Source organism: Ambystoma mexicanum, chromosome 10, assembly GCF_040938575.1.
Source record: "Ambystoma mexicanum isolate Mex_15411 chromosome 10, UKY_AmexF1_1, whole genome shotgun sequence".
Taxonomy (NCBI): domain Eukaryota; kingdom Metazoa; phylum Chordata; class Amphibia; order Caudata; family Ambystomatidae; genus Ambystoma; species Ambystoma mexicanum.
In genome coordinates, this window is record NC_090932.1 from 1,373,581,067 (window position 1) to 1,373,725,245 (window position 144,179).

Here is a 144,179-nt window from a genome sequence, read left to right on the forward strand (position 1 = left end):
GGGCAAGGAGACCCCTACAGTCCTCTCTATGTTTTCCAAAAGAAAACAGTCAGCTGCTTCGACGTTTTGAACTCTGCCCGGGGACCTCTCCGATGCTGATCTGCTTGAAGGCACTGAAACCTGGTGTTGGTCCTCGAAACCTGCGAAGCCTACAGAAGGGGGAACCATAACTCCGCCTACTATGATCGTCCCTTCAACTTTAAAGCAGTATCCAGGGGCCCGCAGCTTTCCCCTCCCTTGATCCACTTGCTGGGTTCCTCTGGGAGGCAGGGCCCAGAGAAGTATTCTACCAAGGGAAACGACCATCAGTCCCTGTTTAGCCTGCACCAGGAACCTCAACTTGAGGCGGACTTTCCATCGGACGGGGTTTTTCTTCCATCTGATGGTATGGCCATTCACATGGGTGCCTCAGTGGAGGGGGCAGGTTCTACAGTAATACAGGCATTGACGCGTGAAGGGGAGAGTCTGCGAGACGACTCGGCTCAACCTGGGGTGCGCGAGGGGGAGGAGCAAGAGTTGCCTATGAGGGATGCTGATCTTGACTTGCCTGCACCTTTTTCTGGTCAACTTGGTTCTGACATTTCACCTGCAACTCGGCACTTGGAGTCGCCTTCCTCACCTAACCCAGTGCCCTGACAGGAAAAAGTTGACCTTTTGTCAATTATGTCTACGCTCACCATTGCCCTCTCTCCGTTTACTAAATTGTATGAACGACTGAATGATACTCTCAAGGATCATACCACTCTTCTAGCCATGACTCATTCGAAGATAATCTTTCTGGAGAGCTTTATAACACTGGATCTCGGGTTTGGTGAGTATTCAACTCCGCTTGACTTTTCCGATATGTGGCCGTAAGTATTCAGTTGCAAAAGTTCAAGCCTTAATTGTCCGTTGTCCTTTTCTCTATTTCAGATGCAGGATGAAGAATTCGCGTTGAGGAATGGATTCGCCGAAGGTAAACTCTGGTGAGTCTTTTTGATGGATGGTTCCCTTAGTGATCTTGCTTTCACCCACTAATGCATGTGTCTTTTTCCCCTTAGGGGCCGGGGTACGGAAGTGCCAAAGAAGCGGCGCCGACCCGAGGTGAGGAAAGATTGTCCCAACAATAATCAGGTAAGTCTTAAGGTGGAAGAATCAGGCCTTCCTCAATCTGTTCCTTCGCTCACCTTTGTATTGTCTCTTTTTCTCCTTAGGCGCTGAAAGGCGACGGATGGTGCCAATGGTCGCTGAAGAGCCCGAGGGCGCCTCGTGAAGGTGAGTGGAACGAGGCGCTGCAGCGAGCGATGTGATCCACTTCTAAAAATAATGTCTTTTCTCAGGATCGTCGGAGTGATGGTTCCGGACTCCGGATGGAGGTAGGTAAAGTTCAATTATTCACCTTTCTCTCCTTTCCTTCCTTTTCAGGTGTTCCAGGTTGCAGGCGGGCGTGGCTGGAGCCAGGATGCAGGAGCAGACACGGTGAGCGTCCAGCTGCTAGATGCAGAACAACGCGAAGCGTGAGCTGCTGTCTGGGTGTGGTTTAAATAGCCCCCAAAGTAGTTCCAGGTAAGTATTCTTCCTCAGCCACGCCCAAGTGGTAAAATAGTCCCATAGGTAAAATAGTCCCTTTCAGACCTCAAGGAGGTCTGGATCCGGCAGCATGGTCTGCATCAGGTAAGTCCATCCAAGCACTCCCATAATGAGCCTGGCGCCTATGGTGCCAGGACTGATGCCTTCTATGAGCCTGGCGCCAAAGGCGCCAGGACAATGTCCAAAGAGCCCCTATAAGGGGTTGCTGGGTCCCTCCCTGGGGACATGATGTCTGCTTTCGGGGACGCTGGTCCTGAACTGGCTTCCCGGGAGTAGGCATCATGACAGGAAGCGACTAAGCTTACAGGCCCCAACGGCAGTAAGAACACAGGTGGCCTCCAACTTCTCAGCCCCCTTGCTTAAAAGCTTAAACCATGCTGAAGATTCACAGTACAGGATGGGTGACTGCACAAGTAACGGCTTCAGGGACAACCTGTCAGTTTATACCAGAACAAGTGTGAAACAGGTCAATCCCAAAAATCGTTCACTGAAACAGGAGGGGGGTATTAGATCAAAACACCAGTCTGCTTTTAAAATCGTCGAGTTGTTCTGGAATTACTCCACTCAATACCGAACTTGCGCTTGTTACGATCCTCTGATTTTCAACTTATTGAATTTTATGATAAAAAAGCTTGGATTAAGTGTACCTTCACCTCTCGTCTCCAGTGATCAAAATTATGCTGCTGGATTCAACAGAAAGCTTATTACTTCTGGGATTTGACTTGTCTTGCTGTACTAACATTGAACAAATTTTGATTTCATGGCAACAAAGTGTCTCTGCTGCAAAGGGGCAATGCTGGTATGAATTCTGTGCAAGTTGTGTCTCTGCAACAACAAAGAGCTGCTACTGGAGGGGCATTACAACGTCTGATGCTAGACCTTTCACACTGTTTCAGGATCCTTTGAAGATTGGTAGGGTCCCGTTGGGATCAGAACTCAAGCTGAATGTGACTTTTAAGCGAGACTCTTCATCTCGACAAGTGGGAAGTCTGCACCCACAAGAACCTACTAAAGGCCAAATTTACCTACTTCAGTTTAGTCTTGGCTGGCCAACACTTTGGCATTAGCCACCAAAGAAAAGATCTCCTACAGCCAGGCTGAAATGTATATCCTGGAATACCAGGGGTTTTCGCCATCTTTCATGTTCTAGTAATCTAAATTTGGCAGAATTTGATGTAATTAACCTCCAGGAGACGTGGTTAAGGAAATCGCCTACGTTGGACGGCTTCGATTTATCCATTGTTCCGGCTGAGAAGGGCGATTTTGGGCGACCGTCGGCTGGCCTACTCACAGCAGTGAAACTGGGCAGTTCTTTGAAACTTCTGAAATCAGTATCACCAAATTTCCTTATACAATAAAATGTGATCGCAAGGGAACCTGGCCCATCATCGTCTGGAAGCTGCACTTGTTCTAAAATTTCGATCTTAAATGTGTATTGGAACCCTGCCCTGATTTCTGATGATTAATTTATTGCCTTGTTCAAACTAATCAAGTCCACCTTTGGAACTATGACAACCCAAAACATACTAGATGCGACAAGTGGAACACACTTATGTATTCAAGAGCCATGCACCTCCTTAATGGTAAAATCATGGGGGACGTTCCTTCACAGCCGACCTGCCAAGGTCGGGGCTTTTCCTCTACTTTAGATTACATCTATGTTTCCACTAATTTTCTTTCCTTAGTGCATAGTTTCCAGGTCATTCCAACTCCACAGAGTGACCACAATCTCCTTCTTTTAGAATGGCGTATGTCTGCTTCTGCAGTCTGTAGGCCTCATTACGAGTCCGGCGGTAGCCGTGATGGAAAAACAGGCAGGCTGCTGCCAGACCGGTAATTCCATTCCACCTCCGTGATTGCCGGAATCACTGGGGCATTACAACCCCGTGACCCGGTAATTCTGGTGGTGGAATTCTGTAAAGCCCCATTCCAATGGAGTCTCATAGGACTCCATGGGGATGGGGACCATGGAAACACCAGTTCCGTCTATGACAGAGCCGGTGTTTCCATGTCTGCCTGCAGGCGGGTGGTGTTACTTCTGCCAGGTCAGAGCTAGCGGGAGTGACACCTCGCGCCTGCAGGACTCGGAATCAGCTGGTCCGTATACAATGGTGGTGGTGGATTTACCACCACCGTTGTTTCTGGACCGGCTGACTTGTAATGAGGCCCCGTGACTTTACACCTATTGTGGTTGAATGTTGTAACAAAGGCCTACGCTTAAGGATATAGTTGCCAAAATGTAGAGCTTTTTCTTCCACATTTGCCAAAACTCCAGGTACGGTTGAAGATTCCCCGCTGTTAGAAGAATTTAGTTTCAACCCAACATTTAAAAGGTTTACTACAAAGTGTGGTGCACATGTGTTCGACCCAGTTTTGGTGACGAAAAGAAGACTGGTTCGAAAATTGGCATGTATCGCCAAGAGAACTAACTCATCCAAGGCTCTCAGTGAAGCTAGGTTGGCACAGCTTAATTACAAAAATTGGCTCCGGTCGACTCAACATCTGAGGTACCAGAATGACGCTGAGATAATGTTGAGAACCTTGGCGGGAAGAGATCCCTGAACTTTTTGGTCGCTCATTAAATTGGATGAATCCTCCTCAAGCGTGGATCAATCGAACCCTATAGATCAGGAATCATGGATAAGCCACTTTGCAAGGCTCTATACTTCGATTATGGTTAGCAGGGCTGTGGAGCCAACTTTTAAGTTTGTGGGTCCTTGGGTTACAAACATCAACATCAAGGAAATCATTGAGCATATCAAGAATTTAAAGACTTCACGTGCGCCGGGCCCTGACGGCCTCACAAACGCCATTCTTCGTGAACATCCGGAAAACTGGGCCGCCTTTATAGTGTCCTTGTTTGGTCAGATCGCCAGTAGTAATCAAATACCTAGTTCATGGAGGAGGGCGATAGTGGTTCTAATCCATAAAAAAGGGGATTGGAAGGGCCCAAAGAACTACCGCCCTATCGCTCTCCTCGATGTTATGGAAAACTCTTTGGCATAACCCTTTTAGATCATTATCACGACTGGTGCAGGTCCACAGATAGTTATGATCATTTTCAGTTTGAATTTGTTAAAGGCCTGGGCACAGCTGTCAACATCTTTCTCCTGAAGTTACGGAAAGAATCTGCTAGGCGAATAAAAATAAAAATCTATATGGTCTTTGTGGACCTTGTCTAGGCATTTGACCAGATAGACAGAGGTCTTCTCTGGACTAAAATGAAGAAGAAGAACTGCCCGCTAGCCATTTTGGAACCTATAAAGGCCATACACTCTGATACCACCTTAAGAGTCAGACTGAATCGAGCGGGTCTCCTGTCTAAAGATATCAGGACCCTGAGATAGGTGAAACAGGGGTGCCCGATGGCACCGGCTCTTTTTGACTTCTTTCTGCAGGATATGCCTAACGTCTTTGAAACCATAAGATCATTTCCCCCAAAGGTGGGTGGCGCTTACCTATCGCGACTGTTTTATGCCGATGACGTAGTGCTCATCGATCAGACTCCGGTGGGCCTACAGAGGCAACTCGATGCCCTCTACAATTACATCTCTCGGAACAGGCTCGGGATTAATAAAGTCAAGACTAAAACTATGAGCTTTGGTATATCCACCAAAGCCAAAAATCGTCCTCCTTGGAAAATCGGTTGGGGGATACTTGAGCATGTGGATTCATTTAAATACTTGGGAGTCTGGCTAAGCAACTTAAAATCGGAAGCACTGATGCTATCTTACCTGGTTTAGAAAATGAAAACCTTAACCTGCCAGGCATGCGAAATAAATAGGAAATTTGGGCGTTTTTCCATTCTTCCTGTTATCCGATTTTACAAAGCAAAAGTTATCCCTATGGTAACCTATGGTGCTGATTCCATGCTGTCCATCACTGACCCTCCTTGGACCGGCCTGGAAAGGGCTTTTTGGAAGCAAGTGCTTGGGGTTCCAAAATCTATCCCGATTGCCATTCTCTGTCGAGAACTGGGCCTTCCTTCTTTGAGATGCTCAGTCACCTGGAATAGACTGGCTATGTTTGGCAAGTGTTTTGATACGTCAAGACCCCCAATTCTGGATTTGGTGTACAACGAATTGAAGCAAAACAACAACCCACATTTACACGATTGGTCTCAAGACATGACCAGCTGTCTACAAGCTATAGGCAGTCGATTTGACCAACTTTTGTCTAACCCGAACTGGGTGAAGGTAAAACTGAAAATCTACGACTGGTCTCAAACCTTGCAAGTGGCAACTAGTTTTAAACTGGTGATGCATTTGCCCCTGGAAAACTGGAAAGTGGATTACGTCTGCCCATATCTGAAGAAGTTTCCTGACAAAAGTATTCGGGATACATTACTTCGAGCACGGCTGAACCTTTACCCCACAAACGAGATTCAAGCAATACAAGGTCTGTCGAAAGAGAGCCATTGTCGGTTTTGTAGAAACCCTGACAAGTCTGAATCATTGATCCATATCGTTATAGGATTCCTCAGCCTGAGAGACCTTCATACATCTTATTTCAGACACTTGTTTTCTGACTTTAGAGCATCTGAATCAGCATTTTGGTGGTCTTTGTTGATAGATGTCTCAAAACCTAAGTATGCAATTGCCCTCGTTCAATTTCTTGAGAGAATATCTTTTGAGACGGGTACTGTGAACTGATCTGATTTATTTTCATTTTCTGTTTTCTGTTTTAATATGTTATTCCTTTCTCTTTTCTCTTTTTTAAATATTTTGTTAATTGAGATACATTGCAATGCAAAAAAATTGTTTTACAATTTAGATGGAATGAATAAATAAAAAAACATATATATTCTACTCACACATACCAAAATCCACATGCAGCACTAAGCACACTACACTTTCCCTCATAGGCACCACCACACTTCATGGTTTAAGTTGTTCACTAATGCTAGTAGGACATAGACCTTAATTCGCCCACAACACTGAAAACTCTGACATTTTAAAGCTGCACGAATCCCACCTGGATAAAATGCTAAAGTCTAAAAACATTTGTCGACTCCTCTCTCATGCACACACCAAAACATCTGTACTTATTTTAAAATGTTGATGTGGCAATCCTTTTTGCTATTATGTGAACAAGTCTAAAAACCACACCAATGGATACCCTCCTTATCAATGATAATATTTACAACTGAGTAGCTTTGCTTACTGTACTACTTCTTCTCTCACTGCTAAAATTCACATACTCTGAGGATGTGACCATGAATTGAAGCATGAAATTAATAGCCGCTGTGCATTCTCCACAGCGAGTTCAGCACTTTACACCCAAACCAATGACTCCCGACCAAGGCAGGTAATTAATCGCAGCGCTACTTTCAAGCCTCCTCCTCCTGCAGCCATCTGTACTGGCCCCGGCCAAGCAAGGAACACTGCCCCAGGGGCGCAACGAAAGCAACATTTTGGGGGGGGGACTAACTGATGATGGGGGACCACTTCAGAAACTGGGCGAGGCAAACTAGGAGGCTGCGCCCCTTCTGTTCTACCCCAAGGGTTGTCTGATGTGTGGCCCACGTATAAAAGGGTAGCTGCCCAGCATTGCACATAAGCGCACACATACTCTTACACATTCACTCACTAATTTAAACATCCCATTTACCATACACCTCATTACGAGTTTGGAGGTAGCCATGCCGTTTTTAGCGGCATGGCTACCCCCAAACTCGGGTCCGGGTCCCGCAAAATGGGAATTAGCCCAGTAATTCCTATTTGCGGGACCCGGACTCGGTACGTCCCCATTCCCATTTGAGCCCCCATAGCACTCAATGGGAATTGGGAAGATGCTAACAACGGACCTGTTAATGACGGGTCCGTTGTTAGCATCCTGTACTGCTAGCGGGTGCCGCTCTGCACGTCTGGTCTGGCTAGGCGTACAGAGCGGGACCCGCTGCAGAACTCGTAATGTGGCGGCCCAGTATGAACGGTGCTGGTTCCTTACTGGCACCGTTCATACCGTGGCCGCCACACTTGTGATGAGGCCCACTTGGGCCTCATTACGAGTATGGAGGTAGCCATGCCCTTAATAAGGGCATAGCTGCCTCCATACCGGGTCCCAGTACTGGGTTCCTTCAATGAGGAATAACCGGGTCATTCCGACTTTGGAGGACCCAGTAATTCCTCCTTGAAGGAACCCATCCCCATTCCCATTGAGCGACCATAGGGCTCAATGGGAAGGGGGAGGGAGCTAATAACGGGCCTGTTAATAACTGGTTTTACCAGGTGTCCTTACCGGGTCCCGCAAAGGGAACCTCGTAATAGGGCATCCCGTAATGAAGGGTGCCGGTCCCGTACCGGCACCCTTCATTATGGGAGCGCCTATGTTATAATGAGGCCCAAAGACAGAGAGAAAGGAGTCCGCAAGACCACACTAAAAGAGGCAACATCGGAAGAAGTAGCCAGAGAGAGAGAGAGAGCAGACCACATTGAGATAGAGAACAGACCCCACAGACAGAGCGGCACAGTGACTGCATTCCAGACCGCAAAGACAGAGAGAACAGAGAGAGCACACCTGCCAATGTCCAGTGTCGGACTGACCTCCAGAGGATTATGGAGGCTTTCTGGTGGGCCGCTACTCCATGGGCCTCTTTTATGTGGGTTCCCTTGTTTTCTGTTCCTCGTACCCACTATCCCAGTCACCACACCCATTTCATTCCATTTCTCCTCATCCCTCCACATCCATTTGAAGCACATCATTTTTAATAAATCTTCCATTTTGTTATTCCTTCATTTTAACAATTGTTTTATATATTTGTTTGTTATATTTAACTACATTTTAATGCCAATATAGGGACAACTGTGCTTTAAAATTCACAATTTGGACCCGTTTTTCCAATCTTTCTTGGCAGAGAGCCCCCAAGCTCTGCTTAGTGGATGTGGGCTTTTCTGCAGGGTGTAATCTGAGGACAATTCGAAAAACATGTCCAGGGCGGTCACATTTGGTTCCCATCCATCCCTGACAATGTCACTCTAACACACAGAGAAAGATAGAAGTACATTGATACAGAACGAGACAGAAAGAGAGAACGAGAAAGAAATAGTCCAAGAGATTGCAGATGATACGATGGGTACAGCTAGTGTTTCTGTTTTAAATAAAGCAGAAAAACAATACATAGTTGTATAACATTTGCTAGTGTTTGTATTACCTGCAGCAGAGTGTATTAATTTGATTAATGAGAACAATAGCAATGCTACCCTCTTATAAAAAGAAACATTTTAAATGGGCTGGTTATTGTGCCTTGCAGGAGTCATAAGCATGTGTTCTGCATGTAAAGTATAGCAGAACCCTCAACTGTAGACAGTTGCCCTAAGGAGTGATAGACTATTTACAATACCACTGCCCCTTCTCATGCTGCAACCCATAGAATACAGATGAGTCCCACAAAATATTCGGTCCAGCTGTCACATAGCCACTGATATAGCAGTCTTTCCTTATGCCTTTTCAATATGCGCTGCACAATTTAAAATGCTTCTATCTAGTCATCTCTGCTTATCATGGAAAATCAATTACTGTTTGCTCGCATTGTATTGTTCTTATTATTGACATGTTCGCACAGACTACCATCGCCCGAAGGACATTCATCCACTGCAGCGCTTCAAAGGCATGCTAATGGCAGTAGGCACTATACAAATATCAAATAACATACGAAATGTATTCACCCAAGAAATATTGCAGTTTTAAAATTTTAAATTTTGTTTGCTAGTTGTTTCTTGGTATTTTATGTACAATTTGCTGGACTCTTCCCTTGAACACTGAAGCCTTGTCAATCGTCGTTTCTTTCAGGAAGCAAGGAACCCGGACCCCGGATGGTGTCGTTTATGGGCTTAGTGTGGCTGATTCTGTCGCTTGGCCTGGCGTGCATCTATGGCCTTAGCCTGACGTCCGCTGCATGGTTCATCAGTAAAACTGTGTCATTTGGGATCTTTGTTCACTGCCATGGGGTGACCAATGCTCTGTGTAATCAGACATGCACAGTGTACAGACGGTTAGATGACATTCCAGACGTTTCTTGGCAGGTAGGTAAAGTACACCTGATGTCAGGGGCGTAGGAGACCCATAACATCTGGGGGGGACAGGGGACACCTTGGCTTTTTTAATGTATTCATTGGGTTTTAGTCAAAGAACCCGACTTTTCACAAAATGAAAATAGCAGTACGTATTAAATCACATACACCATCACTGTATAAAACAAGAGAAAAGAAGAAAAGAAAACAGAAGACAATTAAGAAAAAGAAAAGCAGTTAATAATAATAATAATTTGGCATTTATATAGCATGGATGTCAAAGCGAGCGCTCTATGCTCTACTCGTTGTGCCACTTGACCGGCTAGAGTACAAAACATTTGTCCAAAAAACCAAATATGTTGCAACTGTATGGTGCAGTGATAACATGTGATAACAGTGATAGCCCTGCCTTTACAATGTCAGATGTCCAGCAAAACATCTGTTCTTGTTACAACAGTTGCTGTTAAGTGGCAAAAATGAGTTCCTAAATGTTTGCCCACAGGTGACAATTTGAGGTCTCATTCGGGGGATAATTTTCATACAGTGTATTGCCCTTCTCAGAGGTTCCACAGAAGATTTCTTGAATGTTTTAAAAGATCAAGTATGTCTGTTACAACTGACCACCCCTTTAAAATCAGCAAGAATTTAAACACATAACTTAGCACAGGAGAGGGGGGTTTGATGACTTCTTGGGTGTTTTGATAGGGATACACCTAACACCTGGCACTGCCTGCTGCATGCGCTCAGTTAGTAGCTACTGCCTCCTGCATATGGCTTTGGAAACATGTGTTGCCTGTCAGCCCTCCAAGCACACACCAGAATGACATAAAAGGTTTTGGGGTTAACAAATTATGCCGTCCTGAAAATAAATGCCACTCGGGTTCACCCACGAAGATGTGTGCTGGGCTTTCAGGGGCAGGAAACCCTCCTAATCCACTCTAAACCATAATGAGTGGTTCAAATCTGGACTCAGAGCCATTTAGGCCTTCACCGTGGTCCTCACAAAGGGATGGCCCAAAACAAAATGGCAGTAGGACTTTAAAATGTGCTTACTGGTACATTGATATGATATGATCGTTTATTTAGAAACCTCTGGGTACTAAGCGTGGACCCAGAGATCGAACCTGTGTTGCTCTGTGTGGTCTTGCTTCTAAGGCGAGCATGTTGCCCCTGAGCTATCCTCCCAAGACAAGAGGACTAGACATTGGACTACTAACGTGCTAGAAAACGCCTGTAAGTCTTGAAGCAACACCTAAATTGCAGCTTCCCGCTTCCGCCATCCTACTCCACAACACAAGTGTAGAGACTGATAGAATCATAGAGCCTACTATGAACCATAGGCACTAACTGTGGCGAGATATGGTGAGAAGCATGCAGACATTTCATCCACACAATCTTGAAAGTGGATAGTTCGGGCGTCACATTTTGATCTCGGCAGCAACAAATATCTAGGGGTGTGTGTCTGCTGGAGCGAGTTAAGGCAGCAGGGAGAGGGCATGGCCAAGGGAAGGGGTGTATGGGGGGACACCCATTTTAAAAGAGAACAAAACAATGTACAACCAGATATAAAATTGAAACGACCAAACCCTACACTTTAGATAGTGTGAAGATGAAACCACAAGGAAGCAACTCCCACAAATAGTACTCCAGACACAACATTACTCCCTTGAGTGTTTGCAAACAGGGAGAGCATGCCCCCACAGAATATGCCTTTTTACACAAACACACACATATCTGTAACTGTATGTGAACCAATATGGACAAACCTTCAGACTTCTTAGATCTATCCACAATTACACCACTGCATGTGGAAACAGATGGACAAACATGTAGCAACATGATAACTACGCATGTGTGGGTGTTGGTCAATCACTTTCAAATTATTTGCACATTGTTTACCAATCACATTTGGTTGTCCTGGTATATTTACTTTCTGTGCTTCTGGCCACTCGTAAAAGCAAGCCCCTAAATGGAGGCCCCCAGAAACTTCCACATGGTGGCCTTTACCCAAAATGGGCTTGCATGCAAGACCCAAGCACAGCCATGAAGATGAATTTCGGCACCATCCAAGTTTGCTGATAATGCACATTTTGTAGAGAAGCATTGAGGAGTAACATCAGAGCAAGCTCTTAACACACACACTAGTGACTAATCACAGAAGGGGCTGGGGAGTGACACTGGTTCCACGGAAGACAATCTGTGATTAACTGCCCTGGAGAATTGGCCTGCATTTCAAGCCTACTTGTTGTCAGTAGAGAGGCTGAGGTCCTTTGTCTGCATAGAAAAACACAACTGAATACCTGCGAACGTGGGAGCATTAGATACTCCTCTCCACCAGGAGTACAATGCTGGGAATGACACTGGCTGTGCGCGATCACGAGAGGCAGATCAGATGCATCACTCATAGCAGTTTAGTATTAATATGTGGAAATATGCACGGGTGGACTGCACTCCTCCCCTTCTATGCGCCTCCAGTGCTCCTTGTGTCCCAACACTCCTGTGGTCCCCTGTGCACAGTACTAGAGCTCCCTGTGCCCCTCCCAACTCCTCTGGAACAGCCTCTCTGCATTTCCCAAACTTGAGCTGAACCACCTTCCTTTCCAGAAGCAACTGAAGACCTTGTTTTTCACTTCCGCTTTCTCTCCCCTGCTGATGTCCCTTACTGCTCTGCGCACTGGTCACCTGGCCACCCATTGAACTCAGGCCCAGGCTCCGGCATATCCAGTTGCCCATGCACTGCCTCCGGGCTCCCCCAGCACTAAAGGGTATGTATCTGAAAACCTACAGTCCCTTCTCTCTGCACTTTTGAGCCACCCTCTGGCACTTCTCCCCTTCCTCTTCCCCACATTTGCGCGATCTGATTGACACAAGGCCTAGTAAGATTGTTGTTTTGTCCTCCTTCTGTCCCCCCCTCCTTGTCTTGTCGCTCCTAGAAAGACTTGTGTACAGGCGCATTATAAATGTCTAATCATATCATTTAATATCATATTGTAAGCAAGTGACCAGCCCAACCGATACCCTGACAATATGCATTTCATAGACCATGTTTTTTTTAGAAGGAATTACATAAAGCCATAAAATGTGCACCTGGCTTTAAACATGTTACATCTCAGCAACAGTCACTCAACCTGCTGAGTTACCATGGTAACTTTCTACACTAGAATGTGTCACTCTACCTTCAAACAATTCAACCTGCATGACTTCAAACAATGACTAAGGGCAGGTAACTACTATTTCTCCCCATCACACTTAAGACACTGACACCATCCCACAACCATCATAAAAGGGAACCCAAAACAGTGACAACAACTCAACATTGAAAAAACACAGCTTGAACTGTACCAATTCTGTATAACCTCAACATTCTTAGAGGACTCCTCGTGAGCCCCAAACCACTTACCCCTTCACAAACCTTTTAATCTGCTTGCACCTTTGTACCACACACAGGGACTATAACACACACAGAAGACTGTATGCCTGTTACCACCATCTGGACCACAGGACCCTTGGGGAGCAGCTCATAGTTCATTGAAAAGCCTGCTACCCCTTCAACTCTATAACATAATGTGTTCTGCCAGGGTCTCTCCCAGTGTCCCAGAGCTGTCATCTAATAAGTCTTGAGTGTTTCCTTCTAGATAGAACACATACTCAAGTATCAATGCCACCAACCACATAGCCATACCAGCACTCAGGACTGTGGTATTTCTGGCCCGCACTCATGAAGGCCATATGTTTAGTACATGCCTCCCCTTGTTACCAACACCTCTTTGGTTTTGGCAAAACCACTCGCCACAAGACCACCACATATTTAAAGATTTGCTATAGAAGACCACGTTATATTCTAATATTTTACCGGTAGTTTGAGTAATAATAATATTGTTTAGAGCACTTAGAAGAGGGAGGAATCTGCCATGAAGCGCTAGATGCAAACGGGATATTATATGGTGGGTAAGAACCCATTCCATGGTCTGGAATGGGTGGTAACGTCCTGGCAGCCCAACTTAAAGGCCCCAGCGAAGCCACGTCACTGGGACGTTACCGCCCATTGAAACGGGTTGTTAACGCTGTTAGCACACATCCCAAGGTCTGGAGCGGAGCGAATACAAAGTATTTTCTTTCCGTGAACGGAAATAAAATACTGTTCAAAGATGGTCACCATGGAATGGGAAGGCAGGGCTCCCTACAGAGCCCCTCTTCCCTTTCCATGGCGGCCAGCCGGAGCAGAGCTGAAGGAGAGGCAGCAGCTGCGGCGACGGCGCTGGACGCCACGACAATGAGGTAAGTAGTGAGGGGGGAGTAAAAAAAAGGGAGTGGAGGGTAGGGGAAAGATGGTGTGCGAACCGGCCATCAGGCGGCTTGGAACATGGGCTGAGATCGCGAGTTCCTTGCCTCCTGATTGGCCATCTCCCCCGCCAAGGGTGCTCATTATTATTATTGTTACACGTGAAATAATGGCCTAGGGTTAGATGGAACACTGTTAGGGGGTTCTCTGTTTAAAACACTGAGTGTGCCCTTTATGGGAAACAGGTGAACTGTCCTGTTGGGAGTTGTAAAATGCAAGTTTGGCTGGGTGACGTTCAGGGTGCTGGGGGGTTGACTGTGAGGGTGGCCTGACGAGTGGGTAAGATTGCAGAGTGGCAATTTCTTTTGTTGTGTAATTGTTCTTAAATGTTTTAAAACTAGAGCAACACATGATGATAAAATGTGTTCAATGAAAAACAGAGTAAATCACTTCTAAGCTTAAATGCCTTTGGGCATTTTATTGAAGGCATTTTTCCAACCGTTGAACCCGAGTTTAACTTCTTAGTGCGCCTTAACTTGAAACAAAACTTGTATTGTCTTAAACCTATTAATAACTTGCAAAATGTCAAACTTTTGACCAGCTTGGTGAAATATAGGTTTACTCAGTTTGGCCTATTGACTCTTATCTAATGTGCAACCACACCACACCCCCTCTCCCCCTGTTCTATAAGTGCCCTTGAATTAGTGGCTCCCTCTGCCCACTCCTCCCAATACTGATTTCTAGAGACGCTGCTGCAGATAGCACACAGGTCTCAGCAGTAGGCACGTAAACCCACCAAGCTGTCTTTGTTAAGCTCAACCAAAAGGAAAGTTGGAAATTAACGGTTTTGAAAGCCTTCCAATTCCTGGAACTGCCTTGGGACCAAATTTCACAATAAGTGCGTAAATCACAATGTCATCTTGTGACCCTCCCATCACCGGATCTCGGGGACAGATAGCTTAGCCACTTACACTGCCGAGTAATGCAATGCTAGCAGTGTGACCCTGACGCCACAGTGAGCCGATCCGCGCCTGCTGGCTGCTGCGTGCCAACTTCAGAGTCACTTCAGAGTCTGAAGTTTGCATGCATCAGTCAGGAGAGAGACAAACTGGGGGAAACAAACTTGGGGGGATAAATGCCATTGGATCCCCCCACTTAAAATTGTGGGGGGGGATTTATCCCCCCCGTCTCCCCCGTGTCCTACGCCCATGCCTGATGTGTTAGTGTTCTCAGTACCAGTGCCACACATACCTTAAACAATTCTTTTAGATGTATTTCCCTCTAGTATGAAATGAGAGAAATATTACATTATGAGAAAAGACAGGCCCTCGCCACCATCAAATTGGCATTTTGGGAAGTACATGTACTCCAGTGGTCAATGTAACCTGAGATAGATGCACCACACAGTGACAAAGTCCGTTGCAATTTGGTTGGTTTTGCAAGAACATACATGGATCATGTCTACCGCCATGTCCTGTATGTGTGCTACATATTAGGCCTGAGGCGTAAAGGCATTGAGCTCTTTGGTTCGTTCTCAGTGTGCTAGATGTCGTCTTTCGTTGAGATTGACTTAGTAGTCACTAGAATCCTAACTCTTGACTCTACAGAGGGTGGGGAAACCCTGCCAAAAGACAGGAGTTTCAACTGTAGTATCAATACTGTCAGATTCCAAGTAGATGAGGCCTAGGCTGATGAAGCAAGGTTTCTTCCGCCAGAAACCAGGAAAGGACTGGACCCCCTGGAAATGGAGGGTTGATGTCTTGTGTATGACGCGCAACCCTCTGTTCAAAGTAGGTAGAGAGGACAAGATACTCCACGATCCACGATCTCAGGCAAATACAGATACCCACATTTAACGGAAGAGAAACCCTTTTCTTTTGGGACTTAGGGCACCAAGTAGTTATATAACAAAAAGTGTCCCGATAATATAGTTCAAATGCAACAATTTCAGTGTTCCTTATTTCTTCATGTGAGGCAATTAGTTCCCACTTTTTTCAAATGGTCTTAGCAACATTCATAGTGATAATAATAACTTATTTAACACTTTCAGAGTGGGACTATTTGTCACCCAATTTTTTCATTTGTATTCAAAAGAATGTTTGATTCAATCTGTTGTAGACATGACTTACAAAAACTTTATAGTCATGGTAATTTTCCTCGTAACCTTTACTGTTCTGCCTTTGTTATTTAAGGCTAACTCAATTATCAAAAACATATATAAACACATATACAGTGAGGAAATTTAAAGCACACAACTTTTAGTGTTTGTCCTGCACATTTATTTGTTAGAAAAACATGTGGAGAGGTACATAGACAATCTGTGTATGATCCAAAAATCAGTCCATTCAAAAGTTGGAAGAACAATGCCTCTTCTGTCCTATGTTTCTATATAAAACACATATACAAATACAAAATATCAAATAGACAAAGCATAAAACAAATTTCAACTGTTCACATATGTGAAGTGCTCCTAATTCCTATTGTTGCCTATATGAACCAGGTGTATGTGGAACTCATGTATTTGTGGTGAGTATAGACTGCTAAGGATTTCTTATTTATCCTGGGGGTTATTTGCTTATTCGTATGGTGAAAATGTCCTGTTCATGGTAGTTAATTTACTGAAACAGTCACTTGAACAATCCTCGTCGACATTGCTAGTAGTTATCTGTCAATGAGGGCAATGACTCAATAATGCAGGTCCTTTCCTTTCTCTGGATGTTTCGGCAGGTTATTGTGAGTCGGTCTGCCTTCTTCTGGACCTGGACTGAGGCACCCCTAGTGTGGGAACACCAAATTGATTAGTTACTGGGTTGCTGATTACTAAGTGCATAGCTTTAAATAGAAAGACTATTAAAACCGGGTCTCGCTGTGGCCCAAAAATCAATGACCTTGCATAAAACCAACCCTTCCACCGAGGGTCAGGCGGGTTCACGCGCAGCGGCTGCTGCACTTTATGTCATGGAAAGTCACTCCAGGGAGAGTTCTGCAATGCAGGCTAGGATGTTATTTATTAGTTATCTCAATTTGGTGTGGTTTCATGCACTGCATTAAAATGGCACCCACCTGTGGGGAAGTATCTTGCCTGTGGCACTAGGGCGCAGGGTCCTCTATCTGAAAATGCATAAGTGAGGGAGGAAGACAAAACACATATGATGTCATGTCTATGGCCCTATGGTGAGATCTCATATAGAGCAATCATTATGGTGTATTTTGAACCTTGTAACGTCAATCTTCCTCCAGTGTCTCACTGGAAGTTAATTGCTTTCCTCTCTCACTTTCCCTCCAAAATACAGTGTTTGAACTGGTCCCTTAATCTCAAAGTGTAATATCAGGACACAAAAATAGAGTAAGCATCCAGTAAGTAGCCTGTAAGTACAAATTCATGTAGCATTTACACTAATAATGGGAGGCTACTTCTTACCTGGATGTTGATATTGGATTCTTAATCCAGGGGCTCTGCGGCTGATATTTGCAAATAAAATCAGTAACGTTGCTTGTTCCGTGTAGATTACTAACCCATTGGTGCTGCTGTGAAAAGAAACCCATTAACGCCTCAACCCTTGATCCGGCACTAGTGGTACCGGACCAGGTGGCAGTAACGGTATTAGCCCGTGCAGTATCGCAGCGGTAATACTGCCAGGATACTGGCCAACTCGTGATGAGTCCCTGTATCTCCTCATATCTGACAGAGGGCCTCATTCCGAGATTGGAGGTAGCCATGGCGCTATTTGCGGCACCGGCACCGGTCTGGTTCAATGGGGACTTACCGGTGCATTCTGACCATGGTGGGACCGGTAAGTCCCCATTGAACCAACCATTCCCCATTCCCATTTGAGCCCCCATAGGGCTCAATTGGAATGGGGAGGGCGCTAATAACGGGCTTGCGAATAGCAGCCCTGTTATTAGCGCCCTGGTCCCTTAGCGGGACCCGTAAAGGACTTGTGGTCATACCACACATCCTTTACGGTTCCCGCTAAGGGACCTCGGAATTGGGCGGTAAGGGATTACCGGCACCGGTCCCCTTACCGGTGCCCGGTATCCCTTACCGCCCAACTTGTAATGACCCCCAGAGCCTGAGGGATGAATAGTCTGTGGCCCTAAGTATACTACAGGACTGCATTAGAGTAGTCCATGTGAGTAGACACTAAGGCTCCTACTATAACTACACACTTGTCCAGTGGTGTGAAGGGGCAAATCCCATGTAGTCACCTAGTGTACAAATAAAATCCTGTGGAAATGGCCTTGACCTTTATCAACTGTAACAGCTAAGCATTTAACCTGATATAACGACTTGACAAGTTTTCCAAAAAATGGGGGAATTGGGGTCTTGTGAGAGAGATTTGTTTAGCTTTTACAGAACCTCCTACAGCAGCTTCTGATAGTTTAGTTGAAGCCAGATAGAGTTCACGCAGGCTCAGATGTCATTCAGGCTTTGAGAATGTATGGCAAAACAGATTCCTGTTTAGCAGTAACTGCTGTAGGGGGTAAAATGAATAGGTATGATTTCAGTTAAATAGTTGTTACGAATAGTTTCATGCATATTACAACAGATTGAAGCACAAATAGATTGATTTTATAGAAGATTTCATATGCCAAGTTACCATAATAGAGAAATGTTTTGATATAGGTTGCAGCTTCAAAAGAAATTATTATATTCCAAACTGATGCTATTCAAATAAAAAGCATTAGCTAAATGAATTGAGACTCACAAGGGAAGACAAACAAAACAAACTAAGAAACACATAAGCGAAGAAGGGGGGATAGCATACTCTAAAGTGGAGTAAATACATTAAATAGGTGATACAAATAATCCATTTGTTATGAAATTTAGGTATATTTCTACAAGACAAAGCATACATTGTGTCTATTCTATGGAAAGAGCTGATATAATTCCACCAAAAGTTGTATGACAATTTTTGTGCATTTTTCCAGTTTGTGGCAATAAGATGGAAAGCGATATAAATAAAAAAATTGAAAAAGTCTGGGGATGAAATAGACAACAAGGGTGGATTGACAAAAACACTGATCATTAAATTGCTTAAAGTTAGTGGTTCCTGAAATGAGAAAATTTTTTGTAAACAATTCCACATGTTCTTCCCAAAAAGAAAAGACAAATGTACATTTAAATATGGCATGAAGTCAGCGGAAGGGAATTGACAAGACCAGAATGCATTATGAGTGGTGTTGGAAATCTTTGAAATTCTAAATGGTGTTAGGTAGGCTCTATGTAAAATAAAGTAGTGTGATTGCATTAAATTAGCATCAATTGACGTGGAAAACATGGTTCCCAAATTCCAACACCTAAGTCAGGTGAAATCTGAAAATTCCAATCCAATTCCCATTGCATAGCAATTTTAGAAGTTTGGTAATTACTTTCTTTGGGCCGATCGAGAATGGAATATAATTTGGAAGCTTTAGTGTATTACCAATTCCATATATTTAGAGGGTGAATTTTGGTGACTGTCCGGTATAGCTTTAACAACTATGTTTACAAAAGTTGTATAAGCGTTGTAGTTAGTATTATTTAGATTGAATTGAGCACAAAGTTAGGGGAAAGGAATAGCTAGATTATTGAGAAATAAATGCTTAACTTGAAGAATTTCAGCAGAATACCATCTTTGTAACAAATCATGTTTTTGTGTAAAAGGGAAGAATAACTATGAAAGAGCAAGATATTAGGCTACTCCATGCATTTTTCAAAGAATATAGGAGCTGGAAATTTTTGTGTACCCGGCCACGAAGATGTCTGACGAAAACGAGATAAGGAGAGAGGAGCTATGAACTTCGATTCTAATTTAATCCAAGTAGGAGCATGTATCAGTTGAGATTCATGAAATTGAAATGAAATGATTTGTTGTGATAGAAAGGATCTCTGATCTTTGGGAAAATCTGGGAATTTAACCCCACCATTATTTTTATTTGCATTACCTTTATTAGAAGCTATTTTGGGAATTGTATTATTCCATAAAAAGTTGGATAAAAGTTAATCTATTTTTTTGAAGAACCGAATAGGTATGTTTTAACTTCAAAAATAAAAGTTCCGTAATGCTGAAAATAGTTGTAAAAAGTAGTGGAACTGTTAACAGTAAAAATAAAAGCAGTGGTATTTGCCTCCCGATAACTCCCGTTCATTTCGACCCCTGGGAACTGCATGCTCAAATGGATGACAACAGTATGCAACAATAGACTGTCTCAGCCGTCCAACTAGAACAGTTGTACAGCAAAGCTACAGTGTTGAAACCAGCCTTTTATCCCATATGGGAAAAGTTGGATGACATCCTTATGTCTCCTAGTGACCCACGTTCCAGGAAGGACACATACTGCGGCAGTGGGTCACTGAACTGTCATGCATTTTCTCTTCCATTCAAGGTACCCCAAATCTATGTGAGCAATGCCACCTATGCTCTGTAAGACCTTCTACTGTGATGGCTTCCTCCATCGTCCTCTCGTTCCTCTCCTCGTTCTACTCCTTCACCCACTTGGGGCACTGCCACATGGGGAAAGCCATCCCATGCCACCTCTAGCTGTCCCACATCCTTCATCCAAGATGCAAGTCCAAGGATGTAGCTAACAGATTGGCCTCGCCTGTTAGCCATGCCCTGTATTTAGCATTTAAGGGGCATCACTTTTGGCATTGCATAAAAATTATCCATGGCATAGGGTAGAAAGGGAAGTGGTAGTCGGCTTTGCTTTCTGTGCTCTGCATACAAAGATATAGGGCCTGTAACCAGACATAGGGCCTCATTACACGGAAGGCGGTGAGCCATGGCGCTATTAGCGCCATGGCTCATGACGGTAAAATACCGGCACCGCCTTGGCGGAAAGGGGATTTACCGCCCCATTCCAAGGTTGGTGGGGCGGTAAATCCCCCTTCCGCCATTGCCCTTCCCCATTCCCATTTCTGCCCCATAGGGCTCTATGGGAATGGGGAAGGCGCTAATTACGGCACCGCAATTTTGCGGTGCCGTAATTAGCTCCGAGGTCCCTTAGCGGGTTGGTTTTTAACGCCTGCAAAAAGCAGGCGTTAAATCACCAACCCGCAAAGGGACCTCGTAGTACGGCTGTAAGGGTTAACGGTCACCGTTGCCATTAACGGTGACCGTTAATCCTTACCGCCGTCCGTGTAATGAGGCCCATAGATGATGTTTTCCACTAGACCCTTAAATCACCCGAATTTTGGGTGATTGGACAAGGTTGAACTTCAGTCAAACGTTTTAAGAAGTTTGACCAAGTTCGACTTTATGGCCTCGAGGCATGTATAGGATGCTTATTTAAGGGTTAATGAACTGGATTGGAGTTAGAGTGGTTGAGTAGGAACATGGGCAGGGACAGGTAGTGAGTGGCCGGAGTCTCCGTCAGAGTTACAATTAGGACATTTTCGCTTACCGTGTATGACGCATTTAGAGGTGTGAAGTGGATGAGCAACATAAGTGCCATCCGATGAGTGAGAGCAGCTTCAGTGATCTTGAGAGACAGATTGCATACAAAAATTCCAGGCTTATGCTGCCATGATTTTTGTAGAAGAACGCATCAGAGATTTGGGGAGGTTAGAGATAATAGTCAGGGCAGCTAGAGCGAGACTCAAACTTGTCTGATGTCTGTTGGAGAAAGTAGCAGAAATTCAGAGAGTCCGGAGATATCAGTCAGAGTCTGTTTTTTTTTTAACTGCGTTGATAAGACACTTAACAGGTAAAACATGGGAGGAGGAGCCAAGATTCCCTGAAGCAGCTCCTTTTTTAGTTTTGGCTATCAGGTGGCACTAGTGCTCCACCTATGAGCCGAAACTATTGAATTGGAGTACAGCTAGGATGGAGGTGGCATGTGAGGAGGGACAAACAGTGTGTAGCTGTCATTTGATTATTTACCCACCCATTGACTGCCCCTGGTCAAGCTAATCCATATCGCCATTCCCACCCACTTCCTGCCCCTCCCGCCCAAAACACATCCTCCTGGGCTCTCTTTGAGCAAACTTTCAAACCACAACATCACACTGTATGCTCTAAGTGCCTGTGTTGTGATTTCAAAGCAGTCTTTGGAAGAGTTAATGGCTTCATTGGAGTTGTAAACACATTACTGGTGTAATAAAAATCTCTTAACCAAATGTGCCTTCAGCAAACTGATTTATAATGTGCTCTTCACTTTAGTCTTCTTAAAAACAGGCATTGGCAAAGCCAACAGTTTTGGCTTGCATATAGGTATTAAATAGGCATTTGCCAGGCTCTGCTATTAAATGGCCAGTACTTGCCCTATTTTTCAGCTACCATTAATGGCCAGTTAGTATTATTACTGCAGTGCCTTGCAAATGCCTTCCCCATCCCTGCATAAACGCCAACACTGTTGGCATTGCCAATGTTTCATTAAACATGCAAAAAAAGGACTATGCAAAGGGGAATGCCCTTGCACTGTCTGCCCTGAATTAACGATGGTCACTAGGGCCGTTGTTAGGTCGTAAATCAGGCACATGCAAAAGCTGAGGCTTTGATGCCTAGTTGCCACAATGGCAGTTTCACAGATTAACAGATGAAGAAGATTTAAGAAAGGTGTTGCTCCTACTTGGAACAGCACTTTTCTATTTTTGCAACCACCTCAGATTAGGCCCCTGAAGGTGCCATTCTCTATGAGAATGTAATCCAGTCACTGCAATTACCCATGCTAAATGTAACAGCTACTTTGACTTGAAGAGAGTAAAAGGGACATGTAAACCCCCACTTCACAGTGTGGGAATTTCATTGTAATTTATGGAGAGTAGGTTACATGCGTAATATTAGTCCTGTTTTTATTTTGGCAGGTCTCTCTCTTCCTAGATCCCGGGGGACTGGGTACGTCGAGATATAGGAGTATGGATGAGGCGATTTTATGAAAAATCCTGCCACTGTCTCCCCGCCCTGGGGCACAGGTGGACAGGACCATGTATTGTAAATCGTGGTGGCTGGCTGCGTGAAGAGAGAGAGAGAGGGCATCATTTTACGTGCTGAAGAGATCCATTGCGGGCTGAACCGTGGACTGCTTGCACTCTCCCCTCATCCAGGGTCAAGGAAGCGAGCAGCGGAGTTGGTTGGCATCCCAGCGCGGGCTGGTAGCACCCGTGTGTTCACACCATTCCATGGGACAGTCGGTAGTGGACGTGAGTCTGCCCTTCCCCTCTCTGTGACAGGAGGTAGGAGCGGAAATGTTTTCAGAGCCGGTCATATAGTGCCGTCCGTTTGAACTGTAAAAGTATATTGTCTGGCTGCGTTCAGCCAGGGCAGCATATGTCAGTTTCCTGTCATATCCTAATGAAGAGAAAGTTGGAGAGTGAAAGGGGTTTATGGATTAGCAGGGTATTGCCGATACTAAAGTCAGCCGTGTGTTCTAGTGAGCAGAGCAGGAGAAATGGAGAAAAATAGAGATAACCTCACGGGTAGGGGTGCCGGTATAGGTCTCTCTACGTTTTACAGCTGAACTCTGAATGTGAACTTAGGCTGGCAGCTCATGTCAGATAAGAGCTAGCGTCAAGGCACTCTGCCAGCCTTTGCTCCTTAGCCCCACCTCACTGAGCTCCGAAGCCGGGAGTCACGCTCATTGCGGGTGTTTCAGGGGGGGGGTTCTAGGTAATGGCTATTATTGGCCCGGCTCACCGAAGGGCTTTCATGAGGGAGGTGTTCTCTCCAGTCTCAGGGGGATACTCGATGGGTGTTCCGCCCAGTGTGAGGGTGCACAGATGTTAGCAGGAATCTGATGGGAAGTGTCAAAGCAACAAAAGAGTGTTTATTTACCAAATGTGACTAATTATGTTAGCATATCCCCCTCATGAAGTACAAAGTGTTTATCAAATGTGACAAACCTCACTCGCTTATGCCCCTCATGATGTAGAGTGTTTATTTATCAAATGTGACAAATCTCGCTCGTAAAATGCTCCCATGAAGGCGAAAGAGTTGTTTATTTAGCAACTGTGTATTGCTGCTCACAAATTCCCTCTCATGAAGCAAGGGGTTATTTATCAAAGGTGAATAAGCTTACTCGCAAAGGCTCCACCTACCAGTGAAACAGTTGGTTACTTTTGACTGGTCTTGTCCCCCAGCGACCTCTTTGGGGTTAGAGAGAACCAGAACTACTGGAGGAAATGAGAGAATGGACCCTAAATGTCTGTGTATCTATTGAACTGAGGACATTGTAAAAGCCATATTACTCGGGCATACCGAGGAGCAGATCTGTTGGTCTATTACTGTTATATAAATAAGGTATTTTACTATTTACAATTTACCTGAGGCTGTGTCTGTTTATTTAAACCACATTACAGATATATCTCATAAGTATGAATTACAGATGCATGTCACCTCTGGAGTGCTCCTACCGTGATATTATTTGTTACTGCAACCTACCCAGTATAGAAAAATAATAATAAAATAAATAATAATAAAGAAAATTGGGACTCCATAATCATCTTTTACTTTTTTATGGATGAATCCTTACTTATTCAAATTATTTCACAAAAATATATTTTTTCATAATTCTCTTTACTGCTCTGTTTATTAAGGGTCCATATTCCTATATTCCCTTAATTCAAACAAATCCGTTGTACTTGAGTAAATGATAAATCATGCCAGATCCATAAATTGCATAATGAATCCCTGATCCTGTTTTGTATCTTTTAATGTAAATGTCCTTAGTCTTGTCAGACCTCTATCCTCAATCTTAGCAGACCTCTATCCCCAGGTAAGTAAAAGTGATATAAGTTGCGCACACTGGACTACATTTTTAACTTTGACATTCTTAACTTTGCTTGTTAAACACTGTGAAACCATATCTCAAGAAACTGCTAAACACACCCTCTAGATCACAAACATTGCTACGGCACTTAAATCATGGTTTATAACCAGAAACAATTTTCAACTGTTACTTTACTAGAATTACTTGATGGGTGTACGAAATTAAGGCACTCGTGAGTCGAGCAGTAATCTGTTGGCGCGCATTTGGGAAGTGATTTTGGCAAGTGTTTTTGAGCTGCTAGCCGTTTGGAATTGTGACGGCGTTTCAGCAACTTTACTGCAGTGAATTCGTTTGAATTGGTGCCGTGATTCCGGGCTGCGGATTGGACTGGTACGACTTCCTTGGATTGCCATTGGCCCGTAGTGCAACATAGACTAATAACATAGACTTTTACCATTACTTTTAGTAATATCATTCGGTTTGTCTTTGTTATAGCACTGATCCCGCCCTCCCGCCCTCCCACCCGGAAATAGTCATAAGCACTGTGCACGCTCATTTGCACGCGCGCATTTGGGAAGTGCTTTTGGCAAGTGTTTTTGCCTGCTGTCTCGCTGTCCAACTGGAGAGCTGGGAGCGAGGAGCAAACTCCACCTTTTTAAATAATCAAAACATAACGTGTAAAAAAGGGTTGTCATTGTGGGCTCAAAAATGTTTTTTTAAAAACAATGGAGGATTGAGCCCTGTCTAGGAGCAGCCAACACACGGGTAAGAAGAATCTGATACTGATGCTTTAATGCGTTACCGTGTACAAGTAATAGGAAAGCAAATTTTTGATTTAAGTTTGAAAACTCCTTTAGAAAGCATACATTGCTAAGCAGCTTAATGCTTTTGGTATAAAGTTCAGTGTATTATTGAACCGACTAAAGTGTGTTGGTATCATATTATAATTTTACAGTGAAAGAGGCCATTTGGTGGCACACATACGTGAGTAGTAGGTTCTTAACCGTGTTAAAATGGAAAAGGGTCCATATACGTTGAAATCTGGTATGCCTGTTGTGAATATGTCACTATTTAAAGAAGGAACCACTGTGAACCCAAAAGACACTGTTGTAAACCCGCACACGTCAATGAACCAACAGCCAAAAAAAAAAGGTAATAAGTTGCCTAGGTGATAAGAAAATGGTGAATAAAAACACGAATCGTTTGACTTCAAAGGGGTCTGACATCCGCTTATATTATAATCAGAGTGTGAGTCTGTGGGATGAAGCCCACCAAATGCATCAGATGAAAGGTAGTCTCGCAAGTCAAGACAACATCCTTGAGTTGAATACCCGACTTGACATTAAAGTAGCCGCGATTAAGGCCAATGTGCCAGCAATGTTAAGTTCGGTGTTGGCAACATAATATCAGACACCACTATGGAGCACGAAAGTAAACCTTGTGAGGAGAATAAAGTACTGACACATAATACCCTTGAAAAGATCATTGGAAGTCCTCCCAATCTCTGTTCTGTGGAGTCGCAACAGAGAATAGCCTACCAAAACTTGCATATCACGGGACAAGTGGATGAGGAAGCGCTCAATTTCATGAATTTGAGCTCTGCCTCTGTCAATGAGAAGTTGTTTTTGTCTACTCTAATACAGGCGACCTAATGCAGGTAGATAACCTGTGCCCAATTCAAATGCAAAATCCCAGCGATTCTATTATGCCGAGATTTGAGGAGGAGAATGTAACAGAAACGCTAGTAAGTCGAAAGACTAAAACCTCCCTTGACTTGTCTGAGTGCTCAGAAGAGGAAGCAATTGTAAATTCACTCCCTTTTGTTCTCCCAACTCCCAGGCAGCCGAAAAATCTTTGTGAAGGATCTCGATCATTGAAGCCTGCTGAAAATTAGGCCAGGCAGATATTAGTATGACTCTGTTGGCCAGGAATACAGCTTTGTTATCTTTAGCCAAGTTGTATGAAGCTATGGATCAAAAGCTAAATTACCAGACTATACTACTAACCAAATTAACAAATCAAAATAATGGCGGCCAGGCAATGGGTGAAACAAGAGAGTGTCAGCTGCAGTATGAGATATTTAGACACTGCGGGTCAAAAGACTCGGAGACGCAGACTGAATTCCTACATGAACAAAGAAACAAGACATTACTGCAGTTAAAACAGTTTAACTTCAGTGGGGTAACTCTCCCTAAAGAACCCGTGGAAGCTGCAAAATTACAGCCACATAATGGTGTGAATGGTGGTATTGGTGGGCAGCACACAAATATTATAAATACATTGATAATTATTGAGGATATTACCAGTGAGAAAAAAGAAAATGGTGTGCCCAGTGTACCCCTAAAACCGGCCATAGGGCATAACAACCACACCGAAGAGTGGCAAGTACCGAAAAATAAGACGAAAAGGGCAATTGCCGCTGAGAAGGCCTGTAAAGTAAGGGCAAAAACCAGACGAATTTTGAAGATAACAAGTACTGCAAAAGTAACTACCGAAAAGCAAAAGGTGGGCAATGAAAGTAGTGGTCAATTGTTACTTCCGGTTGTAAGTAACAAGGATAAAGTTACCCCTAGCTTGTTCTACAAACCATTGAATGATCTAGTGGCTGAAGAAGCTGCCATGAGAGAAAAAGAAAGACCTCAATCCCATATACCCCTTGTTGTTTAACCTGTAGAGCCAAGGTTAAGTGGGTTAACTGAGGCTCAAATAAGAGATGAAATAAACAAAACTGCAGAACGATACATGGCCAATAGGCTAAAAGAAAATACTCACAAATTGTAATGGACAAGGAAATCCCCAAAAATCTGACACATAGTTCTTCAGTGGGAGGCAACTTGACAAACTCAAGTAGGAAGCCATTGGATACCAACAATACGAGGCAATCATTGAAATGGAAAAAAAATATGAATACAATTAAAGATTATAAATTCAAATCAAGAGCAGTTGCACAAAATAACAACCATTGCTTCGTATGGGAATGTAGAGACCACCCATTCCAGCAGTTTGAATTGAATCGACCAAGTGTCATAAACATCTGCAAGGAAATACCCGAACTAAGGTATATAACAGCTTTCTCGATCCCGAATTTCCATCCGTTCGACCATCGTGACAGATTTAATGTGGCATGCAAGGGATGTTCTCTTCCAAATGGGCTTCAATTTATATCAAGAAGATCCGCAAACAACAGAAGGAGTAATGTTCAGATCGAAGAAGTGGACCCCGCGCATCTATGGCACCAACACTAATGGCCAAAATGATGCAGGAAGTTACCAGTTAGCCCATGCATAACAATCCACATTAAAAGAAACAATCCAGCTAGTATGTTGGAACACACGTGGATTTACGCACTTTACGAATGCACAAACTACAGAGCTTGATGGATTTGATATAGTGGTTTTGCAAGAAACCTGGCTGGCGGAGGCCCCCATTTGGTATGGTTACGAGATATTTCTAGAACCAGCCTTGTGCCTGCCGCGAGGCAGACCCATGGCAGGACTCATGATAGCAGCCAAGAAATCGAGGGGATTTAAAGTATCTATGTATGATCCTAATACGCCCTTTATCCAAACCATCAAGCTGAGAAGTAATACACATTTGTTCTTAATTGTCAACATCTACTGGGGAAGGTCGCACTTGTCACCAGACTATTTTTTTGACCTACTCCAAGAGGTTTTTGTTAGGATTGCCTCTGAAAAAAAGGTTGATTATATATTGGTTATGGGCGATCTAAATCTTCACCTCTTGTCCAAAGGTAAAAGGAAAGTAGCAGTGAAAGAGCAAAGATGGTCGAAAGTTATGAAAGACATGCAATTATTCATGGTAAATGGCACAGTGGAGGGTGACATCCCATCTGCCAGCACGTGGCATAATGGTCCATTTGAAGCAACATTAGATTACATATTTGTGAATGGAGCAATGATGAACATAGTCCAATCCATGACCATAAGATCGAATGGCAAAAGTGATCATAGCCAACTCTGTCTAGCTTGGGAACTGGAGAAAAGCCAGTTAGAGGGAAATTGTGGTAATTACAAAGGTAACACAACCACAAATAACATGAGGAATCAAATTAAATGGTCCAGTACATCATTGAGTGACTTTGACAAAGATCTATCTTTATGTCCAGGACTGGACTATGTTGCATCTATGCAAAAATATGTGCATGTAAAGAACAGTGTACAAGGTCAGAGCTATAAACACACCCATATTTTTGACATTGATGTTAAAATCAAAAAAGCCGACATGAGAAGGCAGATACGCCTGTTAAAATATTCAACAATGGAAGAGAAACTGACAAAAATAAAGCATATGCTGTCACGACCCTCACTCTGAAGCCCCCCTGGCCTACCCATGGGCCAGGGGAGCCTTGACTCCAGTCCCCACTAAATCCCAACCTTGGCCTTCTTGGGGCCAGGCTCATACTTAATAATGAGTTTGTGCTAGGGAGCTACTTTTTGTTACTGTCATTCAATGTGGAAGCATCCACAGAATCATGCTTCTTGGAACCTGGCTTGCAGAAGGATGATTTGGGTGTGGCACCTTGGAACTCTTTTACCTGGACTTCTTTCTTGAAGCTATTTAAACAACGCCCGAAGGAACTGACACGCTTTGCGTTAGTTTGCAATTCTGCAACGTGACGCTCACTGTGTTCAGCTTCAGCCACGAACCTCGGAGGAACAGCATCTGCAGAAAAAGGAAGAAGACATTGTTAGAAAAGGTTGCAGCTTACCTGAATTCCAGCATTAGCGATCCTCAGCTCTTCCGACCGGCATCCTGGAACCAGCGCTCCTTCGGATCTACGGACCTGCAGAAAGGGAAAGATAAGGCATTAGACATTTTGCACAATTAACGAACTCCGCCAAAAGGCTTACCTCGCCACTTGCACTTCATTCAGCAACATCTCTGGAATTCTATACTCCGGCGGAGCACCGCAACCTGTGAAGACAAAAGATAACAGGTTAGCAAGGCAAGGTACCCTATTGCTGCGTTAAGCACCTACTCGCCGCGTCCAGGCGCTCCAAAAATGCTAATACTTACCAGCGAACCCCGAATCCAATCTTTGCCACAAATTGGACTTCCACGTACCTAAGGAAGAGAAAAAAGACATTGTTAATTCCAGAAAGGCATGCTAGGACAGCAAAACATCATAGCATTAAGACCTACCTGAAATACTCATGTCGGGCCGGCATCAGTGAAGTAACTTGTCCGCCATAGCCCGCAAAGCACCACGCACCCCTGCCGAGACAGCAGGACGGAGAACCCGCCAACATCAAGAACAAGGATTTTTCCGCTGGTCACTACTGGGCATCGCAGTGAGGGATACCTGGACCCCGATTGCTGGGTGGCGCCCCTGTGGAACCAGGTGAGCGTAACGGAACGTGAAGCCTCCAAACTAAAATCCACCTGGGCGCCATGGAAACCTCAGAACTAGACCAATTGGCCCAACTGATACGAGAATTACACGCAGAGGTTCATTCTGCCCGTCAGGAGACTAATGCTCTCCGAAGAGATTTAATTGTGACTAAGGAGCTCACAGAAAACCTTAGCAGACAATACTTGCAATCACAGGCAGGCCAGACACCTCTGTCGGGAGGCAATACAACGATGCAGAACCCTACACTGACTTCCACTTCTTCAATTCCGGTGCAAATTACTCTACCAGGAGCAGCTCCTTTAGCCCCACCGGAGCGATTTACTGGCGATCCACGGAAATATGCCTCTTTCATGACTCAATGCCACCTTCACTTTCTTTGCAGGCCAGGAGCATTTCCAAATGATCAAGCTCGGGTGGCCTTTGTTCTATCGTATTTGAGCGGTAGCGCAGCAGATTGGTCAGTACCATAAGTGACCCATGATGATCCTATATTACATGACTTTGGGGGATTTCAGAGGGAGATGGAAAAACTGTTTGCCCGTCACACTCGAGAACAAGCAGTGGACAATGAACTCCTTTCCCTCCGTCAGGGAAATCAGGATTTGGTAACGTACATCGCAACTTTTAACAGACTGGTCGCTGAAGCTAGGTGGCCTAAAAACAAGAGAACCACGTTGTTTCCTCGGGGGTTAAGGGGAGAGTTAAAAGACATTCTAGCTCAAGTAGTGGACCCCCCTCGAGACTGTTCGGAGTTCATAAACTTAGTCGTGCAATTAGATCACCGGCTGCAAGACCGAAAAGCAGATCGCTCCAAAATGGATCCATGGGCAGTGTATGTTCGGTCAAGAGACAATGGGCCTCATCACAAGGTTGGCGCTCCGATAAGAACGGCACCGGTAAGGCAATACCGGCATCCATTAAGGGCCGGTGTATCATGACCCTAGATGCCGTTGCTACCGGCATCGCCAAGGACCCGCTGTGGCCGTGCACCACCTTACCGGCACGCGGGCACGCGCGCATATGGGGAGGCCTTAATACCAGCATGCCGCAAAGAAGGGGAGACCACGTGTCAAAGCACTCTGGTCCTAGGCACAGGAGCGACGCAGTACCAACCACCCCCACTATGGTCGTGGAGCCTGCAAGTCGAGGCTTACGCAGGCTACCCGGACCAGAGCAAGGAAGGAGGGTTAGGGTCTCGTTGATTGGATAGGTTGGGGGGATATTAGGAAAACCGGATTGAGGATTGGGTAGTGGTTGTGGATAGGACGGGGAATTTAGGGGAAAGGGTTGATTGTTGCACGCCTTCAATTGTACTTGGTACCAAGTAGCTATTTACACTCCACTTCCACATAGTCAGACTGAGGCCCACTGATTAATTCTACATACTAGTCAAAACCATGCACCTAGTTTGGTGCACAACTAATTAGCATTTTCAGCATGCACACTTAGCTCTGGTTTTCAGTGTCCTGTCCGTGATGAAGCCGTCAAGTCTTGTGGCAGGTCCGTAGTGTTCAGTGCTGGTCGAAGAAGCTAAAAGAAATAACACGAGTTAGGGTTTTGCCTCTGCATTCCCATAACCTTCTCATTCATTCCTCACACACATACAAACACACAACATTCTTGTTGCTACCTGAGCTCAAATCACGGGCTTTTCAGTGTGCCCAAGTTCGCCACTTTTCTGAGGCTTCTCCACTAGTTCCTGATGTGGAAAAAATGCCGTTATTTAACTTCCACAGGGATCTTCCTTCAGACCGCCGCGGAAACTTTTGCCACGTGTGTTTTCGCCTCCCGTGCGCCCTGTTCTCCCTGGTCCCAGGAGGCGGGAACACGTTCAAGCCTTTCGTACGCTCCGCTCCCCACAACAGATTGGCGGCGCGTCTAAGATACACACCCACTTATCTTTTCGGTAGGCGCAGGGGCTAGGAATGGGCGGGCTAAAGCCCCCTGCGCTTCTCCCCCGATCCCTCTGATTCCCAAGATGGATTTAAGAACTTATCTTGCAGGAGCGAGGGGCCGAACTGCTTCTCCGGCGGGGCGGGGCCCCTCGCGAGTGCTTCTGGAGGAGCTGGGCTCTGCACGTCCTCTCCTTCCGAAGTCTCAAGCGCAAGCCCCGTGCCTCGGGGCTTGCGCATGCGCGTTGACGAGCCACACCCTGCTGGACTCCTGATTGGCCCGCGGCGCCCCCGAGCATGCTGGGAATTGTAGGCAGGAGACTGCTTCTGCTGGGAACTGTAGTCTTGGAAGGCTGCTTTTCTGCAGAAGGGGCACAGCAGCCTTTTAAATGGATACACTTTTCTGGGAATACCTCGTACACTCATCACAGCCCCCACCATGCCCCTCTGCACCCCCTGCCTAGGTCTGGTCTTGGCTTTGGCCCTGACAGCACTCCCCCTCCCACGGAAGGTAGACCCTCCAGGTTTATCTGGATAATTCTTATGGAAAGTGCGCAACAATCTTGGAGCATGAACGTGATGTGAGGGCTCCCACGAGCGCTCTTCAGGTCCATACCCCACCCAGTCCACTAAATAATACAATTGGCCATTGGCGCCTATTTTGGAGTTTAAAATTGCACGTACTTCATATTCAGGCTCTCCGTGAACCATTATCGGGGGGGTTTTCTTGACGGGAGCTCCATACGGGGCTGGTTTCAGCAGGGACGTGTGGAACGAGGGATGAATTTTCATTTGGGATGGTAATTCCAATCGAACTGCAACTGGATTCACAATTCTTACAATTGGGAAAGGGCCTAAGTAACGGGGCTGTAATTTTTTGGGACCATCCAATCGAATATTGCGGGTGGAAAGCCACACTTTGTCACCCACACGATAAGAAGGACCGGTACGGCGCTTTTTTCTGCATAATACTTATAAGAGGGTTTTGCTCTACCGAGATTACCCTGTACCTCCTTCCATACTTGCTCAATTTCAATTCGCTGTCCCGCTAGTGTGGGCAATTCCACTTCTAAGGACGGGACAGCTACAGGAAGAATATGTGGATGTCGTCCATAAAGACAGTAAAAGGGAGTCTTTTTTGTGGACATGTGTACGGCATTATTGTAGGCTAGTTCAGCTAACCAAGTATGCTGGACCCAAGTGGTTTCTCTGCTTGCAGCAAAGCAACGCAAGTATTGCTCGAGCCCCTGATTCACACGCTCAGTTTGGCCGTCGGTCTCGGGATGGTACCCGGATGACAAATGGATTTCCATCCCAATAATCTTACAAAATTCACGCCAAAATCGTGAGGTAAATTGTGGGCCTCTGTCGGTAATAACATGGTGTGGAAGCCCGTGTAGGCGAATGACGTGTTGCAGGAAGAGTTCCGCAATTGCACTAGCGGTTGGGACCCCCTTACAAGGAATAAAATGGGCCATTTTAGAAAAGGTATCTACTATAACCAATATCGAAGTGTGACCTTGTATAGGCGGGAGATCCACAATGAGGTCCATGGTTACAGTGTGCCATGGTACGTCCGGAGTTGGTAAGGGACGCAGAAGACCCGCAGGTTTTTGGTGACTGGCCTTATTACGGGCATAGATGTCACACTTCAATATGTGTTGTTGAACATCCTGTCGCCACTTTGGCCACCAAAAATATCTAGCCACCAGTTCTTGTGTTTTTGATCTTCCCGGATGACCTACGAGGGATGAATCATGACACCACGACATGGCCTTTTCTCGGAGTGCCGTAGTAGGCAGATACAGTGCATGAGCGTGGTAGGGAAGCCCTGCAAGAATTAAGTTCCGAGGGTCCTGTTTGCACCAATGGTGCAGTTCTGCATAGAGATTTCTTTCTGAATGGCTTCAAAGAAGTCAGAGGTCGCTCCAATAATGTGAGCCGGAGGGATTATGGACTGGGGCGTGGGATTCGCCTCTCGAATTGTCGGTTCAGGATAGCGTGATAAGATGTCAGCTTTCTGGTTGCTGTTTCCGGGCCTATATGTGATGATAAAATCAAAGCCCAACGCAACTGACGCGGGCTCAGGGTCTTGGCGGTTTTGATAAATTGTAGGTTTCGATGGTGTGTGGTTACTGTTATCGTATGACGTGCTCCCATCAGATAGTGCCGCCATTCACTAAATGCTGCTTTTATTGCCAAAAGTTCTCGATCTGCGATGATATAATTCACCTCAGCTGGCAGCAGCTTCCTTGAATAATAGGCCACCGGATGTAATAAACCTGTCGTGAGATCCCTTTGAGACAGAACGGCCCCCAGAGCATAACTGGAGGCGTCCGTTTCAACCACAAACGGTCTGGACAAGTCTGGGTGTTTTAGTACCGGAGCGTCGGTGAAGGCCTTTTTGAGCCGATTGAAACCCTGTTCGGCTGAGGCATCCCAAACAAACGGGCAACCCTTACGAAGAAGCTTCGTGATTGGAGTAACCAATGCTGAAAAATTCTTAACAAAGCGTCTGTAGAAGTTTGCAAACCCTAGAAAGGATTGTATATCCTTTACATTAGCCGGAGGTGCCCAATCCAAAATTGCCTGCACCTTTTTGGTATCCATTTGTACGCCGGTTGGGGTTAGGAAATAACCTAAGAACTCTACAGTGGTACGATGAAATTCGCACTTTTCCAGTTTTGCGTAGAGGTGATGTTCTCGCAATTTCTGCAATACCGCACGTACATGTTGGACATGTTCCTGGAGGCTACTGGAATAGATGAGGATATCATCGATGTACACCACGGCACATACGTCTAAATATTCTCGGAGTACCTCATCCAGGAAGTGTTGGAAGGCGGCGGGGGCGTTACAGAGGCCGAATGGCATGACCTGATATTCATACAATCCGAACTTGGTTCGGAAGGCGGTCTTCCACTCGTCTCCATCTCGCACCCGTACCAGGTGGTATGCGCCTCGAAGGTCCAACTTGGTATAGATGACCGCATCCCGAACTTGGTCAAGAAGTACAGGGATTAAAGGGAGCGGATAACGGTTTTTAATGGTTATCCGGTTCACTCCGCGGTAATCAATACAAGTCCGGAGCTCCCCGGACTTCTTCGGTACGAAGAACAGAGGTGACGAAACCGGAGAATTAGAGTGCCGAATGAAACCACTCTTGAGGTTGGATGCTATATATTCCCGGAGGTGGTCATTTTCAGCCTCGGTCAAAGCGTAGATGCGGCTGCATGGCAATACCGCTCCTGGCTCCAGGTCTATCCGGCAATCAAAGGGCCGGTGTGGAGGTAAAGACTCGGCAGCCTGTTTATTAAACACGTCCACAAAATCGGCATATTCTTGGGGCAGATCTTCAGGACGTACCTCTGGTTGACAATTAGCAATGCTGATGGAGTGTAAGCCCGGCAAAGCCTTTTTAAAACAATGTTCTCTGCAAATGGAGAATTCAGGTCAATCGACCCTGAGGTCCATCGAATGTGAGGGTCATGCTTTTTTAACCATGGCAATCCCAGGATAAGCCCGAATTGCGGGGCGGCAATAATGTCAAAGGCAATCTTTTCTGTATGCCCATCTCCACAGTGAAGGATCATAACACAGGTACTATGGGTAACGGGACCTGAACTAAGGGGAGTACCATCTACTGCATGTACCAGTTCAGACTTGGGTTTACATTGCACCGGAATTCCTAAAGTACCCACGAACTGGGCATCGATGAAATTGCCAGTCGCACCCGAGTCAATCAACAGTGTAACCCCTTTCTTCTTGGTCAAGAACTCTAGGTAACCCTTCTGGGTGATATATGGGCCATGATTCGAATAGCCTGCAATTGGGGCCCTGCTAACTAGGCTCGACCGGGTGACCCCCACTACCGGCGAGCCGAGGCGTTTCCCTGGGTTTTTGGTTTGGCAGGGCATTCGCGAACGAAATGCCCAGCCTTACCGCAATACATACAGACCCCGTCTTTTCTTCTCTGTTCTTTCTCTTCTTTTGTTAGGGGGCCCCGGATCGAGCCGATTTGCATCGGCTCATCCCCCTCAGATTTGTCCACCATCCCTCGAGATCCTTTATGTTGGTCTAACCGTGGTACAGGGCGGAATTCTCCTCTTCTCTTATCGCCTCGCCTTTCCGCCAAGCGGTGGTCGAGACGCAAGGCTAGATTAATCATATCCGAACACTCTCTTGGCTGTGGGTCAACCTGAGCTATAAGATCCTTTAACTCATCTTTCAGTCCCTGATAAAATAGGGACATCCTTTTTTCTCTGGGCCATTCGGCTTCTGCCACTAGCCGGTTGAACTGTGTGACATAAGTCACCAGTTCCCTATTGCCTTGTCTTAAACTCAGCAATTCCCGATCTTTACAGAGGGTGGCTGCCTGTCGATTAAAGATTTTCTCAAATTCCCCAAGGAACTCATCCCAGTCATACAAGACAGCATCGTCTTTTTGAACTAAAGGATTCGCCCAAGAGGCGGCGTCCCCTGTAAGGTACGATATCACAAAGGCAGTACGTGCCTGAGCAGACCGAAAGGCTGACGCCTTGGTGAGGAAGTGGAGACGACACTGGGTCAAAAACGTAGAGAATTTCTGCGGATCCCCTGCATATCGCTCTGGAGGTGCAAGAGGGACTATGGCTTCCGGGGTTACATGTACCTGTAACGGGGTAGACGGTTGACCCGGCAAGGGCGATGCTTGGGCTGCTAGACTCCGTACTTGCGCGGACAAGGTAGCGTATTCTTGCCTGGATGCGGCTAACTCCCCTTGCAAATCCTGCAAGGCTTTAGCAATCTCTTCCATGACTGTTGTGAGGGTTGGCTGTGCCGCTCAGGCGCCTGGAAAATACGTGGGCTTGCACTTCTGTCAAAGCACTCTGGTCCTAGGCACAGGAGCGACGCAGTACCAACCACCCCCACTATGGTCGTGGAGCCTGCAAGTCGAGGCTTACGCAGGCTACCCGGACCAGAGCAGGGAAGGAGGGTTAGGGTCTCGTTGATTGGATAGGTTGGGGGGATATTAGGAAAACCGGATTGAGGATTGGGTAGTGGTTGTGGATAGGACGGGGAATTTAGGGGAAAGGGTTGATTGTTGCACGCCTTCAATTGTACTTGTGTCATGAACTCTGCTTCCAAAAGGTCAGGGTTTTCCCAACTCCCTTGGAAGCAGATTCATAACCCAGGTTCCGAGTGCCAACCAGTCCCAATTGGGACCTTTTGGACCCAGTCCTGGCGCCAGTGGCACCAGGCTCATAAATATGCCCAGTCCCAGCGCTGGAAGTGCCGGGCTCATAATGCTTGGGTGGACTTACCTGCAGCAGACCATGCTGCTTACTTGCCTGCCAGTTGAGCCTCTGATCCTCTTCTGTTTGGAACTACTTTTCCTGTTGGGTGGGGGGGGAGCCACTCCCTAGGTTCAGAACACTGGAACTCTTCTGGAAAGCAGGAACTCTTTTCTTACCTAGGCGTGGCTGTGGAAGGAGACACCTAAGCACTACAGGAGGCTATTTAAACCACACCCGATGGATGAATCTTGCTTTGCATTATTCTGCATCCTCTGCAGCAGAACGCTCATCGTGTCTTCTGCATCTGATCCTGGGCCTAAGGAAAAAGGCTTACCATCCTGAATCCAGTCTTCAGCAACACCTATAAAGACAAGAAAGAACAGGTTAGCATTACGGTCTTCAGTGACAGCTCTTCACTTACCCGGGCCATCGGCTGTCACCAACGCCTCGCGCTGCATTCTGAAAGACAAAGGCTTACCTACTCTTCGTGCGCTCCGGAGGTCTTCACACTGCATTCCGGCATCTGAAAGACAAAAGCTTACCAACTCTTCGCACGCTCCGGAGGCCTTCGGCGCTGCATCCCACATCTGAAAGACAAAACAAGGTGCGTTTAAAGACATTGGGGAACTTTAATACTCACGTGCCATTACTCCTTTCCACATCTAACCCAGTGGGTATTCCGGCACCCTGCAGCCGCTCCGAACTTGTACCTGCAAAATAAAAAGACAGTTAGAGCGCATCGTGAAGCAGGCAACAAGCGTTTACTTACGTGCTTCCAGGCGCTTCTATTCATCACACGGGCTCCATCTTCAACTCACTTCAGCCCGTCATCCACCATCGCCGGAACCCTGCAAAACAAGAGACATCATTACTAAAGACTTTAAAGACATTAGAATTACTCGAAACTTACCGTTCGTGCAGTAAACGACGGACAGCAGTCCTCTGAAGTCAAGAGGCCTGCTCCCCTTATCCAGTGAAGAAACTGGTTACAGCACCCTACAGCACCCTGCCCCGAGGCAGATGGAGAGCACAGCGTTCACTTACCTAAGGTGAGAGCGTTAACCTTCGGGGTTCTACAGGAGAAGAGAAAGGGAAGAAGAGAGAGACATTCAATAACCCAGTTCATTAATCCCATATTTTCTATCTGCAGACATCTTACCCTTCGAGTCAAACATACAGTGCACAGAGGTCCAGCCCAAAGAGCCAGCCGTGTGTTACACCTCACCTTTGAAGATACGGTATACGCCCAGTCAAGACCGGCGCCTCTACGGGAATCAGGTGAGCGTTACAGAATGCAAAGCCTACCACAAAACTCCCGTCCAGGCGCTATGGAAACCTCGGATACCGACCAACTAGCCCAGTTACTTGGGGAACTAAGGGCAGAAGTGCATGCAGCCCGTCAGGAAACGAACGCTCTAAGAAGGGAACTGATTATTTCCAAGGAGCGAACAGATGATCTCGCTAGACAATTGCTACAGTCACAAGCCGGACAGACCCCGTTACCCGCATCTGGGGGAAATCTTCCTTCTACATCCTCTATGAATCCAGTGCAGATCAACCTACCTGGGAATGTACCTCTGGCTCCGCCCGAACGATTTTCTGGTGACCCAAAGAGGTTTGCAGTATTTATCAATCAGTGCCGGTTGCATTTCTTATGCCGGCCAGCAGCCTTTCCAACTGATCAAGCTAAAGTAGCTTTCGTGCTTTCGTACCTTAGTGGCAATGCGGCAGACTGGTCGATCCCTCTAGTAAATCAAGATGATCCGGTCCTCCATGATTTTCAAGCTTTTCAGCTCAGTATGGAAAAACTGTTCGCAAGACATTCACAGGGTCAGGCCTTGGACAATGAGCTTCTTTCGTTGCGACAAGGTAATCAAGACCTTTTGGCTTATATTGCGTCTTTCAACAGACTGATAGTGGAAACTCAATGGCCTGAGGACAAAAGGATTACACTGTTTTATAGAGGTCTACGTGGAGAGCTCAAAGATGTGTTAGCCCAAGTAGTGAATCCCCCACAAGATTGTTCGGACTATATAGACTTAGTCGTTCAAATAGATCACAGACTGCAGAACAGGAAGGCCGATCGTTCCAAGTTTGATGCTCGAGTATTTTCCAAACCGCCAACTCCTTCCAAAGGAGTAGACTCCGGGGAACCCATGCAAATAGGGGGTCTGAAAGGTCCTCTAACACAAAAGGAGCGGGAAAGGAGAAAACAGTTGCAATTATGCCTCTATTGCGGAAACTCAGGGCACTTTCTTCGAGACTGTCCGGTGAAACCTGCTAAGAAGGCAGTAGGAGCTGCAGTTACCAAAGTTACAAACTCTGAGCAGGGAAACGACCTCGCCCAACAAGAATAGAGGTCCTCTTGCCGAGCGTGAAAACCAGTTCCGTGACCTCGCATTTCGTGATACCTATGGTCCTCATTAGCCCTGATAATCCAGATCGATTACATGCAATTGAAGCTTACGTCGACAGCGGTGCCATCGGCAATTATGTGGATCACGAAATGGTTTTGAGGATGAATCTAACTCTTTCTCCCAAGGCTGTAAAGGACGTCATTACTACGGTGGATGGTACGGAGATAGCCTCCGGGCCAGTAACGCATACCACTCAAGAAGTGACGCTAATAAGTCAAGATGGACACCATGAGAAGATCGTGTTCGATGTGATCAAGGCCCCTCAGTTTCAGATTATTCTAGGAATACCTTGGTTAGAGAAACACAATCCTCTGATCGATTGGCGAGCAAGAACGGTCCAGTTTCCAGAATGTGTCTCTACTTGTCGCCCTCCACCTGGTGTTGCACTGGCAGGAATTTCTTCAGAGACTCCCCAGTTACCTCCCGAATACCTAGAATACCAAGATGTTTTCCGGAAGGATCAGGCTAACTCTCTACCTCCTCATAGGTCTTATGACTGCCAGATAGACCTGATACCTGGATCTACTCCTCCTTGTAGTAGAATTTATGCCCTCACCGAGCCTGAGAACCTTCACCTTCGACAATACCTGGATCAATACCTGGCAAATGGGTTTATTCGTCCTTCCAAGTCCCCTGCTTCTTCAGCTTTGTTCTTCGTTCCAAAAAAGGAAGGAGACCTTAGAACTTGTATAGATTATCGCTCCCTGAACCAGATCACCGTTAAGAATAGTTATCCGTTACCTTTGATCCCTGAACTCCTGGACCAAGTCAGAAAAGCATGCATATATACAAAGCTGGATCTTAGAGGAGCTTACCACTTGGTACGAGTAAAAGAGGGCGATGAATGGAAGGCGGCCTTCCGCACCAAGTATGGGCTATTTGAATATCAGGTCATGCCCTTCGGACTTTGCAATGCCCCGGCCGCCTTTCAATATTTTATGAACGATGTCCTCAGAGAGCTCATAGATGTGTGTGTTGTTGTTTACATTGACGACATCCTCGTTTATTCTTCATCGGAATCTGAACATCGGAAACACGTGAAAATGGTCCTCGAAAGATTGCGTCAACACAAACTTTTCGCTAAGTTGGAAAAATGTGTTTTCAACGTGACTGAAGTTGAATTCTTGGGATTCATATTATCACCTGGCGGAGTGCGTATGGATTCAAAGAAGGTCGATGCAGTTCTCAAATGGCCATCACCATCCTCCGTAAAAGGTGTGCAAAGCATGTTAGGCTTCGCTAACGTTTACCGCAGGTTTATCCCCGAATTCTCTCGAATAGTCCAGCCCATCACTGCCTTGTTAAAGAAAAACAAACGTTTTGAATGGTCTACCGAGGCGGAACAAGCTTTCCAGGATTTGAAGACTAAATTTATCTCTGCACCAATCTTAAAACACCCTCGCCCCGAACTCCCCTACATCGTGGAAACTGATGCTTCAAGCCTTGCCATGGGGGCAGTTCTATCACAAAAGGACCCGGTAACCAATCAGTTGCATCCCGTGGCATTTTGGTCCCGCAAATTCTCGCCTCCTGAAATCAATTACACGATTACTGACAAGGAACTTCTGGCTATCAAGTCTGCCTTTAAGGCTTGGCGGCATTATCTGCTGGGGGCCCGACACACCGTTACTGTGATTACGGATCACCGAAACCTGCAATATTTGAAAACCGCAAAAGCCCAATCCTCTAGACAACTCCGTTGGGCATTATTCTTTGCCGAGTTTGACTTCATAATTACCTATCGACCTGGTACAAAAAACGGTAAAGCTGATGCCCTTTCTCGGATGGGAGTGGAAGAACACTTGATCAACCCTAAACCTGTACCAATCATTCCCGAACAAAGAATTCTGGGTGTAATCGCCACACAATCCATAGAGGAAGTTAAGGATAAAGCCAGGCAACTTGTAACTCCAGCAGACATACAGAATTGGCATCTGCAAGGAAAGGACTTTGCAGTAAAGGACAACTTATTGTATTTCCAAGAACGATTATACCTACCCAGCACAGATTTACAGAAAGAAGTAATCTCTTGTTATCACGATTCTTTAATGGAAGGACATCCCGGTATAGCCAAGACCTCAGAAAAGATCAAGCGCTACTTCTGGTGGCCGTCTTGGAAAAAAGATATCAGAGACTTTATAATGTCCTGTGGAGTATGCGCCCAAAACAAGAGTCAAAAGGAAAGACCAGCAGGCCTCTTACGCCCTATTGACATCCCACCTCGCCCTTGGCTTACGCTTTCTATGGACTTCATCACCGATCTACCTCCATGCTCCGGATACAATACGATTCTAGTAATCGTGGACTTATTCTCCAAGATGGCGCATTTCATTCCGCTCAAAGGCTTGCCAACAGCAGCAACTCTGGCCCGAGAATTTCTCGAAAACATCGTCCGACTGCACGGTTTTCCTTCGGTTCTAATTTCGGATCGAGGTAGTCAATTTATTTCTCATTTTTGGCGAAGTTGCTGTCGGTCGGCTCAAATTGATGTGAGACTATCGACCAGTCACCACCCTCAGACCGACGGACAAACCGAGAGGACCAATCAAACTCTGGAACAGTATTTACGCTGCATGCTGCAACAAACTGAAAAAACTTGGAAAGACATCCTTTGGATAGCCGAATATGCCTACAATAACTCTGTCCATTCGGGAACTGGGAAAACCCCGTTTTTTCTTTTGTACGGCAGTCACCCTCGAACCTCAGAGTTGGATCCCCTCCAAGATCTTGAAACACCAGCAGTAGACTACCTGCATTCTACAATCACCCAAGCCTTTAAGGAAGCTGTTTCTCACCTTCAAAGGGCTAAAGAACAATACAAGAAAGGAGCAGATCAACATCGGAAGGAAGCCCCTCAATATCGAGTAGGGGATCAAGTCTGGTTATCCACCAAATATCTACCTCTAAAAGGGCCACGCACATTCAACCCAAGATACCTTGGTCCCTATTCCATCACTACCATAGTAAACCCAGTAGCGGTCAAGTTGGACTTGCCCCCGCACATGAAGATACATCCGGTCTTCCACGTCTCTCTATTAAAACCCGTGCAACCTCAAACCCGACTAACTAAATCTCCAAAACCTATCTTAGTTGATGGGGAACTCGAGTTTGAAGTCAAAAGCATTCTGGACTCCAAGATCTCCAAATCTAAACTATTTTACCTAATTGACTGGAAAGGCTACGGCCCCAAAGAGAGATCCTGGGAACCTGCTGAATATGTCCACGCTCCTCGCCTAATCAAAAGATTTCACCGAACATTTCCTGACAAGCCAAAACCCCCGGAGAAGCCCGGTTTGGGAGGGGCCTTGAGGGGGGGTACTGTCATGATCTCTGCTTCCAAAAGGTCAGGGTTTTCCCAACTCCCTTGGAAGCAGATTCATAACCCAGGTTCCGAGTGCCAACCAGTCCCAATTGGGACCTTTTGGACCCAGTCCTGGCGCCAGTGGCACCAGGCTCATAAATATGCCCAGTCCCAGCGCTGGAAGCGCCGGGCTCATAATGCTTGGGTGGACTTACCTGCAGCAGACCATGCTGCTTACTTGCCTGCCAGTTGAGCCTCTGATCCTCTTCTGTTTGGAACTACTTTTCCTGTTGGGTGGGGGGGGAGCCACTCCCTAGGTTCAGAACACTGGAACTCTTCTGGAAAGCAGGAACTCTTTTCTTACCTAGGCGTGGCTGTGGAAGGAGACACCTAAGCACTACAGGAGGCTATTTAAACCACACCCGATGGATGAATCTTGCTTTGCATTATTCTGCATCCTCTGCAGCAGAACGCTCATCGTGTCTTCTGCATCTGATCCTGGGCCTAAGGAAAAAGGCTTACCATCCTGAATCCAGTCTTCAGCAACACCTATAAAGACAAGAAAGAACAGGTTAGCATTACGGTCTTCAGTGACAGCTCTTCACTTACCCGGGCCATCGGCTGTCACCAACGCCTCGCGCTGCATTCTGAAAGACAAAGGCTTACCTACTCTTCGTGCGCTCCGGAGGTCTTCACACTGCATTCCGGCATTTGAAAGACAAAAGCTTACCAACTTTTCGCACGCTCCGGAGGCCTTTGGCGCTGCATCCCGCATCTGAAAGACAAAACAAGGTGCGTTTAAAGACATTGGGGAACTTTAATACTCACGTGCCATTACTCCTTTCCACATCTAACCCAGTGGGTATTCCGGCACCCTGCAGCCGCTCCGAACTTGTACCTGCAAAATAAAAAGACAGTTAGAGCGCATCGTGAAGCAGGCAACAAGCGTTTACTTACGTGCTTCCAGGCGCTTCTATTCATCACACGGGCTCCATCTTCAACTCACTTCAGCCCGTCATCCACCATCGCCGGAACCCTGCAAAACAAGAGACATCATTACTAAAGACTTTAAAGACATTAGAATTACTCAAAACTTACCGTTCGTGCAGTAAACGACGGACAGCAGTCCTCTGAAGTCAAGAGGCCTGCTCCCCTTATCCAGTGAAGAAACTGGTTACAGCACCCTGCCCCGAGGCAGATGGAGAGCACGGCGTTCACTTACCTAAGGTGAGAGCGTTAACCTTCGGGGTTCTACAGGAGAAGAGAAAGGGAAGAAGAGAGAGACATTCAATAACCCAGTTCATTAATCCCATATTTTCTATCTGCAGACATCTTACCCTTCGAGTCAAACATACAGTGCACAGAGGTCCAGCCCAAAGAGCCAGCCGTGTGTTACACCTCACCTTTGAAGATACGGTATACACCCAGTCAAGACCGGCGCCTCTACGGGAATCAGGTGAGCGTTACAACTTGGTACCAAGTAGCTATTTACACTCCACTTCCACATAGTCAGACTGAGGCCCACTGATTAATTCTACATACTAGTCAAAACCATGCACCTAGTTTGGTGCACAACTAATTAGCATTTTCAGCATGCACACTTAGCTCTGGTTTTCAGTGTCCTGTCCGTGATGAAGCCGTCAAGTCTTGTGGCAGGTCCGTAGTGTTCAGTGCTGGTCGAAGAAGCTAAAAGAAATAACACGAGTTAGGGTTTTGCCTCTGCATTCCCATAACCTTCTCATTCATTCCTCACACACATACAAACACACAACATTCTTGTTGCTACCCGAGCTCAAATCACGGGCTTTTCAGTGTGCCCAAGTTCGCCACTTTTCTGAGGCTTCTCCACTAGTTCCTGATGTGGAAAAAATGCCGTTATTTAACTTCCACAGGGGTCTTCCTTCAGACCGCCGCGGAAACTTTTGCCACGTGTGTTTTCGCCTCCCGTGCGCCCTGTTCTCCCTGGTCCCAGGAGGCGGGAACACACGTTCAAGCCTTTCGTACGCTCCACTCCCCACAACAGATTGGCGGCGCGTCTAAGATACACGCCCACTTATCTTTTCGGTAGGCGCAGGGGCTAGGAATGGGCGGGCTAAAGCCCCCTGCGCTTCTCCCCCGATCCCTCTGATTCCCAAGATGGATTTAAGAACTTATCTTGCAGGAGCGAGGGGCCGAACTGCTTCTCCGGCGGGGCGGGGCCCCTCGCGAGTGCTTCTGGAGGAGCTGGGCTCTGCACGTCCTCTCCTTCCGAAGTCTCAAGCGCAAGCCCCGTGCCTCGGGGCTTGCGCATGCGCGTTGACGAGCCACACCCTGCTGGACTCCTGATTGGCCCGCGGCACCCCGAGCATGCTGGGAATTGTAGGCAGGAGACTGCTTCTGCTGGGAACTGTAGTCTTGGAAGGCTGCTTTTCTGCAGAAGGGGCACAGCAGCCTTTTAAATGGATACACTTTTCTGGGAATACCTCGTACACTCATCACAGCCCCCACCATGCCCCTCTGCACCCCCTGCCTAGGTCTGGTCTTGGCTTTGGCCCTGACACCACGAGTCACACGTACAAGTACATAACGGCATCGAGATGCCTGTAAAAAGGGCCACCATGATGCTGGCAATACCGGCATCGCAGACCACCTGTAAACAGCAAACTGCTGTGTAACCAAGTGCCACAGGTGCACTCAATCAGCACAGGTGGAGGCAATGGAGTCAGGGTCAGCACAAAAGGAGCACACCCACACACCACACCCCCCTCCAAGGCAAAATGCTACCACTTGTACTTGCCATACTGGGCCTGGAGGACATGCCTGCACTGCTACTCCTTGAGCAGGCAGTACAACAGGAAACACAGAGGAGACGCCAGAGGAGAAGAAGGGTGAGACATGCCCAGCAAATACCACCAGTGCAGGCAGTCGCTCCCCGCAGACAGCCAACAATCCAACGTATAAGGTCCAATCCGTTTGACTTAACCCCAGCACAGATCCACACCCTGTACCGCCTGGACAGAGACACCATCACCAACATAGTGGAATTAATACAGGACGACTTTTCAGCCTGATCAACATCCGCACAGCCATCCCCCCTTTGCTGAAGGTGGCATCTGTGCTCCACTTCCTGGCCACAGGCACTTATCAACACACAGTGGGCCAAATACATGGCATGTCCCAATCATTCTTCTCTGTTGTGTTAAACCAAGTGCTGGATGCACTACTGAAGCACGCAAATGCCTACATATCCTTACCAAGGACACCACAGGAGGCAAATGCCACCAAAATAGCATTCCATGCACTGGCAGGCATGCCCAATGTAATTGGTGCCCTCGACTGTACTCATGTAGAGTTGGTAGTCCCACATGCCGTGGAGGCGGTCTACCGCAATCGGAAGCTATACCATTCCATCAATTTCCAGATGGTGTGTGATGCCAGCCAGATAATCACACACTGCTGCGCCAGATACCCAGGATCCATACATGATGCCATGGTGCTGCAGAACTCCTCACTACCCCGCTACATGGAAGGAGACGTTGTACGAAGTGGCTGGCTGTTGGGTGAGTCTACCCTCTGGGCCATGGGGGCAGATGGATTGGGGGGGAGGTACATGCATATGCTAGGGGAATGCCCTCTGGGCCATGGGGGCAGATGGATTGGGGGGGAGGTACATGCATATGCTAGGGGAATGCCCTCTGGGCCATGGGGGCAGATGGATTGGGGGGGAGGTACATTCATATGCTAGGGGAATGCCCTCTGGGCCATGGGGGCAGATGGATTGGGGGGGGGGTACATGCATATGCTAGGGGAATGCCCTCTGGGCCATGGGGGCAGATAGATTGGGGGGAATGGTAGTTTCTTAAGTCATCCGCAGACACACAGCCCTCACATATGCATGCAAAATGCCCCTAGCCAAGACATACATTCCCTGGTGCTTTAAAATCCTAGGACCCTAGGTCGTGTATGTCACACAAGGCTCCCTCTATGGATTGGCCTGTACTGTACAGGGCTGACAGTCATGTGGGTGTGGCTGCCAATGACGAGATGACCTTGAATGATGTACAGGCTGAGCAGACCTGTCAACTGAGCCTCACACATACCTCCTTCTGTTCCCATGTAGGTGATGCTGGATATCCCCTGAAGCCGTGGCTACTCACCCCTGTCAGGAACTCGCAGAACGGGCACGAGGAGGACTTCAATCATGCACATACACGTACACATGTGGTCATTGAGCAGACGTTTGGCCTTTTGAAGGCACGGTTTCGCTGCATCAGCAGGTCGGGAGGGGCACTCATATACGGGCCTGAGAAGGTGGGCAAGATCATCACGGCATGTGTAATGCTACATAACATGTGCATCCGGCGGAACATACCCCTGCCACCTGACGTGGAGCTGCCACCACCTGGTGAAGTAGAAGGAGAGGAAGGAGTAGAAGTAGGACATAGGCCAGGACGTGAAACTCGCGAGGGTTGCGCAGTGCGCCAAATGGTCATAGACCAATCATTCTGATGTACTTTGATGCAGAGGGTGCCATGTGTTCTGAACTGTGGGCACTGGGTGTGTGGGCACATGTGCGCGAATCACCATGAAGCAATAAATTGACATGCAATAAATCAGCAATGTCCACTCATGTGATGTTTGTTACACAACTGGTGTATTCGTGAGGAATTTAGTACAGCATGATACAACAATCCACGCACCACCACCCCTCCACCTACCCCCAACCTACTCCCATTCCCTCAAACACCCCAGTACTACACACTACACCCACCCACCCCCAACCTACTCCCATTCTCCCAAACACCCCAGTACTACACACTAAACCCACCACCACCCCTCCACCCACCCCAACCTACTCCCATTCCCCCAAACACCCCAGTACTACACACTACACCCACCACCACCCCTCCACCCACCCCCTAACACCCAAAGTCAACTATGGCACGACATGTGTCTGCATGTATGCCCAAAGGGATTATGCAGGGTGGCCCTGCTACTGTTGAGCCCCCTTGGGATTTGGGGGTTGGATCTCTGTGCGGCGCGAACTCCGCAGGGACATGCCACAGGGCTGGTCTGCCTCGAGCCCGATGGCGTGGATGACGCGTATGACCCGGATGGTTGTGATCCAAGGGGCTGGGTTTGCAGTTGGTCCATGCGGTCAGCAATCCTGGTGAGGATCTGAGCCAAGGCATTGAAGCCATCCCGCACTTGCTGTGCATTTGAGTTAATGGCCTGGATAACGGACGCGGTGCTGTCCTGGATAATACGGCGTGTTGTCTCCCCTTCAGCAAGGTACTGCTGCACATAGCCTTGCATCACCTCCTGCCGGGCCTCCATCCTGGAGAGACGTCCTTCAAGGTCCCGTATGGCAGTGTGGGTTGTGGTTGGTGGGTGATGTGGTGGCACAGCATGGATCACGGGGCTGTGCATGGCCGGAGACCACTGTCCATGGCTGCCCTGGTCAGATGTGTCCCGCTGAGGTGTGTCCTGTGGGGTGGCCTGCGGGCTTGGTGTGTGCACTACAGGCTCTGAGTGGACAAGTCCTGCATCGCCCTCATTGTCCGGCCCAGCTACCTCTTCAACACTATGATCAGCCGATGCAGCCATCTCCCCAATTGTTCTGGCAGCAGCAGAATGTTTGCCATCCTCCATACCTGCTGTGTCAGCTCTTCCTGTGTACTTTCTGTGGTGCTTTTTTTGCACCGGTTCTTGGCCCGCTTCCCGCATGGCCCATCCTTGGACAACTTGAGGTTGATGGACCTGTGCCATCAGATTGCCTCCTAGGCATTTTGGCTGGTGTTGTGCATTGTGCACTCCCTTGCGCTTCATCACTGTCAGCATCCGTACCTGTGGGGGACAGAGAGTGGCAGGATATCAGTGATTGTTCCGCTTGCATTGTGCATGCATTAGTCATTGGACATGTGGCGCCATCTGATCAGTTGCATTTGTGCATTTGTAGGGGACTCTGTACATGTAATGTTGAAGAGTGGATTCTGATAGCGTAGTCATGTCCACATGTACACATTTTTGGGTGCAGTTGCACATTGATGTGTTTTGGGTGGGTCGTCCTGGGTGGCACATGCCCATGATATGTGTCTTGTGGGTGTATTCGTGTATGACCGCAACATGCATTGGGATGGGATGGTGGTAGACCCAGAATGCATACATGGATATGTGTAGGTGTGCATAATGGCCCATTTGTTGGCTGGTGTAGCAGCCACAATTGGGGGAGGGTGATTATGATGATTTTTACTGTTTCAGTAGGGATACTCACCTTCATCTGCCGATGTTGGCACGCCAATCTCTGCTTCACCGACTCCTTCGATGGACTCCACGTCTATGAGGGAGCTGCAGGTCTCCTCCCATCTGGCCAATTTCAGTGGGGAGTGTGGTCCTCCTCCTGTTGCCAGCCCCTGGCTCCGATTAGCTGACAATATGTGCTGGGCTCTCAGGCTGAGGTCGTTTTTTTTTTTTTGCAATCGCGCACTGTGCGTGTGGTGGTGCCGACTGCACTTACTTTCTGGGCAACTTCTTCCCAGATGGCCTTTTTCCTGAGCTGGGCTGGACGCCTGAGGTTGTTGCAGAACACCACTTCTGCATTTGCCACAAGGGTGTCGGCCAACATGTTCAGCTCATCGTCTGTAAAATGTGGTTTGCGCAGGCGGGCCGTGCCGCTCCGGGTGGTCTTCGAAATGTTGTCAGTGGTGGCCTGGGAGTTGGGGTGTAGAGGGTCCTGTAGGTGTAGGATGGCAATGGATTGTGTTTTTAAAGATGGCCGCCATGGCATTTCCCGTTCCGGCGCGATGACGTTACTTCCGGGTCCAGTATTGACGCACTCGTTATTTGCACTATGTTAATAACGGTAACGGTATTTAGGGGTTGCCGAGGAGGGCGGAGCCGTTCTGTGCGTATTGGTCGATGCCGCTGTGTGGGGGTTTGGGGGTTGTTACCGGCATGCCGGTACAGCCGTAACCGGCATGCAGGGATGCGCGCGCCCGCGCACTCTTGATCGTCCGCTATGTGCGGGTTGGTGACAAGCCGGACATGTTATTACCGCCATGCCGGTTCGGCAAGATTTTTAGCGCCAACCTTCTCATGAGGCCCAATGTAACTCATGCACAAGAAAGCCCTGTGGAGCCCATGCAACTTGGGGGAGTGCGACCCCCGTTAACCAAACAAGAGCACGACAAAGAAGGCAGTAACAACTATGCCTGTACTGTGGAAAATCAAGACACTTTCTGAAGGACTGCCCAGTAAAACCCCCTAGGAAGGTCGTCGGGACCACTGAGAAAGATGAGGAAAAAGAACATAAGTCGGAAAACTACCCAGCTCGACAAACGTAGAGGTCAATTTGTCGAGTGAGAGAAAGGAGCCACCGACCTCACACTTTGCAATACCAGTGATCCTAATCAACAACCAACGGTCCTCAAGAATGCATGCCATTGAGGCTTACATCGGCAGTGGGGCAGTCGGAAATTATATTGATCAGGATCTGGTTGCAGAGACTGGACTCCCCTTATGTTCCAAGCCGACTACTGATAAGGTGACTACAGTTGATGGAACTGAAATTGCTTCCGGACCCGTTACCCAATGCACAGCTGAAATGACATTGCTGTGTCAGGATGGGCATAGAGAACTCATTTCGTTTGACATCATCAAAGCGCCTCAATTTCGACTTATACTAGGGGTGCCATGGTTAGTCGCTCATAATCCTTTGATTAACTGGCGAGACAGGAAATTAACCTTCCCCAGTGACTGTTCTTTAACCTGTTATTGCCAAGAACAGAAGACAGCTTGCAGTAGTTCAACAACTCCCCGAACAACGACATCTGTCTTGGGTGCAATCAGTAATCTGCCTGAGGAATACTGCGATTTCCAGGATGTATTCCAGAAGGACCAGGCAAATACCCTGCCACCCCCAGGCCTTATGACTGTCAAATCAACCTTGTCCCTGGAGCCCAAGTCCCCTGTGGGGGGACTTGCTCTAACTGAACCCGAAAACCTTCACCTGAAGTCCTATTTAGACCATACCTCGCAAACGGATTCATCCGTCCGTCGAAGTCCCCTGCAGCCATTCCTTTGTTCTTCGTACCGAAAAAAGAAGGGGACTTAAGGACCTGTATTGACTACCGCGCATTGAACCAGATCACAGATCACTGTAAAGAACCGTTACCCTTTGCCACTCATTCCGGAAATGCTGGACCAGGCCAAAAATGCTCAAATTTACACCAAATTGGACCTTCGGGGAGCATATCACCTGGTTCGGGTCAGAAGCGGTGACAAATGGACAACTGCTTTCCGTACTAATTATGGTTTGTTCGAATATCAAGTTATGCCCTTTGGTTTATGCAACGCGCCGGCAGCATTCCAATACTTCATGAAGGACTTCCTGAGAGAGCTAATTGATGTCTGCGCCTTAGTGTACATTGACATCCTGATGTGCTCAGCTTCCAAACAAGACCATGTCAAACATGTCTGTTCAGTCCTCGCTAAACTCTGTGAACATCGTTTATTTGCCAAGATGGAAAAGTGCCATTTTCACGTAACCAGAAGTAGAGTTTCTAGGCTTCATTCTTACTCCCGGAGGCATCAGGATGGACCTGCACAAAGTCGACGCCGTTCTGAAATGGCCATCACCAACGTCTGTAAAAGGAGTACAAAGCATGTTAGGCTTTGCAAACTTTTATCGCCGGTTTATACCAGACTTCTCCCAGATCGTACACCCAATCATCGCATTACTGCGAAAAAATAACAAAAAAATCACCTGGAATGAAGACGCAGAAAAGGCTTTTCAGGAACTAAAAAAAAGATTCACCTCAGCACCAATCCCATGACATCCACGTCCAGACCTCCCGTACATCGTGGAAAGCTTCCAGTATAGCAATGGGAGCTGTTCTCTCTCAAAAGGATCCCGAAACTGGCCAGCTACATCCCGTGGCCTTCTGGTCAAAGAAGTTCTCACCCCCAGAAATAAAATATGCCATAACAGACAAAGAACTCTTGGCAATCAAGTCCGCCTTTAAAGCATGGCGACACTACCTTCTGGGAGCCAGACACACCATTAGAGTAATCACTGACCACCGAAAGCTGCAATATCTTAAGACAGCCAAAGCCCAATCGTCACTCCAGCTGCGATGGGCTCTCTTCTTCGCCGAATATGATTTTGTCATAACTTTTCGACCCGGCGTCAAGAATGGAAAAGCTGATGCACTTTCTCGTACTGACACTAATGACTTGGTTCATATGGCTCCAGATCCAGTCCCCATCATACCAGTAGACAAGCTCTTAGGCCTTACTACTGCCTTAACCCACATGAAACTGAAAAAAGAAATTCAACAGAGCATGAATCTGGATGCCTACCTTGCGTGGCAAGCGCAAGGAGAACAGTATTCCGTCCAAGAACAATTACCATTCTTCAAGGATCGATTATACATACCCACCAAGAACTTACAACAACAGGTTATTTCAAGTTACCATGACTCCCTAATCGAAGGACACCCCGGAATTACCAAAACTTTAGCCAAGGTTAAACTGAACTTCTGGTGGCCTACCTGGAGAAGAGATATCATCCACTACATTCAGTCTTGTGGAGTCTGCGCACAGAATAAATTGCAAAAGCACAAACCATCCAGCCTTCTGAACCTTTGGACATTCCTCCAGCGCCATGGCACACTCTTTCCCTCGATTTCATCACTGAGCTGCCTACCAGTCAAGGGTTTAACACCATTCTTGTAGTTGTTGACCTATTCTAAAAAATGGCCCACTTTATTCCACTCAAGGGTCTTACAGATGCATCCACGTTAGCCAAGGTATTTCTGGACAATATTAGTAAATTACATGGCTTTCCGTCAGTCCTGATCTCCGATCGAGGTAGTCAGTTTGTTTCTAACTTTTGGAGGAAGTGCTGTGCTATGGCACAAATTGACATTCGGCTATCCACTAGCCATCACCCTCAAACCGACGGCCAGACCGAAAGGACCAACCAGACCCTAGAGCAGTACCTGCGGTGTATGTTACATCACAAGCTAAGAGACTGGAAAGACTTGCTATGGATAGCCGAGTACGCTTATAACAACTCCTTACATTCCAGCACGGGACAAACGCCCTTTTATACTCTTTATGGCAGACACCCGCGTACCTCGGAATTGGACCGTCCAACCAGTTTAGAAATGCCCACGGTAGTAACCCTTCACACCAACATCACTCAAGCTTTTAAAAAGGCCAAAGAACATCTAACGCACGCCAAAGACAAACAAAAACGATTCGCCGACCAACACAGGTCTACGGCCCCCACTTATCAAGTAGGAGACAAGGTCTGGTTAGCCACCAGATTTATGCCCATCAAAGGAACACAGACCTTTCAACCCAAGTATGTGGATCCCTATACTATCAAGGCAATTATCAATCCAGCGGCCGTCAAATTAGACTTGCCATCCAATCTACGTATCCACCCAGTATTCCATGTGTCCCTGTAAAACCGATGCAACCAGGCACACGTATTGGAACGGCACCTAAACCCATTCTTGTCGACGGGGAACCAGAATTTGAAATTAAAGGTATACTGGATTCTAAGTACTCTAGGGGCAAGCTATAGTATCTAATAGTTGTGGACCCCAAGAAAGATCCTGGGAACCCAGCGAAAATGTTCACGCACCACGTCTAATCAAAAGGTACCATCGAAACTTCCCGACTAAACCTGGACCGGACAGAAGGAACACCTTGAGAAGGGCCTTGGGGGGGAGTGCTGTCACAACCCTCACCCCGAAGCCCCCCTGGCCTTCCCATGGGCCAGGGGAAGCCTTGACCCCAGTCCCCACTAAATCCCAACCTAGGCCTTCTTGGGGCCAGTCCTGGCGCCTTTGGTGCCAGGCTCATACTTAATAATGAGTTTGTGCTAGGGAACTACTTTTTGTTACTGTCATTCAATGTGGAAGCATCCACAGAATCAGGCTTCTTGGAACCTGGCTTGCAGAAGGATGATTTGGGTGTGGCACCTTGGAACTCTTTTACCTGGACTTCTTTTTTGAAGCTATTTAAACCACGCCCGACTGAACTGACACGCTTCGCGTTAGTTTGCAATTCTGCAATGTGACGCTCACCGTGTTCAGCTTCAGCCACGAACCTCGGAGGAACAGCATCTGCAGAAAAAGGAAGAAGACATTGTTAGAAAAGGTTGCAGCTTACCTGAATTCCATCATTAGCGATCCTCAGCTCTTCCGATCGGCATCCTGGAACCAGCGCTCCTTCGGATCTACGGACCTGCAGAAAGGGAAAGATAAGGCATTAGACATTTTGCACAATTAATGAACTCCGCCAAAGGGCTTACCTCGCCACTCCCACTTCATTCAGCAACATCTCTGGAATTCTATACTCCGGCGGAGCACCGCGACCTATGAAGACAAAAGATAACAGGTTAGCAAGGCAAGGTACCCTAGCGCTGCGTTAAGCGCCTACTCGCTGCGTCCAGGCGCTCCAAAAACGCTAATACTCACCAGCGAACCCCGAATCCAATCTTCGCCACAAATTGGACTTCCAAGTACCGAAGGAAGAGAAAAAATACATTGTTAATTCCAGAAAGGCATGCTAGGACAGCAAAACAACATAGCAATAAGACCTACCTGAAATACTCATGTCGGGCCGGCATCAGTGAAGTAACTCGACCGCCATAGCCCACAAAGCACCACGCGCCCCTGCCGAGACAGCAGGACGGAGAACCTGCCAACATCAAGAACAAGGATTCTTCTGCTGACCAGGGGTCAGCAGAAGAATCTGCTGACCCCTGGGGTACCTGGGGTCCAGGTATCCCGCGATGCCCAGTAGTGACCACTACTGGGCATCGCGGGATACCTGGACCCCGATTGCTGGATGGCGCCCCTTGGAACCAGGTGAGCATAACATATACGTACAGTCTATAAAAATTGGCTAAGAGGAAGGAAGGCAATATGCTACCAGAGGGACAGCGAGGATATGCTGAAAAAGATTGTATCCAAGAACACTGCCGAAATCTGGAATGTTTTGAACAAGGCCACATACAAAGATCAGGCCTCTGTTCAGGTTAACTCTATTCCAGCTAAAACCTGGTGCGATTACTTTCAGAAAATATACCAGACTCCAATATTGAATTACCATGTGTCCATTAAGAGTGAAAACTTGGATCACATGATAAAATTTGACCAAGAGGATGTGCTATTTTACATCACAAAATTGAGCTCTTCTAGGGCCCCGGACGGCCTTGATAATAGAATGATCAAGGAAAATGCAGGAGTCTGGGCGTCAATATTAATGAAAATATTTGAGGAAGTGATGCTTGCAGGAAAGTTACCTGAATCATGGAAAAAGTCTGTACTGATCCCGCTTTTTAAGAAAGGGAATAGACTTGATCCTGCTTCCTATAGGCCGATTGCTCTCCTCGACTGTCTGGGGAAGATATTTGCTTGATTGCTTCTCTATGAGTTCAACGCCTGGCTAGATAGAGAGAACTTGAGGGACCCATGGCAGACAGGTTTTCTTAAAGGCTTGGGCACAGGCATTAATTTATTGACGATAAATGCGATTATTGCTAAACAATCAAGCAAGAAACTACCTTTGTATGTCGTATTTGTCGACTTCAAGACTGCCTTCGACTCTATCCTAATAGAACTACTCTTCATGAAGCTAATGAGAAGCAATTGTCCCTGGAACATCTTAAAGTGGATCATTGAGTTTCATGAGGTTACTTCCATGCAGATAAAGCTAGACAGTGATGGGTCGTTGACTGACCCCTTTGATACATCGAGGGGACTTAAACAGGGATGTATACTTGCCTCGGCAATTTTCAACTTTTTTATTTTGGATATGGGCAAGGAAGTTCTTGGTGTCACAACTGATTCACCTAAACTCGGGCATCACGAGATTAAATGGCTATTATATGCTGACAACCTCCTTTTGTTATCTAAGACACCGATGGGGTTGCATAATATGCTTCAAGCTTTGGAGAAATATGCCAATCTTAATCGAATGACCATAAACATCAAGAAAACAAAGGTGATTCAGTTTGGAAATTGTCAACAAAGAAACAAAAAATATGGGTGGCTACTAGACAACCAACAGCTAGAATCGGTGTGTGAGTACACCTACTTGGGTGTAAACATTAATAATAATCCAAATGACATCCCGTATGAGACCACTATGATGATGAAATGGAATGGTTTAACATCGCAATCTAAAATTATTAGTGGTAAATATTGTAAATTCACCATTGCACCTCTGATAACATATTATAAGCAAAAAGCTCTCCCTATACTGCTACACGGTGCTGAAACAAGAGCATGCAAACCAAGCATATACTGGGATAAAAAGAAGGGGCATATTGGAGAAACCTTTTGAAGCTCCCTAAATCTACACCTGTGGCCCTTATAAGGCATGAACTAGGGCTCATATCAATATATGCCAATTATAAATGGAAGGTATGCATGCTGTATAGAAAATGTGCTCTGGAAAATCATCAGAATGGATTGGTCACGCAGTTAGCAAATTATGTGAGAGAGCTAAGGGACAGCTTCACCAAGCAATAGAAGTCGCAGGCGCAGGAGTTCATGCAGGAGGCGGACATAGGAGATGATCTGCTGTTACAAAATCCAGAGAAAGTAAAGCAAAAAATGTGGGAAATGGACTGGATTAGGACCAGGGAATTGTGTCATCTTTATAAATGTTTTAAACAAAATCCTTTCGCCTTAAAGACCTTTGGAACCCCTTAAGCATATCTCTTAAAATCACCAAATGTCATGCATCGGGCAGGACTCTTGCGCTTGAGGCTAAATCAGTGGACAACTAGAGAAGTTACATCGAAATGGGTTGTTGATAATGAAGGAAATAACATTTGTCGGTTCTGCAATATACACAAAGAATCTTTGGAACATATCATTACTGTTTGCTCGGAATTGGAGCCCTTAAGAATCAAATACTTTAAAAATCTTTTTAAACATCTAATACACATGGGGCCGGAAAATCTATGGAAATATATATTTCATGTGTATTCGAGAACAGTAGGTTATGCAACTATACATTTTTTGAATGAACTAAAACTGGAAAATGATGATAAGCAAGAGGGAAAAAGCTGAAATTGCAATGGTGTAGCTATGGTGTAAGTGTCCTCTTATGTCAAGCTTGAGTTTCGCTTTCATGCATTTTTGTTCATCACACTTGTTATTTGCTTATTTTCATCATTTTAGGCCATCTTTTTTATTTATTTTACTCAGTATTTTTATTTAGGACACAAATGAATGTGCATGTAGATTGATTTTAAAGAAAATTAAATTTTTGTTCAAATTCTTGCTCATATATGTTTATATATGTTTTATATTTGTGAATAATAGTAGAAATGATGTATTTTGTATTGAAAGGTTGCATTTTTCAGCCAAATCAAATAAAAAATAAATAAAATAATCTGTTGGTAAAACCAAATGAGGCCCAGCAGAGTGTGCCGGTCTGTAAGGTTGCCAGCAACGTGGTAGGGCTTAGCTCACAGTTCAGTGTGATACAGCCTGACATTACAGCAGAGTCGGACATTGCGGAAGCAGTACCTGTTTCAGAGGCCACCTGCTTTGATCATGATGTGCCAAACCATACACCTACAGCTCAGTCTCCAAAAACATACGGCAACATAAAACAAAGTGCTATACAAATAAATTGTGTTTTAAGGATGCACTGCTGACTCACTGGAAAGGAAAACAACCCATTAACAAGATGGCTAATTGTCCTGCTACTATGTCCTTAATTGAGAACAATAAAGGCAGGTTTGATGTTGTTGATCAATCTGGTTGCACTGTTGTCCTGGATGTTTTAAAAAAAACACCCTTTGAGAGGGCAAACAAGCTATTACCCCTGTGTCCCTCTTCCTCATCACAGTACTTAAGTCATGAAGCCCCACTTCCCCGACAGGAGCCCTTTTTTAAATTTTCCCTGAGGGCTATTTACCTCCCCCCGACCCAGAAACCACTGTTAAAATGTTTCCTGTCCTCTGGACAGGACACAGGAAATCTTCCTGTAGCTGGGCTCTTGGGAGGACCGTAGCCGGCCTCTCTGTGCTCCTCCAACAGGACAAAGATGGGCATGTGAGATGGTAGGCTCTTGGGCCCCCTGCGGGTGGATTGTCCCGGTTAGGCGGGCCAAATCCCTGATGGTCGGGGATACTCCTGGGACTCCAGCGGGGTGTCCAGCAAGGTCGGGGGTTTTACTCCATCGCCTTCCTGGTCCCAAAGCCATTGGGGGCTTTCAGGTTAATCTTGGACCTGAAGGCTCTGAATGTGTATATTGATAGGGCGGGGATGAGGGGAGTTTCAAGATGGAAACCCTTCAGAAGATAATTTCCATGGTGTGCCGAGGGGACTGGCTGGTGTCCCTGGATTTGCAGGATGTCTATTACCACATAGCCATAAGAGCTGCCCATCAGAAATGTCTCAGGTTTGTTGTGGGCTAACAGCATTATCAATTCTGGATTCTCCCCTTTGTTTTGAAGTCAGCCCCCAGGGTTTTTACCAAGATGGCTGCCCCATTGGTGGTCCATCTCCACTATCAGGGTATGCATGTCTTCCCGTATCTGGACGACTGGCTCCTCAGGGCAGACCAGAGGGGGTTGGTGCTGGTGCACCTGTACGCGGTTTGCAATGCCCTGGCGAAATGGTGATTCCTAGTGAATTGGGAGAATTCTCAGCTGCCCCCCTCTCAAGATCTGACCTTCATAGAGGTACAGTTTTGCACCAGGCTCGGGAAGGTGTTTCTCCCTTCAGGGAGGGCCGTTCACTTTCAGGCTGCTCTCTCCAGGGTTATCCTTAAGGAGTGGACTTTGGTGAGGGAGCTTCTGGTGGTGCAGGGGCACATTGCCTCCTGCGTGTTTCTGGTTCCTTGGGCTTGGCTTTATCTCAGGCCTCTGAACTCCCACCTCCTCGATCATTGAATTACGGCTTCCCAATCCTACGAGTCTCGTATTCCTGTGATGCAGGAGTTGAGAAAGGCTCTGGACTGGTGGTTGCATCTTGGCCATCTCTAGAAGGGCATACGTCTAGATAACCCCTCGTGGATCATTCTTACGACAGATGCCAGCAGCCTGGGATGGCGGGCCACTCTGGGGTCAAGGGTCATACAGAGTAGGGTGACCTCAGAGGAGAGCCTCAGCTTCTCAAACTGAAGGGAATTGTCTGCGATTGGCAGGTGTGAGATATTGTGAGTAAGACTCGGACACAGAGGCGTAGTGTTGATTGCTATAAACCCTTATTAAAAGAAATGGGTTGGAGAAAAGACTGTCTTTCCCTTACTCTAGGAGGGGATTCCCTGCCTCACCAAAATGAACCACAGTCTCTGTCAAGATATCCAAAGTAAAAGTCTTCCATCCTATGTCCAAAACTCTACGCTGACCCTCACAAGCTAAACCTATCACAAAGTACAATGTACACAAGTACAGAAGGACTTAATGTTCTCTAACTGCCACTTGCAGCTGTAGTTCACAAGTTCCAAAAGGGTGTCAAAGAAATAAACAACCAAAAGTTCCAGCATCATTGGAAGAGGGTTCCCTTGCCCTATGTTTCTTAGTTCTTTCACAGTTCACAGTCTCATAAGTGCCAAGAGGGTGTTCGCTTCCTCTCAGCCTTTCCACCACTTTCAAATATGTGGTAACGATTTTGTATCAAGAGATTGGGCCTCATGGCAAGTTTGCCGGTCTGGAAATAAGGGTGCCGGTAAGCTCACTGGCACCCTTGTTTCCGGACCAGCAAACTATGGGTTTGCCTGCCGGAGCCGCCGTGCCCGACAGGTCTGACCCTGCTAGGCGCAGTGGTCACGGTAAGCAAAGCCGTCACGGAAGCCTCAGTACCGTTAAAAACAGTGCTGGTGCTTCCATGTCCCCACTCCCATAGATTCCAATAGGATGGGGATTAACACAATTTCTGGCGCCTGACTTCCCGGCCGCCGGACTGATAATAGCCTGGTGGCACTGGGAAGTCAGACGTAGGTAATTTGTTACGGGTATGGCGGGAACCCGATGGTAGCACCGGCAGAGTTACCGCCAGACCCTTAATGAGGGCCATTGTCTTTTCTTCTCCTTACAATCTCTTCCTCCCAAGGGACTTGTTTCTCTTCCCAGGGTATGACACAATTAAAAGGTTTCTTTACTTTCTCCTCTTGCTTGCTTTCAGCAGAGTGGTTTACAAGTTTAACCCAAAAAACGGCAAGAAAGTATTTCCATCCTCTTGTCTTTCAGCTACTTTTAAATAATTGGAAATGGTGTGCCTTGTGGAGAGATTACCCTCCTCTCTTGGTAGAAAGGGTTTCTCTCTCTCCAAGTTCACAGCAAAAGAAAACGAGACCAAGAAGTTGCTCCTTCCCTGCTTGGTCTTTTCAATCCTTCCAAAGACATGCTTTATTTCCTTGTTTGTATTCAGCACAGTTCATGGGTGAGTCTCCTGACTGATAAACAAAAAGGGGCCTGGTGTATTCTCTTGCCTGGACTTGGTTAAGTCTTGACTACTTGTATTTTGGGTGCGGGTTCCAGACGTGCATTCAAATTGCCTGTTGTACTCTCCTGCCAGGACCTTAGACTTCTTTGTTTCCTTTATTTGGGTGCGGGTCCCAGACTTGCATGCAAGGTGCCTGGTGTACTCTCCTTCCAGGGCGTTGCCAGTATTGTAACACTCTCATATGTTCATATTCTTTTCCATTTAAGTATGCGGCCTCTGCCCGCCTTGCATTCACAACTTCACATGCTTCACAGGTTCCCCCAGCTCCCCTTCTTGGGTTCTTCTAGGCTTTCCAATTATTTTCAATTGGCATGCAGTGTATGCCTCAAAGCGCCCCGGTGCCCCAATCTCCCTGTGTGGGCTCACTGGTCTCTCCTGGCTGCTTCGGCGTCCTCCGCGGTCTGCGTGTTGTCCTGCTGTAAGGTTCGTCTTCTGGCCAGCGTCATGTAGGCTCCCTGGTCCTCACACTGCAGCGGCTCTTCCGGTAGAGCGTCTCTAGCTCCTTACTTCCACGCAGCAGACATGCGGTCTCAGAGCCTCCTCTTCTGACACTGCCATGATCTTACCTGCTCTCCGGTCTGCGCGGCATCCCCCCAGCTTCCCAACCAGCCTTGGGTATGGTGCGTCTTCATCTACCTGGCTTGTCGGGTGTTTTAAAGTTCCGAGCATTGGTCAGCTGTTTGGAACAACTAGCCTGCACTGTGTGGTTCTCGGCAGGCGTGATCTTCATTACTCAGGCCTTCTTGCTAGTAGGCCTATAGGAACAAGTATGTATTTGTCTATGGTTTTTAACAGGAAGTTCCAGATTACAATATGCCATACATAGCTGGGAATGCAATGACTGGTGACTATTATCCCTCACAAGGACAGAGGGGGTATGACACGTCTTCTTCTAGTGAGCCATCTTCACCTCACCAAGGTGTATTTTATTCATTTATTAGGTATCTATAATGTGCCTATACAGTGAAAGGTGTTTCAGAGCGCAACAAGGCAAGGGGGTGGGGGAGCATGGATAAAGAAAATGAAAAACAGTCCTACTAGGCCTTGTGTCATTCGAATCGTGCAAGTGCAGTAAGCAAGAAGTACGGGGGAGAGTGGAGCTGGGAAGTGCCAGACAGGGCAGAAAGGGCCCATGGGTTATTCGAGTGCCAAGGGGAGGTCAGGTGGACAAGTGCCAGCAGAATGCAGAGAGTACAGGGGAGAAGGTCCACATGCTAAGTGCGAGGGACGGAGCTTGCGGATTACGGGGGTGCAGGGGAGGGGGTCGGAGGGCAAGTGCAGATTACGGGGGGTAGGGGCGTCCAAGTGCAGGGGAAGACTGGTCGACGAGGGCCTGGTGCCCTGTATGAATCTGAAGGAATCAGGCAGCCAGTCAAAAGAGGCAGAGGGGGACATTAGCAGGGGAGGAGAAGAGGGAAGGAGTAAGATGAAAGGAGGGTCTTGAGAAGCTTCTGGAGCTTAAGGAGATCCGGCTCAAGTCTGAGAGGGGCACGGAGGCCATTCCAGAGGGAGGCACCTGTGGAGGAGAGAGATCTTCCTACCTGTCTTCTTGGAAAAGTGTCTGATCTGCAGATAGTTGGAGCTAGAAGACAGAAGAGCTCTAGCAGAGAGGTATTTAGGGAGACAGAGTTGGATGCAGTGGGGTCCCAGGGCTCAGAGAGCCTTGTGGATGAGACAGAGGGTCTTGAACTTGATCCTCCTAGCAACCAGGAGCCAGTGGACAGATTTTAAGGCTGGAGAGATGCGGTCCCTGGGCTTGAGACCAAGCTTAAATCTTACAGTCCTATTCTGGATTAGTTGAAGGGGGCGAAGGGAGGAGTTAGGCAGATTGAGGAAGAGGCTGTTGCAGTTGCCCAGCTTGGATAGGACCAGAGCTCTCGAGAAATTGAGTTTCTGGGGGAAGGTGAGGAAAGGGAGAATGCCTCTGAGGATGCGTAGCTGAACGTGGGCCTTCTTGGCAAGGCCCATGATGATGATGTGGGAAGAGAACGAGAGAGAGAAGTCGAAGATGACACCAAGGTTTTCTGCCGCACAGGATGGTGAGGAGAGGGGGCCTATGGAGGGCGGCCAGAGTGTAGGAGGGAAGGAGGGAGCTGGTGTCCCAATGAGAAGGATCTCAGTTTTACTGGCATTAAGGCAGAGATTGTTAGAAGTGCACCAGGCCTGAATAGTAGACAGACAGTCAGGCATGAGAGAGGAAGAGGAGGAGGCAGGGGAGGACAGCTTGAAGGAAAGCTGCATGTTGTCTGCATAACACTGGAAGTTAGGAGAGAAGGCGGAGATCAAATGGGCTAGAGGGGTAAGGTAGATGTTGAAAAGCTATGGCGAGAGGAGAAGAGATCTGACACCACATGTGGAGAGTGAGATGGAGGAGAGAAAAGGGCCCAGTTGAACCTGGGAAGGCCGGTCAGAAAGGAAGGACGTCAATCAGTCCAGAACCAGGTCTGTGATGTCAAGGGTATCATGAAGCCGATTTATAAGTGTGGCAAGATTGACCATATCAAAGGCAGAGGAAAGGTCAAGAAGGATGAGATGGAAGGAGAGTTGGAATCGATATTACAGAGCAAGTCTTTACGGGTGTTCAGGAGTGCAGCTTTCGTGCCTCTAGCTGCTCTGAAGCCAGACTGGTGGTCTTGGAGACAACCAACAGATTCAGATTCTTATTATCTTTACTTACAATTAGTCTGACCTCTTGGCCAGCTTCAAAGAAATAAACAAAAATAATTAAAATTAACTCAAAATGCTATGTTCCCTATTCTAAATCTCAAGTGTTCAAGGAAAGGATAATCTTGTCAGGGGGAATCAAAACATTAATACAAACACACACATAAATCTAAAGGGTTTAACAACTAAAAGATGCTTGACTGCTGCTGCGTCTGTTTCAGAGTTTCTCTCCTGGATAGAAAGGTCTTCAAATGCCACTATAATGGCTAAGTTTAGTTCCAAATAAAATCGTACTTGGTGGTATTTCAGTCTCCCTTTCTCCTAACACTTCAGGGGGCCATTTTCACTTGACTTTAGGTTGACTAGCCCCTTCCACAGGTTAACATGGGCTGCCTTTCTTCCATCTCCTGGGTCAGAGGAGAGTGGGTCTCTAATCCGCCTCTGGGTTCAGCTGGGCTCTCTCAGATTTCCCTCTTTAGCATAGCACGGTATCTACCAGACACAAGGCAGCCTTCCTTCTCTTGCTTCAGGCTTCTTCTCCAATGCTTTCCCATAACCAGCGAGACAGGGAACCAGTCCCCAGCTGAGACAACTTGCAACTGACCTGGCTCTCCTTTCCTTCAGTCCGTTCTCCCCCTAGTGAACTACTGATTGTCTGAACTGTCCGCCTTCACCATTGGTGGAAGTAGTGCTTGCATAATATCCTCCCAGGGTAGGTCATATAAGAGCAATGCTCCAGTTTATCTGGTTTGCTCCTCCTGAGTAGATGGTACATATGGCCCCTTGCTTTATGGAAGGTGGTTTTATTTTATTTCCCCATGCCTTTGTGATGTTTTATATGTTATTTCATAAATTTAAATTAAATGTACCCAGTCCTTAATGGGGAATTGAACCTGGGTCTTTTACATAGGAGGTGTCAGTTCTGCCACTGTGCTATTTAAGCACTGTGCTGCTTTCAGAGGTGAGGGAGGTTGAAGTCTTTTTCCTGCAGCTAAGAAGTGTTTTTCTTCTCTCCATTCTGGCAGTGTGTCTCGCTGCATGTTGCCAGCTTGATCGACGCCAGGTCATGCCGCCACAGATACTTCCTTATCCAAGGGACCAATCGCAGGGGCTATGCACGTAGCCTCCATGACAACCCCCTAACACAAGTACAGCATTGGTGTTACTGAAGCCCAGAAGACGTGGCCAGACCTGCTCAGACACCACTCGGGAGGGGAGACACGCAGACTGAAAAATCCAGCGGGTGACACACACACAGAAAGCAGAGGGCTGAGACTACAAGCTTTACGCCGCATCCCCACGAGATGTGACCTTCTAGTCAAGGTTCTGGAAAATTCAGACAAAAGGAGCCATGACTCCCCAGCTGCCTGATTCCGCAATATTGGATTATTCCACACTGATACACTGATGTCCACATCGTCTGTCGAATGCAGGGGTTCCCTCCTCCCAGGGGTACGAGATATGGAGTACAACCCTAGGGGTTGTTGATTGATGCCCCGATGAAGGCGGCCCCACACCAAGAACACTGCCGAAACGTGACCGGCGCTGGGAGTATTATGTGCCAGCCTACCATGCCAAACTAGCTTCTCACGTTGGCAGACCATACTAAAAGACTCACAGCTCCTTCAGTCTACAAGGATAATCAGTCCAAACCTGAGTTACAAGAACCAATGTTACTTAGCATATCCCAGGAGATGTACCAAAAAAGGAAATAATCTCTCATGTAGTCCGAAGCTATATAAACAAAGAACTAATGTTTAGGGTGTACTAAGAACCATTTCTTTCAATTGAAGGATCTGGTCCAGGGGACACTATCACAAAACTGCTTCCCATATGCAATGTCCTATTGAACTTTTGAAGATGTTCTGTTGTAAAAATGTTTCTTATTTGTTTCTTTGATTCATTACCCAAGATGGAGGTTAATAAGGAACAATATTATTCACCCATGCCAAGTTGTGTATTTCATTAACGTGATTTTGACTTTATCTTTAATATTCTTTTAGGGTCCCACCTTTTATTCTATTCTCTATTATTCTATTTCACACTATTAACAATCTGTAGGATTTCCACATTAGGATTAATAATTTGCATTCTGCAATTTGCATCATAGGATTATTATCATGCTGTCGATAAAAATGGCTTATATATCAATCTAATTCTTTTTAACTTTTTGCGCAGTACTGTTTTTACTTTAACCACATGGTGCAAACGTTAACTGTGACTGACGCATTAACTAACCAATGAAAAAATTAAAATATTACATTTTTTGATGGTTCAGCGAGTGTTCCTGATATAAAATGATGAAACCATAGCGTTTCAGAGATATGTTATCTGTGTGAGTCGAGGAAAAACCTTGATTCACCACTTCTGCTATTAGTGATGCTGGTGTATTCCCTAGAACCTGGATACATAGCATGTTGGTACCTGTCTATAAACGTGGAGCATGGGCTCACCCTAAAGAGTAGTGTTTGATTGCCATACTGGGTGCTACTGCCAAGCTCTATTGTTAAATGAACTTACTGAATGGGCAACATTACACAACATCCTGCCTTATAATCAAACTAGCTTTATGAAGGGTAAATCCACGTCAGTTAACCTAAGTAATTGCAATGACCATACTGATTGAGCAACCTAACACTACATGTAATCATCCCTTGTAAGCTGCTTTCATTGAATATTCTGATACTGGTAATCAACACCTTCTCTGGCAGAAGCTTCACAATTGGGGAATCCCAGGTGGGCTGTTGAATATGATTGTGGCATTACATGACAGCACCACTGTAGCTGTTTGCTTGGATACTAAAAGACGTCTTTCTCATCCCATACAGACTCATAATGGGCTTAAACCAGGCTTCATTCTAGCACCCCTTTTATTTCAATCAATATATTGCTGACATTCCAGATGCATTAGACATCGCACATGCCACTCCACCACGGCTGTGTCATAGGAAAATGCAGTGGCTGCACCTTTTACAAATACTCTAATCTGCATGGCTTAATGATCAACCTAGCCAAAAAGGATTGTAGGTTACAATTTAAGGAAACCACCTTGCTTTATTTGGTCCATCAATTCTATCAAATTAGAGTGTGTCACCCAGTATACCTATCTTGGAATTACTATTGATCATTCCTTAACATGGAAACCTTATTTGCAACTATTAACTAGTAAACAAGTGATTGTAATGAAAAATCAATTGAGGCAATAAGGTGGGTTTAGCCTACTACCACTTATTGAAATAACTAAACGTACATTGTCTGCAGTTCTTATGTGGCTGTGAGATGTTGTCAGTCAAATACATGGATCTCCCAGCTAGACTCGAGTGCAAATGCTTAAAACAATTTATCGATTTGCCTTCAAACCTATCTGTGGACTACATAAGAGCTGAGCTTCGTTTGAGATCATTGAGCTCCAGGGAATTGCAGATAATCCATATATCAAATATTAAATATATTTGTATTTGTATTTGTATTTATTAATTTTTATATAGCGCTTTACATCTAAGTGCTTTACATTACAACAACAAAATTACAATCAAATCATGAATATCAAACTAGAATCCAACAATCAATAACATTATGCACAACAATTAGCTGAGGACAAGGAATGAGAGAAACGGAGGAAAGTAAGAAAGGAGTGAAATGAGGGTCAGGAAGGAGGATGAAGAAGATGAGATTTTAAGGAGGAGTGGAAGGAGGGGTAGGAGGAGATAGAACGGATATGGAGAGGTAGAGAGTTCCAATGTAGGGGGGCGAGGAGCTGAAAGGAACAGAAGCGGGAAGGGGCACACGGTGGTGGAGTAACAGAGAGGAGGAATAGGTCAGCCGAATGGAGAGGACGAGAGGGAGTATGGAAAGAGAGGATTGTGGAGAGGTAGGGAGGGGCAAGGTCGTGAAGAGATTTAAAAACAAGGCAGAGAAAGTTTAATTCAAGTTGGGAATGAAAGGGAAGCCAGCCAAGAGAAGAGAGCGAAGAGGAGATGGAATCAAGAGGGGAGAGAAAGCAAAGAGTATGGATAGTAGAGTGATAGAGGGATTTGAAGGGAGCAAGATAAGAGGCAGGGAGGCCAAAGAGGAGAGCAGAACAGTAGAATAGATGGGAAAAGATGAGGGATGAGATTAATAGTTTGGTAGCGTGGAAGGTGAGGGAAGATCGGATTTTACGAACATTGAAGAGGTGATAGCGGCAGGCTTGTGAGGTTAGAGAAATGTGGAGAGTAAATGAGAGGTTAGAGTCGAAGTAGAGGCCAAGGTTATGAGCAGAGAATGAGAAGGAAAGATTGGAGGGTGGAAAGAGGATAGAAGGGGGGAGAGGGAGGAGGAAGTGTGTTGGCAGGGAAGAATAAGACTTCAGTCTTATCAGTGTTGAGGGAGAGAAAGTGGGAAGCCATCCAGTTTTTGATAGCTGTGAGACAAGGGGAGAGTTTGAGGTGGATGTCAGGAGTGAAGGAGGAGAAGGAGAGGTAAAGTTGGGTATCGTCAGCATAGAAGTGGTGAGAGATATCGAAGGAAGAGATAATAGGGGCAAGAAGGGAGGTGTAGAGAGAGAAGAGGAAAGGGCCAAGCACAGAACCTTGGGGAACTCCGAAGTCAAGGCTTCCACTGATTTCCTGGGATATTACATCATAAAACAAGCCTGTTATGACAGTGACCCAGACACAGTCAATAGAGTAGTGATCAAATACTTTTTTAAGATCACAAGTAAGGAAACAACCCCCATCCGGGGAACAGTCAACTGTCCTCTACAGAGGAATCTCCACAGCTCTCTTATTTACATTATCTCTCAGAACCTGGTGATGATGATGCAATGCAAGTGCAGTGAGCAATAATAAATAAATAGATAAATAAATAAATAAACTGTAAACACTGATGATGACCTAGTAATACCTATCCTAACGCCTCCTCTCCTTATCACTCCGACAGCAATCTCTAACACCACCCTTCCTAACTTTAAGAAATGAGTTATCACATTCTCACACCCCACTCTCCAACCATCCTTAGTACAGCCACTCTCTCCTTATTCCAGACACCACCACCTTTGACTGAGACAGAAGAACCTAGATCCTTCACAACTTGCTTGGGCTCTGATAACACTGAGGCCCCTTTCCACACCTTGGTGGCAAGCTTGACTTTGATCCACTCACCCTCCTTCACTTTGAACTCCCTGCAACAATTCCTCTGATCGTACTGCACCTTAGCCCTATGTAGTGTACAGGCCAGGGAATATATATGAACACAGGACAACTATGAGGGGTTAAACTCTTATATTTATTAGTACATATATATATATAAGTTACACGGGAACAGGAGGGAGCAAGGGTCGTCCAGCCGCCGCGGCTCACAAGCTGTTATTGCTTGACTCGCGTTCGGATTCCATATGATGCAGTGGAATCCATGGCTCGCTCCCCAGGCACAGAAGGTAGGCAGACAGAGATCTATCTGGCCGTGCCTATCTTCCAGTGGAGCACGTTTGCTACACATCTCCCTTCCTTTATAATGTCACAACACAAAAAAAATACAACTGCTAATTGTGGAAATAAATAAGAGTTCACACATAGTCCTCCATACATCTTGGTTTACGATAAACTCTTCCCCATCTGGAATTGCAGGACGTGTCTCTGATGAAGGCTGGCAAGGAAAACTCCTCAGATTTGTTTGAACAGTCTTTTTGCACACTCTCCATTCTTGATACTTTCTTCCGTTGACTTGTTCTCTCATTGGCCTCACTCAAACATCCACCAACATTCTCACCACTACTGACATTCAAATATTTGCTGTCACTACAGACCCATATTCTCTCAACATTCCATATCCTTCCATCCTCCGTTCTGACAGCATGTTTGAATGCCTCCACAACCCTGATTGGCCTAGACCATTTACACGGGCCTTCTCTAAGAGCGGGGGGAAGATTGATTCTTACCATATTTCCCACTACAATTTCTCTGTCATACTTATTCACAGGCCTTCTCTCATCATAAGCAGACTTGTTTTTCCATTGAACATTTGTGATCTTGCCACATACAGCCCCAAAATCTTTCTCCACTCCATTACCTTTATTGGACAACCACAACAGTGCCAATTTTGTGCTTGCCTTCCCCCCTCTGCTTAACTCAAAAGGAGAAAGACCTGTAGTGGAATGCGGTGTGAAACAATGTGCTACAATCCTCTCCTTAACAGCTACCTCCCAGTTTATCCCATTGGACCATGCCCACCTAATGGTCTCTTTCAATACTTTGTTTAAGCGTTCTACTGTCCCATTTGTCTGAGGGTGGTAAATAGCACTATACTATAGAATACCTACTGCAGAAATCCACCACCTCTTTAGATCTGAATTTTGTACAATTGTTGGTCATGATACTCCCGGATACCCCTCTCTCTCACAGATGTCAGCCAGAAATTCAACCACAGTTTTCCCAGTGATACTTGGTGCAATTAACACTTCTACCATCTAGTAGTAATTTACAACCAGACACAATTTTTGTACTCCATTGCTATTCACAGGGCCTAATACATCCATGCCCAGATCCTTCCATACTTTACTCAGAATCTCAGTAACCACCATAGGTTGTTTCACACCCACACAAGTCTTTTCACCACTACTGCAAAGGATACAATCTCGAATATAACGTTCTATTTGCAGATCACATCCAAGCTACCAGAAGTCATTCCTTATCCTCTGTTTAGTTTTTACTATTCCCTGGTGGCCTTCATGACTAAGCTCAATCACTCTTCGGCGTAAACTTGAAGGTGGAATTATTTTATCTCCTCCCATGATGATATTGTTGTGTACATGTAATTCATCAGCAATGGACCAATAATCCATAAGATCTGCTTCTTCAAATCTCGCTTTACTCCATGGGCCTTGACTGTTGACTAGTTCTTTCAAACGCTCTGGTACTTTGTCTTCCTTTTCGGCATCGTTCCATTCCTTCCTTGAGATGGATGCTGCCTCTATGTTCAGAACGACTTCCATATCATCGTCCTCATCTACGACTTCAGAAACATTGGTAAGGCGAGACAGACAGTCTGCAGTGATGCTCTTAACTCCAGGTACATAACGTACAGTGCAATTATATTCTTGAAGAAGCATCACCCACCTCCTAATTCGATTGGGTACTTTGTCTAACCCTTTAGACATGATGACATGAACAAGAAGCTTATGATCTGTGCGGAATTCCACTTCATGACCCCAGATGAAGCTCCTGAACTTTTCTGCCGCCCACTTTATCGCTAATGACTCCTTCTCAATGGCGGCATACGATCTTTCAGCCCCCTTGAGTAACCTTGATGCAAATGCAATTAATACTTCTCGGCCTTCATTTCCTTGTGTGATGACAGCTCATAGACCTATATTACTAGCATCAGTAGTAATGATGGTTTTCTTGTCACATCTGAAATTTCTCAATGCTGCAGCCTTGTCTATTGCAGATTTTATAAATTCAAATTCTTCCTCACATTCATAATTCCATTCAAAAAGGTTCTTCTTGAGCAATTCTGGCATAGGGACGGTGTGTACAGCAAAGTCACGAACAAACTTAGAATAATATTCTGCCTTTCTGATGAATGTGCACACCTCTTCTTTATTACATGGCCTAGGCATTCTTTTTATGGTGTCCACTAGGTGTGCTTTAGGTGATATACCATCTGCAGAAATCTTGTGTCCTAGGTATTCAATTTCTGAGCAATTAATTTTGCACTTGTCCTTGCTCAGAGTCATCCCTGCTTTATATAATTTCTCACAAACATATTTACATTTTTCATCGTGGGACTTTTGATTGTCAGCATATATCAAGATATCATCTTGAAAACATATCACTCCAGGCACTCTCTCAAAGAGTTTGTGCATTATCTTCTGAAACACCAATGCCGCGGACACCAGTCCGAAAGGCATCCTCTTGAATTGATATAGGCCATCTGGCATAATAAAAGCAGTGAGATGCCTAGAGTGCCTGTGTAATTTCACTTGGTGGTACGCCAATGTTAAGTCCAGTGTAGAAAAGAAGGTTGATGGCCCAATTGTAGAAATCAACTCTTGAATGTTGGGGAGGGGATGTCTGTCTGGGACAACACACTTGTTCAGCTCCCGCATATCCACACATATCCAGGGTTTGCCTGACTTCTTCCTGAGAACCACTAATGGTGGAACCCACTCGCTGGCATCAATACTTTCAATAATTCCTTGATCTACCAGTATTTTGATTTCCTTCCTGACTTCATCCCGCATGGACAAGGGTATATTCCTTAACTTCTGGGCTACTGGAGTATGATCAGATTTTAATTGTATTTCATGCACGTAACCAGGAAGACAACCGATAGCTTCATGAAACACTGCTTCCATGACATCACTTGTGTCACGCCTTACTGTATCAGAGGCAACCTCAGACTTGCTCATATCATTGTTGATTGCAAAAACAGATTCTTCCGCAGCAGAGTCTAATTTTACTTGTAGTTTACTTTGATGAGTCCAACTTATTAGGGGCGTTTTGCCTACACTGATAATGTATACTTTTCCTTTAGTTTTCCTATTTTTGAATTTCAACTTGCCCCAAAACCATCCTATTGTATCAATCTTAACACCACAATATGCTCTGGGGTTGATATCGGTTTCGTGTAGGTATTCATGTTTCTCTTTATTCCACAGCTGTTGTGGTATCAATGTGTATTTCGCACCAGAGTCTATCATCATGTTCATCTCTACTCCAGCCACAGAAACTGCGGCTTTGGGACTCTCTAGGACTTCATCATCATCGTCCATTATAACAAATACACATTCTTCACCTTCCTCTCCATCACTGTGGCCACTTTCGGAGTTGCCCCCTATCCAATTAGTGGACGTATTGCAAAATCTGCAGCACCTGGAATAATGGCCCTTCCCTTTGCATCTGCTGTATATAATTTTTAATGCCGGGTAATCTGGGTCGTCAGCCCAATGATTAATGCTATCACACCTTTAACACTTTCCTTGATGTTTCTTTCTTGAATTTCTGGACTGTCTCTCCTGGTACAGTTGTTGGAAATTCCTTTCTGATTAGTTCTATCCTTTCCCCTGTCAATCTGTGGTGGTTTATACTGTCCACCAAATGTTTTCCGTCTGACAGAGGTATTGTTAACGAAGGATATCGACCCACTTTCCTCAGCAACATTGCAAGATATCTTTGCAGGTCTCATGTTATTGGTTTCAACTTGAATAGATTTCATTTTATTCTCTAGTTCTTTTACACACTCTTCAGTGTGTTCCACTTCTTTTGCTACTCGCAGCACCGTATCCAACGAAGGATCATTTTCTGACCAAAGTTGTTCTCTTACTTTTGCACTCCTGCACTCCAAAATAAACTGGTCTCTCAGTGTTTCATCCAGTTGTTTGTTAAAATTGCACGTCTTGGCAAGTTTCCTTAATGCAGTAATACATTTCTCTATACTTTCTCCCTCCTCTTGTGTTCTCTTGCCAAACTTATATCTCTCCAATATGATACTTAATTTCTTCTCGTAATGTTTATCATTCTTTTTGACTGTGCGTTCATATTCATTAATATCTACATCCTCATCAACTGGGAGTTCTGGTAAGGTTTTGTACTTTTCTAGGCCAGCTGGACCCAAACAGTGTAGTAGCAATGATTTCCTCTTCTCTGCGCTGCAGTTCGGGCCACAAACCACCCCTGCGTAATGTTCAAAAGACCTGATCCTCCTCTTCCATGGAATGCTGGGTTCATTAGTATCAGGCATGAAGAACATGGGAGGAGGAACACTGCTGAATGCCATTATTACTGCAAAGTATTATCTCTTTGTTTTATTTATTTCCTCTTGATATTCTTCCAGTGCAAATATAATGTGGCACTGTAATTCTTTTTATATGTGATTCCTTCCTAACATACAATGCATTGGCTTTATAATAGTTGAAAAGAGATTTGAGGAGATGTATGTACTTGTTTGACATGAAGCATTCAACATTCAATAGTGTCTGTTGCTAAATCACGCAACCAATATGCAGTATAAATACGTGTGTACCGCTTTAACAGCAGTGCTTCATCGCGTCCATGGACTAGGTCGCAAAATATAGAAAACGAAACGCGCATGCACGTATGTAAGATTGAAGGGGCGGAAGGAAACACCAGCTGTGCGTAGCAGCTCTGCGGCAGTAGAAGGAGCGTGGTTACTCTCGGAACGATAACACCTAGGGCCGCTACAACACTCAGATTGAGCGGAGCGCGATAATGACGGAGTAGAAAGTACGTTACCTCCAAAGGCTTCACCACGCATGGGGCCCCTGCAACGCTCGGGCATGAGCGGAGCGGCCTCAAGGGCAGACAGCAAGGCACCCGGCACCGTCACAGGTGGGTACAGTCCTCATCACCAATTTGTAGTGTACAGGCCAGGGAATATATATGAACACAGGGCAACTATGAGGGGTTAAACTCTTATATTTATTAGTACATATATATATATATATATATATATGTTACACGGGAACAGGAGGGAGCAAGTGTCGTCCAGCCGCTGCAGCTCACCAGCTGTTATAGCTTGACTCGCATTTGGATTCCATATTATGCAGTGGAATCCATGGCTCGCTCCCCAGGCATAGAAGGTAGGCAGGCAGAGATCTATCTGGCTGTGCCTATCTTCAAGTGGCGCACGTATGCTACACCCTAGTACTAGAATCAGCAATTTTCTCTCTCACACTTTCCAGGTCCACACTCACACTCCTAGATATTGTCACGACCCTTGCCCAAAACCCCTCTGGCAAACCCATTGGCCAGGTGGAGACAGCACTCGGGCCTCTAGAGCCTGGCATCCTCTTCAAAAGCCCTCATGGGGCCAGGCTCATACACCGTGAAAAACAATGTGCTTGGGAACTACTTTATTGTATTGTCAGCCAACATGGAGGCATCCACATAACTTGGTTCCTAAGAACCAAGCTATGCAGTCTAGTGTTTTGGGTGTGGTAGCCTAGGGACTACTTTACCTGGACTATTTTGTTGGGGCTATTTAAACCACACCCGAGCAAGACAACACGCTTCGCGTTACTTTCCAGCTTGCAACGTGACGCTCACCTCGGAGAAGCAGAACCTGCAAGGAGACAAAAGGAACATCATTAGCAGCAGCATCTTACCTGCAGTCTTCACCTTTAAATACTCGCAGCTACTGAGAACAGCTTCCTCGAATCTGCCCGCCTCCCGGACAGAACGACCTGAAAGAGGAAGATAGAGGCAACATTAAAGAAAGCAGTAGAGACATTTACAAATTACGAACTGCTCTAAAGGCTTACCTGGCTGGTCGCCTCTCGGCTGGCACCACTCCGGACATTCCACTCGCACTGAAGAACACTGCGACCTACAAGTAAGGAAAACACAGGTTAGCAAAGGCAAGACTTCGCAGCGCTGTGCATACCACTTACTTACAGCATCATAGCGCTCTTAATGCTCCATCATTTACCAGCGGGGCTCAACCAAGCCAGTTCGCCGCGCTGAAGCTCCGCATACCTAAGGGAGAAAAAAGACACATTTTAAATAAAGGCATGCAGGATAGCAACAAAACTAAAGAACAACAATAAGACCTACTTGAACAATATCAAACGTCCGGGCGTCAGTGAAGTAACTGGACCACACTCGCCCATGAAAGACAACGCGCCCCTGCAAAGAAGGCAGGACGGAGGGCCCGCCTAATTCTACCATAAGGTGAGGAGAGGGCGCCAGAGGGACTAAAATCATACGGGGTGGAGTGAGGATACTTACCCCAGTCGGTCAGTCTTGAACACAGTCCTCCTGTATTTTCAGGCAGAACCTTCCCCGCAGACCACATCAGGGTAAAGCTGAGAAGCATACCAGCGAGTAACCTGGCTGGGTGGCGTCCCTGTGGATAACAGGTGAGCGTAACAGATATGCCCATCAAACCAGGACATATATGTAAGTTAGGTCTTCTCCCACTCAACACCTCAAAAGGAGATACTCCCGTCAAACTGTGTGGAGCCAACCTGTACTGGAAAGTTCTTTACATAACCGTCCTAACCCAATCACCACCAGTGGCAACAGCAATTCTAATCGCCTCCATGAGAGTTCTGTTAATGCATTCAACGCAACCATTGCTCTGAGGGTGGTAAAATGATGTAGTAACCTGCTCTACTCCATACTTGTTCAAAAAAATCTCTAAATTCCTTAGACGCTAGTTGTGACCCATAGTCAGATAGACATTTCCTGGGAATCCCTTCCCTTAAAAACAACTGCTCCAGGAACTTAACAATGCTGTTGCTGTATATATCTCTTAACACACAAACCTCAGGCCATTTCGGCAACAAAGCCATAACTACCAACAAATAATTGTCTCTCCCACCTCCAGTGTTGAACGGGCCCAATAAATCTAAAGCAACTTCATCCCATGGGACCCTGGGACATGCCCTCACCACCATAGGTACCTTCTGAACTCTAAGTCCTTTATCGCCCTCTACACATTCCATACAACCCATAATTTGTTCCTCTGTATCTTTATCCACTCCCGGCCACCAAAATTCTGCTCTCACCAAGCCCTTTGTCCTCGCTACACCCAAATGTTCAATATGAGCCCAATCCACTACTAGTTTTCTCATTTTACATGGCACCACCAACTGACGCCCCCATGCAGATAATCCTCCTGAACCAACAATTCATCCTTCACTTTGGCATAACCACCCATGTCCCCACTGTATTTCTTTATGTTTCCACCAATCACTAAGGCCATAATCTTTTGATATACTGCATCTTCTACACAAGCAGTATCCCACTCATCTTTCTTCAATGCGTCATGGACTTGAAAGATCTCTGCCAACTCCTTCGAACCTCGGGAAAGCTCAATAGTTTGGGGTTCCTTTTCCACTGACCTAGACAGGCATCAGCAACCACATTACTCTCACCACATACATGGAACATGGTAAACTGTAATCCTTGTAAGGCAGTTACCCATTTCATGATGCACCGTGAAACTCCTTCCAAACCACCCTTGGTAAAAATCCCAACTAAAGTTTTGTGATCTGTGCATATCGTAAACTCCCTACCCCACAGAAATCTCTTACATTTCTCAACACCCCAAACACATGCTAGTGCTTCCTTCTCCAAAACTGAAAATCTACTTTCTGGTCCCTTCAAAAATCTAGATGCAAATGCCACAGTGTGCAACCCAATGTGATCCTCCTGCATAAGTACTGCACCAATGCCATAATCACTGGCATCCACAAATACCATCATGCGTTTCCCTTCTTCGAAAAAATTCGAAATGGGTGCACTAACGATGGATGAATTGATCTCCTCAAACTCCCTCCTGCACTCATCACTCCACTTAAAAACAAACTCCTTTACGAGTAAGCATCCTCATATTCCGTGACATATCAGAAAAACCCTTGATGAATTTCCCATAAAACTCAACAAGACCCAGGAAAGACAACACATCCCATTTTGACTTGGGTGCTCCCATCTTATTTATAGCTTCAATAGCTTCCTCCTTGGGTTTGACACCTTCCCCAGAAATTTCATGACCCAATTAAACCACTTTATCAGCCCTGAATGTGCATTTTTCCATAGCTACTGTGAGACCTGCTTCCTTCAAAATCCTCAAAACTCTCTTCAGGCGCTGATCATGTTCAACCTAGTTGCTCCCACACACAAGCACATTGTCTTGGTAACACATTACACCATTCTCACCCCAAGCAGTCTATAAATGATGCTCGGAAATACACTTGCCGCTGAAACTAAACATAACGGCATGCGTATGCACCTGAAAAGACCGACTGGAGTGATGAAAGCCGTAAGATCCATAGGCTCTGCATGTAGTTCTACTTGATGGTAAGCCAATTTAAAAACCAATATTGAAAATACTTTGGACCCAGACACCCCCACCAATAGATCATCTATTGTCGGTAAAAGAAATGTGTCTGCCACCACCATGCTATTTAAGTGTCTGAGGTCAATGCATAACCTCAAAGACCCATTGTATTTCCTGACCACTACTATGGGACTAACCCATTCTGACGTGTCTATCTTCTCAGTCACCCCATCCTTCTCCATTTTCTTCAACTCTTTCTCCACATCTTCCCTCAGTGCTAAGGGAATAGTGCGCAACTTCGCAATCGTGGGTACAGCACCTTTTTTTAACCTGATTTTGTGCACAAATCCTCTGAAACATCCCAACTTATTAGTCGTGTTCTCCAACTGATCATCATTAGCATCCACACTCTTCACAGATAGCACCTGCTCTGGATGACTTGCATCAAGCCTTATTTTTAATTCTGCCTGATCGCTTCATGAGAGTATCTCTCCACCCCTGTTGGCAACATATATAGTTTCTGTATATTTCCTCTCTTTGAATTGTAGTTCACCTTCAAAACTTCCTATAATCTCTATAGGGACATCCCCATACGCATTCACCCTGACAGAATTTTCCCAGAGCATTCAGCAGTCAAACTTCTCCTTCTACACTTGTACACTAATGAAAGTGTAATCTGCCCCACTATCGATGAGCATTGAGACAGGCACTCCACAAATTAACACAATGGCAAAAGGTTTTTTCCTTCTCACTTTCCCATCAACAGCATTCACTGAATACATCACTTCTCTGCCAACCTCACTGCAGAATTAATTCTCATAATCTGCTCTGACCTCATGCACCTGACTCGGCCCAGAACCAACATTTTTGCAACAACGGCAAAGTTGTCCCCTCCTGCCACAGCCATGGCATATTACATGCACTGCAAAACAATCTTTGTCAGACACCAGATACAAAAAACTCCCACATCTGTAACACCTTCTTCCCACAGACCCCATTAGCTCCCTGGAAGGTCCAGCATCTCTGAAGTCTCTGGAAGAGCTGGTCTCCCTTGGCACCCCTTTTGCGTCCTACAACGGTAACCACTGATGTCCCCAGCCTCTGCCAGCTGAAGATTTGTTCTCCTGGTGATCCTCAAACCTTTTTCCACTATAGTCTGACCGACGTGCAGTCCCACTCGTCACTTGTCTTTGGGCAACTTTTCGAAACTTTTTTCACCACTCCTTCACTTTCCTCTGACTTCCGCCTTTCACTAGACGCATCAGTGATCCTATCCGCCTGAAGTGTCTTAATGCACTTGTCAGTATGTTCCACAGTCTTCGCAATCTCAATGGCCCTGTCCAAAGAAGGATTCCTCTCCTTCCATAGATCCTTCCTAATGTTGTCATTGGAGCATTTGATCATTAACTGATCCCTCAGATGCTCATCCTAGCAATGACTAAACCTGCACTTGACTGCCAGACCCCTCAAAGCCGTAATAAACTCTTCTATGCTTTCCGCACTTTTTTGACTTCTTGTGGTAAATTTATATCTCTCCAGGATAATGTTCTCCTCAATTCGATAATGCTTGTCTAACTTAGCCAAAGGTTTCTCATAGGGACCTACATCAGGATTGTCAACTGGTTCTGGTAACTTCTTTAACACTTCCTGGCCTGTGGGACCCAAACAATGGAAGAGCAATGCCTCTTTTCGTTCATTTGAGAAGTTAGCCCCAAACACAGCTAGAGCATATTTGTTGAAGCCCTCCTTTCAATCTGCCCACCGTACTCTGGGCTCACCCAGAACAGCGAGAAAAAACACTGGAGCAGGTACATTCGCCATGCCTTTACCTGCACTCACGTTGTGCAAGCGGATGCACAACTCTCCAAATGCAAATTCACCAACCGTCAGTATGTCTTTGAAGTCAGCAACCACCAAGCAAATCACTATCAGAAAGTCAACACCGAATGCACTTGGCGGTATGTCTCTCAACTCACTAATCACTGTGCTCCAAAACCTGCTAACCACTCACCTGAGTGGAGTCCTTTATTCAGCTGGACCCCCCAACTGTTTCTCCCATTGTGCGAACGTCTGTGCAAGTCCACCAGCCCCAGTACGATGTCTAAAGCATCGTCTCACTGACACAGCAGACCAATCCAAAATGGCCACCACATCGTTAGGTCCTTTCCTCTAGGGCTGCGATGGCGTAGCATGCTCCAGCCTCTCTTGACAACTGAACGTGTCTCTCACAGTGCTCGTGTACAGATGCGTATCATGGCAACGAGCAACAAAAATAAACACTGCGCAAACTGCAGTACTTCAGCTCTCTCTATAAGGCGCCTCAAAATTCACTGCTACAACTGGTGCTAGCCACTAGGAGCAGTGCCAACAGACCTGCAGAGGTACCAATGCACTTCACACTGTAGGGCCCAGCAACGTGCACCTCAGACGCTTTTGTCTTCTTCACAGAGAGTCTCCCCTCTTCCGTAGTATCCTCTGCCAAGCTTGCTCCTTCCTCCGCCGAGGTCCTCCTTGACACTCTGGCAGCTCAATACATCCAAAATGTACAGCTTGTAACATTCAACCGCTCCAGCTTGTAATGTCCAGCAGCTCTTCACTTCCAGCTATCGGGCCCCGCGCACATACACTCTGCCGGGGGTCGTCTCCACCAATCCTCAAATCCTTGTCGCCAAATGTTATGACAGTGACCCAGGCACAGTCAATAGAGTAGTGATCAAATACTTTATTAAGATCACTAGTAAGAAAACGACCCCCAGCCGGGGAACAGTCAACTGTCCTCTACAGAGGAATTTCCACAACTCTCTTATTTACATTCCCTCTCAGAACCTGGTGATGCTGATGCAATGCATGGCAACAGTGGCTCTGATGTCATGCCAAGAACTATATACAGAGAACAATGATAATTAAGTACAGTGAGCAATAATAAGTAGATACATTGTAAACACTGATGATGACCTAGTAATACCTATTCTAACAATAACAAGTGATTGTAATGAAACATCAATTGAGGCAATAAGGTGGGTTTAGCCTACTACCACTTATTGAAATATCTAAATGTACATTGTCTGCAGTTCTAATGTGGCTGTGAGATGTTGTCAGTCAAACACATGGATCTGTGCACTACATAAGAGCTGAACTTGGTTTGAGATCATTGAGCTCAAGGGAACTGCAGATAATCCATATATCAAATATTAAATATATGCAGGCTTCTACTGATTTCCTGGGATATTAAATCAGAATAAAAGTCACACTAGCTTATTATAAGATGCTCTCTTCTACACTTGACACATATTGTTTCATAAATACCAAACTATTGGCCCAACATCAGTTGAATACATTATTTAATTCTCCTGAATCTCTCAAAGGCTCAATGGGTGCCAAACTACTGGATCTTGATAACAAACAAAACTTGATTGACATAAGCACCAGAGTTCATGCCTGGGACTATTTACATTTGTTGAATAACTTGGGGTCACCCCCAAATATGTTTTGGAATGTGCTTGTCTGATTGTTAAGCTTGATTTTTTGTTATTAAAATTGAACATTTTACCTACATTGAAAGTGTTGAGGGCTTGGTTAAATAATGCCCTAAAACATTGTATCTCTCAAATGTACACAATTGAGGGTGTTTGGTTAAACTATGAAGCATCTCCTATTTTATTGCAGAAGACTAGAATGTCTGAGACGTCTTTTTATGGGAAATCATGATTTGGGGGGTGATGACATACTGAGTAATTTACGGCATGTTTTGATGAAAGGGGATGCCCAATACATTATTTGTACGGCCATCAAAATGTGGTATGGCATTTTTAAAGTGTTGAAGAGTGAAGTGAAGCTGTTGCTTCTGTTGTTTATTTTAATATCTACTAACTGTAAATTTAAGTTATTTTTTTCAAATATTGTATAAATATCCTGTTGATCAAACGTACAAATAAATAAAATAACAAGATAAGAGCAACTTCCATATGAAAGTAATTAGTGTGAGGAGTCAGACATGGGAGACGGACAAATAGGTGATATTTTCTCAAACGTTGCCATTTATTAAATAATAATGGGTGAGATAAATGCCTATCTTTCCCTAACCTAAAAAGGAGTTCCCTACCTACCAAACTAAGGCTAAATGAAAATGAACTAATGGCCAAAAGTACCTGTCACTCTCCTGATACATACAACATAACCATACATGAATTATTTGGCTGTTCAAACTCCACAGAATAACATATGCATTCAAACATAAAAGTTATAAACAAAAATCCACCTTTCCCTGGATCAATTCAGGATGTTTCAAACAAAGTTCAATTTCAGGAAAGTTCTTTCCACTCACCAAGTTCCACTCCAGATAAAATACACACACAGTGTTTTGTATCCAATATGTACTCCACTTGGTAAATTCAATTCAAAAGGTTTTCTCACACTTAAGATAGTTGTTAAAGTTGTCACAAGCTTCTGCTTGGCAAATCAAAAATAATCTTTCTTCATACATCAATTAAAAAGTTAATGTAAAGGTTATTTTCTCTGAAAACCAATCACTTTTGATCACATCGCCTTTTTTCTTCATAAGCAACACTTTAGTCAGGGTGGTTCATTAAGAAAGTTATACTTTAGTCAGGTTGATTTTACAACAGTTTATCAAAACACAGCAGTGGAATCGCCACTTCTTTTCCACCACAACCTTCCACCACATTCACAGTACTTCAAATCATCTTCTTCCTGGTCCACTCGCCTGCCAGGATAAAGCTCCTACTTCTACAACTCATACTCTGTGGTGAGACTTATTCCAAATTTTCCACCCTTAAATCCTCAATGGGGAAAGTTGAACCAGCAATGACTTCTGGGGTAAGTCTTTTGACTTGCAACACAATTGAATTACAGCTTCTTCCATAACCATGCTGTACAAAAGAATAATGATTCTCACATGAATGTTTTTGCCATCAGCAATGCAGGTTACAGTTCTCTCCTCTTTGATCTTTTCTACAAGGAGTGCTTTTCTCCTGTAGTCTTTGATTTCTTTCTACAAAACCGAGTGTCTGTTGGCAATGTGGTTTACAACGTCTGGGACAGCTATATTCAAATTTCCTTGATGTTCGTTGGCTTTGGCAATGCAGGTTCTAATATTGGATATCTCTCTTTGAGAGAATTGAATTCTCTTTATTCTATTATTGCCCCTCTTTGGCTTTGGCAATGCGGGTTACAATATTCCCTTATTGGGTCTCTCCTTTTAGATAAGTTGTATTCACTTTGATTATTGCCCCCTTTTGGCTTGGGCAAAGCAGGTTACAATATTCTTCTAGTCGGCATCTCCCTTTTGGAAGGTTACATTCAGTCTGCTTTAACTTAAAGGTTCGGTATCCAAAAAATGCTTTCTTGCATAGCGGTCTACTTCGGAGTGCCAAGGGGTCACCTAGATCAGGCCAACTCACTGGTATATCCTGTCATCTCCTTCTGACTCGTTGCTTCTGCTTCTTCACTCGTCGGGTCTTTCCTGGCATTTGACAGCTCCGGTCAGTTTTCTGTTGCTCATGCTGTCTGTCATAGGAGAACACGCTGCTCCACACGTGCTCCGGTGAAAACCTCACACCGGAACATGATGCAGGACAAAGAGATCTCTCTCCTTCAGGACAGCTGGCCTCAATATCGCTTCCGGTTGTAAGTCCTCTGCATCTCTCAGGCAGTCCGTCCCGCTATTGGCAAAGCGGTAACGCCGACCTTGGTTTCCTACTGCTGCTTCTCTCTCATGGCCCACACCTGAAGGGCCTTTAAATGCTTAAAGGTCCCGCTCAGATGTGGGTCATTACAACCACTAGACTGCACACTACAGTCTGGTAACTCGGGACCCCTCTTCCTTGTCTCAGTACTAAGAGCATTATGGGACTTGAAGTCCATAAAGTTGTTAGTTGTTTTAGAAACAAAATCATCAATTTTACAATAAATCATCAGGACTGTAGGATCATTAGGGAAATTGTTCAGAGGGTTCTCCCATTCCGCCTGACCTGAGTTCCCTCCCATGTGATCCTCACGCATAATACCATCCCCAGGGTCAGGATTAGGTAGCGGCTACCTTTCCCTGGCCACTTGAGAAAGCTTCCAGGTCAGGAATTTTGGGGAGGCCATGGCTGATGCCTCAGGGACGCAATAATGCAGTTAGGAAGGTCAGATTGTGGGCAACTCGCAGGAATATAGCTTCAACCAGAGAACAGCTGTGGAACAATTAACTAGTTAATCAAGACTGGGTCCATCTTTTCCTCGCTAATCTGTATCACCTACCTATTATCCTTTGCATCCTTTCTCTCCATGTCCTTCCAGGCGTATCCTTAATAGTCTAGTCTTCTAATTGTACACATATTTATCATTGTGTCCCCTTTTTATACAGCACTCATTTGCTTCACATCTAGGTTTCGTTCTGTAAAGCACAGCACATACATAGATACATGAAGTAAGCGCACTTAGAAATTCGGTGCACCTCTTTACTCAATGCTATGTGCTGCTTATTATTAATACCTCTCTTTTTAAGTCATTCTTGTAAACTCTGGATGAGCTGTTGGCTGGGGGTTCAGTTTAATAAGTTGATTTAGGTTTAGAATATTGTGCCTGATTGTTGCCTCAGAATTCTTCTTCTTGTAGATTGCAGCGGTGCTACTATTTGGAGGTTGGTTGATGCTGATTTTTGGTGCTGTTCTGATCCTATCTTGGACATTCATTCCGGAGGGCCTCTGCCAGAGAAGAGTCTGCACACCAGCAAGATATGCACAGACAGCAGCAGGTAACATATTTATTGATTTGAGAGTATAATGTATTCTCAATGTATTTAACCCATTGTACAGAGGTCTTTTCAGCCTGGGAGCTGATCATTGTATGGGTGGATATAATAAAGCCAACTGGATTTCAGCTCACACCAAAGTGTTAGATCTTCATAGTTGGTTTTGTAAAGGTGCATACCTTTAGTCAGAGAAAACATTTATTATTTAAGAAGCACAGATTGTGGTTTTCAGACATTTTACTTAAGGTAAAATTCAGTTTTTTTGGCCTTTGAAGTCCAATTTCCATCTAGTCACAATTGAATACTATACCTTGCATTACAGTTATTTAGTACATTGCAAATCATGTTTTCATCCTGTCCTGGCTGAAACAGTGAGACAGGTGCTGGATTGTGCTATTGCGGTATGGCTACTGACAGAACCTGTCTGTTGGTCACATCTCTAGAGTGGCCCCTGTGATGAAGTTGGAAAACCATCTTCGTCACCATACACAGAAAGGTGTCTGCAGCCCAGGGTATACAGCGTACCAGGGTTGGACAGCTAGAGCCATGTGCTTCCTGTAGGTGGCTTAAGGGGGCTTGTGCAGAGACCCACTTCATCTTGGAGTCTATGTCCTCACCTAAGCAATGTCACGTATATCCCTGAAGATGACGATCCCACCATCCCTTTACTGTCAGAATGCTATCCAAACAGCTTTATCCAGGTTGGAGGAGCAAAGCTAAAAGCCAGACCTACAGCCTTAAGAAAGTGAAGCAATCACTCAGCAGTGGGTGTGCAGATATTGTTAAAAAATGAAGGATCTGAAATACCCATATCACCGAACAAACCCACAAATGTTATCCCTGTGTGAGAGGGGAAGAAGCCCATGATCATATGGCAACAGTTAGAACCCCTCAGGGACCAGCAGAGGAATACCATGTCTACCATATGAACTCCTGAGTCAAACAGGAAAAGGAAATTACAGTGAGGGTCGACATTGTAGCATGGGATCCCACCAGCAAACCACCAGAGGTGAACATCCAACCTAAGAATTATCCACTATAAGAAGACAGTAGCTGCAGCAATGGAGAGAGACGTGAATGCCCAGACAAAGCCATTTATTTCAGGCAACAATGGGAACTGAGACAGAAGGCAATGAAAATCAAGCACAGGACCATGATGAGGGCGCAACTTCAGCTTGAAGTCAAAATTGGAACCAGCCATTTTATATTTTTGGCAAATGCAGGATAGCACGAGGCATAACTGTACAGGGCTGCAACCAATGCAGAGGCTCCTCACAGAGACCCAAGGGATTAGCAACCTCTGGTTGCAGAGGAGGTTTTGCTACATTTTTCACAGTATTTTTCTATGGGCGGGTAGGCTCTCTCATAACCTCCTCCCATGCCCACCTATGCCACTAGCCTACAAATCAATAGAAATGTTACCTAACCCACTCCCTGAAATAAACGCTGTACAAAATGCAGCAATACGTCCATTTCACCAAATGCAGTGAACTGGCCATCACCAAGTGAGCAGGTCCCAACCCAAGTCGATAGAAGAGAAGATATGCTAGGAAGCAATGGACAGATTCACAAGGGAGAAGCAGAGGTGGGACAAAGAGAGCCGGTATTGAGCAGGAGCACCAGACAAGGAGTTGAACCTGGGAGCAACCAGAGGTGGACAGACAAGCCAAGCAAGGACAGGTGATAGTACTACAGTGGCAGGGGCAACCACTGGCCAGACATACTAGAAAATGATTCAGGTTCAGAGGCAGCCAACTGTGGAGAGCCCTGAAGTCTCTTAGACATCCAATCTCAAAGCTGCGGCTGAACCTGAGGATTTTGTAGATAACCCCCCAGCCTTGAGCTGATCCAGGTGTGAAGGGCACGATATCCCTCCTGAGTTACAAGGGCACTATAGCCCATAACATAAAGAGAGCAGCATGGACTCCCAGGTTTGAAGGGCACCAGACCCTCTGTAAGTAAAAAGGGTACTACAACCCCTAGCATAAACAGGGGCAGGGCAACCTTGGAAATGGCATGGGCAATACATAGATTATATAGAGGAAGAAAGAGAGAGAGACGGAGCAGAAGGTACACAGGTATATGATATCCCTGTTGGAAGAGAGTGAAGGACACCCTAACCCCCATAGTGAACTGGGGTGTTACATCACTGAATCAGGAAGCAGTGTACCAAAGACTATTCTTCTGGTGTGGATTATAAATAGCCAGCATGATACTAGAACCCTGAGAAAAGAACTGAGGAAAGAAGCGACTGGCTGATACATTTCTGCAAATGTGAGCTGAGTAAAGAGGTAGATGAGCGATGTATCCCTGTGACCTTGAGCTAATTAAAGAAGCGGCTGGGTGCTACACCCATGGGACTGTGAGTTGTGAGCCAAGACATGGCTGGATGCTTTATCCCTGAAACTGTGTTTTACTTTAAAGAAACAGAAGAAACCTGCACCCAATGATAGAGAAACCCTTGACACTTTATTATTTTGCCTATCCTGACACTGTCTATGTAGGTCAAACTCAGGAAGATAATTCTTGTTTTTTGTAGGTACCCCCAAAGTCCCAATAGGTATTTATTCAAATTCAATCCTTTGAGAGAAAATAAAGAGGTCAAATTCACTTTTTGAATAATTGCTTTTTTGTCAGTCAGCCTCACCCCAAACACCATCAACCACACCTTGGAATCATATATTAGGATGTGTGGCACAGTTTTCTGACTTGAACCCTGTTCGCTCACTACGATGTCTACTTCAAGGCTCACCTCCTCTGGTAATGTCGGTCCATACAAAGGCAACTTTGCAAAGAAGGGTGAATATGGACTCTGGGAGTTATAACTTTGTTTGAAGTTGGTACAGTGCTTTCATAACTCTGCACCTGCACCCAAAGCTGACACACAATAATGCTCAGCTGGACACTTAAGGGCTAGTCATTAACTGCAAGAAACAGATGTACATAAAAAGGTAATCAGAATGTAGTCACAGCTGGAAAAATGCTCGGAAATAGGTGTGAAGGCTACTATCATACAGTCCCACACATTCCATTGTGAAGTAATGAGTATTGCCAACCTTCCTTTTTAATAATTCTAAGAGACCATCTGCAGATGAACCCACAAATCGTCTACAGAAGAACTCAACCAACAACCCCAAAACATAGTGTGAGCATGTTCAGAAATATCTATTTATTGCATCTATATTTCATCAGCCATCAAATGCATGAACCATCAGAATCAGTCTTGGTAACTGTGAGGGATGAGGCAGTGTGTGAGTGATAATCTCATAGCAGTGTGTGTGCGTATGTGCAATAGGCTAGAGATGTGCTCAATCAGAACTTTGTAGCATAGACGCTAATTTGTTTCAGCTTGCTATTACTGACCTAAAAACGAACCCCAGAATACTGGTTTGGGGACTGCCCAGCCTTCCTGCCAAGGGAAGCAGAGTCAAGAGTTTAAAATGAGAATGTGAAAGGCAACATTAGGATAAACAGAGAAGGGACGGTGTACCAGCACCGATTTCAAATAGTCTGGCAAAGAGGGCAAAGAAAAGGGAATAGGATGTGAAAATAAGATAAACACTTGACACAGCAGTATTTTTTATTCTTATTGTGATACAGTTAAACAAGTTAACCTTACAGAATCAACCATAACTCCTAGAATCATAAATCAATATAATTATGCATATTTATTTATTAATAAAACAGATCATACAGCAATAACACATTTCCAATTCTTAAAAGCTACGATGTTTCAGCTGATACAGTAAAATACTTTTTTTAAATGTAGTCACTTATAATAAAAGGTGTTAAAAATCCATCATCTCACAATCTCAAATGTATAGAAGTGCAGTTTACCTTTCGAGGTCCCTTATACAAACATGATTCAAAACTTTTAGCACTGCAATTGCATGCGAAATTTCATGGCCAGGCACAAGCCATTCCCAGAATTCTGCTGTAGTTAACCAGCCAGCATCATGTACAAAACTCCTAAATATCACCTGCCTTGTGTCATTTAATACAGGACACTGTATTAGTAGATGCTCTCTCGATTGAATCACATCCTTATTATTACATAGAAACCCCATTCGTAAATTTACTATCTGGATTCCCCCAGTTGGTAATAAATGAAGCCCGAAATGTAAAAATTGTGTCCGCCAATAAGAATTTGGATTTATTTTTAGTTGTGATGGGAGTGTGCCCATCGGTTTATCCCATTTCGATAAAGATTTGTACAATCTATACTAGCATACCTTTCCAATCGTACTAATCCAGTCTGCACGAAACAGCAACCTTTAGGAAGGGTCTTATTTTGTAACAATATTTCTGCAGTTTGCTGGCTATCTTTCAGAATTATATCTACATGAGTCTTGAATTTAAATACAGGCCCTCACATATTAGAAATCATAATTCGTCTCAGATCTACATAAATTAGGTCATGTTGGGGTCCAGAATATCCCTATATAACAGTGGTCTTCAAACATTTTTGGCCTGGGCCCCCCTGAGCAAAGCTTGGCTAGGCCGGGCCCCCCCAAAAGTGCCAGATGGACAGTATGTAGAAATCGCTATGAACGTTTGCGTGCCGTCACCGCACCCTACTCCCAGTACAGACCCTGGGCTCTCCCCACCCTACTCCCACCACTATCCCAGTGCTGCCGCCCATCCTGCTCCCACCACAGTCCCATAACACAAGCATACACACATCCATACACATTTAAATAAAAAATAAATCGCCATAAACATACCTTGCATGGTTGCTAAAATGCCCCGCTCCAGGTTGCTCTGCCCGTATGTGCGAGGAAGCGCAGGAGCACCCCATCGCACCCCTTCGCACATACATACATGCAGTGCCCCAGCCAGCATTTCCAATGAGCTATGTAAGGCTGGCGAATCAAAACACCCCCAGCGTTGCATGGCTCAGTGATCATGTGCGGCTGGGGAAATAAACTGTCAAAGGCAAACAGAGTTTCCCTTTGACAGTTCAGCCAGCCCAGGAGCACTCCCGCAGCTGAAAAAAGCAGCTGAGGGAGTGCTCAGTGTTTCACTGGGCTGGCTCCTCGGCTCCTCCATAATGGGTGAGGTGTCCAGTGGGTGGACGCCCCCTCACCCATTACGGATGAGCCGGCAGGCTTGGACTGGCCTATATGGCAATAGGGAGATGACTGTACCAAAAATGCAAAATGCTAGTGTAGGCCAGTAAAAATGGGCCACTTTTTTGGCCAATGTGGGCCAGTTTGAGGAGTTACTTCACTATGCAGATAGTAGTTTTGACTATTCTTGCTGAATAAATATTCTTTAAATATCACCATTTGTTTACATTTGAACAAAAAACAACCCCTTGGGTACTATTTAAATAGTCTGTGACTAAACACTGAATATCTATTTGCAACTGCTGGCCATTTTTTCATTGGTGCCTAAGACCGTTTTATGGCCCAGTCTGACCATGTGACCTGCCCCTTCCCATTTGACAAACTTGCCTATTTACAGTTACAAGCCCATGTCGAAAAATATAACATCTTGGGTACCCGTCAGTCGGGCTATAGGGCTCGTCACGGGACTGAGACAGCAATGCTAGATCTTAAATCTACCTTAGCTAGCATAGCTGATAATAATCAAGCTGCTTTGCTCATGTTATTAGATCTCTCCGCAGCCTTCGACCTAGTTGATCACAGCTTACTGGTGTCAAGGCTCGGTGAGATCGCCAACTGCTCCGTAATTGCATCCAGATGGATTGCTTCCTTTCTGGGTCCCAGAATGGTGAGGGTCTGTGTTGGCGATAATCAATCTTCTCCAATATCTCAGACATGCGGAGTTCCTCAGGGCTCCTGTCTATCGCCTCTGCTTTTCAATCTTTATATCCGTCCCCTTCTTGACCTCTTAAACAAATTAGGAGTGCAATACACAAACTACGCTGATAATACTCAGGTGGTCATACAGCTGAGTGGCTTCTATAGCAACGATACAGTAACCATCAATAAAATATACAAAGCCATACAAGACTGGATGGCCTGCAATTCTCTCGCCCTGAACGACAAAAAAACTCGACTCCAACTATGCTAGTTTCCATATTGCCAACAATACCATTCTCGTCCAGAAGAAAGTCAAGACTCTGGGCGTCGTTCTTGACGAAGAACTCTCTATGAAGTCCCATGTCTCCAGCATTAAATCTAGCTGCGGTCTTATAAACAAAAGAATAGGCTATATTCGACCATTCATTTCGGAAGAAAACGGTGCCCTTCCGTCCACTGCATTGATCAATGCAAGATTGGATTATTGCAACAGCCTCCTAGCGGGCAGCACAGCCTCCAACATCCAATCATTACAAGTGGCTCAGAATAATGCTGTGCGCAATATCTTCAATCAGTCCCGTCGTACACACATCTCCACTTTTAGGAAAAAACTTCACTGGCTTCCCGTTAAACATCGGATAACGCACAAGATATTGACCACGACCCACAAATGCCTCAGCCTCTGTAGCACTACTTATTTGTCAGCCCGCATTAGCATTAAATCCAATGCGAGGAACCTTCGTTCATCCTCTGCCACTATTCTCAAGCATCCAAAATACAGGACAGCCAAATTTGGAGGTACCACTCTTGACGCTCAAGGCCCCCTTCTATGGAACAAACTCCCAGCCCAGATGCGGCAGATCCAGGACTACACTGTATTCAAACGTGCTGTAAAAACCCACTTCTTCAATCTGGAATAACTCTTTGACCCTTCTTCTTTCTCTGCCATGTGTGTCTGTTTGTTTTGTCCAGTTTTATGTGCGCCCTGAGGCCTACGGGCATGTTGGTGCATTACAAGAATTAAAAAATAAAAATAAAAAATAAAAAATAAAAATAAATAAATAAAATTTCTTCCAATCTATTTACATTTTTTTTTTTTACATTTCATGCTGGGCTCTGGCGCCCCCCCTGGGATGCGGCCGCGCCCCCCTGTGTGGGCGCGCCCCACAGTTTGAAGACCTCTGCTATATAAGTATAGGATCTTCCCTTGAAACCAGCCCTTTAAGGAAAGTAGCCCCAATTCATACTTTAAGATCGATATAGGTAACGAGTCTAGGAGGTTTAAAACAGCTCTCCAGACTCCACCTTCAATTTGTTCCCATTCCACCTGTCTTGCTAGAGAACCTACAATATTTATAGCACACTTTTTTCATCTGGGCAACCAACTGGTCCGCCTTCTCCTTTAATCTATTTATCAACCGAATTTTGCTGGGAGTAGCATCCAGCGCAAAACCTAGGTAAGTAATAAGTTCTGTTGACACAAAAGTATGTTTCAAAACCTTTATTTATACAGTCATGTTAGTATTGGGAATAATTTCTGTGAGGGCAATGGGTAATTTCATACAAAACAGGATATTCTATGAGAACACTCTAATCAGAAATTGTTAGGAGAGGGTAAACTATAAGATGTAAGGATTCATAATTGAATAAGGGTAAGAGTCTCCCTGTTGGCCCTCTAGTCTGTTGGCCAGTGTCTAGGCAAAGCTCTCGGTTACAGTCCACAAATAGGAAGAGCTTGGGACAAATGTCTGTAGGGTCTAGAGGTCCTTTTAAAACATAGGGATTCCCACCTTGCATTTGGTCTCTCAACAATGTCAGGATGGGGCAAATCATACAGTGCTGAGGGTATTCCTATTTTGGGGACATTGATCTCCTCGCATGATCTGTATAGATTAACACAGTCACAGGGTTATAGAACACAGCAGCTTCATTGCTTTAGTCACAGTCGCAAGGTTATACTGCTCAGGTTGCTTTTTGACTAGTTCAATCTGAGGGATACTGTGTCATGTTCACTTCCTGCCGTCTCAGTGCCAGGCATATAGCACCCAGCTTGCTTCTTGATTTGACCTGCCAGTGGGTACTCCCCTCCACCCGCCTTGCTTGAAGGAACCTTCTGGCTCAGATATGTTGTTCAGGCTGAGTGTTGGGGATGTAATATTAGTATGTGACAGAAGGATCAGGGTGTGTTTTCCTTTTCCTCTGAGTGGTGCTTAGTGTGTACTTACTCTTGTCTCCAGGGAGCAGGAATAGTGGTTCCATTTAAAGCTGGATATTGTGGTTGTAGTAAGGGTTTTTTCCTGCCACTTGACTGGGTCTTGGGAAGTACTAAGTGCAGACGACCTAACTCAGGATACATGTGCTAGGGATCATGACCTGAAGGGTAGTGGGACAGGAGGAGTTACAATGGAAAACCCCACTTTACATCTCCCAGGTTGGACATTGCATAGGAGACAGGCTAGCATCCCTAATCCCCACAGCCCATCTGAGCCCCAAAAATCATGAGTGATTAATGCGGCTTTGTCACAAAGAAGAGATGTTGTCTATGAGCTGGGTTAGGTGTAGAGCTCTGACTCCACTCAGACAATTTGCCAATAGGGGTACTCCAAATACAGAAAATGAGCTGTACCAGTCAACCGACGACCCTGGTTAAAGTAAGACAAATGAGTTGTCAATATGAATTACATGGATTAATGTGAGGGGTGCTTTCCAAGCAGAGATAGTTCTCTTGACAAACTGAAGTAAATACACTTTGATAGTAAATAAGTATTGTGATGAAAGCATTCAACCCTCTGCTCTTCTTATGGAGGCTGTGTTTGAGCATGGAGTGAGCTCCCAAAATAAATAGCAGAAGCAGTGGTTGAGGAAAGGTCAGGGAAGGTACCTCAAACTACAAAGAGGGGTACATAAATTCAGAATCTAATCTAAGTAATATTGAAATACATTAATCCTATGATAGAACAGAGCTATACCAACAAACATAAAGCCACATTCAAGCAAACCTGAACAAAGCATTAGTCCAAATAAAAGGAATGTGGGTCTTAATGCTTTTTGGAACAAGAGCATATGGAGGATGTCCAGGTACTAGAACAGCTAGAACAATTGTAATTATTCCTAGTAGATTACAACAGAGATTTGGGATTCTTGGCACAGAGGCAAGTATTATGCACTTCTCTTTTCAACTCTTCACCCGATTATCAAGCACCAAATCCTTTGTCAGAGTCCAACTTTCCCCAAAGTCCTATTTTCATAGCACCCATCTAATGAATGCCATGAGACCATCTTCCAAAAGAAATAGAATAAATCAGATGATCAATAGGATCATCCCTCTTTTATGAATACAAACATTTCACCCAGAGCTTAACACTTCAGAGGAACCCTTGCTGCCTGTTAAAGCCATCAGTGCTGAAAAGACAAACAAATTGATGAAGAGAGAGCAAAGTTTGGTGGGAATGATACTCACCTCTAACATTAATATAATATTGACTCACTATTATAACTTACTTGGAGAGATCAACATTCCAAGGCATGGCACCGAGGTTCAGTTATGCATGTGCAAAGCTGATTTAAAACAGCCCTTGAGGAATGCAGTACAAGTGCACAATAGAAGGGATGAACCACTGCCACCTGCTCCTAAGAAGAGCCTGTTGACCAAAGAATGCCCTATATCCTGGTCCTGGATCAGAAAGCTTTGGTGGCCATTGCACCACTGAAAGAATATGTTGCAATAAGGAGACATCCACACCCGCCTGGAAATAACCCATCTCATCCACTTGTAATTGACAGACTACTGGATGGTCACTGGTGGTGGGGTTGGCATTAACTTGTTCATGACTTTAAGTATTTACAGTGGAGCAGCAAAATCTAACAAGTAGTTCAGCACAAGCGTTTACCATCTGTGTTAAATCCGCCAGAAAGGGATCCATATGTCCTACTAAAACCCAGCTGAGCTGTTCCTTCCATGCATAATTGTAGACCCCGAACGGGACCCTTAATTGTGTCCATGCCAAAGCTCTCGCAAAAAGCCCTTGGGGAAGCTTTTGCTCCTGATATCCTCTTGTCCACCAGTTGGAGGGAGCCATTGATCACTCACGGGTGTGGCCTCAGGAAGGTATCTAGAAGTAAGTCCCGAAATATAGACAGAAGGAGGGTCATTCCATGATTCCAGGGCCCATGGGTTGCAGGACTGAGATGGCCAAAATGGGGTTACCAAAACCTGACGCATACCCTGGAACTGAGCATGCAGTAGAGTCTGTGCTATCATAGAGAAGGGAGGAAATGTCTAGTGAACCCCCTGCCCCGTGCCTGGAAGAAAGTGTTGGGTGTTTGAAACTGGTGCTCTGAAGGGACACAAAAATATCTACCTAGAATAGTCCCCACAAAGCTTCCAAAATGGGGAGTTGTGAAGTCTCCTATAGCTCTCAACAGACTACTGACGACAACACCAATTGGCTTCCAGATTGTTTCTAGGAGAAATGCTGCCTGAAACTTAATGCGACATTTAAGGCAAAAATTCCAAAAAGCACCTATCTAGATCTGCTAGAGACCTCGACCTTGCTGATGTACCTGACTGCCATGATGCCATCCATCAGCAGTCTTACTACAGTGTGGGAGAATGTTCTTGCAAAGCACCTGATCACAACAAATTCTGAAAGTATCTCCAAAGAATTGCTATGCCAAAGAGACTCCTGCAGTGAACAAAGCCCTTGATCCCAAGTTGCGCCACTCCTCCTCACCCACCCCCTAATACTAACGTTTGATTCTAATTGAAGAGTGGGGAATGAATCGAACATGGCCCTCCCATTCCAAGCATCCATGTGGGTGATTCACCACTTTAACTCTCCTCTTGCTTCTGCAGAAAGCGTGGGCCCAACGTGAGTGCCTTAAACCATGATGAAGGCTTCTTATTTTCAACCTTTGCAGTACCCTGTAATGCACACAACCTGGGAAACTGCTTGGATTGAGGAAGAGAGGTGCCCTATAATCTGGCCAGATGCCTTAATGAGATCACTGACAGGCACCTCATTTCTGGTGACCCTCACTTTCTGCTTCAGGAAAGCTGTGGGAAGTAGTCCTACAGTATGTCAGAAACCCTAGAAGTTGCCATGGTCATGCGGGAATGGGATTCATCCTCCTGGACTGATCTGGCCATGACTAGAATAATGTCCAGGTAGACCAGTAACCTGATTCCCCTTGCCCTGAAAAAAATGACCATGGGCTTCAACAGTTTGGTGAAGCATCAAGGAGATAAAGAAAGGCACCAAGATGGAGAGAAAGAGTGGAAAGTGAACCCTTGCCACTGAAACTGACTAAAGCTTTCCCTGTGTTGAACATACATTGAGACAGAACAATGTGTGCCCTTGAGGTCCAACCTAACCAATCAATCTCCTGGCATACAGGTTTCTTTTAATGTGGCAATAATCTCTATCTTGAAGTGACAACAAACCACACAATCGTTCATATAATTGCGATTTTTCAATGGACGATGGCCCTTATCTATCTTTTTTACAAAGACAATATCCTTGACAAAACTATTTGTATAAAGGATGGCCCTCTCTGTGCCCCATTCTGGAACACAGCCAACCTGGGTAGAAACCACAGGCATACGCATTTTCTTGAGAAAATCATGTGCTTTGAAAAAAGAGGTAAACGTACAGACAATCCAACTGCTTGATGAACCCCCTCACTGAATAAATTCAGACCAGATTGTGGTGCTTGCTTGTACTCTGGTGATGCTCCCAGCTTAGATCTTTAAAGATCTTTACATCTTTAAATGTATGCCCTTGCACTGGTCATGTGAGATAGAAGAGTTAGCATCTCTTAGGAAGCATAAAGGCTGCTTAGCCCAATTACTTACTTCCTCAGGATCTAAGTGATGATCGGCCAGGTCTAGAATACTTGTCACGAGGCCAGATATATTGAGCAACTAAGCCTAGCAGAATTGCCAAGCTTTATCTATCTCCTTGGCTACATCCTTGCCATATCCTGTGAACAATACTACCAGGTTGGGCTCAGTAGAAGGGCGTTTGCTGATTTCAGGTGTACAGAGGGGCTGGAGCATTATGAACTCATTCTAATGTGGGTAGCTGTGCCAGGCTTATTGCAGAGGAAGACATCAGCATAATCTCCATCCACAGGCAAGGAACCCCACGCTTATTACCTAGGGTGAGTTTGAGACACTGGATCAAGCATAACCTCCCTCACAGACTCCTGAAGACCTGAGAGACCTTCCCTGTGTTCATTCAATGGTCCACCTCGATACGATCTGTTCCATCATTGTTCCCATCATATTCCTCATTACTACCCTGGGCGGGGGCGCAAGCCAGTCAGGGCGCTCGGAACGTGGGCTGATACTACTAGTATAAGCCTGTGTTCCAAGCCGCCTGATGGCCGGTTCCCCCGCCTGCAATCTTCCACCCACTGACCCTGCCTTTTCCCCCCTCTCTCTCTCCCCATCCCACTTACCTGATTGCAGTGTGGAGGACCAGCCGCTGCCGCTCCTGTCTCAGTGTGGCCACCGTGGAAATTGTGTAGGGGCTCCATATGGAGCCCCGCATTCCAATTCCATGGCGGCCATGTTAGTGTAGTATTTTCTCTCTGTGAACAGGACCCCGTGAGGCATCCTATTCATAGGTAGAAAATACTTTACTTTTTTTTAAAACCATTAGGACAGGTGTAGCGCACAACATGATTGCTAATGGCGATATGCCCCTCTGTGGCGTGCCCACTCTGTTGGTAATGGCCCACCACCCTCATTAAGGGACTCTCACTGCGCTCGGGCCCTTAACTTGGCTGTTGGGCCGTTACCTACAGAGTGGGTCCGCCACTTCGGGGCATATCACCTCAATAATGGAAAGGTATTCATGTCTGGATCCATAGGAGACAAGTCTAAAGCCATAGATGTTGTTGTTCTCTTAGCCAGACTCTGTCCATCCTCGTGGTCTGAGGGTCTAGTGAGAGATTGAAGCAGCTCCATCATAGAGGGTTCCTATGTCCTCTCTGCCCTGGGGTGACTGAGTGAACGACAATACCTGCACACATCCACTGTTTGCGCACAATGTTTCCTGTTTGCTGAGGCTTTCCCTGTGGTAATACACCCTAGGTCGCCAGCTTGAGCCCTCCACGACCTGCCACAGTGGGAGTATATGGAGCTCCCCGAGGTAATGCTGAAGAGTGGGAGTATATGGAGCTCCCCGAGGTAATGCTGAAGAGACCATGTCGTTGACAGATCTGGAGGGAAAGGATAGTCTCTTAGAAAATATTTCGTCCACAGCTTGGGATAAGGAAGCATTGATAAAGGTTACAAACTCCCCCTACCAGGCTCCCTTTTCTGATTCAGACCCCTGCTGATCAGAAGTCTCATGTACTGCCAAGAGCCCTCTGATTTCATTTTTTCCATGACTGTCCTCCTTAACAGAAAGTGTAGTGAAAGGTGTATTAAACACACTAATCGTCTGGAAGTACTTAAACGTCAAACCTTTAATTAAATCTGCTGACCAAATCAACCCCGCAATTGCTCGCCACATTGCTGGCAACCCAGCTTATGCTGGACATCAGGGCATAAGTATGTGTCATGGTGGAGGCTTTCCACTAGCTCTGCATCATGCGCTTTCCAACAAGATGCGCACATGAGAAAGTTTACTGATATCTCTATTGAGGACACTGGCAGCCGCAGGTCTCGGAGGTTGCTGTGAGTGAGATCCTCCCAGCTCACCAACCCCGGGAGCACTGAGGCCTAACTGAATGCCCTCTATAGAATGCCCGTACGACCGCACCACAGTCCCTTCTAGGGAGAACACATAAAGTAATTTTAAGATTGATAAAAGTCAAGAAGCATTAGCAAGCCTGCACCACTAGTCATGCATCAACTTCTGCGGAGCAGTAAGAAAAGAGGACCTTGGATTGAAGATGGACACTGATAAAGGACTTGGTGCAGGATGGTTGGGTGAAGTCTCCAAGGTGGTGATTATGGGAATTGCAGTTTTGTCTAAAGGATTGTTTTCCTTTCTGCTTGAAAAATACATTGAAAAAGGGAAATGCTTAATATGAATCCCTCACGCCATGCCAGAGAATGACCTCTTTATAGCAACGTTTGAAACATGCATTAGGAGACAGTACCTAGCGTAAAGAAAACAATCTTGAACATTAAAATGGCAAACATTAAGATACAGGACTAGCTCCTGTATCTAGTAGCAAGATTCATCTGGAGTCCAAGACAGTTATGATTTTAGTAATATATTGTCCTTGCATCAAATTGACTAATTATGACCCGAAATAACTAGTTTTCCTTACAAACGAGTCAGCATCTGATATGTCAACACTGGTCTGAAGCCCACAAGTGTTGACTTCACTGCAAAGGATACAGGCTTTCACAAAAACATATCACCTTATCATATAAACTCTGTAGTGATGTGATCTGAAATTTTGCAATCAGATGTAAGAGCTGTAGTGGTATTAGGAAGTAGTCAGTATTCACAATTAGTACCCGACGAGAGACAATCAGAATGCAACCAGCATTCTGATTGGCTCTCGCCGGGTCATAATCCTTCGATTCTCGGCCGGGATTCCAACCGCCTTGTCCTCGGCGGGGGGCGTGGCAGCCCCTCAGCCAATGAGGAGGCTCGAAGCGGGGCCATCCCCGCTCCGAGTCTCCCCGTGGCTGGAGGCTTCCTTTGTCCCCCGCCGCCGACTCAGGTAAGATATTTTCCCCAGCCTTTCCTCCCTCCTCCCTCCCCACCCCACTTACCTTCTATCCCGCGGTCTCCGGCGGGGGACGATGGAAACCTCCAGCCGTGTGGAGACTCGCTCCAAGCCTCCACAAGGCTGGAGGCTTCCATCGTCCCCCGCCTGAGACAGCGGTATGTTTTTTTTTCTTCCTCCCCATCCCCTCTCGACCCCACTTACCTTCTTTTTTCTTCTGGTCTTGGAAGTGAACGCGCTGGGAACACTTCTGTTCCCAGCGCCTCCGCTCCCGATGGCCGCCATGGAAAGGGAAAACAGACTACGTTTTCCCTTTCCATGGCGGCGGCCATTTTTTTTTTTTTTTTTTCTGTTCCGAAACGTGTTCAGAACAGAAAAAAAAGCAATTAGTACCCCGGTCTAATTCGCTCGGGCCTGTAACTCGCCCCGGGGGCATTACCTGGGGCGGTATTGGCCCGCCACCTCGTGGCTTATTGCCACAGAACAGAATTGGGTCAGTCGAGAAAATATTGAGTCACTAAAGTCCTCAACAAATGAAGCCACTGAACCACATGATGATTGGGAGCCCCAGTCGGGGTATGCAGTATGCAGATATGCAATCAAGAAGGACCACATTTTTAAGTCTTGTTATTGGAGTACCCAATATGGCCGAAGGGTTTCCTGCTGTACTTCCATTTTTATACTACATTTTTGTAAGAGTTGGTTATTATGAAAGTTATCCAGACATTAAAATGGGTCAGTAAGTACTTGGACTAAAAAGAGGGAAACCTCTTTAACTTATCAGATCGAAAAAAAGCTTTGTAGTTCCTAGAAAAGGCACAGCACTATACACATGTCTAACCCCCGACATGCACAACAGAAAAGGAAAGTACTCGGGTAACACTTTCTACAAGGATGGCAAAATCAGATACTCGCAGTTCACCAGTTCATCTCTAACTCCATATTGGGCCACTATTATTGCTGTGACCTAGTTGTATACTTGAACATGTATACTACAATTGCCCCTTGTTGGGTGTTGCATGTTTGTGCAAAGTGTAAATAAAAAGTACAGTGTATGGTACTTTCCTGCAAAGAACCCATGCATGTACTACTAACAAAATCTCCCTAAATATATCTATCCAAATGTTTCTCTATGTTTTAGGAACTATTGAGCCAATAAGTATTTGTTATTGGCTGGTGATATCATAGATGCAACATGTCACAAAAAGCATCCTTTTAGGTGCTCCAAGTTGAAGGAAAGGGTGCAGGCAAGCAAGGAAATGATTAAATAATAGCACAAAACAGGGATATCTTTTATTAACACACCAGAGAGGGGTGTGGCTGCCTCTCAGACAATAAGGGGACTCAGAGTAGGGGTTTTACCACACGGTACAGCCCCCGCTCCAAGCCTCCTCAGAGTGGGATGCCACCATCTTCCCTTGCCGGGTTTTGCAGCTAAGTGTGATTCCCCAGTGTCCCGCACTGCTGTGTGCCATGCCCCCTTTCCACACAATAAGGCACCTCCCAGCCCTCCCCACTTACCTTCTCCTTCCTTGTCCATTGGCTGTGCCGGGAACAGTAGTGTTCCGGGCGCAGCTCAGACATCCAAGGCCACCGTGGAAAGGGAGAAGGAACTACGTATTGTCTCTTACCCGATCAATAGCGCCATTTAAAAAAATATACTTTGTAAATTGTGAAATTTCACAACTTAAAAAATATTAGTATCCCAGTAAAATGTGCCGGCATACTAATAGCAATGAACCCCTTGCTGGGTGGCCATTAACACGTAATGGCCCCCAGCTACGGGTTTATTGGTTAAGTAGTTGAGCCTTACATTGCCATTGTGTTATACATTCTTAGTTTGGGTTTGGCTCGTGAAAGCTTGAAAGACTAAGGTCGGTTTCAGCTTCTTTCTCAACTTCGCGAGATGCCGCAGACCTATACAAATCCGCTCAGATAATTACAAGTTTCTGCACCGAAAACTCAGCCAGCTCAAACCAAACAAATCTGTGGTTAAATGTCACTGGCTGTATTTTCTATTTGGTTCCAACCTAAGACTTTAAGTGGATCTTTACTGTCTGACCTCTTTGCCCTCTAGCGTTGGCTCTTAAGCCAATCGGGTCTTGATGGTAAAAGCAACATTTTGAATGCATTCTCTCCTCCAGCGAGAGGCAGTGGATGGTCTTCCAGGTGGATTTCTGTGCTCTCCCCGTTTGAACACTAGTTTTCCATCTCACTTGGGGAAGATGCTGTTGATTGAAGTTTTTCCTCTGGAGACTAATGGGCATGCTATTATAGCAGTTTAGATGGGATAACACTTTAGCCAGCGCTAGGTCGACCGTGTGTTAAAAGAACAACATGTTAAGTAGGTGAGGTTAAAAGTGGAGGGCAAACGGTAGGGCTAAGTCAAACATGAACATCAGGTTACAGACTCTTTTTGTGTGGGTCAATATAATGTGGATGGTATGGCCTGACTTAGAGACAACAGCAGTTTCATTTCTGAATGGTTGAGGGAGAAAGAACACTCTATCGTCGATTCCTGAACATGGGGTACGCAGTTCCCAGACCTGTTACCATGTACACTTTAAATATTAGGAGCTACTTTCGAAAATGAATTGTTTGTTCCTCGCCCACATTGTTTTTGATTATCTTTTAAGAGTGCCTTCACATGTGTGCTATATATCATATTAATAGTTGTGGTTTATTGTTTATTTCGGCATGGCCCTAAAACAAACAGAGGAAACACAGATTCACAAACTACATGAACGATCGCCAAGTATCAAATACATCTGTCTATTTAAAAGCGTTTATAATAACAAGTTCATAAAACAGTGATTAGGAGAATTAAAACAGATTAAATCCTTCAAAATAAACCAAATACCATAAAATGCTAACAATTTAAAAGGCATCGGAATAACATAAATGCTGGATTAATCATTAGTTGCTTTATAAGCTAGTCTCTTCCTCCACGACACACTCATCAATGTGACTATTGAATTGAATTTTCCGTGAGCCGGTCATTGCATATTTTACAAAAGCTTTGAGCAATATTAATAAGTGCTTTGTGAATTTGATCCTGTTTTTAGATTACACCACATGCAAAGTATGTGTTTATACTTGGACAAGCGGTTTGCTTGAAAGCATTGAAACCATTCAGAACAGGATTGTTCTTGCCTAGAAAACGAGTACATGCTTGCTCTGCTGGCACACTGTACCAACATGGAAGTGCTGCTACTGACAGGTTACGTTTAATTAGTGAAACTGAGCTGTTGGGATCAGCATCTAAGAATAGAATGCAAAACAGGCAACTATGTAATTGGAACTGTCATCATAGAAACCTGTATTGCAAAGTTAAGTACGAGCCTGATGTTACTGTATCATTTTAATGACGGGATCCAAAATCCTATTTCATGGGAGAAAGGGGTGCAGATGCCTCGCATAGCAGGGTTGACTCGACGTGCACTTTTTGTTTTTATCTAGTGTTCGCCACAATCCTGGGCCTCCTGATCTTCCCCTTCAGCTTGGACTCCCCCTTTGCTTTGGAGGCCTGTGGCTCTTCCTGGATCTACAACAGTGGAAATTGCCAGCTCGGCTGGGGCTTCATGATGGCCATAATCTCAGTCATGCTCTCCTGCCTCCTCCCCATCATCGGCCGCTACAATCTGAATGAGATTAAGACGAAGATCCTTCTCTCCAGTGTGCAAGAAAGAATGTTGGTATTAGAGTGACATGCACTTGCACATCACCTAGATGAACAGCCATTGCCATTGTCCCATCATTGATGGTCACTATGCACTATGTGTTAATTTACAGTGCATTGATCCTTTCTACATAATGAACAATGAGTGCACTATAATAGCGTGCCGATGTCTCTTGCATTGCCTGCACAGCTATTAAGTTGATAAATTGTCAATGTTATATCAATCACTCTGTTCAATGTATACATCAAAACTGCATGCTGTGTTATATCTTGCTGCTCTTGACCCTCTTTGATCTATCCATCCTCTTCAACAGGCCATTTGATGTATCTTCCTGGGAAATTCCTCTTCCCTTACCCTTGATGGTGCTCAACTTCAAGCAACCTTTTACATGATGTGCTGCATCATGTAGGACAACCGATTAGAACACAACTAAGGCAATTGCTTGCACTGAAACTTGAGTTTTGAATGTTGGTGTGATCTGCAAGCCCACATAGGGCCCAGTATGGGTATGCAACTCAATTAACAAGACCAAATCATGGAGACACGGATGGATGAATTTGCAATGATGTAAAATAGAGTTCTCATATTGTCCTAAAATAGGGAATACATAATTGCCACATCGTTTTTGAAGACAGGGGAAAACCTAGGGAATAAAATTCAGAAGTAAATGATTGCATGTTCTGAGGGGCAGCGGATGTAAAGGTTCACACGCCTAACAGAAATGATAATGTAAAAAGCGATTATTCCGAGAACAATGTATGCATAAATCCTCACAAAACTATTTTGCAGCTAAAAAAAAAAGCAAAATGATGATAGCGCAGACAAGTAGAACCTACCTGAATGTCAACGTTTGTGAAAAGAAACAACGCTTTTGAGTGCTAATTGAGTAATGCACGTAGTTTTGGTCTGTTTTCAGTCCAGCATCTGGAGCTCTGAGAACCATTATCCATTTGCCTCTTCATCTGTAGAGTTATAATCTTCTATTTCTGCCACTGAATAACGGTTAACTATTGCAAAAGAGTACATATAGGGCCTCATTACACGGAAGGCGGTAATGGTTAACGGTGTCATGATCACTGTTTCCAAGGAGCCAGGACCAGCCTAACGTCCTTGGAAGCAGGCCCCTAACCCTAATCCTAGGCACCAGCCGGTCCCTACTGGGACCTTTTGGACCCTGTCCTGGCGCTGGTGGCACCAGGCTCATCAAAACCATCGGTCCCGGCACTGGAAGCGCCGGGCTCATAATTGGTGTGGAAGTGCTTGGGTGGATTTACCTGCGGCAGACCATGCTGCTTACTTACCAGCCACTTAGAAGCCCTCTGTGAACAGGAACTACTTTCTTACCTGGGTGGGGCAGCTCCACTCCCTGGATACAGCACTGGAACTCTTCTGGAAACTGGAACTCTTTTCTTACCTAGGCGGGGCCGTGGAAGAAGACGCTTCATCACTCCAAGGCTATTTGAACCACACCCGATAGATGAAACGTGCTTCGCGTTATTCTGCATCTGCAGCAGAACGCTCACCGAGTCTGTTCCAGCCTTTCCTCTTTCGATCCTGAACCTGCAAGAATTATACTTACCATTCCTGTATCCAGTCAACATCAGCACCTGCAAAAGACAAGAAACAACAGGTTAGCAAGACGAACTTTACACACAGTGCTTTCTCTCCTGATCCATCAGCAGCGGCCGTGTCTTCACGCTGCACATTCGCCTGCAAAGACAGAAGCATTGTTATACTTACCGGCACGCCGTGAATTCCGGATTTCTTCATTCTGCATCGCCGCCTGTGAAGACAAAGTTTAGTTAGCATTCCGCTGACTCCGGCGCTGCAAACCAACATCTGAAAGACAAAAGAAAAAGACATTAAGCAGGTATTTACTCACGCCCATCGCGCTCGTCGCAATAAAACGCCTGCGAATACTCCAGCGTCTCTTTAACACGAACTAAGCTGCAAGGAAAGAGACAGTTAGAGCGCTTGCCATACTTACGAATTTCCAGGCGCTTCACTCCATCTTCCATCCCAAGAGTCCTGCAATACATAAGGGAAAAGCATTATACAGAGTCTTCAATATTAACGTGCCACGCATTTAAAGACTATAAAGACAAAAGGTGTCCAGAAACTCACCGCTCGTGCAGATAACGACGGTAACCATCCTCTGAATTCAAGAGGCCAATGTTTCACCAGTGAAGGAACTGGCAACGGCACCCTGCACCAGACGCAGATGGAGAGCCCAGCATTCACCTATCTAAGGTGAGCACGTTGACCTGGGGGGGCTCTACAGAAAAGCTGGGAAGAGAGAGAGAGAGAGAGAGAGAGAGGGACATTCAACAACCCAGGCCATTAACCCCCATATTCTTTCACCTGCAGAAACCTCACTCTTCGAGTTCGACACACAGTGCGAAGAGGTTCGACCCCAGAAGCCAATCGAGTCCTGCACATCACTTTTCGAGTCACAGACACCCTCCTGCCAAGACCCGTGCCTCCGTGGGAATCAGGTGAGCGTTACAGAACGCGAAGCCCACCACAAAACTCCTACCCAGGCGCAATGGAAACCTCAGACACTGATCAACTAGCCCAGTTGCTCGGAGAATTAAGAGCAGAAGTACATGCAGCTCGTCAGGAAACGAACTCTCTAAGAAGAGAACTGATAATTTCCAAGGAGCGAACTGAGGACCTCGCTAGGCAGTTGCTACAAACGCAGGCAGGACAGACACCTTTGCCCGCTCCAGGAGGAAGTTATCCTTCTGCATCATCTTTAAATCCTGTACAAATCAATCTGCCCGGTAATGTGCCCTTGGCTCCGCCCGAACGCTTTTCTGGTGATCCAAAGAAATTTGCGGTGTTCATCAACCAGTGCCGCTTACACTTCTTATGTCGACCAGCTGCTTTCCCAACAGACCAGACCAAGGTGGCTTTCGTGCTTTCTTATCTCAGTGGCAGCGCCGCAGATTGGTCGATCCCTTTAGTCACCTAGGATGATCCGGTTTTACATGATTTCCAGGCCTTCCAGTCCAGCATGGAGAAACTGTTCGCAAGACATGCACAAGGGCAGGCCTTGGACAATGAACTTCTTTCATTACGACAGGGTAATCAAGACCTCTTGACTTATATAGCCTCATTCAATAGACTTATAGTGGAAACTCAATGGCCCGAGGATAAGAGAATAACGCTTTTCTACAGAGGCCTGCGTGGAGAGCTCAAGGATGTGTTAGCTCAAGTTGTGAATCCTCCACAAGAATGCTCAGACTATATTGACTTAGTTGTCCAATTGGACCACAGACTACAGAACAGGAAGGCAGATCGTTCCAAATTTGATACCCGAGTGTTTTCTAAACCACAAACCTCTACTAGGGGAGCTGACACGGTGGAACCCATGCAAATAGGGGGCATGAAAGGACCTTTAACCCAGAAAGAGCGGGAAAGAAGAAGGCAGCTGCAATTATGCCTCTATTGCGGAAACTCAGGACACTTTCTTCGGGACTGTCCAGTGAAACCAGCTAAGAAGGCTGTAGGAGCCGCGGATACCTGTACCACAAATTCTGAGCAGGGAAACGACCTAGCCCGACAAGAGTAGAGGTCCTCTTGCCGAGCGTTAAGATTTGTCCCGTGACCTCGCATTTCGTGGTACCCATGGTCCTCATTAGTCCTGAACGTCCGGATCGTTTGCATGCAATTGAAGCTTACATCGACAGTGGAGCAATCAGTAATTATGTGGACCGTGAAATGGTATCAAGGATGAATCTACCCCTTGTCCCTAAGGAGGTAAAAGACGTCATTACTACTGTGGATGGCACGGAGATATCCTCCGGACCAGTAACGCATGCCACCCAAGAAGTGACGCTAGTGAGTCAAGATGGACACCGGGAGAGAATCGTGTTTGATGTGATCAAGGCTCCTCAGTTCCAGATCATTCTGGGAATCCCTTGGTTAGAGAAGCACAATCCTCAGATCGATTGGCGAGCAAAGACGGTTCAGTTTCCAGAATGTTTTACCACTTGTTATCCTAGGCCTGATGTTTCACTGGCGGCAATCTCTTCGGAGGAGGTTCCCAAATTACCTCCCGAATACCAGGAATTCCAAGACGTCTTCCGGAAGGATCAAACTAACACCCTGCCTCCTCATAGGTCTTACGACTGTCAAATAGATTTGATACCCGGAACAACTCCTCCTTGCAGCAGGATTTATGCCCTCACCGAGCCTGAGAATCTTCACCTCAGACAATATTTGGACCAATACCTAGCTAACGGGTTTATCCGTCCTTCAAAATCTCCAGCTTCATCGGCTTTGTTCTTCGTTCCGAAAAAGGAAGGAGACCTTAGGACTTGCATAGATTATCGCGCCCTGAATCAAATCACCGTTAAAAACAGATACCCGTTACCTTTGATCCCTGAACTCCTGGACCAAGTCAAAGACGCATATATATATACAAAATTGGATCTCAGAGGAGCCTACCACTTGGTACGGATAAAAGAGGGCGATGAATGGAAAACGGCCTTCCGCACCAAGTACGGGCTATTCGAATATCAAGTGATGCCCTTTGGACTTTGTAACGCTCCTGCCGCTTTCCAATATTTTATGAACAATGTCCTTAGAGAACTCATAGACGTGTGTGTTGTTGTCTACATTGATGACATCCTTGTCTATTCATCATCCGAAGAGGAACACCAGAGACACGTTAAAAAGGTTCTCGAGAGATTGCATCAACATAATCTTTTTGCTAAGCTTGAAAAATGCGTTTTCAACGTAACTGAAGTCGAGTTCCTGGGATTCATATTGTCACCTAACGGAGTCCATATGGATTCAAAGAAAGTCGATGCAATCATCAAGTGGCCATCACCAACCTCTGTAAAAGGAGTTTAAAGCATGTTAGGCTTCGCTAACTTTTACCGCAGATTTATTCCTGAATTTTCTCGGATAGTCCAGCCCATCACCGCTCTGTTAAAAAAGAACAAACGTTTTGAGTGGTCTTCTGAAGCAGAACAAGCTTTTCAGGACTTAAAAGCTAAATTCATTTCTGCACATGTTCTAAAACATCCTCGCCCAGAACTCCCCTACATCATGGAAACGGATGCTTCTAGTCTTGCTATGGGGGCAGTTTTATCACAAAGAGATCCGGTCACACACCAGTTACACCCTGTAGCCTTTTGGTCCCGCAAGTTTTCGGCTCCCGAGATCAACTATTCAATTACAGACAAGGAACTTTTAGCTATCAGATCGGCCTTTAAAGCATGGCGGCATTATCTTTTAGGAGCCAGACACACAGTCACCGTAATGACTGATCACCGCAATTTACAATATCTAAAGACGGCCAAAGCTCAGTCTTCCAGACAGCTTCGCTGGGCTCTGTTTCTGGCTGAATTTGACTTTATAATTACTTATCGACCAGGCAGTAAGAACGGAAAAGCAGATGCCCTCTCCCGGATGGGAGTAGATGAACATTTGACCACTCCAGAACCAATACCCATAATCCCAGAACAAAGGATTTTGGGTTTGGTCAGCACTCAATCTTTTGAAGACATCAAGACCACGGTTAAATCACTCCTAACTCCGGCCGATTTGCAGGACTGGCAATTAAAGGGAAAAGAATTCTCAGTGGATCAAGACCTACCATATTTCCGAGGACGATTGCACTTGCCCTGTGAGAAAATACAAAAACAAGTAATCTCCTGTTATCACGACTCTCTAATGGAGGGTCACCCTGGCATTACCAAAACCATGGAAAAGATTAAAAGACATTTCTGGTGGCCATCATGGAAAAAGGATATTAGAGACTTTGTAATCTCCTGCGGTGTGTGTGCCCAGAATAAAAGTCAGAAGCAGAAACCAGCCAGCCTATTACAGCCACTAGACATCCCTCCCTGTCCATGGCATACCCTGTCCATGGATTTTATCACAGACTTACCTCCATGCTTGGGGTATACTACCATCTTAGTAGTCGTGGATCTATTCTCCAAGATGGCTCACTTCATTCCCCTGAAGGGTCTACCTTCAGCCTCAGTATTGGCCCGAGAATTCTTGGAAAACATCGTTCGCTTACACGGTTTTCCCTCGGTTTTAGTCTCCGATAGGGGAAGTCAATTCATCTCCCACTTCTGGCGCAGTTGCTGTCGTCTAGCCCAAATTGATGTAAGACTTTCGACCAGTCACCATCCCCAAACTGACGCACAAACCGAAAGGACAAATCAGACACTAGAACAATATCTACGTTGCATGCTCCAACAAACTGAAAACCCCTGGAAGGATATTCTTTGGATCGCTGAATACGCTTACAACAATTCGACTCATTCTGGAACCGGGAAGACTCCTTTTTTCCTATTATACGGACACCATCCTAGAACCTCCAACCTGGGTACTCCCCAAGAATTTGAAGCACCTGCTGTGGATCACTTGCACTCGGAGATCACCCATGCTTTTAAGGAAGCCACTGCCCATCTGCAAAGAGCTAAAGCTCAATTCAAAAAAGGAGCAGATCGACACCGTAAAGAGGCCCCTCACTACGCTGTAGGAGATCAGGTCTGGTTATCCACTAAGCACCTGCCTCTAAAAGGACCCCGCACCTTCATCCCGAGATACCTTGGACCCTATCTCATATCTGCCATAATTAATCCAGTGGCTGTCAAATTGGAATTACCTACGCATATGAAAATACATCCAGTATTCCATGTCTCCTTATTAAAACCAGTACAACCAGAAACCCGATTGACTGAACTTCCAGAACCGGTTTTAGTAGATGGAGAACTTGAATTCGAAGTGAAGAACATCCTAGACTCCAAAATCTCCAAATCTAAATTATATTATCTGGTTGATTGGAAAGGATACGGCCCCCAGGAGAGGTCTTGGGAACCCTCAGAATATGTCCACGCACCTCGTCTGATCAAGAAATTCCATCTGAATCACCCCAACAAGCCAAAACCCCCGGAGAAGACACGTTTAGGAGGGGCCTTGAGGGGGGGTGCTGTCATGATCACTGTTTCCAAGGAGCCAGGACCAGCCCAACGTCCTTGGAAGCAGGCCCCTAACCCTAATCCTAGGCACCAGCCGGTCGCTACTGGGACCTTTTGGACCCTGTCCTGGCGCTGGTGGCACCAGGCTCATCAAAACCATCGGTCCCGGCACTGGAAGCGCCGGGCTCATAATTGGTGTGAAAGTGCTTGGGTGGATTTACCTGCGGCAGACCATGCTGCTTACTTACCAGCCACTTAGAAGCCCTCTGTGAACAGGAACTACTTTCTTACCTGGGTGGGGCAGCTCCACTCCCTGGATACAGCACTGGAACTCTTCTGGAAACTGGAACTCTTTTCTTACCTAGGCGGGGCCGTGGAAGAAGACGCCTCATCACTCCAAGGCTATTTAAACCACACCCGATAGATGAAACGTGCTTCGCGTTATTCTGCATCTGCAGCAGAACGCTCACCGAGTTTGTTCCAGCCTTTCCTCTTTCGATCCTGAACCTGCAAGAATTATACTTACCATTCCTGTATCCAGTCAACATCAGCACCTGCAAAAGACAAGAAACAACAGGTTAGCAAGACGAACTTTACACACAGTGCTTTCTCTCCTGATCCATCAGCAGCGGCCGTGTCTTCACGCTGCACCTTCGCCTGCAAAGACAAAAGCATTGTTATACTTACCGGCACGCCGTGAATTCCGGATTTCTTCATTCTGCATCGCCGCCTGTGAAGACAAAGTTTAGTTAGCATTCCGCTGACTCCGGCGCTGCAAACCAACATCTGAAAGACAAAAGAAAAAGACATTAAGCAGGTATTTACTCACGCCCATCGCGCTCGTCGCAATAAAATGCCTGCGAATACTCCGGCGTCTCTTTAACACGAACTAAGCTGCAAGGAAAGAGACAGTTAGAGCGCTTGCCATACTTACGAATTTCCAGGCGCTTCACTCCATCTTCCATCCCAAGAGTCCTGCAATACATAAGGGAAAAGCATTATACAGAGTCTTCAATATTAACGTGCCACGCATTTAAAGACTATAAAGACGAAAGGTGTCCAGAAACTCACCGCTCGTGCAGATAACAACGGTAACCATCCTCTGAATTCAAGAGGCCAATGTTTCACCAGTGAAGGAACTGGCAACGGCACCCTGCACCAGACGCAGATGGAGAGCCCAGCATTCACCTATCTAAGGTGAGCACGTTGACCTGGGGGGGCTCTACAGAAAAGCTGGGAAGAGAGAGAGAGAGAGGGACATTCAACAACCCAGGCCATTAACCCCCATATTCTTTCACCTGCAGAAACCTCACTCTTCGAGTTCGACACACAGTGCGAAGAGGTTCGACCCCAGAAGCCAATCGAGTCCTGCACATCACTTTTCGAGTCACAGACACCCTCCTGCCAAGACCCGCGCCTCCGTGGGAATCAGGTGAGCGTTACAAACGGTCACTGTTAATGGTAACGGTGACCGTTAACCATTACCGCCTTACTACGAGGTCCCTTAGCGGGTTGGTGCTTTAACGCCTGCTTTTTGCAGGCGTTAAAAACCAACCCGCTAAGGGACCTTGGTGCTAATTACGGCACCGCAAAATTGCGGTGCCGTAATTAGCACCTTCCCCATTCTCATTATGCCCTATGGGGCAAAAATGGGAATGGGGAAGGGCAGTGGTGGAAGGGGGAATTACCGCCCCGCCAACCTTGGAATGGGGCGGTAATTCCCCTTTCCACCAAGGCGGTGCCGGTATTTTACCGGCATGGACCAAGGTGCTAATAGCACCTTCGTCCTCCGCCTTCCGTGTAATGAGGCCCATAGTCTTTTGTTTCACACTTACCAGTGAATTTGAAAACTGTCCTTTTTTAGATAGTACCATCCCCTTGAATTACAGACTTTCATCTTGTAAAAAACTGAGTGTAACAGCTTGCCATATTATGTAATATACATATATGTGATAGGCAATGTGTAGTATGTTCTATAATGCCCCTTAAAGTTCTAATGACATTTACAAAACCCTGCAACTTGCCATTACGTTTTATCGTCCCCACTTGTCCGCTTTTAGAAGCTGCCTCGACCACCTGCCCTCTCCCTATCCAGCTGGCACCTTCTTTGAGGAATATCCACATTCCCCCCTTCTTTCCCACATTCCCCTTCATTATTCTGCAGGACCTCAATATATAATATTCTAGCTCAACTCAAACCTTGATGTCACCCCTCTCCTTAAAACTACTCAGTATAAATTCACTTACTCTACTCCCACCCCAAGAGAAATGCATTGGATCCCATCATTGTCTCATGCTTTTCCAGTTTTCACATGCATGATTGATCCTTCCCCTTCTGACAATTGCACCATTCACATACATGTAACCATCTTTTTGCCCTTTCCCTCTACATAATCAGGCTTAAACTCTCTCATGATTCAATCCTTCAAAACCTCAATTGATGCGAGTCCTAGAGTGTTTAAAATTCACTTTCTGACCTCCTCCTGCTCTCCACACAGGCTCTAACACAAACACTCCTCCAAGCTTTACAACAATCACTTCAATACTCAATAAGGATGCGCTTAAGTCTATGTATGGATGAGAACTCCCTCCTCTGACCCTATAGAAGCCTCTGAAGGGGCTCTCGCTCTTTCTGCCATCGCCACTGTGTAGGGATCTAGCTTGGCTGTGTGTGTGTGGGTGAGGCAACTTGGCTGTGATGTCATCTTTTGGAATGTTATTGTACAATCTATAGGATGGGGATTTGAACTGTGAGTCTGTTGGGGCCAGCCTACCACTGGGGCTGGTGGATGTTTTCCTTTGCTTGTAACTTAATCTAAATCACATGTTCTTGATAAATAAATAACTTAAGAACATCTATCGTGCTTCTGATTCTATATGAAATATAGAATTTAACATTGGTGACGAGGATGCTGGCTGTGCTGGGGGTACAACACATAGGAAGGGACATGCACGGCCCCCCAGGGGAAGCTTAGTCACTACACACTGCCATTGAGCAAGTCAAAGTGTTACGCTTAGCACTTGCATACCCTCAGTTCACAAACATCTCTGCAAACTTGGCAACCAAATGTCTATCTCTCTCCCACCCACGAGTCCCCATATATATTCTTCCTCATGGCCAACTTTACCACATTCCTTCTCTTAAGACCGCTGCCATCCTTTCAACATCCCTGCCCTCCTCTCCAGCTAAAAGCACCCCATTCTCAAGGTGAATAATCTATCATGTTTGTCATCAGATCTGTTCATCAGATTTCAGTCTGGCCCCTTTCTCTAACTGGATCACCTGTGCCCATCATAGCCACCGTATCTTCATTCTACTGTAGCCCTCCTCGACCTCTGAGTCTTTGCTACAGTAGGCCATACGATGCTGACCCACATATGTCCCACTCTGGGAGTGTCCGCTGTCATCACTCTCCTCCTCTTTACCGTCTATCTCCCAAGAGATAGACGGTATGCAAATGACACCACTTTGCCATCGGCATCCACATCTTGGACTCCTTCTCCACCCTCTCCAGCTCACCCCAAAGTCCTTTGCTTTCCCAAGTCCCCAACCCCATGGCCATTCCGCACTCTTCTTTTCATCTGACGCCATCTTATCTCCAGGGACATGCATTGTGACAGCAACCTAAAGCGTGTGGCTTTCATCACTTCTGCCGCTCACTACCAACAGTTCACCATGAGCAAGATGAACCCCATGTCCTAAAACCCTCATAAACCCAATGATTCTCAATAATCCTGTTTACTGTAATAATGAGGCCCTACTGTTTGTGGGGTTTTCAAGGCATGTTGCCTGATGCAATTGACATGCCCATTATGGAAGTGCTCAGATAATGCCCACAGATCTCTAACAAGACCGCTACAGCTCAACGCAGCGCTCCAAAACTGTACCTTACATAAAGAAGAACTCAAACATTCCTCTAAGATGATGATAGCTTCGGATTCACGTTCAAAGCAACTCGATCTTCCCCGGATGGAGAAAAGCAGTGCAAGTAAAATGGACTGGGATTAGTATATTCCTTTAACTCCTTGCAAATCTGTGGTCCACTAGGTTTCCACCCTGTAACACGACTACACTCATACACACACAAGGGAACTGCCTGATGACATCACCCAACCCCAAAACAGACACAGGGTTTTGTGATTTAAAAAAAACCTCTTTATAGGAATCCAGGCTGAACCTAAAGAATCCTGTAACAATTAAAGCTGCAAGAAAAAGTAAAGAAAACAGAACAAACCACGTGTTCACAGTACAGACCAATAATCGGCTCAGCAGTAAATTTGCTACTGTAATTTCAAGGACAGAAACGCCTAGAAACACTTGTGTACAGGCGCGTTATAAATGACATATCATATCATAACATGTGCCCGTTCACGAAAGGTTTCAGCTCAATCAAATACAAATATGAATACCTTGAAGATGAAGGCACATAAAACGTGTGTGTGTGGTCGATAGAGCTTGGACATGTTATAGCTTTTTTAAAAATGTTTGCTTGATGTGACAGCCTTCAAAACGTGTGATTTATAAACACTCGTTAATGTCAAAAGGGCATATTGATTTCGTTTCTGAAGCATAGCAGTGTGCCCAGATTTTCCCAGTACGCATGCGTATGCCGCCCTGCTGCTCTGCATTTCGAGTCTGCTGGAAACTCTTCACCAATGACATGGAAGAGGGCGTTTTGTATGTGAAGGCTCTGTGGGATGATATCATTTCTACAGTATGCAGCACAGCAGGGTCACAATAATAGGAAAAACAGTCTTGGACACACTTTTGTAGATAGAGTGTGGCATGAGGGCTAAGGAGCACCCTCATAGCATAAGGGCTCAACGTGTCGTTCTGCCCGCACTTCAAAACTGAGTATGACATCTGATTAAAGTGCATGTTTGCTTGATTGACACACAAGAAAAGTGCTAAAGTTTTGTTGTGAAATTCCAAGTGTTATAAACTTTATGAATAAAAATAAACCAGGTGTCTGTGTCAAGAATGTCTACATGCATGTGACTGTCACATATGTTCTAATGCAATCTTATCTCTTCCATTCACCTCCCTAAAAGCCTTTGCTTCTTCTCTCACCTCTGCTACTACTTCTACCCTCTCTTCCTACTCCCTTTCTTACTTCTATTCCACCTCACCCTCTCCTTTCACTCTACTCCCTCCTACCCCACTTCCTGCACTTTTCTAATCCTCACCTCTTCCATTCTTCTCTCTTACACACTCTGCTTCCTCTCTTACTTCTGCTTTCACCACTGCTCATATCTCCTCCTACTTCGTCTCACACCAAGATCCCTCTCTACTCTCCAATCCTCTTCCATAATGTAAATTGTTTTTGTACTGTTTTCTGGTTTAATTCAATTGTTACTTATGCCTGTTGTATTTTGCTTGTTCCTCTTGTAAAACGTTTTGGATTAAAACGTTATATAAATTCAATAATATACAAATGTGTTATAAAGTGTTGGAAATAGTGCAGTTCATTAGGAAATAAGTGAGGATCTTCCATGTGTGAAATCATCAACAGGCCTTGGCTTGTAGCCTCTCATACTATTACCTTCTAGTAGTAGTTGTAGTCCTGTATTTATAAACTGTACAGGAATCCAACATTACATGTGCTAACATGTCATGGTCTTATGGAACATGATTTGAGTGTTCTGGAATATTTTTGCACGAATCTGGATGATGTAGTTGAGTAATACAAGTGCACCGTGGTTTACCTACAACACTTTGGAATTGCTACATTCACTAGTTATTGTGCATGCTAATTACTGTTGGGGCGCAAAAGAGAATACATGTGCCTGTTTATGTATGCATGTATCTAAGTATGGGATTTATATAGTACAGACCAACCTGCAACAAAGGGCTGTATAAAAAATGGGGGAATTCAGGGAGGGAATTTAAGGGAAAGCCAGGGGAGTGGAGGTCAATTAAAATATGAAGGGCCTGATTCATGGAATGCTTTTGCACAGTGCAAAGTGACCCTACACTGGTGCAACGTGACTTTGCACTGCCAACAAACACCCTGGTTCAAAGAGTGGTGCAACATGTATTTTCGTTTATGTTTTTTGTTTTATTAGTAAGTTGTTTTAGTTGATAATTTCAACTTTTTCAACAGTTGGATTACATTTCATAGTGTACATTTTGGTCTTTGGATCTCATTAGTTTGGATCTCACAGGATTAGTTTAGGAATTCATACCCCATAGTACATACATACTCTTGTCATTTGATGATATATTGTATAGTATCCATATTATCTCAGTTGTGAGGCTAATTCTAGGTGTTTGTAGTACAAAGCAGTGCTTGTTGTTTCCATGCAGTACACCCATAATACAGATAACCATTAAGTTGGTTAGGAGCAAGCTTAAAATTATTAAAGATATTAAAGGAGAAAGAGACACTTGCTCTAAGACTGGGAGATTAACAACCTTTGAATATTGAACAATCTATTCTGTCATGTAACAATATGATTAATCGAAGTACATAATGATAAAACTTCTACTTAAGAAGAGAGAACTTGCAATAGTTATTAAAATAACACTTTAAATATAGCAATTAGCATAACTCCATACTGGATAGTAACAGGGATGAGGCACATTTGGAATAGTAGCTCTGTTGTATATCTAGGGTTAAAAAAACCTGAACTGTCACAATGTTTAAAGAGAGGTTAGTTGCATTGTCTGTCATGTGACAATATAATTGATTCAAGTACATAATGATAAAACTTCTTCTAAAAAGGAGGGAATTTACAATAGTTATTAAAAAACACCACTTTAAAACCATCAATCTACATATCTTCATATTGGATAGTGACAGGCTTGAGACACATTTTGAATACTAGCTCTGTTATAAAATTAGTGTTAAAATAAACTGGACTGTAACAATGTTTAAAGAAATGTTAGTTGCATTAAAAATGTGAATCCACATTTGGTCTTCAGTTAACAAATTAAAATGCTTAAAATATTTAAAGAGTAGTGACTTCCTCAGTTCTGCTAACGCCGAGCATTCAACAAGAAGGTGTTGCAGTGTTTCATCAGATTGAGAATTTTTGCAGAAACTACAAGAAGCATCATTATCTCCGTTTAGCTTAAATGTCGCTAATCTAACCGTAGTTGACCATAAATTAAGTCTTAAGTGGAGAATTGCGATGGCATAAGATGGATCAGAGCATTTTATAAGAGAAAAAGGGAAGTTGGTTCATTGCGTTATGTGTTAAAGCTCCAGATGTAAATATGCATAATTCCCAAGTGCGACACCAATCCCATCGCCACAAATAAAATTTTGCTTTGTCAGGATCTTCCAATAGTAGTTCTATGGGAATGTCTGCTTCTTCCATAATATTTACACAATGAATTTTCCACAAATGAAGGAGACCTTGTGGCAATGACATTAGAGTTGCTTTTAAAATTGGGAGAAGATTTGTTGCGTAGGGTGTGGATGTCAAACTTTTCCGATAAGCTGCCAGATATTGCCAGCATACGATTGTTGATAAAGAAGTTAGGCCAAGTTCAAATCTTATAACGGGAATGGGTGTACTATGGGGGAGTCTTAGTATTATCTTCCAATACAGTCCTTCTAAAGTATCCCATCTCGGGCAATTGATTGGAAGTTTGGATTGGGCCCCATAGATAATTATGGGAACTACTTTGAGTCTGTGAAATATGATTGCTGGTTTATAGGAGAATTTGCCATATTTTCTTTGTAGAGCTCTCCCTTGGGTGGATAGTAATGCCATTCTCCTTTTCAATTAATTTTAATAAGGTTGCTCCGTCCGATGGGTATTGAGATTGACTCCAAGATATCCATAGTTTGTTACTTGCACAACAGATGTTTTAGCTAGTTTCAAATTACATCGAAATCCTGTTTTAGGGAGATGATAATGAAAGACTATGATATTAGATATAGCCGTGTTAATTAATAAATGGTTTGAGTGGGCATAAATATCCAGGGCCATCAGTTTTCTTTGTAGCCCTATCAGGGTTTTATCTAAAATCACTAAATCATCTGAATATAGTAGCCATGCAATTTCTTTTTATCCTAATCTTGGAGGGAATGCTTGGACTATCTAAATGCTTCACCAATATCATTGATGTAAAAGTTAAATAAAATCGACGCAAATATACAGCCCTGCTTCAAGCCTATGTTTGTTGGAATTGGTTGTGATAATATGCCATCAGTTGTGAGTTTTGCTTTGATGGTGGTTTCTAAGTAAAATTGGCGAATAAAATAGATAATGTAAGATGGACAATTTGCATTAGCCAGTTTAGTCCAAAGATGTTCTCGTGCAATTGTATCGAAAGCTTGTCTAAAATCAATTAAAGCTAAAAACACCGGCTGTTTGCTCATAATCGCTTGGTTTTTGATGGCTGTTAAGATTGTTAGATTTAAAATAGCCCCAGTCCCCTTTATAAAACCAGACTGATGTTTATCTAGACGATTAGAGTCTTCGAGTCATTTCCTGAACGCTTCTATAATGAATCTGGCAAAAATCTTTCCCGGCGCATCAAGGAGTGCTATAGGTCTATAATTGTCTGGTTTATTCCTGTCTCCTTTTTTAAATATCAGAATTATAATTGCTTGACACCAGGAAGAAGGAATATGACCTGACAATATTACTTGTCGAAATATGATATCTAGAATCGGGGCCCATTCTACTGGATTATGCTTTAAGGTGAGGTTTGATAGTGTATCAGGTCCCTGTGCTCTAGATGAACTAAGTTTTTCGATTGTCATAATAATATCCTCGTTGTCATATTTGATAGAATCTGAGAGGTTTAATGGTTTGGAGGGGGGCTGGAAGACTGTAGTGTATGGTCATATAAGAGTAGGGTGAAGTGCGTCATCTAGGCTTGTTCGTCAATGGTGTTGAGCATTAAGGACTGAGGAGTATTTATTTTGGAATCATTTATCAGATTCCAGATCTCTGCTGCTGACCTTTCCATTAGGGTGCATAGCATTCTTTCTGCTTGTACTTGTTTGGTTAGAGCTATGCTCTGTTTAATTTTATTTTTGTATTTGGTCCTAAAATTGCTTCTATATGATTTGGAGTTGGTTGGGGGAAGTGGTCTCATAGCTTGTCATAGGCTTTTTTTGAGATCTTGAATTTCAGAGATATAATTATATTTATGGTTCAAAGTGGGACGGGTGAGATTAGAGGTATGTTGTTTGAAAACAGTCAGATGACACAAATAGTCAGTATGCTCAGTAGGATCTCCACTTCCAAAGGCAAGGGTTAACTGATGAGATAGTTTAGTTAACTCGTGAGGTCCCCATATGAGCCTATTGCGACCCTGATTTAAAGTTAAGGCCTGTGAATATAGGTGAGGGGCCTGGGCAAGATATGGGAGCCATTTGACCTTCAAGGTGTTGTGATCACTTGGTAAATTCTGAAGTATTTTGAAAGAAGCCACTCGCTTGTTCGCATTGGCGGATATATAGACATAATCTAATGTCAAAGAGAGCGCTTCTCTTGAGCAAGTGCAAGCAGGAGGGGAGTCTTGAGTATATGAACCATTTAACATGACAAATTGTCTGATTTGCATCAGCATGGTCCATCTAGCCACTCTTAAATTGGGATCTTTAAAGTGTGATACAAGACAATTAGTATTTAAGTCACCCGCTATTATAGTTGTCTGTATTTTAGGGTCAAGTAGAATAAGATCAAGAATTGACTCAAGTAACTGGCTGAATTTGGAATCGTTTATCTCTAGAGGATTCCAGTAAATGTTAATCAGTGCTGTTTTAGGAAAAAAAGGATGATGAAGTTTGTAGTAGTTGAACATTCAAGTTGGATGCCTGGGTTAGGTGAAAAGCATTTCTCTATATGCACCTTGGATTGTAATAATATTACAGTTAACAACCCTGCTGCTGGTCTTCCTCGTGATGCTTTAATAACTGGGACCCAGGCTATATTGGATTTGACCACACGGGTTCAGATGTAAACCATGTTTCCTGCAACACGGTTACATTGTAGGTGCTGAGAATATCTGCTTTAGATGTTAAAAGATGCGAGAAGCCTCTAGTATTCCAGACCGCTAGCAAAACTTGCTGATATTGATCAAGAGTGTCCATCTTGATTTGAGTTGTGCAGGTACGTTAGATATCTGTTGCTGTAGGGAGTCTTGTGTTGACCCCCTTGCATCGGCAGTGTGGCTGTTGTGCGGAGTCACCTTCATTTTCAGTGTTTACTGAGGATTTCACTTCAGAATTGGTCTTCTGGGTCTGTTTGTGTGATAGAAGAGGAGGATTCGATCGAATTTCAATTAAAAGATTGTGATGAAACAATTCATCACGAGTCTGCCACACTAAATTCTTTACAATAGGAGATGGTATGTGTATCTCTACTCTGTCCAAGTTGGACGGGTCAAGATATTTCAATGTTTCTATATCTTGTGACCTGATGTATTCTAATTTGCTGATAGATTTAAAAATTGTTAGCAAGGTCGCTCTATGTGGATGTGGATCCATTTGCAGCCTGTCTAACAGGGTTAGAATTAAGGTGTCAGTATCTGAAATGATCATCGGTTTAATGCCTCAATTCATTTATTTGGGAGAGTTGTTCTTTGGAAGGGATTTAGTATGGTCACTCAGGCAGCCAAGTGAGGGTTTATCCTGAGCAACAGATGGTGCTTGTATCGTGAATACACATGTTTCCTTTTATATGACGCTTAAATTGCAAGCACGTTTTTGGGCTAAAGTTTTGAAAAAGGTAGATTCAACATCCAAGTTCACGCAGAATGTCTGCTTGGGTTTGGCCATAGAAGGTAGTAGGGATTGGAGACTTTTGTGAACAATTTCAGTGATTGGAGGGAAAGACATACTGGAAATGATAGGTTCGTTAGATCATCGTCCATGGCATCATCTTCAGCTATGGTATTGGGTGCGAGTGAAGGTTGAGAGCCACTCATCTCCACAGTCACGCCTGGTTCCAACACAGTATTTTCAGAGTCTGCCATTTGCGATGGTAGCATGCGAGCACCAGTTGCCGGTTCCAGTATTTGTTCATCTGATGATATTGCGTGGTCAGACTCTATGGTAACGACTGTAGAGGAAATCTGCTGAGGGGAGGATAAATTACTCAGACATTTCTTTGCTTTTTTCATTCTGTTTTTCTAGTTTGGCAACAACAAGTTTTGGGATTTTTTAGTGACTTCCAGAGGGGTGTCACATGTTTTTTTTGTTTTTCTTCTCTCTTTTTTTGTTCGTTTGTTGTCTAGGTCGAAATACAAATTATGGATTTTCGCAGTGTCTGCAAGGGGTGATGGAGTCATTGATGCATAAGGGACCAGGACAATGGAGTGGGCTAAATTCGGATCAGGCTCAATGCTGCTCGTTGCTCCAATGCTAGGAATAGACTCAACCAATGGAGGTGAGGTCGACACAGGAGCCAAAGAAGTATTACAATGACAATCAGAGCTTTTCATTAAGTTGTATGCAATCCAATCAATTTTGCCTTATAAAACTTGCGTTAACTTGATTTGATTAGAAGATTTCTGCTCCAACAATTCGTACAACTTAGTGTGAATATACTTGAATTCACAGCGTTGAGAGCCGTGTGAATGGATGTATTTGGTGGAAATCCAAAGGATGGTCAAGGCGCAGGTTTGTTGAAGGAGGCCAGTAGGGAGGAATCGGAGTCTAATTGGGACTGGTTAGTCGCAGACTCTTCGTTAGGGTACAGTTCAGGAGAAGTTGAGAGTCTGGTATTTTGTGAACTAATTGCGTGTAGTTGTGTCTTGATCGAAGGGACGTGGGTTGAGGAATGAGGTAGCTGGTTTTGAAACACAGGGCAGGTAGAATCAAAAGGCTTATGCGCAGCAGAGGAGTGGGGAGAGAAATGTGCAGGCTTGGGCTTAGGCACTATCAATTGTGAATATAACAGTGGAATTGTGGACGAATCAAGTGTATGAACGTTCGCCTGTGCTTCTTGAGAATGCAGTAGGGGAGGTGGCATGTTCGGGGTGAGATACAAATCGGGGTCCTGTTCAGGTTCTAGGGAATTGGGAGGGTTGCACAGATCCATTGTAGCATCTGTTACAGTGTGGCTTGAGCGGGTGCAACTTGCCGGTAGTTTGGTTACAGCAAGTCTAGTCGTAATCCCTCTGTGCCCTGTACCAATAAATACCTTTGCAGAAGGATCAGTGGCAGCTTCATCCGTGATGTTGTAACCATACTTTCTGATGTCACCCAGAGTTTCAGAAGGGCGTTGAAGAAAGATGCCACGTGACTTTGAGCCACCTTCGAGGATGGACGCAGAAGGACAGAGTTGTTTGGTCATGTGGACGGGACTAATACGGGCCATGCAAGTCGTAAAATGGTAGACCACCATACGAAAGGGATGCACTTGTAATTTTTAAGGGAATTCTCAGTGAGGATGCCACATGGAGTGATGATGATAATTTTATCTAAGCGGAAGTGACTCCCGGCATGCGGCAATGCAGTCTGCACTCACCAAGCACTCTGCAGTGCGCCTGGACTTATGGAGGCTCACAGGTAAGTGGGTGTGGCTACAAGGGTAGAATGAAAAAGGTGGGTTAAAGTGAAAAATAAGTAATGCAGGTTATAGAAAATGCTCTATTGAAGAGGTAGTAATGTACTCAGAAGTTGTTCCAAGCTGATTGTGAAAAAGTCTGTATGAGTGAAGACCTTTGGAGAAGTCTGGGAACGGTGAACAGGGAGACCAGCAGGAAGCAGTCTGCACTCACCAGGCACTCAGCAATGCATGCATGTGACTTTGCACTGACTTTGCACTGGTGCAGTCACTTTGCACTGTAAAAATACACTTTGCACCTATGTGTGAATCAAGGTGTTTGTTTGTTGGCAATGCAAAGTCACTTTGCACCACGCTAAACATTCCATGAATCAGGACCTAAGAATGGAGGCCAATTAACAGGGTTCTTTTCATGGGGCCGGTTCACACACACATAAGGTGCCAGCGGTTGTAACGGTTTATTGAGAATCCACCATCAACAAAGGGATTTCCTTCCTTCCCCACTTAAAGTGTGACACAACAAACTGTTTACAGATTCGTTTCTTTAGACCTACTTCAGACACTGCCTACTACAGACACAACCACTACCTACTTCAGACACTACCAGCTACACCTCCTTAGAGGTATTCTACCTTTTCTCACTTTCCCCCAGTGGCTCACCATTTCAATAGCTCTGGTTCTCTCTAGGCTGGAGTACTGCAACAGCCTCTTTCTCAATATTCCTATTCTACTCTCCGTCCGCTACAACACATCGAGAACAGAACTGCAAGACTTATCTTTGGCATGAAGCCCAGGGACTGCATCTCCCTGGTGCTGAAATCCCTCCACTGGCTCCTCGTGGGTGCAAGGATCAAGTTCAAGACCCTCTGCATAGTCCACAAGGCTTTCTGGGGCCGGGGCCCGCTCTATCTACAACGCTCTCTTCCTAATTACTCTCCTACTAGAGCCCTCTGCTTGTCTTCCTCCAATTCTTTGTGGGTGATCTATATTTCCAAACAGAAATTTGGGGGTAGATCTTTATCCTCCGCAGGTGCCACACTCTGGAACAGCCTCCCTGCCTCTCTCCATATGGAGCCAGAGCTCCTTAAATTCCAGAAACTCCTCAAGACCTTCCTCTTCTCTTCTGCTAACCTCCTTCCTTTTTCTTTCCTACCTCACTCCTCCTTCGCTTCCCTAACTCAGTTCTGCTTTTTGCAAACTGGTTGCTTGGTTCACCTCCCGAGCCTCACAGGTCCCAAGCCCCTCTGCCAGTCTCTGCACTTGCCTCCGGGCCTCTGCACTTTGTTCAGCACTACCGCACTTCAGCATTCGTTCCATGAGAGTGGTATCCTCCCTGCACTTAACCCATGGCCCTGCTGGAAGGGACGCACTTGTCCCCCCCTCGCACCTCCATTTGTACACTTGCATGACCTGAATGTACTAAGGCCTAGTAAGTTTGTTTGTCCTGTAGTTTGTTTGTCCTGTTCCGCCCTTTGTCTCCCATTCATAGCTTGATTGCACCTTAAATACTTCATGCATTTGCAGTTATTTTTTGTTAGATCATTCGGAAACTTCAAGGCCTAAGAATGACTGTTGTATCCCCTTGCTCCTCTCCCACCTTAAAGCACTTTGAAGCACTTCACTTGTGCATAAGCACTATACAAATAAACAATTACAATTTACAATTACACATATCATGCCCCTTGTATCCCTCCACTTGAGCTAACAATGAGCCAAGAACCAGGCCAGTGTACGGGAAATATATTGGTATTTATTTAAATTAAAAGTAATAGAAATTAGCACGAAAATGTCAAACACCACTTTATCCGCGGCACAACACAATGAACGTCTCTCAGCATAAATAAATCACAAAAGTGAGTTGAAAAGAACACAATCACAATTCTTCACTTTCTTCAAATTTCACTTCAGGAAATAATTACACTCATCAATAACAAAAGCATTTATCATGCATTGATCTTGCTGCTGCCATTTTCACACATATTAGTCATGCTTCAGCCAAGGGGAACTTCTCCCGTAGTCAATGACGTCAGAGCCAGCAGGTCTGGAAAACACTGAATTTCAACACCTTTAGCTGGACACTTTAGTGCAGTTGGTAATTAGATGGGAGATGTGACATCCAGACTGGGAGTGGGAGATTTCCTTGAGAAGTTTCCCAGAGCCAGCAACAGGGTTTGTCTTGGACTGAAATGTTTTCATGAACACAAAGTGGCTTTTTAAATGTCACTGGAGTTTTTGTAGGTGAAATCTAATATACATTGATATTTGTCAACCCGCACATCCTGTCTTGTCCCTGATATTTTTCTGTTAGCAGTGATACATTTTCAAATTTAAACTGCTTTTATTTGCACACACCTGTGTCAGCCGTTTTTCTTGTCACTGTTTAAAAGCCTGTTTTCTATGTGAAAGGGATCCTTGATTTTTCCTTTTTTGTAAATTAAAATGCTGCTTTTCCTTTATTAATGCCGGGTAGGCCTCTTTTCCACATGGCTCTTCAATTTTACTTGAAAAAAAACAAAGGCCAAGCTGTTTTTGTTTCAAGGTTCAAAATCCTGCTGTTCATGTGAAAGGGACTTCTGTTTGGGGCCTTTGAATGCACCCCACCCCCCTGTTATTCCATGACTCTTTGTTGGGGAAGAGCAGGGCACAGTGGGATTTCATTAGGTGTAATTGCCTTCATTAGAGAGTGGATACTCGAGTCTCTGTTAGGCAGAATCCTATGCAGTTGCCTTAGGGAGCACTACAGAAGATTAGGATGACAGTTATATGCAATAAATCCCCTTTGGTATCAGTCTGTACCACAAATATTTAGTTGGTAGCTGTGGCTGAGCAGTCAGACTTATCTCAAGAGGGAGATGAGCAGTATTCAGGGTTTACACAATAGGGCTACAGTACTATGGGACAAGGAAACACTGGCCAAAGCTTTGTATCCAAAAGAATATATATATTTATTGTACACACTCTTAATTCAACACATAAATCACTATCTTTAAAGCAAGTTTAAACAGTCAAGAAAAGTATACACAACTCCCTATTTAAATTGTAGACAAGTTTGAGCAAGAGTGAAAACTGAGCAAAATGGCACAGTGTAAACCCAGCAGAAATGGCACTCTAACAATTTCTTCAGAGGGAGGGAAAGGACAAGTTATACATGGTTAGACTCCTAAACACACCAGCAACACTTCCCAATCAGATTGTGAACAAGTTAGGCAAGGTAGTACTTTAGCATAAGCAATACATAGGTGAAAACCGACCAAAATGGCACTTCAACAATATATAAAGGGGAAGGAAAGGTGGTTATAAGAGTTTAGGTGCACCAACACATTTCTTGATGAAAAGCAATCTAGAGAAGGCAGTTTTAACTGAAATAGTCAAGGTCAATAGGCCTGTGCCAGAGTCAATGGTACAAGGCAAGTGCCCAGGATCAAACGGTTCTAGTAGCTGCAGTCAAGTCTTTGTTTAACGGTTGGAAAGGATGCTGCAGAAGTTAAAAAGATAATGTTAGACGATGTGGACAGCCAGCCAAGAAGGTAAGTCAAGAATTTAAAATGCCTTTAGAGGTACCCAACGGAACGGGAGGCCTGGCGGAACAATGTACCTTGAAAGTGGATAAGGCTGCTTCAGCGGCAGTAGTTCCTGGCAGTTCCTGCAGTTCGGAAGATCCAGCAGAGTAAGAGAGGCTCTGGTCATGGAGGAAGGTTCGAGTCACTGCACTGCCCAGAGAAGAATCTGGCCGCGGTGATGCCAAAACGGAATAAAAGGTACGCTCCTTTAAATCGCGATCGTGGTGGACGGGTGCCTGGCTATCCGGTCTCCTAGTGCTTGGCACTGGCAATTCGACCAAGGCAGGTCCAGGAAGGCTATTGGCGAACTGGTTGGCCCCACCAGCTCAAGGGAAGAAGGCTCTTATAGATGAAGATTTTCTCTTGTCGTTGGAGAAAAGCGGTGAGGATCTGCAGCAGGGCTTCACCGGTGGTTCAGTCGTTGCAGATGTCTTCAGCATCTTTCCTCTTCGGATTTCTCAGGTCCAGTGGCGACTTCTGTCTTCCAGTCTGAAGGTCCCTGCTTTTATGCTTTTATGCAGAAACCCCCCCCCCCAATCATACAGCCTAGCAGCCTAGCTGTCTCTCACACAGCGGGGTGGTTATCCTGGTGGTGATAACCCCCCAGCCTATCAGGTCAGAGTGCGACTTGGGTTGCTTAGGGTGACTATTCCCCCCTACCCACACATACTGTCTACTGTCCAGAAGCCCATCAAAAGGATGAACAAAGGGCCCCGACCTCGGTTTGGATTACAGAGAAAGACACGAGAAAGAAATAATAATAAAATAACGCGGTGGTTTGTTAAAGGCTATCATAAAAAGTGGTAGCCTCGAACAATGAGAAAATCCCATAGGAAAATATTTGCGGTCGAATATTAACGGTAGTAACCACTGCCACCAGCCAGAAACTTTGGAGAGAGGGACTGGACAGTACCCTCTCGAAAATGAACACCAGGGAAAAACTATTAACCCTTCCCAGTACCTCCATAGTAAGATGGGTTGTACTGGTTTTGTTCATAACTATTCACTAGCAAAGTCAATGGTAACTTTGCATGCCCTGGGTCAGTCCCAGGGTATAGAGTCTATGTTTGGGGTTCACTATGACACCCCTGAGGTTGCTGTGTAACACACAGAAATAAGATGATACCTATGGAGTGAGAAAAACTCCATAGCCTATAAGCACAAATAGCCTAAAACACACATCAAAAATCTGTCTAAGAGTGGGAAAAAGAGTGTCACTCTTAGCAGGAGAAAAAAATAAACCCTTCAAATCCAGCAAAGCTGCTGGGGGACTCTATAGGTAAGGGAAATTAGCCTTATAAGAGAATTCTCCCTAACAGTCTCCCCTTCCATATCTGGGTTGGGTGGTATGGCATGGTACCCTCTTTTCTTAATTCTTTTGTGAGTGGGCACTCCAGCCTCCCCTACCATCTTTGGGTTGGAGGGCGTGGCACAGCACACCCTTTCTTCCTTCCTTTCCAGGTCCTGGGGGTTGTCACCAGACTCCTCTCTCACATCCAGGCTGTAAGCTAAGGAGGTTAGTTTGCTAATAAAAGACAGAAAAAGAGTTTCAGTACTTTTTACACACATATTTCCTCAGAGGATTTACATGGAATTTACAACAACAGACATACAATTATAACATGACATTTTCACCATTTCACAAAACATATTTTCTTTTTCATTTGTACAATAACACCAAATAAATTACTCGGTTATATATATATATTCGTCTTAGTTCCCGTCTGATTTTTCATATTTTCTTTTCATTCTTCAGATGGTTCCTCTGCTCGACTTTCATTTGGGTCTTCAATCAGTTGTAAAGCATGTCTAGGGTGACAGCCTTTCAACTGATTGATGTGGACCCATTTTTCTTCTGTCTGTTCTCTTTTTGGAATGCGGATCTTGTAAGCAACAGGTGATATTTATCTACAATTTCAAAGGCACCACGCCAATATGGGAGGGATTTCCGCTCCTTGGCCTGATTCTTTTGAAAATTGTAAAGGTAAGCTTTGTCATCTACTTCAGACTCTGTCTTGGTGGTCTTTAGATCATAATAGGTCTTCATTCTTTCAGCCGACTTTTCTAAATTACTCTGAGCATAAGCAAAAGCAGGCTTCCTTAAATTTTCTATGTACTCATGAGTAGTGGACGCATTTATCAGTGTCTGCTCCTGAGTTTTATAGAGCAGATGCTGAGGCAACACCATTTTTCGTCTGGTTATGAGCTGAAATTGAGACATCTTTGTTGCAGCAGATGGTGTAGACCTAATAGCCATCAGGAAAATCGGCAATCGGATGTCCCAATTTGGTCCAAGTTTGCCACAAACTTCTTTAAGATACTCACATTTGTTTTTTGTATCTCCCTACCCCCCCATGCTTGAGGCCAGGTGGTAGGCAATGTGGAGTTTTATTTTTACTCCTAGAATCTCCCACATCTTTGCCATCACCTCATTGGTAAAATGGCTTCCCTGGTCCGACTCGATGCTTTGCAGGAGGCTGAAACAAGAGAAGATGTGGTTGTTTATTAGTGATGCAGCAGGGTCGGACCGGGACAAGAAATAGGCCCGGTCACCCAAAAAAGTGGCCCATCCCTCGCCTCAAAAAAGTGGCCCACCCCTTGCCTCACGACCCTTGACCTCTGATGACATCACCAGAAGTGATGTCATTTGATCCCACCCCAAAGTGACATCTCGGGAAGTGATGAAACACGACCTTTCACCCCTTGACAAAACAGGAAGTGGCATCAAATAGCATTGTTCCTAAGTACACTAAATTACTGTGAATCCAAGCAGACGTCCAAGGCCAAATGATAATATGTTATTGTATAGCACTTATGCTTAAGCTCTTTTTTATAGAACAAATATGCATACAATATCACCCAACCTGTGTTGGTACTCATTTATCGACCTAAGAAGGATGAAAGGCTTTTTGGAGAAAAGAAATATGTATATTGAAATTTAATTTTCTTTCCTCCAATTTTTCTTTCTTCCAAACTAGCCCAGGCATAGCCAGAAACCGGCCCCCACTCCCCAGTGACGATTTCAGCCTGGCCACGGGCCGAAAGGCAAAGGGGCCATCCAACCCTGCCGACTTGGAATGAGGCCCAATTTCTTTTGAGTAAATTACTTTTCACATGCCATGCACCACTGTATATTTGTCATCACAGTAATGATTAAACACATGGACACAATAAGGAATGTCCTGGCATAGCTTCAGATGAACAATGGTTTAATGTGTAAATGGTCACACATCTCCTCCCCCATGCCCCACTGCCACCCCAATGCACTATGCCCCCCTCCCACACACCCACCACCACCCCAACACACTTTCCCCCCGCCCAACCCAACACCTCCCCAACATACTATCTGCCCCCAAACACCGCCCAACACACCCTAGTGTCAAAGTTCAAATTCAGAGTCACTTGCGTGGCCTCTTCCCCTTCATGGCCTCCCCCGGTGACTTTGGGCCCAGAATGCGCTCAGAACAGTGCCTTGGGGTGCTCAGCAAGGAACCCTTCGTTGGGGTTGCCGAAATTGATGGAAATGACCCTGGCCCCTAGATGTGTTGCATTGTGAGCTCCATGCTTTTCTGCATGGCCTCCACAAAGACAGAGATGCCCTCAGTGAGCTCACATACATGCTGCACAGAAACTGTTATAGCGGCCGATGGAGCAGCCGCCTGAACACAGTCGCACTCCATGATCTGCTCAGTCCGGCGTGTTGCACCCTAGATGCAGTCCTGGAGGCCTGGAGGTGGAGGGACTGTGTATTGGCAATTGCCTCCATTTGCACCTGGCACCTTTCCATTGCCTCGTGTTTCATTACGATTGTGAGGTCAGGTGTGGCCTGGGGATGGGTTGGGGGCTATGGGGAGAGTTATGGCTGAAAAAAGGTGTCCCATACATAGGAGGGATTGTCAGAGTCTCCCTCTGATGACTGGCCCTGCTGACCAGGTTGAATGCTGTCATGCTCAGATGATGTGTGTGCTTCATGGGCCTGTTGGGTGGGTTCTTCCACAGTGGCATCAGCACGCCTGCCAGCAGCTGTGCCACCCATCACAGCCACTTTGGCCGGCTGTTGGGGTGCAGATGGGGTTGCCAAGGCTGTAGCATGTGGAGTGGGTGCCGGGCCTGTGCTGGCACCGGCAGGTCTGTTCTTGCTGGACCCTGGTGTACCATGAGGTCCCTTACACCTGCCTGCCCTGTCGGTTGTCCCTTCCGGGGTTGCGATTGAGGTTGATGCCCCGGTCATCATTGGGCCTTCACCCTCCTCCTCCTCCTCTGCTTCATCCTGAGCCAGCTCAGAGCCTGTAGGGGGACACATTACATGCTGTTAGACGTTGTGCGTTCCTGTGCATTGGCTTGCAAGTCACACCTGCTGTCTGTTGCAGGGACACACCACACATGTGGGCAGAAGGGTATGGTTGTACATGGGCCATTGCTTTGTGCCCCTTGTGCTGACAAGACGGCCTGTCTGGACGGATGTAACTGGCAGTGTCACCCATGCCTGCAACTGGCTCAGCATGGACATGCATTGTCTGGCATCTTCTAATGGACATGTTTCGGCATCCAGGCCCGTCATTAGTTTTGGCAGCACCTTGGACTATTCAATATTTCAAAGGCTGCCTCATGCTGGTTTGGCCACCACACTGTTTCGTTATTACTTGCACCTGCATCTCTGCTAACACGCCCAGCGTCAACAGGCGAGCGTTGCACATGTTATTTCAATAGGGCTCATGCCGCACCTTCAAACTCCACATCAGCTCTGGGGTGCCCTTGGTGATCTCCCCCCTCAGGATGGCGTGGCGGGGTGCTACTGTGGCACCCCAGCATGTCATACAGACTGCCCTGGCCTGTTGCTGAGTCTGCTGAGATCTATCCCTATCCTTAGGACCAATCTGAGCTCTCGGTCACATTTGTTGGTTGGTCATTTAAACTGTGATATGATATGATTTGATTTGGCATTTATAACGCGCCTATACACAAGTGTGTCAGGGCGTGACGAGGCAAGAGAGGGCGAAAAAGGGAGGACAGACAAAGATCATACTAGGCCGGTTGTCATTCAGATAGTGCGAGTGAATGGAATGGGGGAAGGGGAAAAGGGCGGGGGAGGGGGAAGGGACAGTGCAGTACATGGGAATAGAATAATAACAATAAGTAAAAGTAACGGCCAGCAGGTACCAAGTGCAAAGGTGAGTGCAGACATCATGTGTCAAGTGCTGGAAGTGGGACTGTAGGGATGCAGAAACAGTCAACCAGTGCGAGGTTGCCAGGCAGGCAGTGCAGGTGTGTGTGACAGAGGGAAACCCCAGACGAAGAAATAGATCTATCACCAACTTGTTGCTTGGAGAAGCGACTGACCCTGAGGGAGTTGGAGGCGGATGAGCGAAGAGCTTGAGAAGAAGATATTTAGGAAGAGAGAGTTGAAGGTATTGAGGCCCCCAGCCCCAGAAGGCCTTGTGGACAATGCAGAGGGTTTTAAACTTGATCCTCGCAGCCACTGGGAGCCAGTGCAGAGATTTCAGTCCTGGAGAGATACGATCCCTGGGCTTGAGGCCAAGGACAAATCTCGCAGTCCTGTTCTGGATGAGTTGCAGAGGGGGAGAGTAGAGGCAGGCAGATTTAGAAAGAGGCTGTTGCAGAAGTCCAGCCTAGAGAGAACCAGAGCTCTGGAGACAGTGAGCTTCTGGGGGAAGGAGAGGAAAGGTAGAATGCCTCTGAGGAGGTGCAGCTGGTAGTGTGACTTCATAGAGACGTCAGAGATGTGAGGAGAGAAGGAGAGTGTGGAGTCGAAGATGACCCCAAGGTTTTTAGCCTTGCAGGTTGGAGCGGGACGAGGGCCAAGAGAGGCCAGCCAGAGAGCGACATGGAATGAGCATTGGGGGTATGACTCACCTCCTGCCTCTTGGCTGCTGGCACCAGCCTCCACTCCACCGACTCCCTCTATCCCCTCCATGTTGAGGATGGTACTCGCTTTCTGCTCCCACGGGGTGAGGGCAAGGGGCTCCATGATGCCACCTCCTGTGGCCATTGCTGCTTGTCTATGTTGGGAGAGGAGGCTGAGTACTCTGACTCAAACGTCATTCCACCTTTTATGGTAGTCCTCCGCATCATGGGGGGCCATTTGATTTGTTTGATTTGTTCATTTGTAATGCGCCGGAGCCCTCAGGCATCATGGCGCAAAGAAGAGAAGAAAAGAAGAAGGAAGAGACAGGGGAAAGTGGGATTATTCAGAAAAAAATGTTTTCACCCCTTTCCTAAATTTCAGTAGGTTGTTTTCGGCATGCAAGATTTTGGGACGTTTGTTCCATAATGTAGCAGCGTGAACAGCAAAAGATCTGCCCATGCCTCTAGCACGTTTGCTTCTGGGGACAGATAAACAGACCACATCACTCGATCTGGTGAGTCTAGACGAGCTGTAAACCTTGACACAGTCTTTAAGGTAGCCTGGGGCTTGGCAATATAGGCATTATGTACAACATTGTCTTGGGAGGATAGCTCAGGGGCAACATGCTTGGCTTGGAAACAAGAGAACACGAAGCAGCACAGGTTTGATCCCTAGGTCTGTGCTAAGAAACCTCTGGGTATTAACCGCGTTATAAATAACCTATCATATCATATAATTGTCACAGTTTTAAAATGTATCCGAGCTTCTACAGGGAGCCAATGGAGGCTCCTTCTGTGGGAGGAAATAGGTTTGTGTCTAGGTATGTTTTTGACGGTGCACACTGCATAGTTTTGAAGGACTTGGAGGCGCCTAAGGCTCTTTTTGCTAGCCCCCAATATCAAGGCGTTAAAGTAATCTAGCCTTGGCATTATTAAAGAACGAACAAGAGTGGCACAATTAACCTCGGAAACATAGGGTTTCACCAGCCTCAGAAGCCTATTAGCAACACTATCGATGTTGGCATCTGAGCTCACGGAAGATTCAAAGATGACGCCCAGTGTCTTGACCTTGCCCACAGTCTTAATAAGGTGGTTCTCGATAGGGAAATCAACATACTGAGTATCCAACTTGGATCTCCGCTGTGGTGAACTGGACAGCATAATCTCGGTTTTAGCAGCTTTCAAGCACATCCCGTTGTTAGCCATCCACTGCTGAATTGTGCTATGCACTTTGTTAATGCACTCCACATCCTCTGTGTACTTCCCTATGGCCGTCACTTTTTGGCTGATTGATGCCCAGATTGCTGCCTTCCGCTGCCCAGATGTTTTCCTCTGGCGAGTGCCATAATGTTCCATGCAATGGGCAACCACCTCATCTGTGAGGACTTGCTGCTCCCTCTCAATGAATTTTGGCTTGCGCAGCTGGTGTTTGGGCACCTTCCCTCTGGACCTCTCTTGGAACATGTTTACTTAGACTTGTAGGTCTGGATGGCTATAGGAAGTGGGGAATCCAGGGTGAACTGAGTTTTTCAAAATGGCCACCACAATGCTCCAGTTCCGGCAATGACGCTATTTCCGCCGGCCCTATTAGGGTATCAGCAGATTAACAGCCGTGTTGCCCTGTCTTGGCAATAGTTCCGCCCAGCAGAATTAATGTTACACGCTCCTGACAGGTTGTGATACAATGGTAATTCTACTGCATGCCATGGCGGTAACAGTAATTTAGTTTTACTGCTGGACTCGTAATTGGGCGCCCCTCTATGAGAACGTACACAGCAAAGATGGCCTGCTCTATGGGATGGTGCCCAATCTACAGTCCGCAGCCATATTTTAGCTCACTGTACCTTTCACAGATGGGAAATATCCATTTGCATATCAGTCTTTGTCCCGCCCACAGGGGCAGTCCAGCACCTAAATGCTAGGCAATCCCCTTCTGAACAAGAGTACCAGCAGCAACCCCCTACACTTGCCTTGTTGGGCATCTCTGAGCACAGTGAGCAAGGGGTCCACGTCTGGAAGACCCTAGGACACTTAGGGTGACTAACCTAAAGTCCTTGAAAAAAATCAAAAACTTTGTCATGGGCGCCCATCTATGAGAAAGAACACAGCAAAAATGGCTTGTTCAATGGGATGGTACCCACTCCAGAGTCCGCAGCCACATTTTAGCTCACTATACCTTTTACAGATGGGAAATATTCATTTGCATATCAGTCTTTGTCCCGCCCACAGGGGCAGTCCAGCACTGAAATGCTATGGCAATTCCCTTTTGAACATGTGGCTGCAGACTCTAGAGTGGGTACCATCCCATTGAACAGGCCATTTTTGCCATGTTCATTCTCATAGAGTTAACCCATGACTAATTTTTTAAGGATAAAACAACTTTTATTTATAACAATAGCAAGCGTAAAAAGTAAAAATGTGACATATTACCTGCAAAACATACAGCTAAACCTAGCTAAACCTAGCAGTTGGATATTTGAAATGCATTATGACATGTTTATCAAAGATGCAATGAAGGAAGATGTATCTGTCAAATAGCAATGCCAGTGGGATAAATATTGCATCTTTCTCTGAGTCATTTCAAATAAACATAATGATAAAACAATATTTTATAAAAGAACAAAACATTACAAACTAAAAACACAACCTATTTTCTCACAGGGACAGTTGGGATATGTTTAGCAGAATAACTGTGTGCACAATTGATGATCAATGTGCGTGGTGGCAAACATGGAACAATATGGGGGCACTGGGTTTACCTTCTATTTCATCCTCATCCTTTATACAGTTTCCTTTCTTCAACTGCATCTTATTATTTCTCTAAACATTGTTCAATCTGTTCCTCTCATGTTTGTCTGATCTCCTGGCAGCAATAAGTAATGCTTATGATGATGCTGCCCCTATGTCACAATGGTTAATTAAAACTGCAATTTACCATTTAGTCTATAAAGTTGAAATGCTGGTTTTAAAAAGTAGGACATTTCCCTCTTTGCAGAAACTTGAAAGGCCAGGGGGACATGTGCCTATAAACTCAATAGCGGTCCATTTAAGCATTTCCCACTTTCACACAGACTGACAATTTCCATCTCATCTATCGCTCAAGTCCCAGGTGTGAGTCATCCCTATACTCCTTGCAAATCCCATCCCAATTATTAAGGGACAGGCAAAGACTACTATGGGCCTCATTATGAGTCTGCCGGTCTGGAAATAAGGGTGCCGTAGCAACGTACCAGCACCCTTTCTGGACTGGTAGACTACAACTCTGCTTCATGCATGGACTCCATGGGAATGGGGACTAACATTTTCTGCCGCCTGATATCCAGGCACCTGGAACATGTAATGTCCCAGTGGCACTGTGATATCAGGCAGTGGAAACAGTGTTTCTGTCAGGCAACCCACCGGTAGCACTGGCCAGTTCTCCGGACTTGTAATGAGGCCTTATGTCTTCCTGCCATGCCTTAAAAAACTCCCACTTGGAAGCACTAGATAAAGTCTTGCAACACTACCCAGCCCAACCAATCAGCCTTCCTTACAACCTTCAAACAAACCACAAAGTAACTGGTCAACATACATGCCACCCAGAAACAATGTCTAAAATGGTTAAACTCTCTACCCCCTGGTATACTGAAGAACTGACTGACAATAACAATATCTGAACACAAGAAAAATACTAGAGCAAAACATATATGCACAAGGACCTCCTCATCTTATAAAGGATATCTTGTACCTTGTGAGCACTCATCAATGAACCTAAACCTGCATATTCCCCCATTCCTATCCTAACAACAACCTCTTCACCATCAACATAGCTACAATCAGGCAGCATATCGATTCATTAATATCAGCGCCCCCAACTCAAAATTGCATGTTGGTAACTTAACCTTGGACAACCTTCACACCCCCCACTCACAAGGACACACAAGAACATTCATGATACTCTGCATCAATAAAACCTACCTCATGCAAAGACAACATCCTTCCTTCCTTCCACCACCATGAAACAGTTCTCAGAATCTACCATTCCCCACTCTAAAAAGTCAATTCACTCAATCAGGCCATTGTCCCATGCACCTTCAAAACAGGATTAATCTTCCAACTAATCAATAAACATACCCTAGACCTAGATCACCTGGCTAAATGCTGGCCTTCATTGGTAAATTCATTAAGAATGCAGTTTACAACCAGCTACTCAATCCGATTAACCAGTATGGTCTACTCGTTGACCACTAGTCTGTAATTAGACCAAGAAAATATCAATGATGATGCTTTTCGGGGGCAAAGGCAACTCTTGTCTTCATCGTCCTTGACCTCTCTGCCGCAGTTGACACAGTGGATCACTTAACACTTACAAGCCTACTCATAGAAAAAATGGGGTTCACAGGCACAGCCCTCGACTAGTTCTCCTTCTATATCTGAAGCAGATACCAAGCAGGCCAAATCAGTAACTTCAGATCCGACCATTACCAATACTCTCCCCAGTGATCAGGTTTTGTCCCACCAGATCATACATCTAAACAGGAGTCCCGCATCTGTGGCTGAGTGGCATCCACTTTGATGGATTCACACATCATTTGCCCCCAAATACCATATCACATGGCTGCATTATTGACAACAATCTCCCTCTGGCACTATATCAACAAAAAATCCCACATCGGTGGTACCAACAAGCAGTCCTCCAGAAGATAAAACCCTTCCTTCCACCTGAGAATTATTTTTTTTAACCATTTTTTTTTTCAATGGAGACATAATCAATTACAACATATGATCGTTACACCTTGTTGTTATAAAGCATAGGCCAACTTTCCATTCAGGGTTAACGTCACCCGTTGCTGCGTAGAATGTCTCCAATTTCTTCTTCTGTGATTCATCATCCCTCGCTCTTCCCCACTGTCCCTTTACAACTTTTGTAACAGTTTTGAAGAGGTAAAAATATTTTAACTTTCAACGAATGTGCAAGACTATAACTTTTGATATTATGAGTCCACATTATAATTTCGTTGTCTGTTACTATACAATAGGTATCTCCCAGTTTTATCGTTTCATTCTTAATTTCCTTCCCCACTCCCTTCCCCGCTGCTCCTTTTGGAAGGGGGGCCAAGTGGATAAGCGTCTCTGCAGTGTCTAATTCTTTCATACATGAGTTCTTGGGTGTAGATGTTACACAGTTAATTCCCTCTTCCCCTTTATTTTTCCCTCTCCTTGTTCTCTTTTTTTTTCCATCGTGCTGATTCTCTGTCTCTTTCTCTGTTCTGATGTTAAGTGATCAATATATTTCTGAGGGTTTGTGGTTTATAGAAGTGGGCTTCCCTGTCTCCAACAAAGTCTCTGAAGGGGGACCATATGGATAGGTATCTCTGATATGTTTCTGTTCTTATGGCAGTTACCTTCTCCATTGCCATTACTCCCCATAGTTTCATCCACCACCATGGTGTCGTCGGTCCTTCTAGTGTTTTCCACCTTTGCGCTAATGTTATTCGTGCTGTTGATAGTAAGTGTGTTATTAGCGTGGATATATGCCCCGATGCTGCATATATTCCCTCTGCCTCTACTCCCAGCAGGACCACCTTAGGTGATAGTGGTAAGTCTCTGCCAGTAATGTCTTTGATGTGTCTCAGTATCTCCTTCCAGTAGGTAATTGCTTTGGGGCATGTCCACCACATGTGGAATAGATCTCCTCTCCCTCCACATTGTCTCCAACAGTTTGGGGGATATTCTGGGTTTATTTTGTGTAATCTGTGGGGGGACATGTACCATCTGTAGCATAATTTATATGCAGCTTCTTTAATTGCTGTGCATTTGGAGGATCTGTGAGCTCTTGTCCATATTTGGTCCCACTCTCTTTCCATTATTGGTTCTCCTACGTCTTTTTCCCAATTCTCTTTATATTTTAGGTTGTCCGTTGGTTGTGCTCCATCGAGCAGTCTGTAGATTTTAGATATCCCCTTCTTTAGTTCACCTTCTTGCATTGTTAGTTCCAAGCCTGTTAGGGTTCTCATTCCCGCTCTTTTCACTGAGGGATGGGAGATCCAGTGTCGCACTTGCGTGTACCTGAACCTTTCATTTTCCCCTAGATCGAAATTCTTTTTGCATTCTAGGAATGGGATTGGGTCGGTGTTTTGGTACATGTCCTGCAGTGTCAAATTGTCCGGGCCTTTCCAGCCTTTCCAGAAACTCTTCTTCAGGCCTGGGGTGAAGTCGATGTTATGTGCTATTGGAGATAGTGGACCCAGTCCTCGTTTGATCTTTTTCATTTGCATGGCTTTGTCCCAGCTACTCGGGGCTGTTTTAGTAGCTCCTAGTAATTTTCCTTCTGCTTCGTGGGCCTTGGGGCTCAGTGCTAGGAGCGCTTTTATTGGGATCTGTGTGGGTGCTTGTTCTCTGGCTCTCCATCCTTTGGTGTCGTCTGGGTTAGCCCACTGGAGAATGGGGGCCAAGTGCGCTGCCATGATGTACCTGCCTAGGTCTGGGACCCCCAGGCCTCCCAGGAGCGGGGGACGGGTCAGTATGCGTCTCTGTATTCTGGGTCTCTTTTTCGCCCATATGAATTTAAATACTGTGTTTTGGAGTTCTTTTATTATCTGTGATGGGATCGTTGTGGGTATTGAACTCGTCACGTATAGAAGGCGGGGGAGAAGGGTCATCTTTACCGCTGCTATTCTGGCGAAACACGATAATTTCCTGATTATCCCATCTCAGCAGGTCCGCTTTTAGTTGTTTCCAGAGAGAGGGGATGTTTGATTTATATAAGTCCTCGAATTTCTTTGCCAGGTGAACTCCCAAGTATTCAAGCGTGTTTTCCTCCCATCTCAGGGGGAATTTTTGCTTCATGCAGTTTATTGTAGTTGCGTCTTCAGTTATGTTTAGTGCCTTTGATTTATTGTAGTTGATTGAAAATCCAGATATGGTGGCAAATTCTTCCAGTGTCTCCACGGTTTTCGGTAGTATATTCGTAGTATCTCCCATATAGAGCATCACATCATCAGCATACAGTGCTATTTTCTGCGGGGTCTCCTTGATTTGCACTCCTTTTATGTCGGGGTTTCCTATGTATCTTGCTGCTAGCGGTTCTATAGCCATTGCAAATATTAGTGGAGACAGGGGGCAGCCCTGGCGCGTACCCCTCCGTATCTCCACTTGTTTTTAGTCACAGGCATTTATCAGAAATGATTAGATGGGCGTTGAAAATTTGCCAGGATCATCCTGCTGAATAGTGTTCCGAATCCGAATTTTTCCAGGATCATCCGTAGGTATTCCCAGTCCAAGCTATCGAAAGCCCGTGAGGCGTCCAGGGAAGCTATTGCAAATTTCTGGTTTGTCCATCTCCCCCATTCGATCACATCTATGGCTCTTCTGACATTATCTTGGGTGCGTCGTCCCCTGACAAAACCCTCTTGGTCCTCGTGGATGATATCTGGGAGGATCTGCGATAGCCTATTCGCTAGTATCTTTGCGTATAGCTTTGTATCCATGTTTAGGAGTGCTATCGGGCGGTAACTTGAGCATTCAGTGGGATCTTTGTTTGGTTTCAGGGCAAGGATCGTGGAGGATCTTGCCATATCTGAGGAGATCGATTCGGTGTCTCTAATTGTGTTGAAGAGTCGTGTGAGGGGTCCCAGTAGTTGCGTTCGGAATATTTTGTAGTAGGCATTTCCGAAGCCGCCTGGACCTGGGATCTTGTTCCTTTGTAGTGAGGAGATAGCATCATTGATTTCTTGAGCTGTGAATGGCCTCCCCAGGATTTCCGCGTCCTTGTCCGAGATCTGGGGTAGACTAGTGGCCAGCAGGTAGGATTTTTGGTCTGTCGCGTTTCGGTTTCTTCCCTGTAGTAGCTCCTCTTGGAATCGGACCATTATTTCCCTTTTCTCTTCCTCTTTTGTGATCTTATCTCCTTTTTCATTTCTTAAGGCAACTATATAGTTACAGGATTTCTGTTTGTTTAATTTGGCCGCTAGGAATTTATTTGCCTTGCCGCCGTGGATGTAGTATGATTGTTTCGTGTTCAGCAACGTCTGTGCCACCGCGTCCGCAGTGTGACTTTCTAGTTGGGCACAAATCTTCTTTAGCTCTCGGCAGGATTTCTGCGGGTCTTGTGATTTTTCTCTGCTTCTTTTAGGGCTAATTCCATCCTCCGGATTAGTATCGCTCGTTCCCTACAGTATACTGCTGCTTGGGACATGAATTCTCCCCGGATTACGGCCTTCCCCGCATCCCAGACTGTTTTCCAGTCAACCTCGCCGTTGTCGTTCTCTTTGAAATAGTTGTTTATGGTTTCCTCCATGTGTGCTCTAAGCGCTAGGTCGCGCAGGATCAGTTTGTTGAGTCTCAACGGTGGGCGTTGCTTATTTCCCCCTCCGGCTATTTCCAGGCTAACTATTACTGGGGCGTGGTCTGTAATATATTGTGTTCCAATTTCCACCTGAGTCATTTGGGGGATTAGAGTTGCTGACACCAGGATCATGTCTATTCTGGAATATCCTCTGTGTACCCCAGAATAATGAGTGTATTCTCTCGTGTCTCCTTGGAAGAAGCGCCACGTCTCAATTACTTCTTGCTCTCTGAGGAACTTTCCCAGCGCCTGTCTGTTTCTCTGGTCGGCTGCCGTAGGGGGCAGGGTTTTGTCGACGTTCGGGTCCATTGTGCAGTTGAAGTCCCCTCATATGATTGTTTGACCTTCACACCAGCTCCCTATTTTCAGTAGGAGATCTGTGATGTATCGGTCTTGCTTGTCATTAGGAGCGTATATCGTCAGGATTGTGTAGGCCATCCCTTTTATAGTTCCTTTGATTCCCAGGTATCTCCCTTCATTATCACTAATCATCTGTTGTTTTCGGAAGTTCAGTCCCTTAGCCAGCAGTATTGCAACCCCTTTTGTTTTTGTGTTGCTGGAGGCGAAGTATTGTTGTGGGAATGCCTTGTTACGCATTCTCTTTTCATCCGTTTTCAAGAGGTGGGTTTCCTGAAGGAGCGCATCTTCTCGAGCCTGTTGAGAATCGCACATCGTTTCCTGGGGGAGTTTAGCCCTTGTACATTTAGCGATACGATCAGTGTATCTGCCATTTTTGTACAGAACCATGGTCATGGCTCTGTTAATCTCACAGCTCTTCCTCACCAAAGTCTGCCTACATAGCTGGGCTCTTACGGCCGTTCAATATGTCGGTGCATGGTTCATAACAGGAACTAAGAAATGGGACCACATACATCCATCCTAACAAAATTAGACTGGGTACCTATCCCAGTCTATCGCAGTCAGGATACGCTTCAAAACTGCCTGAATCACATATAAGACATCTGCGTGAACACCAGCCTACCTACCCACCACACGCATGGTCTTAGATGGGACACACTCCTCTAGGAGCCAAAGCATTCTGAGACTCGAGACTTAATTGGCACTGACAGAGAAAAACAGGAAACATGCCTTCCCTTGCAACACCCCAGCCTACTGCAACACAATCCCAGTAACAATCTGGGCCACTCCTAAGCTCCTGCAGTTCAGGAAGGCTTCAATACTTTGTTGTTGAGGGAATAACAAGGGGTCACATAGGACCTGTTATTCATTTCTGTATACCACCCTTGAAGTATGGGCTATCCACGCAACTATGACATGCAACCTCCCTTTCCACTGATCTCTAGTAACCCCAAGTTACCTGTGCAGCATTTAGTTGCTCCATAGTTAGATTTTTGCTATAGCGCAAATACAAATATAATTACATGGTGAGAGAAATCTAGACTATACACCTAAATCAGGAAGAACACTAATATTAGTATTGTGCAGGCAAATTCATGATGCTCAAAGTGAATAACAGCAATTACTAGAATAAGTCAAAACATTTTAGGAGATCTTCAATACAATACATCCTCCCTATGAGGGCCTGCATTGAGTGAATATCATCATACACAATCAATGAATGGAATGTAATATCATCTCATGCCACCTGTATCAGGATTCTCAGTGTGAAATGCAATATCAGAATCACAGACAAACTATATGGGGGCTGTACTATACTCACACACCATCATCATGTAGGGACACATAATATCATCATCCCTCTAGGATTTCAGTACTCACACACACAGTATATATAGAAATTAAAAGATAACACACAGTTAGAGTGAGGACGTCAGTTTCATCACTCATCATCATCACATGCAACCCCAGTGGGGGCACCAATATCATCACACAGTAGCTTTAGAATATTCAGGTTCATCATGCACCATGTTTTAGGGTCTTTAGTATCATCACACAACATCTCTTTGGGGACTTCAAATCATCACACACCATCCCTATCATGTTTTTAACATCATTACTCATCATCCCTGTAGGTGGTTATCACAAAACATTCCTGTAAGGGCATAATTATCATCACACATTCCCTGCAGGGATTACAATATTTTCACATACCATCAATGCACAGACATCCGCATTGTCACACAACATCCTTTTAGGGAATAAAATATCATACACCATCGATACAGGGACTTAAATATTATCACACACCATGCTTTTAGAGATTGCAGCAAAACCAAAAGTTTATGGCTGGAAGGTTTGTAATAAATCATAACGATGGGCACAGCTCAGGGCATCCATTGTTGTTCAGCCCGCCAAGCCATTACAGAAGGGGAAAGACCATATGCAAATCAGGTCTGGTCCCCCCCCCCCCCAAAAGGGGAAGTCCAGCCTGAACTGCTAGTTCACATCCCTTCTGCATGAGATCAACTTTTGGATTTGCTTTAGGCACGCTGACTGCCTAAAGCACATAGAATAGAGTGCCTAAAGCAAATAGAATAGAAATGGGTAACTGTTCAGATGTCGTGATAAGTTACACCAGCACTCACGCAAGAAAACAGTAAGAGGATTTGTCACCCAAGGCCCCCTAAAGTCGTGGATAACAAAGCCCTGGGTTCCAGTTGTGATACATGGCTCGACTCGAATTCAACCCACAAGTCTGGATCAGTACGTATCATGTGACATAAATTCCTCACAGTGAAAGCGAGGTGGTAGTCGAAAACAATTGGCAAATTCATACCTCCTCATTTCAATCAGAGCTGCATCTTCCACAATGCAAGCCTGGGTGGCTTGTTAACCCTAGGGCCATATTAATCTTGACGCAGTTGACTTTGCTCCGCAGGGAAAGTTTTAGATGCAACCATTAGTATATGTCAGTTCTAATCTTAGCCAACAGGCACTCAAAGTTGAGCTTTGGCAACATTTCCACCTGCGGGCCAATACAAATCTCTAAGTATTTCATACTGTTAGGACACCACGTAAACTCCAGATGGTCAAGCATGTATCTCATGCATGATGTGGTGATAGGGAGAACTTTTTTTTTTTTAATAACACATTTTATTGCTTTTTAAACATACATATAGTACACCAACAAATCCCCCCCACCCTCCCTCCCCTCAACGCCCGGGTTGGTTCATCACTCCATTCCTGTCTTGCCGCTCTGCACTTTACTTTCGGGATCTGCATTTCTCACCATGTCCCGTATTGTGGTTGTGTCGATCTCTTTTCCTAATTAACCGGCGAGGTCTATATCACATGGTCTTCCCACTTTCCCCAGATCTTGATGGCTTTTGCCGGGCATCCCCGTGCTGTATAGATTCTATGTTCTTTTGCTGCACATATGTCCATTCCGTTTGACCATTGTTGCCACTGATGGGCTTTCCGGGGCCCCCCATTTCTGTGCTATATCGCGTTTTATCAGGCCCATTGCATTGGAGAGAAAAATACCCTCCCATTTATCCGGAATATTCTCATCTGGGGCCCCCAGTAACATTATTGCAGGTTGTGGGATTATTGTGTGCCCCAGGGTACTCATTAACAGTTGACAACATTACGCCCAGAAGGACTTGATTTTAGGGCATTCCCAGAGAAGGTGGATGAAAGTGCCCTCCTCCCTCCGACATTTCAGACAGTTAGGGTCCTCCGCCCTCCCCCAGCCAAATAGGGCCCCCTGGGGGTAGTACACCCTGTGGAGTACCTTAAGTTGTACCAGTCTAATTCTGGAGTCTATTGCGATTTTGCGTGGGTGCATCAGTATTTGGATCCAGTCCTCTGGTTCAATGGGCCCCACATCTCCCTCCCATTTATTTTTGAGACTGACCAAATCCGTAGTGGCGATCGCGTTAATCGCCTTATACAGAATAGTGGTGACCTTGGCAGGGATGTGTTGTGGTAGTAAGTTGCATTTCAGAGGTGTGTAATTTGGTATGTCCTCGAGCTCTTGCCCATGTGCATTAATGGCTTGAGTTAATTGCAGGTAGTGGTAATGATCTGTGGCAGATATTCTGAATCTCTGCTGCAGGGTTTCGAATGGGAGGATGGAACCATCCGCAATAATGTCTCCTATTGTGGTTATCCCAGCCTCCACCCACCATAATGGTTGTGCCATAGTGATCCTGTTCCCCCAGCCTATGTGGGTGTGTGCCTGCCTCCAAATCATCGCGATATGGGTAGACATCGTTTGTGAGGGGGGCCTGGTTAGGGTCTGGTATGGTGTTTTCAGTGGTGGGGTGCCTTGGATAATGGGTTCCTCCGCTCTAATGTGTGGTTGTTCGGGGTCTCCATGAAGGAGGTCATTAACTACATTTAGTTGACAGGCCCAGTAGTAGGACCTGAGGTGTGGGAGTCCTATGCCCCCCTCCCAGATGGATCATTGCAACGTGGTCAACGTGATTCGAGGCTGCCCGCCCTTCCATATCAGTTTCCTGACTAGGTGCTCTACTCGGTTATATACCTCATTTGGTATGGCCAATGGGGCATTCTGAAGTACATAAAGGAAGCGTGGGAGTGCCATCATTTTAAAGAGGGCTGATCTGCCCATGAGTGTGATAGGAAGGAGCATCCAGTACTATACATCCTCGGCAAAGCGGTCGATTAGTGGGTGCAGGTTGTGCGCTATGTATTCCGAGAGAGTCCCTGAGACCCATATGCCCAGATAGCGGAAGCCTCCTCTCTCCACCCGATATGGCATGCCCCGGGGTACTGCCAGGTCGTCACCCTTAACTGGGAACAGGACCGATTTACCCCAGTTAACTCTGAGTCCACTGAATTCCCCAAAAGTCGTCAACATTTGGGTTATGATTGGGCATGCGTAGTCTGGGTTGCTGAGATAGAGTAGCAGGTCATCTACATATAGGGATACCCTGTCCTCTCGTCCGTCTGGCCAGCAAAAGCCTGACCATGTAGTAAACTGTCGGAGCCATTGGGCAAGCGGTTCAATAGCTAGGGCGAATAGAAGGGGGGTTAGAGGACAGCCCTGCCGGGTGCCTCTGCCCAGTGGGAAGGTCCTAGAGGTCCAGCCATTTACCCTGACCGCAGCCATTGGCGCCTCGTACAGCAGTTGAACCCAGCTGAGAAAGGTCTCACCAATGCCCATTCGTCTCATTATCGCCCACAGGCTTTCCCACACCACCGAGTCGAACAATTTCTCGAAATCAATTGCTAAAAGAGCAAGTGGCGCGTCGATGCTCGAGGCTTTTTCCAGGAGTAGATGCAACCTGCGTAGGTTCATTCTGGTCGATCTTTGCGGCATAAAGCCGCACCGGTCCGGATGAACCAGTGAGGATATGACCTGTTGAAGTCTATTGGCCAGTACCTTGGCCAAAATCTTTGCTTCGCTGTTAATAAGCGATATAAGCCTGTATGATGTGCACCGGTCAGGGGGCTTTCCTTGTTTGGGAATATCCACAATGTTGGCCATTC

General features: G+C 45.3%; 1 protein-coding gene across 1 annotated transcript; it reads left to right on the top strand.

The window, feature by feature from the left end:
• Nucleotides 1–9,364: 9,364 nt before the first annotated feature.
• On the top strand, nucleotides 9,365–101,851 carry LHFPL7 (LHFPL tetraspan subfamily member 7). Its single transcript, XM_069620404.1, has 3 exons — nucleotides 9,365–9,593; nucleotides 83,348–83,486; nucleotides 101,408–101,851. The coding sequence occupies exons 1-3, from the start codon at nucleotides 9,384–9,386 to the stop codon at nucleotides 101,653–101,655; spliced, it is 597 nt and encodes a 198-aa protein (XP_069476505.1). The 5' UTR covers nucleotides 9,365–9,383; the 3' UTR covers nucleotides 101,656–101,851.
• The last annotated feature ends 42,328 nt before the right edge of the window (nucleotides 101,852–144,179 follow it).

Coding starts and splice junctions, on each gene's coding strand:
- LHFPL7 (XM_069620404.1), top strand. CDS start 9,384: ATGGTGTCGTTTATGGGCTTAGTGTGGCTGATTCTGTCGCTTGGCCTG. Junction 9,594..83,347: donor TTCCAGACGTTTCTTGGCAG/GTAGGTAAAGTA, acceptor TTCTTCTTGTAG/ATTGCAGCGGTGCTACTATT. Junction 83,487..101,407: donor ATATGCACAGACAGCAGCAG/GTAACATATTTA, acceptor GTTTTTATCTAG/TGTTCGCCACAATCCTGGGC.